A 144,179-nucleotide genomic window follows, 5' to 3' on the forward strand; every position below is an offset into this window, starting at 1 on the left:
GTTCCTACTGGATACGAAACACCGGAATTTGAGCCTCAGTTAGTGAGTGGTATTCCTAGTGTAAGCAAAACATCGGAATCGGAACCTGAACCAGAGACAGGTATTCTCAAACAACCTCGTAACAAATCTGATAATGATTTTATTCATTTAGAATCTAATAACATCCCTAATAGTAGTAGTAGTGACAATTGCGAACATATGATTGTAGACGACAGGAGTCGTAAGCGCACAACAACAGCTGTCACAAACCACAGAGTAAAAAAGCACAAACGAGGTTATAGTCATTGCAATAAGCAAAGATACCAAGACCATATGTTAAACAATACGAAATTTAAAGGGAATCAGAACTAAGATCGCACACGAAAGAATAACAAATACAAAAGGAATCGTAAATCACGGCCACGTAACCTGAGTTATCACAAACTAGACAGGAACCGCAACTTGTGTGACAACATTAAACATAGATTTCTACATAGAGGTAACCGCTGTAGGAATACACGAACAAACCGTAATTATGAAAGTAGAAATAGTAATCATAGGAAAAGAAAAAAGAAAGGTAACCAAAACTTTGTGTGTTGATACAAATTTTTCTTTCAAGAAAGCAACGCATTTCTTTTAATCTTTCTTTCAATGTTCGGTGATATACATACATTCATTTTTCTTCCTTTTTGCTGATAATTTTTGATCAGAACACCTGGATACGAAAAGAACTACGCATTTCTTTTAAACTAATTTTTGGTTCTAGCTTTTAACTGTTCAGCAAAGAGCAGATACCACGTTTTTCTTTCTTTATTTTGATAAGATAGTCGCTGCATTGTCGACCACTGGTTTATGTCGACGAATAACTGATTACACACAGCTGATTAATTCTTTTCCTATTTTTGTCTTTGCTCCGTGTAGCACTTCATACCTCAGTCAGCTGTGCATTAGTGTTGCAAACCTTATTAATGACTTACTATTAGTTTAATGTTATTAATTTTTCTTGTTTTCATTTTAGATATTTGATTTTAAGATTTTAGTAAATAATTAACGAATCATCATACGTAGAGGGACCGTACTTATCCAAAAACGGTTTGAAGTCTTGGCGAGATTTCCGTACCCTCAGTTAGTGGGGAGATGTTTTGGCCATATTACATATTTTATTAAATGTTTTAAATTTTAAATTCCTTTTTAGGATCCCTTCCCACTTTCGAAATTCTGAAATATGTTATTACATGTTATTTACAATTAATGTTCTTTTTTGATCAGAAAATTTTAGTTGTTACTTATATATATAGTTGTATGTTTATAATTAAAATTTAGTATGTAATTACATAGGGGAATTGCATTTTAAAAGCAATTTGAAATCTTGGCGAGATTTCCGTACCCTCAGCCAGTGGGAAGATGTTTTGGCGTTATAATACATATTTCATTTTCATTTAAAAAAATATTTTTAGAATCCCTTCCCACTTTCCCAAATTCTTAAACATGTTATCATACGCATGACTCTCAATTAATATTTGATTTTCTTTTCAGAATTAAAAAAGAATTTATCGAGATGCTCAGGATGAGAAAATTTTTAGTTGTTAGTTATGTATATATTTCTGTGTTTGTAAATGAAACTTAGTACGTAATCTCATGCGTAGAACGTGAAACTTTACAATTATCAATGTTAAATTTCTTTTTCAGTGTTAATCTTAGACTTTAGTTTTCATTTTGATAGTAACCTGTAACTAGATATGTGTATTCTTAGATTAGATTTTTTCAGGATATTTATCGTCTAGTGATATATCAGTAAATACTTTAGCGTTTATGGACCGTATCTACCTTGTGTACTTGTATGCTAATGTGTTGTAATTTTTTATTAAGTTTAAGAAAATCATATTTTAGTCACAGTATGTCCCTAAACTATTTGGAATTTATTAGTAAAATTGTTATTGTTATGGAGGATTTTTTTAAAAATCAACATGGCCAAAGGTTTTGGATAAAGAACCTTTAGGTTTCAGCCATAACAAATAGTATGGAGGATTTTAGAAATCAATATGGCCAAAGGTTTTGGAATAGAAATCTTTTGGTTTCAGCCATACTGCCAATGACGGATGATTTTCTTCAAAAATCGACATGACCCATTATTTATGAGGTTTCAGCCGTCTTTGAGATATCGACATAGATCCCGAAAAATAAACTTATTTTCTTTCTTTCCAACAGCATGAAGCCACAATGATTTATGATAATTATTTTCTGTCACTTATTTCATATGCTCGATGACTTTGAATTTTAATATGTCAATAATACCAGTTTGAATATTTTTAGCGAATATGCCTAAGAACATTTAACTGTTGTGAAATGACATAACTATTTTGTAGGGAATTTAATTCTGATGTTTGAGACCGACCAGAAAGTTGTAATGTCGTTGACTATATTTTTGTGTTTGTATCCCATGTTTTTCTTTTAATAGGTCTCACGTGTTTTGTCTTATAGAGACATATATTTACGATGCTATGAAAGCATTTGTATTCCGTGTATTTACACATATTTTCCAGGTGGATGATGTACGTTATGTTCCAGGGAACATATATATATTTTACTGAATATTAATGTTCATATTTCAGTTTTGTACAGAAACATTTTATAAGTCCCTTTGGTTGCAGGCCTTTTCTCGTTTCTAGTTTTGCCTCGCAGGTGTCGATGGCACATTTTGTGTGTAAGTACGTGTAGTATTACACATTTTCCCCACCTATGGTTTTGGTCAATTCATGGTGTAATGACCATTCATTTTCAGGAATATTTGGACTAGAGTCAACTTCCTTGATTCAGACCTTTGAGAAACTTGGATCAACACCGTATAGTTTTCAACGCTTTGCAATAAATTTTTTGCAGATAGTAGCCACATTTTCTGGTAACCCTACAATGTTTACATTTATGGAAGTGAACAAAAACCATTATTCTAGGCCTAAGCTAATAGTAGCTTTGTTTCAGAATGAAACAATTAGTTGTATTGAGCATTATTGAACTAAAGTCTCGACGAGCAGATGGCATTTGATCTTATGGTGTGCCAAATTTTCTTCATACATGTCAACGAAATCACGATCATTTCTTTGATATGCAGAATCATGCTTGTTTCTTGGAATCACTATGAACGTCATTTTTGACACAAGTTTATTTTTTATTTTTGAAAACGATTTTTCGTTCTTTTCTGCCAAACAACACGAGGCACGGTTAAAAAAGGACATACAAGCGAAAATCTTATTTTGTTTACATATCATTTTTACACGTGTTTACATTTTCATTCATTTTATCCTTTCAATGATTTTCATATTTTTCAAATATATTATAGTAATATCGAAACTTTGACAATAATTTTAATATTTTAGTATCTTCAATATGTTTGCTATTTGCATATTCACCTATATTCTCATATCTTAAATACAGCTATTTTAAAAAGAAGACATTACTAACTTTTATTGCAATGTTTGATAATTCTTTAAGTCGATGCTTTCATGAAAAGTTATTGAGTGTATATATTTACTTCATATTATATCAAATAAAGTGATCGAAACGGAACACTTAAAACATTTTACGAAAAGTATTTACAAGTGTTTAAACAAAAAAAAAGATTACTGTTTTAAAAAAAGGTAAGAATTTTAATAGCCCGACAAAAACTTTTTGCGCATTTTTAGTGAAGTTATCATACAGGTGTTATAACCATACCTCGTTTCTCACACCAGTGTTAAAAAAACTCCCCTTCTCCCCTCATCAACTCATCGTTGGAGAATCATGGAGGATATTCAACACCTGGTCTCAACATGTGAAGAAACGGAAGATGATGTGAAGGAACGGAAATTCAACTGTACCAATCGTTCAAGAGGATCGTATTACTTCATGGAACACTTGGAATGGATACTGCTCACGCAGGGACTTTGTGTAGTGAGTGAGCAAGTTATTCAACTATTTTAAATGGCCCTTTTTCAGATGAAAAACCATTCATCGTTTATGCACGTGTCTCACACCATATGACAGTGTTGCCAACTAACTGACCTTAAAATTTTGGTGAAAAACCTAATTTTATTTGAATGTTATACGGCCTAGGGTTCTCAACCTGCCTACGTGTGCACTTAACAGGTCGTTCCCTTTCAGACACCATATATAACCGCTACCAGGTTATAGAAACATTTTTTGTGGGGGCTCTGTATATTTCGTAGAGACAGTGATTATTATTTTCGATTTATACTTTATTCTGCAACGTATATAAGTTCTTTCTTTGGTGGGAATTGCTTCTTTCCCACACAATTGGACAAAGAAGTCCTTCATCGTTTTCTTATATATATATTTAAAACGTACCTTTTGCTGAGAACATTTCAGTTAGTGACAAACCATTTCAGTGTCTCCCTGACTTATTATATGCACAGTATATATTATGCAGTTATTTGGAACTGAATTAATTGCTTTCTTTAATCGCTTATGGAAATATTGCAATAGATTAGAGAAATTCGGGGTGACCAGATGTTCCAGTGACCAAGGTGGCACCAACTGCGTTGTTCCATAGTTCGTTATCTGTACTTTCTCACGCCAAAGTTATCGCCGTGTCTAGTGCATTATAGGCAGTTGACTAAAATTAGCATAAATTATTTTCCGTATTCTGTTTGTATGTGTATACAGGTGAGTTAACTGAGTGATTATTGGAATGAACTGCCAACACTTTTTAGTTGATCATTGCAACCCGTACCTTGAGTTTTGATGCTCAGGGAGTTCGACTCCGATACTGTACGTAGCCACCACGCACGTTGCGTCGGGAACCAAGTACGATTGTGTGTTAAGGGGCATAAGGTATTAGCCGGTGAAGGACGTTTTATTACGGCTAGCCCCAACTAGTGAAGTCCCAGGTCCGCAGACCTTGTGCGTACATGTACATTATGCACGCGCCCTCCAACATCAGCATTCTACTTTGGAGAATTTCTTGTTTAATTTGCTAAAGATTCATCTTTACGCCGCAGGATTGTCGGCACAGCAATTGGATTCATCGTGGGACGATCCAGAACAATTTTCCCCAGTGCTAATCCCCCAAGTGTGTCAATGGTGTTAGAGAAGCATTTACAGTGAAATCCGAATTATAACCTTATATATTTAAAGGCCTATCGCGCACTGAAAAGGCAAAGTGTGATTTCAGCGACGAAAATTATTATACTTATTCAGAATTGAGTGTTGTGTTCATTCCTCTTAACTATTTTTTATATAGTTGTGTTCTAATAAATAAGTATAGTGTCATTTAATCCAGTGTGTTTTCGTTGTTTGTATGAGTGATGTTCGTGTGCGTTATGGTCTGAATGACCGTCTGATCGTCCGTGAGGTTTTCGAGACGAGACACCCGAACCTCTCGGCGCCTAATGCTCATTTCATTATTGAGACCAACGAGCGATTGGGAAACAGTTTGTAACCTTTTGTTGGAGAGGTCCTTCATCGTCCTGTCCAGGTTAGTTCAAGTATCAGGAAGAGACTTATTGGTAGGACCACGAGCCACGGACAGCGACACGAACTGAATTGGTTACACTGTCTCAGCACCATCGTTAGCGTAATGTGCTTAAACATTTACAAATCGAATCTTTGCTCCAACCGTTGTATAAAACTCTTTAAAAAAGTTACTAGTAAAGCAAGGATCTTTCTCTGTTACTATTTCCTTATTTCCTTAAAAATACCAAATTTCAAAATTACGTTCTCACAAAGAAACTACTTGCAGATTTCGCTCTTATATCTCCTAGTGAACCACAAATAATATAAGGGTAGCAGCATCAACAACTACAATCAAAATATTTATGACTCAAAATATTACTCGCGGAGTACATTTTTCCGATGTATGGAAATAATCGGTAGAAGAGATGTACTTGTTGATGTATACTTGTATGATGTGTATGATGTGTACTGATAAATGTATTCTTTCATGTTATGGAAATACATAGATTTCACTAAAATGTTATACGTCTTTGAAAAACCTCCGTGACTCGAATCACTGTCAGACGTATGAGCAGCATTAAAAACTCAATTCCGCAATGAAACAGGTACAGAAACTAAAAATTATTTACAACTCGATTTTTTCTGTTTTCTATACAAATTTCCTTCTTTAAACGTAAAGTAAAACGCTTGTCTTTCTATTTTCGGGTTTTCTCTCCCTTGTTTTCTAACCAATCAAAAATATCCTTAAAAAACGGGGCCTTCATTTGTTCGTCTCTAAGAGAAGGTTCGTCACTTAACCTCCACTTAATTATTACACTCAGTAACAGTCGAAAAAAATACTCGAGGATTTTCCTCATTCTGTTGCTCATCAGAAATGTCCCTGGGGGCACAAGAAAAACGTGAAAGAGCGTCAGCCTCTACATTGGACAATCCGGATATATGTGTTACAGTAAAATTATATTTCTCAATGAAACTAAGCTACCTCGCAAATTTACCTACAATTTATACTGTTTCAGAAATTATAAGCTCTTACAGTCAGTTTAGAGGTAAAAGTGATGTCCTAATAAAAAATAACGAAAATAACGAAGGCATAAATAATTCTCAAAAGTTCAAGTTCATAAGTATGTCTGGATTTTTCATTTTTATTTAAGCTACAGCTACAGTAAGCAATGGGTGCTAATTCTTGGTCATCTGGAGAACTTAGAGGCTGTTTAAGTACAGCAGAAAACTTCGGGTTGATGCATCACTCCACAAATATACAGGGTGTTTCTGATTATAAAGCATTAAATATGGCGACTTTATAATAATGTTTTTGATTATCACAAAAGCATCTTGTTTTTGTGTCCAGTTAAAAGGTACTTCCTTTCTAAGAAGCGAATACAAAGGCTCCACGATTTCAGAAAAAAAGGGTAAAAATCGTCTTAAACGCCAGTTAATCCTACAAAAATTTTCTTTCGTCTTTAGGTTCATATAATTACTAATAGAATCAGTTATTCTTTTGGAAATTGGGAAGCCATCATACGAATTATCGTGTCCCAAAATCGCCAATGAAAAATGGACCAATTTTGTTTCCTCTGGTTCAAGTTTGAGACCAGGTTCCCTAATTCGTTGAAATAATATCTTGGTGAGATTAATAACGTCTTCAAAAGTGTTTCAACACCATAAAAATAATCTAAGTACCCGAAAATGTACTCAAATTCTAATCCTTCCAACGCCATCTTCACTAATCTGTTTAAGTAAGCGGATCTAGTGATAAGACCCTATGGCAGCGCTCTAAAACAAAAGGAACTAATTCCTGGGATTAAAAAGGCAATGACATGTTAAATTCCACCGCAATTGTCATCTGGAAAAAGCGAACAATAAATCAGTGGAGTATAGGTAACGACACATACTAATATTCGAAATATTGTCCTCCATCGACGGTAGTCAGGTGCTATAAGGCGGTTAATACCTGTCCCATCTAAAACAAATCTGAACGATCCACACTTCTTTTTCACGAGAAGAGTAGATGAATTGTAACTAGAAACACATTTTCTAATCACACCTTGTTTTAGCAAAGTTTCAATCTGTTTTTCAACTTCTTTTCTTAAGTGGAAGGGAATAGAAAATTGATTCATATAAACTGGAACGATATCTAGCATTTTAATTTCATTTATGTAACCCTTAGCGATTCCAAAATAATATTTTCTCTATTTAAAATATTACACTCATCGTTACCCTTGAATTGAGCTATATTGGACACCGATGTTTTTGTGGACAGTGTATATCGTTATTCGCGTGAGACGTTCTATAATTTCTGTTGCGGCCGTTCTATATGTTCTCAACTATAACAGAAGTATGCGTTGGAGAACTCATTCTGTTGTGGTCAATATTATTCATGTCCCTCTTACATTTAGATGTATAAAAATAAGAATAAGAATTACATTTCTGTTGATGAAGCGGCATAGAATCTACAGACTGTTGATTGCTGCATGCTTTCCTATCGGATAAGATATCATGAGAATCTAAAAGTGCAAGCTTTTCTTTTCTTTGTTGTTGTTCATCGAGAGGAAATGAAACATGAAAGTTATCGCACAACAGAAACATCAGCTATCTTTCCGATAAATTCCGGTGTACTATACTGCAAGGTTTGTTTTTTAGACTTTGCTGTAACAAGCATCTTGTAATTCACAATTAACTCGGCTGACTCTTCTTGTAATAAAAATTCACACACCGCATCAACCGATGTAAATGATTTATTACATGTCAATTTAAAGTACTGACAAAAGTCGTCTAAGAAAATGTCGACTTTTGTCAGTTGCTGCTTAGGCATGGCTTTATCGAAACTAAGTATGATATCTAGCTTGTCATAAATGTATGTCATGATGGGTTCCTCTTTTTTCTGGTCTCTTGATCTAATGGTGTATTCCGTCACATTCTTAACTACAAAACCTCCAAAAAATGTAATCATACGTCTCTTAAAGTTTACATACAACAAATTCACATATTCGTCTGTTCTAGTTAATGCAAAAACAACGTAATAAATATGGAAGTAAATGGCGTTTCTTGACTGCGCTAATCTCATAAATGACGCAGTATGATTCAAAACATTTAAAAACGCACGATATTATCTATGCTTCCCGTGAAAACATGTTTGGCGCACTACAGAATCTACAGACGCGTGTCGAGCTTGTGTCATAACACCTGAATTCACAATTTTCCCAAACTATCTTAAAAAAACTAATATCGAAAGATACACACAAATAACACCAAATTATACAAAAAATCGAGAAGATGGAGGGAGGGTGGAAAAACAAATAGAATTTCAGCAAAAACTAACGATGGGCGGTAGACAAACTGATGCAAAAATGTATCCCAATTATGTTCAGCTTGATCAGAAAGATCGTGATAAAGAAAAAAACACATCTCCACCATGTGCATTTGCCCCTTGTCAGCTCGAAAGCTCAGATAACGTGTTAACTAATCTCGCAATTGGGGATGTCAGAACTGAGAAGATGCGCCCAGTATATTGCAAATACTGAATTTGGTAGAGAATAAAATACGGGATCTGACCTTGGTTGCGTATAAATAAAATCGACAATATAGAAAAGTAACAGATTTTGATGTCAAAGGGGTTGAAGTGGGTGAGAAAGGAATGACGTTCGGGATAGGTTAATCTACTCGCACTTACTTGTAGATCTCGGTGTCTCCTCCTCGATAATCCTTCCAATGGTTTTATGTTTGTTCGTCAGTGTCTCTGGCCTACAGTGTGCCCAAGTAGCTGGGAGTTAAGGCTCAGTGAAATCCAAACAGGAAAACCAACATTACGAAGACGGTAAATTCGATCAAAATCGAAACTCTCCTTTAGTAAACCATCCATCGTAGTCAAGAGCTATGCAACATTACCTGAGACAAAGTGCTCTCTAGGTAGAGCAAGTTAAAACGTATAGTAAGCTCGAAAATATAGTTCGCGTTCTATATCTTGACTCGTCTTCAATTCAATATCGACTACCTCTTGCAAAAGTCTCTCGATAGTTTTGTTTAGCGTCTCTTCAGGGTTCAACACTTGGATCATTGACTGTTTCTTCTGTCTCGAATAAAAGTACATACCCACAGATTAACCAAAGATGAAGTGATGAAAGGAATGCGGACGGGGAAACAATCTGTTGTTTTAATTGTTAAGAACTTACATATGTAGAATAGAAATAACAGACAACAAGAAAACTTCCTAAGAAGAAAAGCAAATGAACTTAGGAAAAACGAAAAATGATTCAACATTCAACAGGCGATTATGGTTTTCATCGATTGAATTTTAAATGAAATGTCTCAAAGTCAGAAATAAAATGTTTCATGATGTGTCCAAATACATATACCTTTACAATACATATACACACAAATACACATATAAATGCAAATACCTACACAATGTAACGGACTACGTTTCGTAATTCAACTCATGTTACAGATTTTGAAACTGTCAAATGAACTAAGAGAGATAGGAGTCCTTGTGGAAGTTTACTCGTACTAATTGAAATTCAAATTACGTATCCTAAAATTCTTATATACCGTCATGGTCTGAAATATATTACAAAACACTATACACAAAGTTATCTAGTGGACAGGTTACCGGAGCTAACAAGTTCTCGGAAAATGAAGGAACATTCTTAAAGGAAAATTTAATCTCCATATATTTATTTTATAAGCCACAAAACCGAAGATCAGCATCCGTTTTCACTACTAATCGTGTCCAGTCCACTTTGGAAATGTTATCATGGCGTCGAATATTTGTGATTCCATATTTAAGCTATGTGCTCTCCTTTCAAAGAATTTTTTAGTAATTCTGAACTCCTTTTCCAATTATACTGTTGTTGGAGCTAAATATTAGTCTTTTGTTTCCTTAGCTGCAGCAGATTTCATATTTATTCCAATATAGATGGTGTTGTAAACAATAGTTCGTCTACAGTGGGGCCAAAGCTTTGAGGTTATTTGCTAATTTCCAATCAAAACACAGTAATTTCGGGGGGAGGTATTACAAAAGCGAATAGAAAATTGTTAAAACCGGATAGAACCAGATTTTAGTAGGATATGGGTATCTCATTGGGCTGAAGGAGAGTCATAAGTATCTTACTCGATTTCGAATTCTTAAAAATTCGGAAGAAATTATGTTTAAGTTCTAAAATATGGGTTATATTCTAACAATATTATATATTATCTAGTTGTTCGAAAGAGTTGTCCATGTACAAGAGAATTAGGAAATAAATAATGAATAAACGTCGAAAATTTATTCCCCGAAACCCTACATACTTAAGCATTTTGAAACTTCCAACTAAATTTTATTTAGACGAAGGCAAAGTAGGTTTACAGTATACATTACAAAAATTTATAAAGTAGAAGTATGGTGTGTAATGTTATACAATCAGGTACAAAATTATTCGAACATGGAATACAGTTTGCGAAAAAAAATTGGCACTAGTAACACTGTAACTAGTATGTCACAACTTTGGACGCTTAATCCAGTGAACCGAGCTCACATCTTGGTGGAACCTAATTTTATTCAATTTTTTTATGGAATGACTTACTGTAGTCCTACCTTGCAAAACCTCATGCTATATGTTTCACGTTCATGGGCTATAAGTATTAAATTTTCAATTGGTTCCATGGTCGTGCAATGCACACACAAACTCCTTGAACTAATTTTGTCTTCATTGTTTCATAACACTTATGTTTAATTTTCATAGTTATGAATTGTTCATTCTTTATTTTATTTTTTCAATATTTTTTCAATTGTAGTTTTTTGTCAACCAGAGACTTATGTATCACTTTTGTAACTGCCGAATGTGTCGGCAATTGAAATGTGAATAAAGTCTTTAAAAGTGTGAAAGCATAGAACTCCCATTCCAGCGACTAGGTTCTAATCCCATCTTGGCTATTATTACTTTTTCTTTATTGAAAGTTATTGTAATTCTTTTGTCCTTAATAATAATAATATTATTATTATTATTATTAATAATAATAATAATAATAATAATAATTATTATTATTATTATTATTATTATTGCAAAGTCGAGACTTGGCTATATATTTTATATTTTATGAATTTTCTGATTTTATTTCAAATCTTTTTTTTAAGATCAACAAAAGCCATTGTAAAGGTTTGGGGAGGGAAATCATCATGTGTTTGTTACTTGCACTATACATAAAGCTTGTATACTACATTTCACCTTTCTTTATCTACGGAAAGTACCCTAAAGGTTTTGATAATCATAAGAAAGTAGGCGAGTAAGTGACGGGGTCAGTGAACTTCGTGTATTAAGAACATTTAAAGTATCAGGTGGTTGGAAAACTCATGACGTGTGTTTGTAAGATATGACAAATGATGACTTGTGGATATAACAGAGTTATTGGGATCCATACAATTGTTATGTCGTGAATAGCTAAGAGGTTGAGCGTCTTGTGTATTAATATTGCTCTTTATTTTTTGGAGCTTCACAGACTTGACAATGCATAGATTATGGAAGACCAAAAATTTTATTTTCACCATATTTCATTGATTTACTTAATAAGAGGAAAGAATGCGCTAAGTCTCTGTGATGCGCTACTGTCCTCAACGTTTCTTAGTTTTTGTTTCTGTTCTTAAAGAATCGATGGAAAACTAAAAGTGAGCGAAACGAGTAAAATTGAGTAAAAGAAGCAAAAATAGGAAACGTAATGTACTGAGGAACGTTCGTTAGATTACTTAGCTCAAAATTAATCCAGTGCTCCGTAACACCAGATTCTAGTGAAGAGAAGTGCCTATCCACTCCCGTGGCGTAAAAAATCAGAGCTGGGAGGAGAGAGCATACGACGGAGCCGCGGTACATATGAGTGAGGTCGCTAGACTAGCTGCGAAGCGCCAAAACGGTTGGCGCGGATTGTAAACTTTTCATATATATATACCCTGTTTTTCCTTGATTTTGAACACGTTTATTACTTTTCATTCTTTTCTTTTTTCCACCCGAATTTTGTGCCCCCTAACATCGGCACCCAGTGTCGTCGCCTCGCTCGCTCCCGTCATGGCATTGCACTGTTTCTATCAAGGGTTCGAAGCCCTCTAAAGGCCAACTTCTCCTCATGTTCTTGCGTGTTTGTATGTCTTTTTGTTTTTCAATTTAAAAATGAAATCTCTGGACTATTGTTTCTATATAAAACTACTATTTCATAATGACTGAAATGAGAGAGTTTCGTCACTATTACTTTGGAATCGTAAAAGTGTGCAATTTGCTCAATTCACAGCATATCTAGTTTCCGATTTTTTCCTGAAAACTGGTGCCTTAGAATACTTAGTAATCTATAGAGAGATAATGTTGGGTTCGTGAGTTGGATTACCGCTGAGCTAATTAAGGAAATTTTTATCATTTGCAATATTAATACTTCTGATATATACTAACATGAAAAATAATCAATTACTCTAGGTTTCCGAGTTGAGACGACTTTCTTCACACGTGAAATGCAAACTAGACAAAATTACGTCATCCGTATCAATCTTGATTCGTACTGTCTGGGATCGTAACGTGTTTAGCCAACGATTGATAAATACATAAGACTCATCCTTGTCGGTAGTATGGTCCAAAATGTCTGTGCAAGAAGAAAAGTTGTTTTTCCCTAGCAATTGTGGAATTGTTCTTATATGTGTACAAATAGGAAATAGTGATCGAACTTACAACTCTAGTCACGAGAATGATACTATTTAGGTTATCACCTTATATTTCTACCTAGAAGAAGGGCGAAAGCAAATTTATTAGTGCCATCAGCTAACAGCTATTTATACTATATTTCTTGTTGTCATATAATGATAATTCAATCTGTAAATCCATAAACGTAATAACATCATTGCGTTCGTGTGTAAAGCTAAGAAACATCTGACATATATTTTCTATTCCTATGAATAGCTCCCACTGTGTGACTTTTTCTTTCCTTGTTCTGTCGTAATAATAATAATAATAATAATAATAATAATAATAATAATAATAATAATAATAATAATAATAATAATAATAATAATAATAATAAGCCGTTTTCGTCGAAAACCTGTAATTTTAAGATATGTAGTGTAGAGCAATGATCGCCAAACTTATGAAGATACTGAGTTACGGTACAGTTTTTAAATCCAACTGTAAACTATCAACCAGCAAAATAATTACCAACTTCTTTTTTAGAAAAGTTTACATTTGTTTATTGCTTACAAAGTTACATTTCAAGGTTAGCCAACCGGAGCGTTAACGCGATCTACCGACAATGACCCGCGAGCTACTAGGAGCTCGCGATGGATGGTCTGGCTTGACAGCTTTGTTGGTAATAATAAACTGGGCACTGTTTGTAAATTGACCAAAAAGCGCTATGAACTAACTGATTGTTCACAGTTTGGTCTGCAAGAAATATTTCTTGGCGCTCATGAGCATACCAAAGTGAAATGTTGTGTTTCTACACAATTTGCTTTTCTCATTTGACTAATTATTTTTTTTAAAAAAACTTTTATTGTGTTAAAGAAAACAAAACATATGGCTTTAGCGGGAATCAAACTGAGAATTCTATGAACGTGTGTCCACGCTGTTATCTATTAAACCACCAAAACGTATGCTTTATTGAGAGAAGCAAAGTACTTCACATCGATTACTTTTCCTTCTTTCGTACTTATTGCGTTCCCTCTCTGTGTTTTTGGGATATTGCATGAAAAACAGACATTTTTCGCTGCACTGTCCAAGAATGTTTTAACTGATCAAAAGACGAATCTACTTTCTGAATGATATGGGTAATTGTAGTATTTTATTTTCATACCATCAATAACAGCAAGGAGTAGATGATACTATCCATGAAAAGATGCATTTAATTGTTTGACAGATAGTACAACAATGTGGTGGGCAATCTTTCGTTGTCCTGAAGGACTCATCTGCCTCAAACGATATAGAAAGCAGACATTCATCAGAGAAGATTATGCTCTAAGTGCGGTGGGATTCTAAAGAAACTGTGTTTTTGAGTTTCAACTTATTAACTAAACAATTGGTTCCGAAGACTACTGTCGGAAATTAAACAGTAACGGCCAGAACTTGTTAACTGTAATGGGGTTGTGTTCCATCACAACAATTCGAAATCACACACAAGTTTAGTCATCAGTCTAAAATCTTTGGAACTTGGGTGAGATGGACTTTCATATCAACCATACTCGCCAGACCTTACACCGACAGACTTCCACTTGTTTCGCTTTCTTCAATAGTCCTTGTGTGGTATAACATTCAATTCCGATGAGGCTGTATATTAGCATCTTTTTCAGTTTTTTGCGGATAAAGACAGGTCCTACTATGAAAGAGAAATTATGCAATTTGCTGAAAGATAGCAGAACATTATTGAACACAATGGGCAATATTTCATTGATTGAAGTATATTATGTGTTATGAAATACATGTAAGATATAGACCAAATGCCTTGACATCTCCGAGAAACTGCCCCACGCGTAAATGTCGCTAAAACCTAGTGGCCCTGTTGCCACTAAATGTCGATCGGTGATATAGCGACTCGTCGAAATATTGCCACAAGTGTGACATTAGCTGCATGATTTCGTCGATTCGAAACAATTATCTAGAGTCGGGGTGTTGAAGTTAGAACCGTGTAGCAGTGAGGGCTTCATTTTGTCCGAATTCCTTCTATTCGTCGCGTGGAATCGCGAAGGGACCAACACGAACTATCGCCAGTCATCTGCATGGAGTTATTATTATATTTCTCCTGACTAATTATTACTAAAGTGAGCTCTGGAGGTTAAGAGTAGTAGAATACAAACCTCACTAAGGAGCCACCCCTCCTCTCATCGTGTCACTGATCATAGCTTCACCCTATAACTTCTTGCACACCCTTCACCGACCAATATTATATACCGCAGTACTTTACTTAAGTTATACAGCATCAACATCGTTTATTAAATACACCACTGACATGACAAACCTCAATGGTCAATATTATTTACTGCAGTACTTTATTTAAGTTATATCCATAAAGTATACTTATATATCTAACTATAAAAATTTAAATCTAAGAACTATAATGAAACAACATCTAAAACTACATCTACAACTCTTCTATCTTATAATATTCCCATGGCAGAGTAATTATCCCATCCTTTAAAACACATCGTTTGTCATCTACACAACTTAATTCTAAGTTACTTATTTCTATGCTAAATATATCGTGCCTATAATGTCTAATCAAATTCATCTTCTCATAGTAGTCCCTTTAATTGAACAGTCTTTGCATTTCTTAAATGTAAGTTATTTATTTACAACACTCTTGTTTACACCTTTCGATTTTTTACATTTTTCTTTATCAAACTTACATTTACAGTCTTTGTCTGTTAGATCCATTTGATTTGCTTTCTTTGACTTCATCTTAGATCTTAAATATAAAAACTCATCTACACTAGTACCTTTAACCTCATCCTTCATCTTACCAAGTATTTTCTTATTTATCTGTGTTATCTTTTACCTATTATCTTGAGAGTAATCACTTGTGTCCAAGTAACAAATATAATTTTTCATGTCTTCGTACACATCAACTGTTTGAATACGGTAAATATAACTATCCGTGTCCGCATAACATACTTCTATTTTGTGTTGATATTTTGCCTTCATCACATTATAATGGAAGTCGTACATTAAATCTTTGATAAGGCTAAGGTACTCATTCTAACATATATCGGTTTATTTAAGATGAATTTGGTTTCATTCAATATTATTGCACATAGATTCTCTGTATAAACAATTCTAACTTTAAAATTTGGTTGAGCCATTACTTCTGCTGGGTCACTTTCCATTTTAATATTTTTACATTTATTTCTAGTATTTTTCATTGTCTTTCCGAATACACTGTTATTCATGAGCTTATAGAACTCTTTCTCAAAATCATTTGCTGCTTTAGTTCTCATCTGTATATTTAAATGTATATGATTCTTTATCCAATCTGATCGCTCAAACGCTATTACTCTATGTATGTTCTTTAATTTTAATCTAAGTGATATACATTGTTTTAGGTTTCTACAGTGAATCACATACTTTTCTTTATCATATAGGGTTGTTAAGAGCTTTGATTGTTTTGAACCAGTGGATACATATTTTGAGGAGCTAATGGATAGTGTTTGTGATCGTAAACTTCCATATATTTGTTGTTTGCTTTTACATATCTTTTCGAGCATTGGCTAATTCCACCTGTATACCTTTCTCTATTATCAAGATCATATCATAATCTGTTAGTAACTAGTATTATATTAGACATCTTTAACATAGCATCCCAAACTAAACCTGGCGCTGTCATATATCATGCTGGATCAAGACCATAAGCTTTAAGACATGTTTCTCTAAAACACATCTGCTAATAAGAACATATTTGTTTTAGATATAGATCAAGGTGTTGTAAGAGAGTATTAATTTTAAATGTAATCCATACTATCTTTGCATGCTCGTAGCCCCAATCACTAATATGTGCGTCAGTAAGATTGTTGAAGAATTCTTCCTTTGCTGGTAATTCTTTATGTCTAGATTTATATCAGTTACTAACATAAAATTATCGATAAACACATTTTCTTATTACAAGTTTGAATTGTTCTTCATCAGGATAGAAGTGTTGTGTATCATTCATCTGTTCTTATGTTAAGTTTCTTGATAATTTTGTCTAAACTACATGCTATACATCTAAATGAATCTATGAATTTTAATTTGATAGTTCGAACCTTTTTACTGAATGATATATATGGTTGTTCGTTATTAGGTATTAAATCTATTTGTTCATTATTACATCCTAGCTCTTATATAAATAAATGGGAGTCATATCCTGTTAAATGATGTATAAACGCTGGTACAAACTTTGGTACTTTAACTTTTCAACTGCAATTATTACATAGTGCAGATATAAATTCCCCAGTTATATGGTCGTTATGTTTGACTTTATGATTCTCAGTATTCAGATTTGTTGAATTGTTTAATCTGTTCACGTGTTAAAGGTAATTCGTTATTTAGCCTATATATCTTTGATATTTGTTTGGCTTCTTTCTTTAACATTCTTATGAACTTCGTAGCCGCATCTTTACCTCTATACCCAACCGGGTCCGTTTTACTTCCATAACTTTTTACAATATAATAACAGAACCTAGAAGCTTCCGCTGTTGATATTTTTTCGTCTATGATTCTTCTTTTAGATAACATTCTTCACGACCCATAATGTTGTGAAGTAAACATTTGAAATCAACATAAATCACAAATGTCATTTTCATCGTATATTGGTAGTTCTGTAATTCAACCTTTGTATCTTCTGGTGGCATTTTTGTTTTAACAGCTTCGTGAGTAGAACAATCTCTCTCATGTTTATCTAGTACATCTTGTGAGTAAAGGTATAACAAGCATTTTCATAAGCATTTTCGAGCTCTCCATTTAGTTATTTGACTAGTAATTAATCTACTCATGTTTTTAATCCAATAATAATGTTTTTTAGTTTTTTTCTACAAGATATTAAGATGTGTGTCTTTCTATTTTGAGTATGATATAAAATGTACCCCATATATTTTTGTTGTATTTATAAACGTTAATTCATATGTCGAGTCTTCTTTCAATTTAGGGATATCACTTAATTTTAGGGACAATAAATATCTTTTAATTTTTCTTCCAAGTCTATAAAAACATGCTTGTGCTTTGATGGTCGTTGTGGATTCTTTTCAACAGGACGGAATGCAGAGGTAATTGAATGCAAGAAACATTTTCATCTTTGTTATTTACATTAATAAGAGCCTGTTTCCTTTTAATTGTTAGTTCTATGTATAATGATACTCTGTACAGTTCATATTTAACAAGAGCTAACTCTATGTATTTTATATTCATCACAGCCCATCCAGAAACTTTAAATGCTGAATCGTCAAGTTTTACATCAATTGGTAGTGATTCAGGTTTCACTTTCAGTTCTTCGAGTACTTGCTCTACAAATGGGAATGGTTTTAAAGCTTTGTTTCTACGTAGTATTCTAGGTTTCGGTTATCCAAAGATGTAATCTTTCAATGGGAATATGTTTTCTTCTTTGGTTTTCTTTAAATATTTTTAAATCATCCTTTTCACGTAAATAAATAAGTTCGGCTTTCCGCTATCGGGAATACCCTACAATATTTCTTTATCTGCAGAGCTGTTTCAACTGGCTAAAGTATGTCTATTATAATTCATCTTATTTATTACAAAAAGGAAATATTTTTCAAATTTCATTTTATGACTAATATCATAAAAATGTTTAATACAGTTAAATACTTAACTAACTCTATGGTCCCCACTGACTTCTATCCTCGCCCAGGTCTTCTATCCTGCCTTCTAACAATGTTTGGTGAATCATCTTAAATACTTGCAGTCTATATTCTTCCTTTCGAGTGAGCGACCATGTTACACACGTAATCTAGTTTAATAACGTTACATACTTAAGCTAGTTTAATAAGGTTACATACTTAAGCTAGCTTTTATGTTTTGATTCAAAACTAAGAATATGTTTTGTAAATCCAATACTAAACTTTTGTAAACCATACTGCATTAATATTCTAATCTTTTACAAATCACAGTGTACAAGCTCAGTGCCTTCGTTGTATGTATCTGGTAATATAGCTTTCATCATCTAAATGTACTAATTCTTTTCAACCTTTCTTCGTTGGATAAGATTGCAATCGGTAATTTCATAGAACTTAAGACTTATCTAGATCTGCAATTTTAACAGGTTGGAATTCTTTGTGTTTGGTTTTTCAGTTAAGTAATAAGTTGACATTTTTAAACGAATACTGCAACTCCTATAAGATTTATTTTTCAAAATTTTAATTTTTAACATTCATCTTGTGCTTCGTCTATGCAGTCATCTCCTTCTTCGTTTATTTGTATTTTGATTTTTATTACTGGACTCATTTTCACTTTTAGTCTTTCTTTTCATTTCTACGATATTATACATTGCCAGAAAAGTTTTAACTGCATAATAAAATTCTATATCATAAAGTATATCACTACTTTGAATGATTTCGTGATAAATTTTAAGACCTTTTCTACATAATGGACACTTATCATTTAACCACGACCTCTTTCTCAAACATCTCTTACAAAAATGTGATTGCATATGGTTTTGACTTTGTAAATATTATTTGAAAACAAATAGAACAATTGATATCATCAGCTAACTCTATCTCATCATAAAATGTATTAATAAGTTTAAATTTAAAATGAGAAGAGAGTTTTTGATATCTCTCAATCTGATACCAATACAATTTATCCCAAAACTCTAAAATGAAAACTACATATAACAATTGATCACGTGATATGATAAACGAAGAAAAGTTACCTTTAAGATCGCTAATGAACTGTTCACTTAACTTAAGTTTAATTGCCAAGATATCTCAACAATCGTTGTCTTTAAATTTATCCAAACATTCTCTAATAAAACCTGATAATTTCTGAGAAACCATCAGTTGTGGGCAAAGACCGTCATTGAACTTATACTCAAATTCCCATATAAAGATTGTGATAATTTTTGTTCGCTTGTAATATAACGTCAATGTACGTTGTCCTTAAATTCATTTATAAAGTCTTTTGACAATTTTTGTCTTGATGAAACTTCTATCGAATCAACTCTATTTTCAAATTCTCTGATGAAGCCTTCAGATAATTTTTGATTACAGGAGATTTCCTTCCAATTCACGGTATCTTTAAATTCTCTTATAAACTCTTCTGGTAATTTTTGGTATTTGCATACATTATCCCAATTCATCTTCTTAATATGCAAAAGTCGAGTTATATCTTGTCTCAAATCATTATCTCCATACATTTTAATAACACAAGCATGGAACTTTTTCAAACACCTTATTTACCATAGATTTGTGGCTTTGCTTTCTTTACTGAGTGGTTGTGATTCATATTCGAAGCATATCATTTCATCTTTTCTTAAACCTTTAAATTTTGATGTAGTTTTCATGGTTTTCGAAAAATATTGTAAACTTTTAAAAATAATTTCATTTTTTATAGCTTTGCACAAAAGAAATTACTCACATTTATATACAGAAAATCGTAATCGAACGTGTTGCTTGCTAAACAAGTATTATCTCTTATACCTATATTCAATCGTGAGTGTTATTACTTAGATGATGATGAAGATGATTTTAATTGGTACCTAGTATGATCCAGATAATGTGTATAATAAACCAGATGATGATGACGATGAAATGGTTAATTTTGGTTATCTTGATTTAATTAATTTTTGCATTGCTATTGGTATGTTAGATCATTTATTTAAAAAAGCTGTTAAAGAAAATAGGAAACGTCTTATAGAAAATATTATTCAGACGTATATTATGAATTTGTCAGATGAAATATTAAGTACACTAACAGATGGGCAATGGTCTTATATGTGTTTTACTGAATTTGTTACAGAAGATTTTATATGTAAATATAAGGACAAGATTAATTGGGAAGACTTAACATACAATGACTTAGCAGAAGATTTCAGAAGGGTGTTTGGAAATAGAATTAGCTGGTTGAGTATGACATGAAATGACTTATCTGAAGATTTCATAAGAGAGTTTGCTGATAAGTTTGATTGGGGGATTATATCAAACAAAAAATTATCTGAAGATTTTATTAGAGAGTTTGTTGGTGAACTTAATTGATATATCATGGTTTCAAACTTTATTTGAGAACTTTATGAGATTATGCTAGTAGAGTATGTTGGATAGGAATTTCATTGAGACAACGATTATCAAGAACTCTTGTTTTATAATTTAAAGATAAGATTTCTAACTGGCTTCTATTTCTATTTAGCCACTATTTTATTTGGGGAGACTTTTATAATTGTTATTCATAAAAGTTATATACGGATCTATACTTTGTAAACACATAATAACTAATAATTTCTTTAATCAACTCTTCTTCTGATAGTGGTGTCCAAAACTCATTACTTTTTCATTTACGAATATTTAGTTCATGTTGCATTCGATTAAAGAGCTTAACACTGTTAGGGTCTCTAACCTTTTCGTAAATGATCTCATGATTTGGATATTTATCGCATGCATCAATAAGCGGTTTATATAGACTTCTCTTCTGACATCTCATAGCATAATAAGGGAAAGGATCATTTAGTTGGTCATTCTTGTATATGATTAAACAGTTATCTTTTTAACTGTCATTAGTATATGGTGCTGCTAGATCCTTTAACTCTACAATTTGAATTTTTAATTTATCCATTGATTGTTTCATCTATTCGTGATTGTACCTTTTCAACGTCTTGTTGACATTGCTTAAAGTCTTGAGTGAAATAATCTTCATTAATATTATAACACTTATCGTAAAAATAAATTAAAATCCAAAACGAGATACTTAACAATAATTCTTTCCTTACATATATTCCTGATATTTTAGTGTTTCTTGTTTTCTCCCCTTTTATTGTGTATGAAGAGCGATCCACTGAATTCATAGTATCACCCTTTCTATTATATTATGTTATCAAATATTTAGATTGTATATTTTCTAACCATTTATAAAATCTCTTGCCACCCGTCCGACACAATTTAGAAAAGGAGAACTTAAAATACCCAGTCTCCCTTTTCGGAACAATAAAGATCATAACCAGCAGAAACTTTTATCATCACTCTAGGATTAGCTCTATATTGATTTCAACAAACATCTTTAAGAGTATATCTCTGTCCATTTATAATTTGCTTGGACAGTAAACTTTTTCCGCATGTTTTGTTTCAGAGTTCAGGTTATGCGTTCTACGATGGAAGCGTTTTTACCACTTTAAGTTGAATAATGATTGATATTATATTGCTTTATCAACTCTAAAATCTTTGTTATAAAATTCTTTTCCCTGATCAGTTTCTTAGTCACTAGGTTTTCTCATTCTAAATACTGATTCAAACGCCACTGTTACATTCTTACCGCTCTTATCTTTAACAGGAACAGCAAACGCATATTTTGAAACCACATCAATAGTCGTTAGTTAATACTTATAGCCTTTATTCAATTTGTAAACACCCTTTAACACTCCACTATCCATTTCTACAAGATCAGATTACCAAAATTAATCTACACCTTTTATAACAACACTAAGCCTAGGATAGTTTTTCTTGCAGGTTTGTGAATTTCTTCTATAATGTCTTCTGTAACACCTGACCCTTCTTCTAATCAATCTTTCTTTTTAAAAAAAATTGATTTAGTAACACAACACCACTCTAGTCTACTGGTATCTTTGTATCTGTTGATTTCTTACACTTAACACAATACATTCTATTTATTATATAGAAAATTATGAAAGTTCTCTTTCTATGTATATAAAAACAAATAGCAATTGTCCTTCGAAAGCTAAATTTGAATCTCTATGAAACATTATTATATCACCTTTTTTAATGTTTAAAGGGAAATTTTCCACTAAAATAACGTTGAAAAATATATGTAGAAAGTGTAGAAAGTATCTATCAAAACTTAATTCCAGATGCATTATTTTTCCATTATAAAGAAATTTATAACCATTGTATAGATTAGTTATTCTAAACACTGTATATTTGGCATCTTTAGTTCTCAATCGACACAACAAATTTATAGTTTCTCTCTTCATCATGATAATATTTGCTTCTTTGTTTGATGTTTGGTAATATTTTCTAACAAATTTATCTAACGCTGTTGTTGTAAGTTGACCTAATGTTACAGCATCAACATCTTCAATTGCATCACGTAAATAAGTTAGGCATCTATTTCCGACGCCTACATATTCGATTCTTATATCAAAATTATATTTAGTTAATAATTCTACTTTCATCTCTGATATGTCTTTCTTTAAGTATTTGTCTTATTTACTTTCTAATACACCTTCAAACTTCTTTCTATCGCTTTCTAATTGATTATTTATTGGCTCAAGTTGTTCTAAAGTTACTACATCTTCTTGATCAATGGCATTAGCTACATTAAAAAGTCTTCTGTTTCTAAAATCAACCCATGTTGCATTATTCGTTATAAAACCTTTATTCAGAACACTAAAGTTTGTAGGCGTACTTAAATTCTTTAATAGTTTTAATTCCTCTTCACTAATAGAAGCGTTACTTTTAATATTACCAAAGATATCCATATTTATTATATACAAGATTTCAGATTAATTAAGAGCAAGAACAGTTATACGAACTCCACCGAAAACAATCAAATCACAATTTTCATCTCAAATTGAAACTTTGATACTGTTAAATTTATTGCGGTGTATTGGGAAAAATATATTTTCTTTAAGCTCATATATGATTGTTTCTTTGAACTCTGCATTTGTTCTGAATGTTGCGGTTAAATCTGTTTCGCTGTGTGTCGTGTCATTGTGTTTTGAAATCATACCTTCTGCTAAATCACAGTGAATATTTATAGTATCAAATGGATGGAACTTTGGTAGTTTATCCCAACATATTCTGTTTTCTGAGGTAAATTCCTCTCACTGAAAACTAATACAGTATTAAGGGTATCTAAGGTTATGTCACAACTTTTGCTCAATTTTGTAACTCTGTTTACCTTTCCGTCTTCGGTAAATTTAACTTCTAAAATATTGATGAAACGCATTTTAATTGATCTAATATATTCATCTAATTCTTTTAAATTATATTGACCAGCTGAAAATGTGATTTTTTGTGAAAAGGGTACCAATTCTCTATTAATAGTATCTCCGTAATGTATACTAACTCTTAATTTATTATTTTTCTGTAATGTTTGGTTTTAAGTATGTATGGTAAAATCCTGCAATAGTTATTTCTAATTTTTTTCAAATGGATAGTGTAGAGACATGTTTAGTACAGATGGATGAAAAACCATTTAAATTAAATACTTTCATTTACTATATAATACAAATAAAATGGATAATTGGGATATTAAAGTAAGGATAACAGAGGAAACAACCAAGACAAAGAAGAATGGAGTCTTATTGCCTGGTGATATAAGATGTTTAATAGTTGGACCTAGTAGGTGTGGGAAAACGAAGTTAATGATTGATAATATCTTTTTGGCACCTGACTGGTTAAAATATGCAAATTTAAATCTATTCTAAAAGTGTCACTTAACCTAAACACAAACAACTAATATAACTTTTCCGAGATATAGAATTTGAAATTAAAGATATATTAGCAATAGTAAGAAGATAAAACAAAGAAATTATTTCACTAGTTGAATATGGGAATGATTCTCTGGTAGTGTTTAATGATCTCATTTTAGAAGAATAAGACAATGTATAAGAATTTTTGCTGGAAGTCATGTAGGTTTCTATCTCGGAGAAACCTACTCTAAAGTATCAAAACAATTAATTTGACATAACTTTCTTTGTATCTTGGGGGAGCGGTGGCTCAGTGGTAGGGCGTTCACTTCCGGTGCTTGAGGTCCATGGTTCGATCCCAACTCGCGCCGCGTGGATTTTGTGGTGGACAAACACCGTGCTCATGGGTTCTCTCTGGGGTTTCCCGTTTCCTACCACTTTCTTCATTCAACCATTTCACTCATTTCTCATTATCACCGTCTCCTTTAGCCTAACCGGTATACATGTGGGACGTTAAACATAAATATTTCATTTACATTCTTTCTTTGTATCTTTAGACAGGACAATGTGAATTTACATGATGAATTTGTTGGGTCTGATATGTCGTTTGAAAAATTATAATATTTATGTAATAAGTGTTGGAGTGAAGAACATGGTTTCTTAACAATACATATGACTAGAAATGGTAAATATAGAAATAAAATGAAACAGTTTCTTAGTGTAATTAAAACGTAGATGAACGTAGGTGAACGTGGATGAACCTAAGGAAATGTAGATATTGTGTTGTGTTAAGTTGTGTTATGTTTTCTTATTTTCTTTGTATTAAAATTAAAGAATTTCTAAAAGTGAAATTGGAACATAGGTGAACGTAGGTGTACACAGACAAACGTGAATGAACGTAAATGTTATGTTACGAAGTGATCTGTTACGTTGTGGTACATTGTGTTACGTTGTGTTGTTTTTTATTTTTGTTTATATAATAAATTGATGTTAATGCAGCTAAAGGAAATATAAGGTTAGTTAAGAACTTGTTAAAAGATTTAAGGAAATTAAACAGGCAGATCGAATAAATATGAGAAATATAAGGAACAAGATCAGCCTGTTATCGATACAATTAAAGATTTAGGAAAAAATATATCAATAGTAGCAGAAGAAAATAAAAATCTATTTCAAGAGTTAGTTCCAGTTGTGCACAAAAGTGCGAAAGTAGACTCAAATTTATGAGTGACACCTGCTATGTATAATAGTTCAATAAGTGAGTGATACATCTATAATAGAAGAAAGAATATATATGAAAGAGCAAATTAAGTATAAAGTAGAAGGAGAGGAGTCTTTAGCAACTACTCATTTTAATAAGATTGCCTCAAGATATTATGCAATTAGAGATTGTAAACGTTTTGGAATACAACTATATGATAAAGATGGGAAAATTATACATATGATAGTGGATAAGGAAGTTAAAATTCATGATGTCTTAGTCATTAATAATCGGCATTACACACGAACAGAATGTTTATGGGAATTACTAACAAAACAGTGCAACAAACTATAATGATGATGACCTAAAATATACACAAATAGTAATTGATTCAAGTGTTGCTTTTCATAACAAAGATACAAATGTAAGCAAACAACGATCTAGTAAAAGCGAAAAATATACAGAAATCATCAAAACTATTTGGCATAAATATGTAAAACTATCTTTTGCCAAACACAAACAAGAAAAAACAGAAGAGGGAATCAGTGTATATAACGAATTACCAAGGGAATACATAGGGATGGGTGATGTGAGAAAACTAATTGAAAGGTTGAATGTTATAGATGGAGAAGAAAAACTGGAAATAATAGCCTTATAGTTAGAAAGTAGGTATTATGGAGATGAGAAATTCCAAATTCTCATAATTTAATCTTAATGATTCAAAGGGTATAAGCTATTTCATAAAGATATAGAATACACTACCACCAAAATTTTGGGATAATGAAAGGTATGGAAAAATTAATAAATAGGATTTTAAACATAAAAGTATTACCAGAGTTAAAAATTCATTTATATAGTTACTGAGGACCTTTTACGAAGCTACAGAAAAGATTAGAAAGAGGAGATCATGGTATAAATCCATTAACGAAGCTTGTAAAGAACATGATACCTACTACAGAGATAATAGATATATCTTCTAGACATAATACAGACAGAATTAGAAAATAAAGCATGGGAAATAGCTTTTGCTACAGATACATACTTGGTAAAATGTTTACCAGCTTTAGGGACTGGATTAGAGATGAATAGAAAAGCAAGGCTTGGTTTAGGTTTGTAAGTATTTGTGGTTTCTAAATATATATTGTTTAATTTTTATGTAATCTTTTAATTTTATAAAACAACTAACTAACTAGCTTTATGGCCTATGGAACCCGGAGGTTCAATGCCGCGTTCACAAAAGCTCTGCACTGACTTCTATCCTTAGCTAATTGGATGCAGTTTCTACTTTGCATTCCTATCTCTGCGAGATCCATCTTAATATTGTCCTCCCATCTACGCCTAGGTCTTCCTAATTGTCGTTTTCCGATGGGACTTCCAGTCAAGACTTTGAAATCGTTTCTACTTTCTTCCATTCTAGTTACATGACTTGCCCACCTAAGCCTCCTATACTTGACGACCCGAACAATGATGGGTAAACCGTATATATTATGTAGTTCCTCGTTATGAAGTTTCCGCCATTTCCCATTCCCGCTCCTCTTGAATTCGGAAATTTTTCTCAGGATCTTGTTCCTAAATACTTTCAGTCAATGTTCTTCCCTCAGAGTAAGCGACCATGTTTCGCAACCATAGAGGACAACAGGAATTATTATCGTTTTATATATTTTAAGCTTCAAACTCTTCGACAGAATTCGCGACGACAAGAGATTTTGAACCGAATAGTAACACGAATTCCCTTCTTTTAGTGGACATTTAATTTCTTCGTGAATATGATTTTCATCCGTTAATATTGATCCTAATATTTGAAAGTATCCACTTTATCAAAAGTATTATTTAATATTTTAACGCATTAACAATTTGCCGTATTACGGTCCCGACACACTTCCATGTATTTAGTTTTCTCTGCATTTACTTCTAAACCCATGTCCCTGATAGTGTTTAATAAGATCTCTGCATTTCTTTCTATTGTTCTCCTATCATCCCCTATTAAATTTACATCATCAGTATATGCTATAACCTGGTGAATACCATTCAACTCTAGGCCCTGGTTGCTATCTTTGATTTTCTTTATGCCGTATTCCAGCACAAAGTTAAATAATAATGTCGACAACGCGTCGACTTGTTTCAGGCCATATTCGATGAGAAAGCTCGTGGACAAAAATTTTCCTACCCAGACTTTACTTTGGGGTTCATTTAAATATATCTTAATTAATCTAATTAGCATCTCGGTATTACAAGTTCTGTAAGAACGTTGTATAATGTTTCTCTCCTAACCGAGTCGTACGCCTTTCTAAAATCAATAAATAATTGATGTATCGAGGTATTGTCTTCCCGCTTTTTTTCGAGTATTTGGCAAATGGTCAATATTTGGTCGATAGTTGATCGATTTCGTCTAAATATGCACTGATAATCTCCAATAATTTCATCTGCCTAGGGGGTGAATCTTGGTAATAGAATATTTGAAAGGATTTTATAGGATGTTGACAGAAGAGAAATGCCTCAATAATTATTACAGTCAGTTTTGTCGCCTTTCTTGTGCATTGGAACAATGATTGATCCTTTCCACTCTTGTGGCTATTCTTCCTTGTTCAATATAAGGGTTTTGTATCTTTTTCCACAGCTAAAATTAACTCAGCTGGAATTTCATCTAAACCCGGTGATTTGTGTATCTTTAATTTCTTTATAGCGATTTCTACTTCTTTTTGGTTGAGTTCTGGAATATACGTTTCTGCGGTGTGTATGTCTTTTTCTCCACGCACATTAGTTTTTGGCAGCGTATTCAGCAAATCGTCAAAGAAATATTTCCATCTATTTAAGAGTCTATCCGTATCAGTGAGAACTGTTCCGTCACCTTTCTTTAATATATAAGCACGAAGTTGATAGCCTTTCTTAAATTCGCTGATCCCCTTATACATGTCCCGAATATTTTTATTTCTACCATTATCTTCGAGTTCCTTAATTTTAGCTTTAGAAAATCGCGTTTCTTTGTTCTAAAATTTTTGGAAGTTTTCCGACTGATATCTGCGAAATTTTGTGTATTTATTTCATTCGGATATTGCAGCTTGCGTAATTTTGCCTGTTTTATCGTCTCTGCTAGATAAAGGCATTCCTGGTCGAACCATGGTTTATTCCTATTTATATCCGCGTGTTCCAATTTTTCTATTGCTGAACTTTTAATGCTATCTCTAATTTCAATCCAAGTATCCTCAACACTAGTGCACTACAAGTCTTCTGAAACTGAGAATCTATTCGAAACTTCCATCTGATATTCCTCTGTCACCTGCCTCTCTTTTAATTTTTTAAAATTAAATCTCTCAGTTTTCGGATACTGAATATTACCTTTATTGAACGATAATCTCTCTCGTATCTTCGCTGCTACCAGGTAGTGATCAGTGTCACAATCAGTCCCTCTAAACGACCGGACATCAATTATGCTAAATTATCTTCTATCTACTAAAACGTGATCAATTTGGGTATGTGTTTTTCCGTCTGGTGATGTCCAAGTGTATTTATGAACGTCAGGATGTGGGAGTTTTGTACTTTTCACGATTAGGTTTTTGGATGTCACGATTAGGATTCACGAGTCTAACACCGTTGTCATTACTTTCCCTATGGAGACTTTCGTTCCCTATAATCGGTTTGAAAATATCCTCTCGTCCTACCTTCGCATTGAAATCCCTTAATAAAATTTTCATATGGTATCGCGGGACTTGGTCAAATATCCGTTCCACTTCTTCGTAAAAACTACCTTTTATATCGTCAACCTTAGCTTCAGTTGGAGCATATACATTTAGAAAAATAATATCACACCACCGTCCCTTAAGAGTAATAAAAAGTGTCTTTCAGTGACAAATTCAACCCGTTTAATTGCTGGTAATATTTGTTTATGAACGGAAAACCCTGTTCTTAACTGGTGATTTTTATTTCCTTCCCCGTAAAAGAAAGTAAATTTTCCGGAATTCACAGATCCATATCCTTCGCACCTAACTTCCTGAGCTCCTACTAGGTCCATCCTATATTTCTCTAACTCACTCGTTATGTATTTATCGCGCCTGTCCCTATAAAGTCTTCTAATATTCCATGTCCCAAATCTCATGCCCATTTTCTTTTGCTGATGTCGTACCAGGTCGACGATCTTAAACAATTAAATATTGATCACATTTTAGAAAGAAACAAATCGAACAGAAAGAAGGAAAATTAAAGTAAAGAAAATGCATGTCTTTATCTCTTTCTATATCGCAAGTTACAAAAATAAACAAAAAATGAAGACAAACAGTTATTATAGAAATTTTTGCATTTACTATTCCAAATATTGATTCATTTGGAGGTAATCCACCAAACGCACTGATAAATTATTTTGTCATAATAATATAGAGTACAGTAGCAATCGTATACAACATTTTGATGACGTAAACTTTAGACATTTATGTATTACACTGCAAAAAAATTACAGATGGGTATATTTTTCCAAAAATTATTAGCAAATCAAATTAAAGAAGTTTGGAGAAAGTATATTTAAGTTTAATGAGCGTTCCAAAAAAATAAGTTTTTCCTTATAATAAATATGGATGAGAGAATCATACGAATTACAATCTTTCATCCTTATTATACTGATATGTATGTAACGTTTGAAATAAGATGGAGAGACGCTGACTGAGAGTACACATCTGACCTAAATATTAGAGTTATTAATATATTTTTTCACATTTGTTTTCTCAAATAAAAGTTAGTAAGCATTGGCAGATATTGAATAATATAGATTATCCTGTTTTGGCTTCGACAGCTATAAATACATGTACTATTTCAAAACCATCAGCAAATCACTGTGAAAATCTGGATGGGTAGGAATGACTTGGCGAAGAACATATGAAGAAATAGTATTTTTACTTAGGCTTTTGCAAGGATTTTGTTCAGATTTTCAAGATATTATGTGAAAAGTATCATTAAAATATACAATTAAAAGAAGTCGCTCTTATGATAATGCATTTGCTATTTGGAGAACAAAGAAAGGGGATGGAAGAAGAAAGAAAGAGGAGGAATCATGAATATGAGAATGATCAACCACATCTAGGTAAAGTTAAGATCAGAAATATGGAGTTGAGAATGCCTGGTGTTAGTTATGAATCTAACTATTCTATTACGCTAAGATCTAACATGTTAAAAGAGGGTAAGATTCCTATTTCCTTCAATACATATCAATATTTACAGAAGACAATTAGAGGCAAATATTTAGAATTAAATTAAACCACACAATTTAATTCAAACGAATTTGAAATGTTTGATTTTATATTTACCTATTTCCAACTGATAGAAATGATAATCAAGAAACATTTTCAAGCTATTTTGATCATTGTAAACTCCAGAATATCCACTTTCATGGTTCTAGAAATGAATATTATCCTTTACACTCTTTGAACTTGGATTTCGAAAAACATAAATATCAAAAAAGCATAAGAGGTGTATACCATATACAAGAGAATTACAATTGGAAACACTGAGATATATTATTATCCGAAATAGTTTTTAGAAAATAGACCAAAGTTTGCAATTTATATAAGCAAATATAAATCAATAACTGTAAGTAATAGAACTATTTGAAAGAGATTAGAGATTAAAACGATATGTTGTATGCTTTGATTGGTAATCAGAACTTTGAATACGATGTACAGAAAGAAAAGATGATTGAGAAATGCAATCAATTATACATTTATTATTATGAACTAACAGTAAGCCTACACTACTCTTTCAATCATAACTGGCTGACGTTGGCTGTCATCTGGCAGAAGGTTCTATAGACAGCTTCTTGCTCATTCTAGCTGAGTGACATGGAAAGTTTATTTACATACTTGAAGTCGTTTGTTCAGAAATTTGCATGAGCAACGATTTTGATTCAAAAATAAACAGACAGATTCTCTGCCACATTTTTCGGCGCTGATAAATCTTTGTCAAGCCGAGTTAAAAACAGCAAGAGAAGCACGAGGTACACTTCGCTGAAGTCTATGACTAAAAAAATAAAACATGTTGCTGCTACAAGGCTCTAGGCATTATGTAAATCATATGTATATACAAGAAGCAATTCAAGTAAAATACATATACGCGGAGTAAAATGAGAGAATATTGTAATATCCCATGTGATGTTGTAAACAAACCATTCCAAGCATCAGTGTTTACAAACACCACCACGTGGTTCGGCAAGAGGATCTCCCACTAGATAGAACTACAGTCACATACAGCCGTCGGCTTCTAGACCCTCCCACGGAGCACAAGGCGACATCGGAGCAGCAGCGCCACAGCCACCCAAAGGACCCTATAAATTGGATGGACGAAAACAATCTGGTGACCCTTCTCTGGTCTGCTTCGGGACTTTAGGGGTAACCTAACCCCAGGGCCTCTAGTCTGCTACGGGACTACGCCTATCCTTTCTTCTTGCTTAGCCTGCTTCGGGACTCTGACTGGGAATTCTACCCTCAGCCACTTAGCCTGCTTCGGAGCTCTGTTGGCCATCTAACCTACCCACTGCTTGCTTTGAAGCTTTGGGCTCCTAATTCCAGTCCTCTTAGCCTGCTTCCGGGCTCTGTTGGAGATCGTGTCTGCGACCTTACGGTCAAAGACCACCTATAACTAACCATTGATATTAGAGAGATTAATTTGTACAATATTTTGTGGAAATACTTTTTATAGAGAAATTTTATAATAAAAATTGGTAGTGGGAGATCGACTTCGGACGCTCTTTTTATTAAATGCTCTACCTATAACCTATTGGAGACAGTTTTACAATATATATACACAATTGTCTGTGTGCGTCTCATATACATTCTAAACTTCAAAGTCTCATTAATCAGCCATCTGTGAACCGATTTGAATCAAACAAAAACTATAGTAATGGAATTGTTATACTCTAACGACTTTTGTAATATACTATATATTATGTTATTCCCTCTGTAACATACTTTTCAATGGCGTATTTAATAGAAGGTATAGAGCAATTTATTTTTTTACATTAGCGATATCAGTGGCGCACTGGGCAATATGAGTGCTGTCGATGTTGCAGGTACTGCCCTCAAAAAGAGTAAAATGCGTTCTCTTGGGTCCGGGATGGGATACTTAGGATCCTAACGCATACTCGTACCTCAGGAGCGCTGATGAAGTGGGTCTCTCCTTCTTCTGGTGCACCCCTGGATGAAGTAGCCAGAACCCTACCAGGGGAGCCGCCGCTCCCAAATGGGCATTGTCTTTAAAGGCCACTGTGTACATCAGCCATTGGGTCTGGTAATGTACGGTGTACCTCTACCGTAATTAGAGGCAGTATTGTTTGAACGACCCTACCGAAGGAAATGTGTGGGTGTCTTTTCTAATAGTGGTTTGCACGTACCATGGGATTCGGACAAGTAGCTTAGCTACAACGAGCACGTGGTACCTAAGCACGTTAAAGATAGGTAGCCGTGTATTCATTGGGCGGGCCTACCAGGGGAAACACGGGTCCCAAATGGCAACGTCTGCCTTGAGCAAAAGGTCTACAACAGTCATTGGCTCTGGTAATGTACGGTGTACTCTGCTGTAACTACAGGAAGTCCCGTATTGCTTGGACTACTCTACCGAGTGGAGTGTCGGATTCCTGCCTGCTGGTGGAGCAAACGGTGGGCGGCATTAACTCTATATAATGTCTCACTAGCAACTTATCTATACTCTCTTTCGTTTTAATCTTTCCCAAAGCTGGATGTGGGGCTTATATTTTTTGCCTAATACGTTATTATTAAATCAGGCCTTGTATCCTATATTTATTTCTTAATCTGAAAAAATTGAAAACAAATATTATTAAACAAGGTACATAGATACATGCAAATAAAACACATAAAAGACATAACATACCAATAAAATACTAAAACAATAATACACATAATCAATGAGTTTATTATTTAAATGAAATAATGAAGATAAATATTATTCTAAAATGTTATGGTTTCTCATGTATTTAAGATTTTTATTATTAGTATTATTACCATTATTATTGTTGGTCTTTTTCCTGTATGAGAGTTTTCCACCTCGAAGCACTTATAATTTATTTAAAGTAATAAAACCCATTTTAACAGTTTTTTTACCTATATATAATTCTCTATTTAGTTTGTTAAACGGTCTTCCGAATCTTCCACAAAACAGTACTTAAAGTATTTTAATTTATTTTTTATTTCTTCTTCTTCAACTGCGGTCTTACTGCAGAAAACTAGTAAACTCTTAAAACGCATTCACACAATTACGCTCTACAACACTTACATACTACCATAACACAACACATCAAAATAACAAAATATAATTATCAAACTTGTTAATTTTTTTGTTATTTGAAGTTGATAAAGAATTTTCTTGGTTACATTAATTAAAACTGTAGATGGGACAGAAATTGTTATTATTATTGTCACTATTATTATTATTTCATTTACGATTATTCATTTTGTTGTCTCCTCGCAAGGTCTAGTCCTATTTGAACTCTGCTAATCTCTAATATTTTTGTACCTAGTTTGTTTAGATTCTTTCTATGGTGTTCATTACCAATTATTTCGAGTAGCCCATAAATGTCTCTGATTTGTTTTAAGTCTCCACTTACTTCTTGATCTTCATCCATTAAATGTATTAGGTCACAATTGAACACTGGATGATCCGGGGTTCGTATTTGTCCACAGTCATATATATCGCTTTCTAAAAGCCCTATTTTATGAAATGTAGTCCGAAAGGGACCATGGCCATTTAGGATTTGAATAGCGTGTTTATTTAAGTCAAGATTTCTTAACTGCAATCTTTGTCGTATATCTGGGAAGATTTCATACACTCTTCTCGCTTTCAGTAAAACTATTCTTTGAAATAATTTTTCAGCTTTTCCTGATTCTGCTTTGGGATCCAATATTTTCCAGCTGTCTTTAAGATTGTTAAGAGTAATAGTTCTATTCCCAATATAATTCAAAATGGCTCCAGATATTCTTTAAAAAAATTATCTCTGAGCACTGTCAATCTTCTTACTAATTTTTATATTTTGAACTATTCTATGACTCCAAGCACTGGATCCATACGATAGTATCGCTTAGGAAATTGTTTTATAGTATATATATCACAGTGCCTAATGATAACTCATATTCTTTGGTCATAATGTAGAAAATTGTATTTACTATTCCAATTATTCTCTCTTTTTGTCTCGTCACATGACTCGAAATTTAAGTGTTCATCTATCGAAATACCTAGACACTTAAAGGAGTCTACTGTGCTACTGAATTATTGTTTATTTTAATAATGGAGCTTTTCTGTAACTTTCCTTTGACCTTAATGAACTCTGTTTTATTATCAGACACTTTTAATTTTGGAGATTTGCTCCATTCTGAGGGAGCCTGCATGGCCATGTTAGCATTCTCTTCTAGTTTTGATCTAGTATTTGAGTTTATTACTAGGGTCAAAGCATCAGCATAGGCGACGCCGCCGCAAACTATATCTAGTTCATTCATTCTCTCTAGAAACGGTTGTAATACAACATTCCACAATAATGGCACGAATATGGAACCTTTTGTTACAATCTTGTTTATTTTAAACTTTGGGCCATTATATGTTGCTACCCTATCCGAACAATAATTCTTAATAATTTTAAGTAATTTCTTATTTACATTTAGTTTGTCAAGCTCAGAAAACATCTTCCTGCCACCACAGATTATCAAATTCACCGGATATATCCATAAAAATTACTATTGTATATTTTTCTCCCAGTTCAGTAAGTAAACAATTGATGGCTTCTGTTGGTCCTTTATTTTTTCCGAAGCCATATTGTAGTCTACAATTTCTTAAATGTCCCCTCTTGGCATTTATTCTATCAGCTAGTATTTCTCAAATATTTTACCCATAATGTTTAATAAACATATGGGTCGATAGAAGTTTGGAGTTTTAAGACCTCCTATATTACGTTTTTCTAGAATGGTTAATTTAGCCATCTTCCACCTGTTAGGGAAAATTCCAAACTCTATACACTTCTTGTACAGTTTAGTTAAGTATGGAATCCAGAATTAACTATTCATTTTAAAAATTTCCTTTAAGTTTATTAGGTCCAGGTGCCTTATTATTTTTTATGCTTTTTAAAATTTCTTCAATTTCCTCATTTGTGACCATTATGTCCCTGTTTATGTTAATATTACTATAGCTAGATGTATTATATTTCTGTCTGATTAATTTATTATCCTCGTTATCGGTGTCCGGTTTGTCGTCTGGGAGCAGCTTGTTGATGGTGAACTTTAAGGTTTCTTCAATATCTCTCGTGTATTCGCCATTTTGATTTTTCATCCCACTTAGTATAAGAGGCGTCTTCATTTTATTCATTATTATTTTGTACGGCATCCCCACGGGTCTGTATCTAATTTTTCTTACACAAACGAATCCCAGACCTTTTGTTTCATCTCCCTGAGTTTATCTTTATATTGCGCTAATAATCTTAAATATTCTTCCTTCCTTCTTGCCTTAAGGTAGGGATGGTGAGTTCCCTAGTACTGCCTTCTCTTCGCACTTGTTTGCTTTTTTAAGGACTGCGTATTATTATTCCAGACAAACGAATAGTTGTTCTGTTTAAAGTTTCTTCTGCTATTCATTTTTTGAATGTTTTGAGTTATTGCTTCGTCAATATCGACGACTGCCCTATTCTTCTTCATTTTTGCAATCAATATTTGGTAGTTTTACTATTTTATTAAATCTTTCCCAGGAGATTTTTTAAACATTATACTTAAAAGTATTATTTTCGTTTGCTATGTCTACATTTGTAGTTTGGTTTATAGTAAATTTAATTATTTGATGATCACTGGAGGATTCATCTTCTATCACGGACCAGTCAAGGATTCTATTAGTAAAGTTATTTGATACTATTTTGTGACACTTATGTTTGATGTATTGCAGTTTCTGTTCCTATAAGTTGGAAGATTCCCTGCTTCTTTTACAATATGTAGATTGAGCTTGCTAATTGTGTTTTCTAACATTTCATCTGCATTATCTAGAACGCCTGAGTGCCAAGAGGGGGATTTGGCATTTGCATCTGAGCAAATAAGAATCTTCTGGTTCGGATATGTGTTGCAAATTGTCGGTAGGCACTAAGGACTTCGGTCTGGCCTCGCAGTGGGGGTATCCCACTCCCTCAGGGAATGGGAGTTACATCGCTTAGGCGAGTTAGGATTACGGGACTAATCCTGACGGTGCATCACGTGCACGAGGATAAAATACCGGTATTGAGGAAATACGGGCGGGGTGCCTTGCTTGGCGAAACCCATCCATTAAATAGACCGAACGGTCGCGGGCATGCAACTAAGCGTGGCAATAGTAGACAACTACTATCAACTATGTATAACTTAAGTAACCAGGTCCCAAGCCAGTGCTAAGAAAGGAGAGGTACCCCTATTTCTTTACCGGGCTCACATCCGGTTCCGGGCCCGGAGGTTCTGCAGGTGAGATAGGGCGACCTTGTGCCAGGTGCGCTGCCGGTACATTAACTGCCATATGACAGCGCATGGCAAGCAGGGTCAACAACGTACAGGCGGAGTTGAGGCCTCGACCATCATCCGAAGTGGGCAAACTAGGCCGTGCCCTTACGTCAGGGATATAAGGTTACATGGTACCTCAACACGTATGAAAGAACAGGTAGTTTGTGTACCCAAACTGTGGGCCAATGCAACACCCTACCGGGAGTATGATGTATGTACTGGCCTCAAAGAACGTGTAGTGCGTGCCCTTGAGTTCGGGATGGGATACCTAGTATTCTAACGCACACTCGCACCTCAAAAGCGCTCAGAAAATAGGCTTACTCCTTCGTCCCAGCTGCATCCCTGTGTGCAGGAGCCATGACCATACCAGGGGAGCAGCCGCTCACAAATCGCCTAAAAGGTAGACAGTCTACATTAGCCATTGGGTCTGGTAATGTACAGTGTATCTCTACCGTAATTGGAGGTAGTACCGTATTGTTTGAATGAGCATACCGAGGAAGGGTGTGGTTGTCCCTTCTAATGATGGTTTCCCGTATTATTGGGTTCGTACAAGTAGCATTGCTACAACGTGTACGTGGTACTTAAACACGTTAAAGATAGGTTGGGCGTGCCTAATAGGGGAGACACGGCTCTCAAATGACAATGACTGCCTTGTGCAAATGGTCTACATCAGTCATTGGCTCTGGTAATATACGGTGTACCTCTACCGTAATTATAGGAAGTCCCGTATTGCTTGGACTACCCTAACGGGAGAGGATTGTCGGATTCTATCCTGCCGCGGGACTGAACTGAGATGGGAGGGGCAAATTCCAGCAATCTGGGTAAAGGCTCTGATCCGCGGAAGGGACGAAACTCTGTATTATATAAGCCGGCTCCAATCTCAAATGGTGACTTAACTTGGGTCCGGAATGAGAGTATATTGACCAATTCGAGGTTTCATTGCAAGTAAAAAATTGGTCTGAGTTATAGAAAAAGTGGATACTTGGTTCACTTATGAAAGGCCCGGCGTCGTATTCATTCGATACTGTTGGTAAGCAACCTGACTTTCCGGATATGACTTAGGAGCAATTTAAGACCAAATTTAAGGATGCTTTTAAGAATGCCCTCTTACCTCAAATAACAGAACATAAGATGCGTCCGCGAGATCAAGCGTCTAATGAGTCTGTTTTTTCTTACGTTTCTGTGAAGCGAAATTTGGTTCTTCGCAACGATAAGGATGCCCCTGTTCAGAAACAGGTCAATTAATAATCGACGAGGTGACTCCAGAATATATGCGAATTGCGATGAAAAAGACATATACTAGTGTAGAGGAATTAGATCAAGATTTATTGGATGGGGAGAAAACACGAGTTTTGATAAAACGGAAAGAGACTGAAAAACTTGTTAAGCTAAATCCTTTCCTTACTCAAACACCTTTTCAGATAAATCCTCCAATAACTATTAAAGGTAGTGTGAACTCCATTGTGAAGAGTCAGCAAGTTGATCGCTCAGCTCGGACTTTATCCTCTGAAGCATCCGCTCAGAAAGCGTCCATTGACAAGTTCAAAGACCCATTAGCTGACATACAGAAGCAGTTGACTCAGTTGTCACTGCAAGGTCATCATTCGCAGAAAAATACAAATCAAAATAATTACCACCGTAGTAATAATAATAACAGAGGCAGACGTAATTTTTCCTCACGCCAAAACAATGGTCAGCAGTTTTTACAGCAGCCAAGACACAATAGTAGGAATTATTATCAGAATAGTAATGGTCAGAATGGTAGTAAAAGATCAATTATTTGTTTTAAATATGGAATCATCATGCTGCCGACTGCCTTAGTCCCTTAAACTAGTTCAGAGGGATGACGATAATGGGCCATCAACTCTAAAGAGATTCAATGTCCCAGTTCTGATAGAGGGAGCTCTTTCACATATTATAGTTAGAATTGGTGGTAGAGATAGCCCTATTCTTCTCGATAGTGGCTACCAAATATCGTGTATTTCATCTCAGATGGTTCCTCACAAGGCGAAGATTCTTTCTACACCCAGTATGGGAAAAGATGCAGAGAAAGATTTAGTACATTTGTGTACTAATGTGACGTAAGAGGATGGTCCTCAATCTTCTGAAACTCCCGGATTTGATTATACTCGTGTTAATGTAAACCCTGACCTTAGTGATACTGAAAAACGACAACTGTATGACCTAATTACAGAATTTAAAGATGTATTTAGTTGGTCGCCCGATGATATTTCGCAAGGCCGTGGTTACGAGCATGATATTCAGCCAGTGCCAGTCAAGCCGTACCCCATACCGTTCCATCTTCGTGATACTGTTAGTGAACAGATTGAGTTATTATTAAAGCAAGACGCGATTCGGCCTTGTCGTTTGTCCTGAAATTCTCCAATAAGCTTGGTACATATGAAGAGTGGACCTTATCGGCTAATCGGGGGACTCTGAGCGGTCAATAGTCACGTGAGCGCATCAACTTTTCCTGTATTGTCTATGCAGGACATTTTGGAACGATTTATTGGCCATAGATTCATAAATAGTTCAGATTTGACGTCTGTTTTTTTATCGAATTAAATTGAGGGAGAAGTGTCAGCCTATTACTGCTCTTTCAGTGCGAGAAAAGAGACAATACAGCTTTAAGGTTCTTCCTATAGGACTGGAAACGAGCCCTAGCGCTCTTAATGACGTTATGAAGTTGACAATTGAAGGTCTAGAGAAGGATTCGGTTTGCTATTATTTGGATGATATTGTATGGGGCTCGAATTCGTTTGAAGAAGTTCTAACAACTACACAAAAATTGTTCCAAAGGCTTAGATGTCGTGGGTTAAAGCTACCACCAGAAAAAAACTAATGTAGGTCATTATTCACTTGAAATTCTGGGTCATGTAGTTTCCCGACAAGGAATTTCTATCTCAGATCGCATTACTCATTCTATAAGGAATCATAAAAGACCAAAAACGAAAAAGCAGCTTAATAGTTTTTTGGGGGGTTGTGTTCCTTTGTATGGTCTTAAGTCAAGGATTTTCCTATGATCGCGGACCCTTATTAAAGTTGCTCAAGAAGGATGTTTTTTATAAGTGTTTTTGCCCAACAATAGGCGTTCGAGAAGATGAAGGAGATCATTATATTCCCTCCCACGGTAATGAGGTATGACACCAAAAAGGACATGTAGGTCTTCTGTGATGTCAGCTTGCATGGGTTGAGGGATTTTATAGCCGGAGACAGATAAAGAAGATGCACCTATGGTGCCTATTGCCTTCTGCAGCCGTGCGCTTCGACTACACGAACGTATATATCACCCATTCCATCCTGAATATGCAGCTATTATCTTTACATTTTGTCGTTTTAAGTATTTCTTGTTGGGTAGACATTTCTATTTAAAAACTGACTGTCGCTCTATAACGTTCCTTCGTCAGACGAAGAATGTAGAGTTTTGTCATATTATTTCTGAATTAAAGCAATATCAGTACACAATTTCACATGTGCCTGGAAAAATGAATTCTTTTGGCAAACGCGTTTTCAAGGAATGTGAACTGCGAAAGAGATATCGTGGATGAAGAGAAGAACCTTCAGAATCCGCGAGTGTTTATGGTGCAACTTGATGATACTCGCGAAAGGATTCGTACTTTAAGGACATCATTTGCTTTCTGGAGGGAAGAAGAGACCAGGACTATAAGTTAGAACGTCGGGCATTGTGCTTAGAACTCAAATATGATATTTTATTCAATCGCCTTCCTTCTGGGACACAACTGCTACATGTTATTCCATCGACGTTACGGGATCAACTTTTTTGTTCAGCACACGAATCTACTTCCCTGTCATGAAGCGATTTGTGGCGGATAGTTACCGTAGACGTCAAGCATGCCAGCGCTCCAAGAAGACACCTGGGAAAGCACCTGGAGTTCTGCAAACGATGCCTTGTGTACCACCCATTTATCGCATAAGCGTGGTCCCTATTCCGACGCAAATGCCCTTCGTCACAAGTATTTAATAGTCGCAGTTGGCTATAGTACTAGGTATATTGTAACAGCCACAGTTCCTGACCAAACTGCAGCTACGCTTGCAGCCTTTTTATATAATCATGTTTTTTTTTTAGATTTGAACAGGGGAAGGAAATTTTGTTAGTTCGGTCAACACTCTTTACTGGAACGCTTTTCCAAGATTTGTGTAACATCTTAGGTGTTGAGATTAAGTTTGTTAATCATTAGCAGAACCAGACCAACGGTTTGGTTGAATCGCAAATTCGGCATTTAGAAGCTCTTTTGAAAGGAAACCCATTAGACGATGGAAGTTGGGTAGATTATGTACCTGCTGTGACATTTTCGCATAATGTTACTGTGAATCTGTCTACATCTTATTCTCCATTTTGTTTGTTTCATTGATTCGATCCGTATTTGGAACAGCAAGCAATAATTAATGGACCTTGTATTCATGTCTCTAATGAAGATTATTTGGCGACCTTGCAGGATAGTAGGGAAATAGCTCAGGACGACTTGTATGACGGGTTTCGCACGTCATTTAACCTTATAATGAGCGGCACGTTGCTGTCAAATATAATGTAGAACAGCGTGTATTTGACCCCACGACGAAACGTAGGCATGCGAAAGCATTTTCCGGTCATTATTTTGGAACTGTTATTGTTGTAAGAGAAGACAATGCGAATGTCTATTTTGTTAAATACAAAACACCCAAAGGAAGGGAGAAAATTGAATCTATTGTTGTTACAAGATTGAAGCCTTATTTCCCAGATGACCCTCCGTGCGAAGGCACCTATGAATTTGAACATATCACTTTTACCCGTCATGAAGATCTAAATGATAGTAACTTACTACTAGATTCTGAACATCTTACTCTAGTTACGAAGTTGAAGGAGCCAGTTCAGTTTGTACAAGTAACCGATGCTGAAGAATTACCGACCATCTCTTCGATTCAGTTTCCGAAGGCCACCATGAGATCGTTATATAACGTTATTGAAGATATCAATAATAAAGTCAGTATCTTTTACGGTGACATTGCTAAGTTAAAATGTGTCGTTGTGGTGAACGCAGCCAATGAAACATTGACGTCTTGATCGGGTGTAGATGGTTCGATTCATAGAGCCGCCGGAGAGCAGCTTCTTGAAATTTGTGAGCAGCTTGATTCGCTTCGACCAGAGAAGCAAATGTTTTCCCAGAATTCAATCTTCCCGCTTCGGATGTTTAATTTACATGTGCTCCTAGGGATAACAACAAACGTATCTTGAGACAATGATACTTGAATTGCATAAGACGTGCCATTGACAATAATAGCAGCACGCTTGCTTTTTGTTGTCATGGTACCGGAGCATTTGGATTTGACAAATTACAAGCTGCAAAAGTAGCTTTATCTACAATTCGGAAAATGCTAGAGACGAAACTGAATGATCTTGACAAAATTATTTTTGTCGATATGACAAAGAAAATATGCAAATCTATGACGAATATATTCCAGTATATTTTCCTAAGTAGTGTAAGGTGTGGTTAGTACATGTCTTATCTTATGTTAGTACATTGGATATACATGATTCCTGAGAGAATTTGTGAACATAATTTCAGAGTAGCTTACACGAACGCGTACAATTGTTTCATTTGACACTGGAGGTCTTCCCGTGGATTTCTTCTTACACAGACAACCTGTTTCTTCAAATTTATGAACCCAGTCATAAATGGACTGCCGTGTAGGTGGTTGTTTTCCATACTTTGTCCTAAAATGACGTTGCACTACAGTAACAGACTTTGTCTTCGCATATTCCAGACCACACAATGCCATCTGAACTTGATTCGCTATATTCCTCCAAGCCACGTCAAGGTCAAGTTCGACGGGAAGGGCGTTTGCGTCACACACCCATCACTGAAACGAAAGGAAAACTGTCAGCCGCAACCTTTAAGTCCTTACGCATGTACCACATGTAAAATCTATTTGCTCAAAGGAATACATAATGTTTTATACATAGTGTAACTTGTCTATTTCTTTTGATGAAGATTTTTAACACTTTAACATTTATCCATTTTTCCTTATATTTTTGATCAAGTAGTATTAAACGTCACTGAACCTAAAATATTATATGTTTCTTGCTCCTTAATATGGTATGTTTTTAGCCCAATACCTTAAATGCAGAAGCTACTGAGTTTAAGGCAACCTCTGTAAAGTGCAAAATAGGTTAACGCGTCTATACAAATTGGTCACTAATTAATAAATGCCCTTTTCCAACTCCCTGAATAGAGTACATTGTTCGGTAAGAAATAAAGTCAGCAACCATCGGTGGTTGATTTTATATGGATTAACCCCTGGTTGAAGCAAAAAACGTACAGAGTTTTAATGACCATTTGTGCTAATTTAAGCCCAGTGTCTTTGTATTTGTAATTACTCTACACAATTATACCGAGCAACAACTTGTGTTATTGTCCTGTTAAAAATTTATCAATGTTCCAAGAACTCAAAACAATGAGGAAACGAGTCGGTCATGTTCAATTTACCACCCTTGAATTTGCACAGTTTGATTGACAAAGTCTTCAGTAAGGATGGAATTTTATAAATCTGGAAACCTCAGGAATTACATTGGAAAACCTGTACTTCATTAGGAAAACTTAGCGAAGTTTATGAGGTAGGCCTTTAAACAGTTGAGCACTGCTCCGACAAGGCAGAGGTGGTAGGTTGGATTCCCACTGCTAACCGTATTTTGTCAATTGTTCAAATTCTCCATTTTAAAGAAATTTTATTTTTTCCACTGGTGAAATATGCAAAATACTTGTACTGGGTGGTGGTGGGATTTTTGAAAAACTTTCATTGCGTGTTATTTACATGTTTCACTATAGTAAGAACTCAGGGAATTTGGAAAGCTCACTGAATTTCAAGGTACAAAATTAGTAGATATCATGCATTTGTATAAAAACCCAAGACCTCACGAATGCAAAGCCCACACTCAACCAAGTAAGCTCCGCCGATCTTAATCACGATCTTAATCAAATATCGTGCTTAATCTCTGGCCCTCCATGGCTTTTTTGTTGCGAAATTACCATTAATCATGACCCCATTTGAAAATAATTGAAGATCTCTTTTTAGCATAATATACAGTGACGCAAAGTAATTCTTTCTGGTATACTCAAGAGAAGCAATGTTAGATTGAGATCGATTAACTGTCGCACACTTCATCTGCCACAAATCAAATACTTCTCTGTAAGCATCATCAAACTGATACATAAATAAAAGGAATAGATTTTCAAGAGAGACTACCGTTGATGTGTGATACTGAGATCTTTAATTGTTATGTGGAAACTTCTTTTAACATTAGTGTACACTTATGTTAGGCCATAGTAAACATCTTTGTTTCTGAACATTTTGATGAGGACTCTTTAATATGCCGACATAATTTGAGTCGTGATTTTGCCGTATCGATAAGCAGAAATCTTTTTGTAAGAGCTACATTATCACTTCCGTGTAATGTTTAAAATAGCCATGTGGAATTGACTCAGAGAATAATCCATATTGGGACTTTAGTACAAAGCGATGTGCGGCATGAGAATCAGATGTTGAGACATTGTGTAGAAATCTGTATTATGTTTTACAACATAGTGCAAATGTAACCTTAGTATTCATGTGCTTGATCTGAGATTTAATTTCGAAATGAACAGGTATCTTGTAAGAACAGAACCAAATATTTCCTGAAAGTCTGAATCACGTTCGGATATGTATGTATGACAAACCCAATACCCCATACCAAGCGAATATCGAACTCAATACCACGGACAGCAACGGAAATATCTTAGCCACTTGCCCGCACCAACGCTTTACTATTTATTACACGATATGCTATTTTCAAGAAAACTTTCTATGATTCTAATCGCCATACTCCTCCTTGGTAGGGCCTTGCTTAAAGGGAAATCACCCACATGCACAATAGGCCCGCTGCCACCTCACGATGTTACAATAGTGAGACACCTGTTGATTTGCTGTGGTCTCTAGACAGCTTGACAGTCTTACTCATTCGAATTTTATTCTTTAAACCCGGAAAATCCCCCTAAAAAACTACCGGCGGCTAGGAGAGTTTTTTCTTAAATAATATCTCTACGATATTTCAAATCCTGTGCCTAAAACATTGCTTTTTATTGCTTTAATCAGAATTCTTTTAAATTATTTTGTTGTTGTTTATATTTCGTTTCGGCTACAGGCACTGCTATAAACGTCTAGAGATAGCGAACAATCCTAAAGGGGTGTAGAAAATGCATATGTCATTATTTCGTTAAATACGCAGTCTAGCTTATGAAGATTGCTCCATGTGGAGAAATACTAATTGTGACACATCGCGGTATGAATGATACGTATTTTGCAACAAAAATACAGGCAGTATCTCGAGGAAGGCAAGAGGGTTTAGGTAAAGTCAGGCTCGGTATTTTTTATGTGGGAGGGATAATTATAACTGGTGCAAATCACTTTCGCACTAAATCACAAGGACACACACACACACAAAGCAGTATCTATCGCTAACAAACACCCACATGTTGCTTTCTTGAACATTAAACTTATGTACGGAGCCGCTTTTGTGGACCATGAAGTTAATGTCAAATCATTCTACGTTCGTAGGATTTGTCTATGAAGAGGAAAATAAGGAAATTTATGGGGGTCAAGGAGTAGCAACATTTTGATCTTCATGTTTTAAGTATATGTATTATTATAGTGTTCCTTTTCCACTACAGTAGATAGTGGGTACACATTTAATATGCCCGTGGTGACCACTTCAGTATGTACCGAGTGATTAGCTTTTGTTAAGTTTTCCACTGGCAAGTCTTAATGAAGTATGTTTTATTTCGTGTAACTTAATGTCATCCTTGTAGCTTGCACACATATGTAAATAGTCTTGCGTAATGATATTACTGAATTAAGGTATTTCGTTCATTTCAGCCAGAAAGAAAATACAAGACATTGAAGATGAAGTAAAACTCAAAGATCATGGTGGCTTTGAGATTGATGCAGAAGTACTTCGAACTTATGTGCGTGAAAGTAATTCCTTCGTAGAAATCTTTAACAAATCACAGTTAGTAAACAACGTGCAACAATTGATGTCAGAACTGTGTAATGTTAGTGAGATTTATTCAGCCTGTAACAAAAGCGATATCAACAATGTTATCAGCGTATGCGTCTGGATCAGAGACTTGAGTGTTGTCTCCAAATTCAGATGAAAAACAACTTCGTCAGAGTCACTCCATTTGTTCTAATGAATTGACTAACGCTATAGGAAAAAAAACAGGAAGAGAGGAAATAATCAACTACTACAAAGAACATAAGGTTCTCACTTAAAAACTCAGAAAACGACTTGTAAATATTGTTGTAGAAATCATGACAAACGAATATGGGTTTCATCCTACAACACCACAGAAAGTTGAATGTGCCAAAGCAACGGTGAATATTTTTCATTGCTTGTAGAATCCATCTACAGCCTACGGTCACGTACGTACATTTTTTGCCTTTTGTTTTTGTGTGTTATTGCACAGAAAATAAATAAATTTTTGTGGGTGAAACGCTCCCGATAAAATAAATTACAGCATAGTCCATATCAATTCAGGCACGAAAGGGTTACCTTCATAGTCTTAGTTGTTATTGAATTTAACATGTTATCATTCATGTCATTTTTAATGTTTTTAATTAAAAATTCTAGCCCGAGCTACAAACCGCAAAATATGGCAACCTCGGGTGCCATTTCTCACATGCGACTTTCACCAAAATTTGAAAATGCTGATATCTCTGGAACTGTTGAAGATACTTTTCCCTCTTTGTTTCATTTGAAATATAATAATTTACTAGTTTCTAATGGTACCCAGCTTTTGGCAAAGTGCCCATCTTCTCGTGTTACGGTCTTTTGAAAGTTCTTTCGAAAAAAGGTTCAAAAGGGGCAGTCCCAAATACCTTTTAACTGTTATCCAGTGCCATAAAAATCTACATGCTCGGAAAAAGAGAAATTCCACTTCGGAATTTTACAGGTCTTATAAACAATGGAAGATTTTGAAACACGTTATACCAAATTCTATTACCATATTTGCATATTTGCACATATTAGTGTCATAGAATCAAAATGTAGTCATACTCGACATAGCATTTTAATTCTGCATATTCTGGACTTTCTTCGAACATTCCAAATCATGAAAGGACTTCTATAACATTCTGGGTTTTTCCACATAATTCCAGAATTTAACCACATTCGGGAATCATCCAGATAACTCTGTGTGTTTGTCCTAGCATATAAAAGGCAGAACACATGATTTCATTTTTCAGTTGTGTTAAGGTAGACAGAGAGCGGTTCAATAAATTTGTAGTCAAGCAGTGCGTACAGCTATTTATGGGGATCCTGCTGAGTATTGAGTTGTTGGTATTCTGTGGAAAGAACTGAGTTTCAACTGTCTTCTGACAGATGCCATAGGAGAGTTAAGTGTTCTGACTATTTGCATATGTATGAAAGAGTAATATACTCTATATATAACTAGCCGAATAGAGAAATCTTCAGGTTAGGAATAACAAGGCTCATTTCAAGACTACGTCAGTCAAGATTTTTCCTATGATGCCTTTCTGTCTTCTAAACGCTTTGACAGAATATCAACAGTGACACCAACTGAACATAAAGCTTCCCACGTCGTGGATGATGAACATTTCGTATTTGCAGCAAAAGATTTACATTCCCTGCATCACTCACCTACAGGGGTTGGTGTTAGTTGTGTGATGAAATCATGTTGGGTCATGTCAAGTCGTATGCTATTTGAATCAAGAAATCACGGTGAAAATAGTGTGCACATTAAATCAAAACTGACAAAACTCTGCAAAGTAGAGCTTCCAATGGAGTGGGTATACAGTGCTACTGGTAATGGGAAGGGGCTTTGTGATGGCATAACCTACACAGAGTGCACAGAAGTGGTATGGTTTGGAACATGCAATATGGCTAGGAACTTGCACATATATTTTGGAACTTGTAATACGTTAGGAATCCGTGTCTGTTAGTTTCCTTTATGAAAAATTAAAATGCTATGTCAACTTCGACTAGCTTTTGATTTCATGAGGCTACTCTTTGGGAATGTGGTAATGGAAGTAGGTTTAATGTATGGCAAAATTTTCATTTGTTGATAAAACCTGTTAAACTCAAAAGTGGAAGTTCTCCTTTTCATGGTATGTAGTATTATATGGTACAGATCAACAGAAAACAACAAAGTAATGCCTTTTGATGAACAAAACTCCTGTTAAACAATAAAAAGTCTGTAACGTAACAACTTGGACAAACATGTCCAAACTCAGGGTATTATTTCAATAAGTAAATTATTATTAGGTTTCAGATCAATATCTTTAAATGCTCCAGAGATATTCGCATTTTAAACATTTGCCTAAATTCGCACGTGAGATATTGCACCCGAGGCGCCATATTTGTTGATCTGTAGCTCGGATCCACATTTGTTTTTTTTGTGGGGGGGATATTAATACGTGTTTCTTAATTTGTCCTGAATTTTAACATATGATAAATTTAGTAACATCTGAGGCTACGAAGTTAATATGTTTGCTTTGCATGCCTGAATTGATGTAGGCTATTCCTTACAGAATTTTCAATGTAACTACACTTGTCATCAGCTACCTGTGCTTTTTCCTTACTTTCACAAGTATTGAATCTAGAAAAGCAAAGGGTCCTTTCACGGAATTTCAAGATATAAGCAGTTCAGTGCTTCGTACCACAGAGTTTTTTTTCTTTTAAAGACTTAACGTGTAACTTGAAAATGCTTTCAAATGTCTGTATTTGAAATGTTTTTGAATTTTTGGATCATCTTAATTGCTTTATGGCATAACTAAAACTTTACAGGTTGTCTGCAAGTCAAGGAAGTAAAGGAAAAGTCAACGATTTTACACCCAGTCAATGATTTGACTTTTACTTATAACGACAGAATGCTTCATTTTCATAGAATTAGTTCCTTCACTTTGTTTCATTTTTATGTAAGCTCTGGAGCCTGGTTTCAATTGGTAAAATTTAAATGTAATAGCTCTATTTAATTCTGTTAAAACCGTAAAAGCGTTTCAACTTTGATTCAACTGCCCCATATTGATGGGGGATTATTTTAGACACTTTGGACTTTATGCAGATTCGTTTTTATGTATGATTAGCGTCATACTAAAGGTCTGACTATTGCAGGAAACGTGTTAGTCGAACCCTTTAGTATGGCACTAGTCAGGCGTTAGAACGACTCTGCATAAGGTTCTTTGTGAATAACAAATATTTCACCACCTTTAGTCTTAAAAAAACTCTCTGGCGCTAATGGAAGATCTGTTCGTAGGTTATTAAGGACTTGTTTAATGTCAGACTTAGAAATAAACAACTTGAAAAAATGCACCTCCATGAGTAATCGCCCATCAAAAAATAATGTCAAAATAGCATAATTAAATAGCAATGTCTGTATGTCACACAATCACATAGCACGATGAAAAATCGAGCCTCTGTAATCATGAAGTGTCGGTTTAGAGTTCTGGGTGCACAGTTCAACAGGTGAACCTCCTCTTAACGCCAATGTGTTTCTTTTAAAATATCATAATCCAACTATATGTTTTAAAAAAGGGGGTCCATTTTAGAATTTTAACTTACTTCGCCGTTGGAAAAAGAGCAACTTCCATAATTACTTGAGGAAATGGGACAATCTCCACAAAACAATTTTCGACCATTTTTCTTTTACCTTTTTTTTAAAAACATTAGGTTGAAGAACATTCTTGGATCAGTGCAAGCCATGCAATATGCTGAAGAATAGTCATTTTTTTAAGCAGAGGGTCATGAAGAAGTCAAGGATTCTATTTTTCAAAAGTCGGTTGACACCCTGCTTTATTATTCACAGCGCTCAACAGTATTTTGCTGAATCACTTGTTTTAGCACCCTGTATCTCCTGAAGTATGAACACCATTTTAAAAAAAATGTTGACTGGAAGTCTTACATATACCATTTGCTGTAAAAAAAAACCTTTTCGAAATTCTGTTGAAGGACCTGAATAATTATTAAGATGTATCTCTAATTGAGCTAATGTAGAGGTATTACATAAGCAGCTGCAACACTTTTTTTCTACCTGAGAGGTTTAAAAAAGGAGTATATATGGGATGTCGTGTTATGTTAAATTTATAATTGTGTAAAAACTACTTCAACGCGTAATCAAAGTACGTTTTCCGTATTTTTTATAGTTTATTCAAATTTATGTGCACTGAAAACAGAAAATAAGTTTCATAGACGGAAGTACATTAAGAACGTTTATAATACGTACCATTAGTCTTAAAGTAATATCATTAGCAATGTCAAATCTGCGTCAGTACAAAGTTCGGGCATGATTGTGTTAAAAGAAATATTGACACAGCTTTAAAGTTTTTACCTTACATTTGACAATACACTTATACGTAAATAATGAATATGTTATAACTTTATCAGGTGTTAATCAGTAGAAATATATTTTGTAGTTTTATGTGCGATTCGAAAACAATAGCATGTTTTGTATTTAAAGTTGAGTGTTTTGTAGGAAACTCTGTGCGATCCAGTTAGTAGATCTGAGTATTTTGCTCGGAGACTGCGAACCATCAACAGAACACTTGAAAGTGAAAGTAAACGCAAAAGCATGTCACCTGTTGAAGATAGTGGAATACCGCAGCTCTCCTCCAAGAGCATGCAAGTTATGGAGGACTACATAATGTGGGTTACAAATACGAACTGTCACACTCAAAACACTGAAATTAAACACAAGATGAGGAATACATTTTCCATAAGACAAACAGCAGCCGAAGTTGAGCTGACAACTGTCACATTTTAAGGGATTTTCCATGATTTAAAGATACTCCAGGATTGGTACGTGCTCTTCAATATTTGTTGACTTTATCCATTGTGTACGTGTTCTTTGACTATGATACTGTTCAATGAAACGGTAGGGATGAACGTTAAAGGGAAGTGTGGGAAATACTTATGCGGAAGAGATGTAACAGTAAACGGATAGACATCCCAAAGACGTCAGAAGATTATATCTTCACCTGAAAGTGAAGTCAATATATTTATCGAAAACTTTGCTTCGTACTCTTAAATTATTTTTCATTCTTTAATATACCCAATGAGCAAACAAAATAACATTTTTTTATGTGAATGAAGGACTGCTCAAACTAACATTAAGTAACCTGTTTCTGGAATAACATTTCATAATTTGACTTGTGAAGAGATTTCATTTCGCTGCGAATTATATTAGACATACTTTATATGAGCTGGTATTAACTAAATCAATGAAAAGGGGGAAAACGCTCAACATCCAGTGTCTAGCCTTTCGAAGCCCTTTCAATTGGCTTTTCTAAAGAATTTATTTGTTTTGATAGTCTTTAGGAACCAGTCTCAAGGCGACATAGGGGAGGGGAAGGAATCAGGAATTTGTCAAACAGGGCACATATTGAAAGTGACATCCCGGTGCTAGCCTAGCGTGACTGAGGAAAAACCTTGGTAAAACTTCAGGATGTCACCGCTGGAATTGAACCCAGGGCTTCTCGGGTGCTAAGCTCTACCAGTGAACCACGGCCGCCAGGTTTACAGTTTCATTTGTGGAGTCGATGTTACCATTTCTGTAAATAGCTTTTCTTATCCTTAACACTCGCGCAAATCCCGGGGGAATGAGAGGTACTGGAGGGAACTGCTTCCTCAATAATCCGATCTGAAATACGTATTTCGGGGAGAAATGTGATGATGTATGTCAAATTGCCACAATGGAAAGTGAGATGAAATTGATGTCCCCAGAATAAGCCTCAAACCTCTCCGCCTCACAATGTTGAAGACATCTCTGGTCCCTTGATATTCCACAGCATTATTTTTTGACTTCATAAATATTTTGAACATGCTTAACCCCCCAAAAAAGAATATGGGAACGGTGTCAAACCCTTAATATTGAAGACAGATTTGCACCGCTGATCCTTAAACCATTTTACAATTACGTTTAATAGACCAACATAAAGTGTCAATATCAAATATTCCGTTATTTGGAAAATAAATATGGACTCTAAAACAAATTGTGAATAATGTAGATGTGTAAACGAAAATATTTGATTATATATATTTTTAAGTAACATATATTGGACCACTTGACATGGATTTACCCTAACTTTTTTTGTCCTTTTCTTCTACTAAAACTTCTCTTTTTTCCTTCACAGATATGTCAGGAATTTGAGCTAATGTTCCCTGGTTGGGTGACCCGGGTTTGATTCCCGGGCGGAGTTCATGTGGTTCGGATTCCACGTTAATCAGTAGGTCCACGTCTCATATAGCTTCGCTGCTGAACGGGACGTTAAACTCAAACACTCAACTTAATGTTCCCCGTTCAAGGTAATAATTTTGTTAGAAAATTTCCAAGTGTCCACAACAGAATATTGGAGGTAGCAGCTTCTTACTTCAATGACAATAAAGATGAGTTGTGCTTTGGGAATACGAATGAAGAACCAGGTAAATTGTAGATTTGTAACCAGAATTAATTTGGCATTTTCACCTTTTATTCCCTTATGATGCACATGTTGTCTCTGTGCTTGTAGTGGAATTGATATTAACATCCTACACTCGATGCTGAATTTTGAGCCACGGGGGCCCAATTGGTAGAATGCTCACCTCTGGTTTGCGGGGTCGTAGGATCGATCCCTGCTCATGCCATTTGGGATTGTAGTGGACAAGTCCCATGTGGATAAATTTCTCAGAGTTCTTCTCCCGTTTCCTCCCACTCTCTTGATTCCACCAATTCGTTATTTTATCATCTAGCTTGCCTGAGCAAACGTTGCACAAAAGAGTTGAAAAAACTAAATTCAACTTAAATTTGCGCGGAATTTGTAACCGCATCTCACTATGTGTCAGTGATGGGACGTTTGCTTTACATATATAACAATATTCTAACATAAATTGTCGAAGCATTATTCATTTTCTAGATCATATTAATGTTCATGTTTCAAGTATTTCCTAATTCAGCATTACTATTATATGTTTTACGAATTAAAACGTGAATAACAAGTAGAATATTCTCCTTGGATTATCCTTACTGAATGGTTTATACATGAGGCCGATTTTAAGGAATACTTCAGACGTTTTGCAGATTTTTATATATGTTCGAGAGGAAGATTACATCTATTAAATACAATGTATGACTTAAATACTATATTTCTTCCACCTGTTTTGTAGTGTGTGTATATATAAGTCCATAGTTTGTTTATTTCAATTCTGAAATACATATTCTTCGTACCATTATACTGAATGTGTATCATAAATCAGTATTTCTTAGTTGTAGTAGCCTTAATAGTCAATATATTATAGATAGTTGATGTATACATAACAGCAAACTAACATACGTCCTTGTTGAGCGTTATATTTGTCATATCTTCATTATGTTGATAAATAAGTACCTAGATACCATACCATATCTGTCGCTCCATGTTCTGCAATTTCTACAAGCTTATCGTGTTAAACTTCCTTTCGTGCCCACTTTTTCACAAATATCAATTTTAAAAACACGACAGGTAACGAGAATCTGTTGTACCATTCTTAGCTGAGCTCACATATAGTATGCTAACTGGAAATATTGTGTAGACTCGAGTGCGTACATGCAATATATCTGAATTATATATATACCTTTAAAGAGGCAATACATAATCCATCTCTGGGATAGTCAACTCTAGGTAGCAGCTAGAGACAGGGGGATCTTCAGGGACCTTCAGTACTTACTGCTCGATTCACTGAATTTGTTCTGTTCAGATTGAAATGTTTCTTTTGGTTTCGTATCAAACCTTTTTGTTCTACATTCTTAGAGTTTTTGTATATTCTTTAACCTATTATATATGTTTTACGAGAATTTAATCGTTACCGTTGTAGATTGAAAGACAGAAACGAATTCTAATTCGTGATGTTTTCCATTACAGGGTGAAACAAGAGTATTGACTCTCTAATATGTCTTATGAGACTACTACCGGCTACGGCTAAGGGAAGAAGAAAATCAGCGAGTTCCCGTAAGCTCACTTCAACACCGTGCTTTTCAATCTTATGAGGTAAGCTTAACATTTGTCTCATAATCTTGTATATCCTAGTCAACCGTGGCTACCCAATTAACCTTGTAACTAAACATTCGCTGTGTGAACTCGAGAGGTTCTGCATTCGATCCTAGGGTCCTTCTATCCTGACTGACCTTTTTGCTAAATGAAACCAGGCAAATGCTTGCAAATGGATGGCACCTTCAACAAAGGCCCTCGCCAACAATGTCCGGAATCCTTTCCCTTCTCCTATCTCGACCTGAATCTTAGATGCCTAAAAGCCACACATAAAGTTAAGTTCGAAATGAAATGCATAATCTATTGAAATATCTTACATACCTTTTGTATTTATTATTGTTCCAGCTTATTATATGCGTTTTGATTTTCTTCTTTCAAAACGATTCACCGCTGGAAGCGTCGTTAGAAAATATTACGAAGCATCCAGTATTAGTTTTCGTCGGACCAAATAAATATTCACCGAGCAACATTTACATACAAGTGCACAGTAATCTTCTGGATGTCAGTTGTAATGTTGATAGCATTTCAGCGTTCGATCAGTTGTTTAAAGTTTACTTTGTTTTGAACTGTGAGTTAGATACAAATCTGCAAAATTTTTATAACTTCGTTGGAAACTGCTTCTATGAATTACCAAATCTAAAAATAACACCGTGAATGAAAGAAGTTAGAAGCATACATAAGAAAACTGAACCTGACAATGTGTGATTCTTTCAGGAAAAATGTTTAATGATGGAAGTGTATATAAAGTTCTAATTGGTATGAATTAAAGTGTACCCAGCCTGAGACCTGAAAGTATTTCTTCTATGAATGGTAAGTTTTTTGAAAAAAAAACTACAATGTATCTTTGGTTTAGAGCATTGTTCAAACTCGTTGTTATTTTATCACAAAATGTTGTAATATTGTCATATATGTAGGCGAATACAAGAAAACGTGAGTAATCTTGTACATTATTTAAAAATTCAACATGCCCTGTACGAAGGTTCAAGACTGCAGTTACATTGCCCAAATGTTCATTGTTCAATTTTTTGACTACTTTCAGTGGCTTCCGAAGACATGTGCTTAAATGTATGAACATAAATAATGAGTCTTGTAACACAGATTTAATTTCAAGCATTTAGCATGACAGTTGCAAAAGCAATCGCATATCTAATTACTCTCTCTGCTCCTCAAGTCCAGACAACATCGGTGATGGGACTACGTCTGAGTATGACGTGCGCAATATGATAGTTTTATGTCCAAATTAAATTTTTATTCCTACCTTCAACCTCGATAGATTGTATTATTCAAGATACTTCCGAAATATTAGAACCTGTACTAAATGACATTGAATTGTACGTGATGAGAAATATTTCTCCTAAGCATGCCAGTGAGATCTGTAGTAAACTGCAAGTACTTCAAACTCGTTTACAAGAGGTGGACACTTCATTCAAACGTAGGAAACTGTCATAACAAGAATCTTGCATGGTATTACCGCGTGAATTGAGCATATGTATTTGGTTTGATAGCACGTGCGGCAAATCTCAGTGTGTATATAATCAAATCCAAGTAACTTCTACATTCATGTATGTTCTTATTTTAGATACTGTAAGCATGTTATTAAATAATAGATCTATTCAGCGCCATATAATGATATAAATTCAAACAGCTAGCACTATAATGGCAGAATTGTGTGATGCCTCTCATTTTAGGAACAATCCTTTAGAAGTAAATAGTGAAGTATTTCTACAGATTCAACTATAGTACGATGAGTTCGAGACAGTAAACACCCTTGGTATCAAAACATGTATCCATAAACTTGGTGGGATATATTTCGTACTTCGTTACCTACCATCATATTTCAATTCATCTCTCGAAAATATTCAGCTGGTAGCTTTGTTCCACGCTGTTGATATGAAAAGAGTGGGTTTGAATGAAATTTTGAAGCCTATTATTCATGATATCAAAGAGCTAGAGCCTGAGGGTATTCCTGTGAACTTTCTTCCAGGTCAAGAAGTAATTCGAGGACCTATCGTGGCCTTATGTCATAATACCCTTGCAGCTAACACATAGAGCGGCATGACTGAACCATTTTCCGCCCTTTACTACTGTAGATTGTGCTTGTGTGATAAGTACAGGGCACAGGAAACAGTCAGTGAGAATCATGTGCAGATGCATAGTAATGAAGTGCTTAAAAACAATGATACGCTGCCGATGTTTGGAGTTAAATTTGTAACAGTTTTAAATAAACTGGATTTTTTCAATGTGCTCACATTTCAAACAGTAGACCCTATGCATGATATTTTAGAGGGAATTGCTTAGTTAGAAGTAAAATTATTCATTAATTACATTGTAGAAGAGGAGAAACTAATTTCACTCAGCTCCCTCAACAACATAATTTCTGCTTTTAATTTCGGTTACGTAGAAAGAGCAAACAAACCAAGTGCAATTTCACTTGATAAGAGGGGTACATCTATAGGGCAAAGAGCCTGTCAGATGTGGTGTCTAGTCAGGTATCTTCCATTAATTGTAGCCGATTTAGTTGATCTTAACAACAATGTAACTCGCAGGTGGAATGTTATTCTGCTTCTTCTGTCATGCATGGAAATTATTTTCGCACCAGTTGTCACTACATTTATGCCTTACAACTTAAAATCTCTGATAGCAGAGTATCATGAATTTTCCGTGGAGGTTTTCGATCAGACTTGCTCTTAAGCATCATTTTTAATACATTATCCGTTTGTTATACTCAAGATGGGTCCGCTTATCTATCTATGGTGCATGAAATTTCAAAGTAAACACAATTTCCTTTAAAATTTAGCAACACCCCTCCACTCATTTAAAAATGTCTGTAAAACTTTGGCAGTACCACATCAAGAGTACATGAGCATCATATAGAAGGGTAAGGAGCTTGATGTGCCATTGAAATTTGGCCCTGGTAATAAATGTTCTATTAGGTTTTTTGAGCAATGCCCTTACGTTTGTAGGTACTTAGATGCATCACCTCATGAAGAGATTTTAATTATAAAGTGTATGCGTATTCGTTGGTACATTTAGACCTCTTTTCATGATCCACATAGTTGATTTTGAGAATGATTTACCTACTTTCTATAAAATATCACAAATATTCATTTACGACAGGAATCCTTTTTTATGTGCAAGAAATTTCGCACAGTGTGTAACGGTATTGTGCAATTTTTATGCAAAACTTGTATTTATGGGCAAAATGTGCTTTTAAAATATGCACAAGGTGTTCAAAAATTAAGTAGAAGAAAATATAAAGATTAATAGATGTAATTTCTTTTCTGTTGTTTTGATTGATGTTCTGTTTGTTCTGTTGTGGTAGTGATATGACATGTTTTGTACGTCGTCATAGCAATGGATGAGATATGCATCATGTGAAACTTACATGTACAATATTTAAAAGTGTGTAAATGTTTAACTTATTACGTACTACAGTAAAAGAGATAATATCGAAATGAAGTGTTTAGATGGATTTTGATGAAATGGTAACCTAGATTCATATAAATATACGAATTGTGGGCTATAACGGCATATAAAATATGCAGAAGAAGCATTAAGCTTATTACAAACTGGTGTTTTCCGTAGTAATACACATTTAATGGTCGTTATAAAATGGTCGTTTGACGTCTCAGGAATTCAGGAGATTTGTGAGAAGTTAAGTAAACAAAATCCTAAATAAATAACTTCAGATTGATTTTAAGGCTATGTAGCAATTTTATTAAATGCATCAAAACGGAATATACCTTATTAAGGAGTGGAAGAAAAATTTACAGAAATACTAAAATGAGTCTTACTGGTAGTGAAAATACACCTGAAAAAACATAACTAGGGAAATGTACACTTCCTCTGACCTAGTTGACCTTATTAAACAACAGGTAGGACAATTGAATCAAGATTTTAGTGAGCAAATGAACCAGCAGAACCAATAGTTTGGTGAGCAAATGAACAAGAAGATAGGACAATTGAAGCAAGAATTGAAGCAAGATTTTGGTTAGCAAATGAATCAGCAGATTGTACAATTGAAGCAATAACTCGACAGTAATAGCCAACATTTATCACAGCAAATTGAGAATACAAATCAGCGAATTGAACAGAGTGATCACAAAATGGAACGACTACTACGTCGATTCACCGAAGTGCAAAATTCAGTTGAAGTTGTAAAAACTATAATTAATGAACATAATAACGAAATAAGTGAACCTGAACCTTTGATGGAAACTATAGAGAATGTAGATCCTTAATTTGCATCGACGAAGGAATGTGACATCATTGATTTAAATGTGTGGATGAAATTTGCTAAGTGTCCACAAAAACATACTGCGGTATTGATTGAATTACATTATCCTGACTTCTCTCTTTATTCGAATGTTTTTGATTGTCTTACTGAACAAAGATTTTAATATGAGTGTAACGAAGATTTTAATACGCATCAATATGCGAAAAGTTATGGTCTGGTCATCTTCGTCTAGTGAATGTTATTGGTTGCTTGTATTCACAGTATATTCAACATGATATTAATTCTGGAGATGAAGTAATTGTAATACAATCATTTGATATAATGATATGTACGCGACCTTGGTTCATGTAGCAGGAAGAAAATTGATTCCAATATTCGTGAAATTCAGAAAGAGAACGTGTGTTCCCACCAATGCTTGTAGTGACTGGTCGATTGAGTTGGAGCTGTTGAAATGTTCACTCAACGAAAAGACCAAAATGATAATAGTGAACAATCCGATGGTGCTTTTACAGAATGTGATGCAATGGGTTGACTTCAATCATATAGGTATGACATTGCAAAATTTTGAAAATTCATCAATGATGCAATACAATACTAACATAAACAAAACTAACCTTAATCGAAACCAAGTTCGAAATATCCATGTGAGATTAAAGTGTGATTCCAATGCAAAAAGTAATGTATAATTCACGTGTACCGGTAATGTAACCGAATCTAATTTTAGTAGCAACAGTAGTAGTAATCGTACTACAATTAGGAAGTATGTAATCATTAGATCTAATTTCCCTCGAATTGGGTTTCGTAGAAATTTCCTACATGGCAAAAATTCTAGAAATAGGAAACAAAGAACTGTGGATGTTAATAGCGCGCAAGATTGTATTCCGATTTATGATTTCAATGCAACCTAAACGAATGCGTTGGTGATGTAACTTAAGCTAAAGTTACGGCGTCCGAGAAAACTATAATCAATTGATCTTTGTTTATTTCACTGTAAATACCATTATGATCTTGTTTGTTATTTGTATTTTCTAACAGATTTTGTCGATATTTCATTTATAAATTGCATTTTGTTTGAATATATAATATATTTGTTCCTTTCTCATTTAAGAAAACAATCATACAAATATAATAATAATATCCTTTTCGCAATCTTCTTAGGTTTGCACAAGAAAATGACATAGATTTTGTTAACTTCCAACTTGTAACACGTATCGATGGCCTCGAAAGGACTTTACATTAAAAAACTTTTATAACGTTATTTGAATGTACCTTCTATTATATATGTTGAATTTTGTAAAATGAAATTAATTATAAGAATTAAGGTAAATGTGAAAATAATATTGATATAAAAGTAAGATATGATATATGGTCGTATGAGTTGTAATTATTGCACATACGAGGGTAATTCGAAAACTCAAATAACTAACATGTGATATCCAACGGCCCAGGATTTTTTTTATTTTTAAACAAAAAGGTACCATTTTTCGGGCGACATTATGTAACGGTATTGTGTAACTTTTATCTAATAACTTGCATTTACGGGCAAAATGTGTTTTTAAAATATGCACAAGCTATTTAAAAAGGAAGAAGAAGAAAACATGAAGATTAATAGATGTAATTTCTTTTCTGTTATTATGATTGATGTTCTGTTTGTTCTGTTGTGATAGTGATATGACATGTTTTGTAAGTCGTCATAGCAACGGAAAATATAGTATATAGAGAATCCATCTTGTGAAACTTACATGTACAATATTTAAAAATGTGTAAATGTTTAACTTATTACGTACTACAGTAAAAGAGATAATATCGAAATGAAGTATTTAGATGGATTTTGATAAAACGGTAATCTAGATTGATATAAATATACGGATTGTGGACTATAACGATATATAAAATATGCAGAACAGGCATTAAGCTTATTACAAACTGGTGTTTTCCGTAGTAATACACACTTAGTGGTCGTTATAAATGTATTTCGAGGAAAGGTATCACGCTTTCTTGGTACAAGAACAACAACATTGGAACATAGTTGGTTCCAAATTTATTTCTTATCTTTCCTTAGAATTGCATCAGCGCCTCTGCAATCATCAATGATATGTAGAACCAAAGTATTATGTTATGTAAGTCATCTATGCAAAATGTTTCTAATGTAATGGTAGAGCATCACATATGGCACAATTATACTTTACAGTGGAAATAAGATCCCGAACTTATTTCCTTGAGGCTAGATTGGAGTTTGGTTTTCCTTTCGCAAGGATCCCACTTACCTGGAACACCTGGAAATGTCAGGGAATTCAGCGTACACGTAAAAAGTCCTGGAAAAGTCAGAGAATTTGGTTACAAACTTCAAAAACATGGAAAAGTGCGTCTTAATCTTTAATTGTGGGCATTTTTACCTTTAAAAATCATAATACTATAGAAATGGACTGGAGCCACTTGAGGGACATTATTGTTTTCCAATATTGTCGTAACAAAATTTTATTCTCAGCATGCTCCTAGCACATAAAGTATTCTTCAAATTCAATCCTGTACTGAAAAGTTTTCTGCTATATCTATATAGAAAGGTCAGAGTATTTATTTTCTGTAAGTATTCAGTTGTAAAAATGAAACATGAATTTTTATGTTTATTGGGTCAAAAGCTTAAGAAATATTTATCTAAGGGTTTATCAATTGTAACTTCTCCGGCTGTGTTAACTTGAGCAGTTTTTATGAAGAATCTGATTAGTTATGTGAACGAGAAGTACATGGAAACAGCCTCCATTTTTGTTTTGTTTCATAGGACACTGACGGTTGCGATATTTGTGCAATATCACAACCTTAGTTCTGCGTTTGCGAATGTTGACAGTAATTTGTTACTCAGGAGTGGGATAGCGTTCTCTTCATCTGTAATCAGTCTGTAGTTCTCATCTACCACAACGTATTTTTGGAAACTTTTATCGCAAAGTCCATGAAATAATAATTTGAAGAAGTTCCACAATGCAGTCTAATAACTGAGCTGTCGTAGCTCAAAGTTACTGCTTTCTTTCAGCTTTTGGTAGTTCCTGGGTTCAATCACAGCGGCCGACTATGCTGAGAGGTTTTTCCTCCACACCCTACGAACGCTGGGATATAACCTACAAAATAGGCCCTGGTCGTCTACCTACCAACATCCTCTTCCGTCGCTCTCCCAGTCTGAGCCTTGAATGACTAAAGGCCATAAAATAAATTCAAATGCAACCTAATAAATTTAGCATTCTAGCGTCCAATATTTGTATGAAATGAATTCTCAAGAGTTTGGATTTTGCAAGTATGTGGTAACTTATGAAAGCTTTATTAAGATATACACTTGTAAAATTTTATTAAAAAAATGCTCTTTGCATGACAGTTATACATAGTTTAAAATTTGATATTTTTTACAATCTATGACTAGTCTAGTCCTAGAAAATAGTCCTCAGTATCTTAAATTACGGTAAAAATATTGAAACTCAGAAATGTCCATTGCACATATCAAACAATCGTCAGTGTTCCATCAAACATGAAGAAAGAAACAAGTGCAGCATTTTTATTAAATCGCAATTGATGTGGGTAACCGCATACAAAGAATTCGTTTTATCTAATTTTCTTACGCTCTTTGTGATAGTATGCCTCCTTTAAAATCTAAGAAAGGTACGCTTCGAAGCATGCAAATAATTATATACGTTCGTCATCTCACGAAACTGTGATGGATGGTTAAAATGTGTTAATTTGTATTATTTGAGATAACGTAATGATTTTAAGGAAAGTTATATATATTCATTAGAGGCGACATAGACTTCCCAATATTTTTCAACTATATCTTTTATGGGGTTCTACTTTTTTAATCTTATTTTTTATTTTCAAAATTACCTCTATGATATTTCCTATGTCGTCATTTGTAATGGGAGGTAGTAATTAGTGAGTATAAAGGGAGGGTTTGGTTTTAGACGAGGTGGAGCTTAGTCTAGTTGTGGTTAACCTTGTATGTATTGCATTTTCTACGAGAGAAACATTACTTTCATTTTTCTTGAAATGTATTCCTGTCATCTTCCCTATCTGCATAGTAGAAATTCCTTATTTCTACTGTGAAAATAGTTCCTTCCAATATAGTACAAGTAAATCAATTAACAGTAGAAAGGAATTACCTGTTTAATCAATACTGCTATCTGTTTTATGGACTGTCATTGCAGTTGTCAGTCATCAAGGAAAGGCGAAATGAATGCTACATAGCGATTTGCGTATGTAACAATCAATATGTAAGACAAACCAATATCACTTATTATAATACCATATATGCACCCAGGTACATATACAAAACATCAAGGTAAGTGGGTACACATTGTGCGGGATCAACCATAATTAAATTACCATGTGGGCAAGCTGGATAAAATTTGTTTCTGAAAAATAAACACACGAAAAGAGAAGTTTGTAAGATAAAAATCTTTGTTCACCTCATTACAATGCAGTACCTTTTAAGTTTCTTTTATTAGCAGCACATCACCCACTACACACGGCAACATATTTCTTGTTCCTCTATGATAGACCGTACATGCCGAAAAAAATTGAAGATTCCATCGTGCACAATCAAACAGCTGACTCACTCACTCATTTCGTATTATCTTTATGCCTGAAGACGGGCTTTGACCGACTTTGTAATAGTATCGCAGTATTTGTTTTAATAGGTCTCCAACATTAATATTCCTATACACTGGCTTGAGGTATCACGGAGGTTTATTAACATGAGTGCAGCGACAAAAGTTGTTTTGCTAGATATCATGGTAGTCATGAATTACCTTTGTTCATTTACCAAAAAATATTAATGTCTCCATTGTATATTTTATAAAATGTATCAGATAAGATTTATTGGTATGGCTTTTCTGAAGGTCATACACAATCTTAGTTATCTTCAGAAAAGAGAAATAAGTGTTTATTTTACGTTGTGTAAGTAAATCAGAAAATTGATAATTTTATTGTTTGCCTGTTTACTCCTTTATGTTTGTTAAATTAGAAAAGAGAAAAAATCAAAAGCAGAGAACTTAATTATTAGGGAAAAATGTTTTCTTTCGCTTATATTCCGAAACACTCAGAAAATCGTATGAAGGAACCGGAATACATTTTGTAATAAGGTTCATTTTAGTTGTTCGGAACAAAGATATATTTTGCGTTTTAGTAGCTTTGATCGAAACGTATTCCAGATAATAATAAATTGATGTCTGTGTGAAAACATGATTCGTGTACTCCGCAATAACAGTGTGTAAAAATGTGTCAGATAAGATTTATTGGTATGTTTTTTTCGAAGGTTAGACAATCTTAATTGTCTTCAGAAAAGAAAATAATGTTTATTTTGCGTTGTGTCAGGAAATCTTCATAAACCGGGGCTCATAATTAGTCACTTTTTAAACTAACAGTTACTTTTTTTTTCAAGTTTGTCACTGAAGGTTACTTTTTGGAGGGTTAAAGTCATTTGTTCGTGTAATTTACGTCTTGCATTGGCAGTTTTCTAAGATAAATGTTATAAAAATAACTGGTGAATGGCAAAAACTTGTTATGCCTGTTTCCATTCCACATAGACTAAGCTTTGTGAAAATAAGAAAATCTGTTAATATACGTTCCTGTTACTGCTTTTTATTTCATTTTGTATGCAACTGCATTTATAGGTAACATTTGTAATTTATTTTGGAAGTTTATAACAATGGTATAAACATAATTCACATTATTTGCTTTGATCTTACTTTGTTAAAGGAGAATGGCATATATTACTTGTTTACAGTTTACTTTTCATTGTATGCGAAGTGTTGGATGAAGCCATACATACCTATGTTTATCCATCATATAGTAACAAAATTTGTAACAAAAACAATTGTACCAGACAAAATTTTATTACCAATTAATCGAAATCTAGATGCTATGTATCAATTACATTACTCTGATACAGTATTATTGGACATAATGACAATATATAAATTTTTCTTACCTCATCCAGATCAAAGTTGAAATAGAAAACCAGGCAAAGTATGTAGTTGATAATGAACGTCTAAACACAAATAACCCAGTTTTTTTATAAGTGACAAACTTGAGTTGAGTTGATTTTGAGTTTAACGCCCCTTTTCAGCAGCGAGGCTATATGAGACGTGGATCTACTGATTAATGTGGAATCCGAACCACATGAGCTCCCGCCGGGAATCGAACCCGGGTCTCCCGCGCCAAAGGCGCGTACGCTACAAAGTGACAAACTTAAGTAAAGTAGTTTTTAATCTTAACATGTTAAAACATTACATATTTCAGCTATGGTCCAGCCGGCTCTATTGTGATGTAAAAACAAATATAAAATTCAATTACATATTTCAGCTATGATCCAACTATTTTGGTTGAAAAAAATTAAGTCCTACTTCAATTGAATCACTGATTGGAAAAAGGGAATAAGTGCATCAGACCTAAGTTTTCAATAACGCTAAAAAACCTTCTAGAGGCGTTGTTTGTATTTGTTGCAAAAAGTGTATAATTGATTACTTGTAGCAAAACAACTAACAAACACTAAGACAACAAGAAGAATCTTGTATTGCAGCCCTGGAAGTTTTTAGAAAAGCTTAAAAATGGAAAAAATATTCCCTTTTTCCAATCAATTAAAGTTGGGTGCAATTGTAATTGTGTGTAGGGTATGTAATGTGCAGTTTGATAAAAAGCTATGAAAATGTACATGTTGAATGCAATGTTGTATGTTAATCTTGGATATATGTATTCGAACTATCACGCATATTAGGCTTCTAACACTTTTATTGTCACCGTTCGTTTTTCTGTACAGCACATGTTATTCGTACAGCAAGAAAAGTAATACAATAGACAACTGAACAAAATATGTAGCAAAATACGTTGTCACAGTAGAATGGGTTTACATAGAGTCCTATCCGTCTGCATCTTCTTCTTCTACAGTTTCTTGATCATTGGTTTTCCATGAACAAATCATCCTATAAAACTGTATTGGTCAGGTATGTATTTGATGATTTGTGAAGAATCGTTGATCTTTTTCTAATTGATCGAGACTTGACAATCGTATGCCTTTGACGTTGGCAGTGCAACGTTTGTGACATTACTTTTGAGTAATCGAAAAATATCAGTTCTTAGTCCATTGATAAACTTATGAGCTTGGACATAACCTGGAGATTCTGCTTTGTAATCAGTGTCTCTATTAACTTACTTGGAATTTCACTGTTTTGTCCACAATGCTACCTGAAGATTTCTAAAGCGGTTACCACCAATGTTTAAAATGTAAGATTTCTTCATTGACAACTTCGTAAACCTAAAATGGAGGATCAGTATTTGTTGCATTCGTAATCATGTGGTTATACTGTGCTGGTAAATAAATGCGATTGTGTCGTTTGAGTTCTGTTTTGATTACAGCAAAATTTCGGTCACATGGTAAAAACTGTGACCTCTGACAGGCAAATATAGGTGTATAGTGGGAACCGTTATGATACGGTCAGGCTGAAAAGCATTCATGTCATTGAATGATTGCAGTTTTGACCACCACTTGTATCACTGAAAACATGTAAATCTGTAACTGATTGGGGCAAAAAGTTCTCCATAGATTGTGCAATGCAAAAAGAAGGCGAAGTATCGTAACGAAAGCAGAGGGCTCTGGTGGTTGTCTACTTACACACAGTCTCACAGTTGTGGTCGTGTCCTGTAGTGACTGTAAGAAGGAAATAAGAAACGTAGTTATTCCCTTTTTCTAATCAGCAAGAGATTTTGCCTTCGACATTGGTCACATAGAGTTGCCCAAACATTCCAATTTTCTACTCAACGATGCAACTATCTTAAAGGAACACATCTGCTATCTCAGGTTAAAATCGCAAAAAATTGTACTTATTCCCTTCTTCCAATCAGTGGTTCAGATTAAATCTAAGTTTGGAAGCAAGGTTTAATTTTTTTGATGAGTTTTTGGTCACTTTTACGTGTGCTTTTGGTCACTTTTTAACTATTTAGAAAAGGCCAGACCACTATGAGTCCTGTAAAAATAATAATTTACCTGGTTTTCTACATACTTTTTGTGTTTATTACATTAGAAAATAGAAAGAGTCAAAAGCTGAAAACTTAATTATCAGACAAAATATTTTCTTTTGCTTACATTCCGAAATATTCCGGAAATTGTATGAAGGAACTGGAATACTTTTTGTAATAATGCTCATTTTGTTTGCTTTTTTGTAATTTTTGTTTTTCAATAGCTGTTCGAAACTTAGAGATATATTGTGTTTTAGTAGTTTTGATGTAAATGTTGTGTTCCATATAACAATAAATTGATGTCTATGTGAAAATGCGATTTGTGTACTCCTTAATATCCCATGAATTCATTTACATTGAAAAGTAATAACAATGTAGGGTTTAGGGGCTGAATAGTAAATTTTATCAATTCAGTGCTTCATTTCATTTGAATAGCCTATTTCGTAACTGGGTCATATCGACACAAGTTTAGATTTGTAGTGTACATGTTAGATTTATATTTTCTAGACCCTAAATTTGATCTTCAGATTCAAAAAATTACAGTATTGTGAAAAGTTTGTGGTGTGGGTAGTGTTAAAGACTATAACCCTACTGGATTGCTTCTTTGTTGAAATTTGAACTTTTGTATGTTTCTCTTTACATGGACTGCTATATGTTTTATATTGATCTAAAAATCCACTTTTTAGAGGTTATCAAACAGATATTCATAACGACATGATAGATCAACTATTAGTGATATTTTTTCTTTTGATTTCGAGAGTTTCTGCTGTAATGTTGTAGATTATTTATTTTCAGTAGAGGAATATGATAGACTGGAAATTGTGACGTCATAGGCTATCCTCTCAAATATTTCAGATGACCAAAGATTCTCTAGAAAACTTAGCGCGTTATGTTCGATGCAACGGCAGACCAACCTGACAGGCAAATGCCACGATGGCACCTTCAATATAGTCTTGTTCGACACCTTGATGAATCCTTTCCCGTGCCCTTTCTAAAGGCCACAAATAGAAAAAAGTTTTGCACGCTAATTTGTAAAGTTATATGACCACTATGGACACCTACTTTAAAAATTGTTAATACCGTCTGTAGCCTTTCCATAATCTGCAAGAAACGAAAAATGCGGAGGCGAGCCTTGATAAAGGGACGTTAATATTATAATTCAGCGTGGAATTTCAGTCTGTTTACAATATCAATCCACCACATCTTTGCGAACATTCCAGCCTCACCAAGTTCAATAAGAATGGTATAATCACGATAATATTACTACAATATTGATTTTTTTTACATGTATAGTAATAAATGTTTTTTTTTTGTCCTGAGGTACTGAATGTAATATCATGCTGAGGAATAAATAATCACCTGTAAAGTTCTTTTACGAATAGGATCGGAATGGATACACTTTCAGTATGATCTTTTTATAACGTAGTAAATATTCACACTCTATATCAGACTGTACTCAAACCAATGCATCCGTTCCATATGATAATCTTAAATGAAATTGAATAAAACTAGCTATTTATTCCAGACTACGATAGTGCACTACACACAAGTCATGTACAACTATTTACTATACACGTAAAATATACAGCACCGTAGTAATGTTCGTGCAAAAGCATGCACACCACAAGCTTTTCCAGCACAGAAAAAGGGTTACATCAACACCGCACAAGGAGTTACATCAACACCGCAATAGGTGTAGGAACACAGAAGTGGAGTCGAACTAACACCAAATACGGTCTTAACCTGGTGCTCTGACCTTGACTTACGACAGACACACATGGTGTGATGGATTAACACCGACACGGTGGTACTTATACGGCCTTTGAATTTATCACCCAGGCGTTTGAATCACTACAGCATAACGTTGGCCTTGTGGCAAGGATCGTTGTCCTTCTGAAAGATGTTATGGCCAGCATCAAACATGGCCCATGTGAATGGGCGTACGCTGTACATGATCACTAATGGCCTGCTTATAGCTATCAGAAGCTGTGGTGTTCTCCACAAGCACTACTGGGCCCCATGCATGACCATAACCCACCATCGGATTGTCGTCGTCCCTAGTGCGCAAGTATCGAGCAGCTGTTTTCCTGGAAGACGCCATCTGATCTCGCCATCACTATGATAAGTGATATATCCAGAAGTTTGAACTTATGGCGCTGTGAACTTTGAACTAATTTTGCATTAAAGTCCTATACTCTTATCGTCTTTTTTAGTTTTTTTTTACAAACTTTAAAATTTGTTGAATCAACGAACTATTGCATTGGATTTCCTTTCTCAGCCAGAGCCAATTAGCGTCGACTTTCTCATGCTTGGTGTGACTTCGAGATGGAATCGTTGGCAATCGATTGATCAAACTGTAACGGGATATGAAGTAAGGACAAACTAGGACATCTTTATTTCATGTGGAAATTCAACCAGTCATCCATGGAAGCCAAGCAGCCTTCAAGAGTTCACTGCCTGATGTTATTAACATTAATATTCTGTTGTACTTCGCAAGGTGACTTTACATTCAAAGATTAATCAACTATTGCTTTGCTGTTATTGAGGAAGTCTTTGTACTTGGAATTTGTAATAAACACTGGTAGCAACTTCCTATTACCTTTTGCCTACCAAACAGTCTCACACGCGACGCTTTTAATTTGCTTTGTTAGATCAATTGCTTCTCTCAATTGGTTCGACCTCATTGGCCCCTCATAGTCAGGTTACTACAAGACATTGTCCGTTTCGTTCGTTTACCCACGACACGATGTTATAACAAGGAAGTAATAAATACAGAAGTAAGTACTTTGACTCAGGTGTCTCTCTTTTTGGTTCGTTTACCTGTCAACGTTAGCAGTCTTAGAAGCAAGTTTGAGAACTTTGTGTTGAGTCGACGACATGTAGAAACATGGACTTGGTCAATGTCAGTTTTGGGTAATCGACCACGCTCAGGAAACTCTGTGGTGTCACCATCATTTCATTCTGACGTCAGAGGGACAGTCAGGTCAAAAGCAATTGAGAGAGCACGATCTTGGTCTTTTGGTCTTTTGGATCTCAACCACGACGCGAAACACATCGGAGTCTCCTTGCCTTTGGGGTCCGGCATTCAATGCCATGGTTGATTGTCGGACAAGTATTCAACATGGACTTCATCAGGACAACCCAGCCTGCAAGTTACTGGAACTTCGAGGACAGCGCCTAAACATCACCTATGAGTAAGAGGGAGAAGATTGGAACTACTTCGAATTAGGGTGAGACTGTTCAAAATTAGTTGCTATTCCTTTGCTCTACCATCCATTCCTTAACACCCTTATTGCTACCAATTCTCAATGAAAATGCATTGGTTATTTTCAAATTATTTCAACACTAAATTCACATTCATTCTCTTGTCTAATTTTGCTCATGGTTCTAGTCGCCTAAGACTAGTGGTGGAATCGCCCCCATTTAGTACGTGCTTTATTCCTATAAAATTGGTATTGTTATCCCGCACCTCTTAGGTGCCTCTCGTTTCTATCCCGACAGTTAAGTGGTGTCGGAACATGGTGTTCGCTCCCCTATAACAACAAAATGGGCGTACTCTAGCTAATGCAAATATACTCTTATCATATGCCGAAACGAACCCATAAAGACAAACACAAGAAACAACAGACAAGGTTATGTAATGGTATACTAGACTAAATTCGAAACCTCAAAGCTCAAATTATCAAAAACAGTGCATCAGAATAATATAAAACGGTACTACACCACAGGAAAAAATTGCCACAATCTTACTCAAAAATTCCAAAAATGGTGTCAGGGATAAGCAAAAATTGCAGTCAGGAATATGTTCTCTTTCTCTTTTCAAAATAGTAGTAATAATAATAATATCAATAATAATAGAAATTGCCAAAATAAAATGTCCAAATTTTAGATCTATATGTTCCTGACTAAAGGAGGTCATATAATACTTTGTACAAGTTAAAATAGTGAAAGGAAAACAAGGAGATATTTAAAATTAACAAAAGAATAATTTTAATTTATTTCATTCATAAATCTCAATGTTAATTAAAACACACACTAAAAAGTGTATATTCGCTACAGCATACAGCGCGAAGAAAGCTGACACATCAAACTCAAAGTCGCAAGAGGAAACTGATAGCAATACTAGCTGAAAATTCCAGGACAAAGTACGGTACTGACCTACGGTAATGTTTACTAGAGTAAACGAACTCCATTCATACAGCAGAGTCTTCTTAACTGAATACACTGAATACAAACGACAAAAGAAGAAGTAACACGAGAGACAGTAAATATTGCCTTTTTTTCCTCTTTAAAAAAAACAAGCACGTCCAAAATTGCACTGAATATCAGAATCCTAAATAAAATAAAATTCTCTACCGAACTAGAAATATCGAATATAATTAAATAAAAACCACTAACTTTACCAAAATAAGGATATAATAATAATTGGAATATGTACGAGGGACATCAAAAATAGTCACATAAATTTCTTAAAATGTTACCGAAACTACTCAAGAATAAAACGCTAATAAAAAAGACAAACTGAGCTTCCTCATAACTAATAATAAGTAAACCCCAAATAATCAAAATAATTCTATATACAAAATATACAATCGAACTCACAACGCCATAATCGAATCCTACAGTCAAGGGCGGTTGGGAGGGGGTTTAACTAAAGTAAAATTTAATAAAATTCTAGAGGTGGGAGGTAAAATTCTAAACCAACTTAGATAAATACTTCAGCAAGAAAAAAATCACAAGCGTACAAACGTCCAAAACTATTTCCAGAAGGGTTGGTGGGCGGGGGAAAATTTCCACTACTCATTAAGGCGGGAGGAAAAACAATTTGAAGTAGCGAGAGGACCACAGAGATACCAAAAATCACGGCGCAATCCACCATGTTCCGCCACCACTTAACTGTCGGGATAGAAACGAGAGGCACCTAAGAGGTGCGGGATAACAATACCAATTTTATAGGAATAAAGCACGTACTAAATGGGGGCGATTCCACCACTAGTCTTAGGCGACTAGAACCATGAGCAAAATTAGACAAGAGAATGAATGTGAATTTAGTGTTGAAATAATTTGAAAATAACCAATGCATTTTCATTGAGAATTGGTAGCAATAAGGGTGTTAAGGAATGGATGGTAGAGCAAAGGAATAGCAACTAATTTTGAACAGTCTCACCCTAATTCGAAGTAGTTCCAATCTTCTCCCTCTTACTCATAGGTGATGTTTAGGCGCTGTTCTCGAAGTTCCAGTAACTTGCAGGCTGGGTTGTCCTGATGAAGTCCATGTTGAATACTTGTCCGACAATCAACCATGGCATTGAATGCCGGACCCCAAAGGCAAGGAGACTCCGATGTGTCTCGCGTCGTGGTTGAGATCCAAAAGACCAAAACACCAAGATCGTGCTCTCTCAATTGCTTTTGACCTGACTGTCCCTCTGACGTCAGAATGAAATGATGGTGACACCACAGAGTTTCCTGAGCGTGGTCGATTACCCAAAACTGACATTGACCAAGTCCATGTTTCTACATGTCGTCGACTCAACACAAAGTTCTCAAACTTGCTTCTAAGACTGCTAACGTTGACAGGTAAACGAACCAAAAAGAGAGACACCTGAGTCAAAGTACTTACTTCTGTATTTATTACTTCCTTGTTATAACATCGTGTCGTGGGTAAACGAACGAAACGGACAATGTCTTGTAGTAACCTGACTATGAGGGGCCAATGAGGTCGAACCAATTGAGAGAAGCAATTGATCTAACAAAGCAAATTAAAAGCGTCGCGTGTGAGACTGTTTGGTAGGCAAAAGGTAATAGGAAGTTGCTACCAGTGTTTATTACAAATTCCAAGTACAAAGACTTCCTCAATAACAGCAAAGCAATAGTTGATTAATCTTTGAATGTAAAGTCACCTTGCGAAGTACAACAGAATATTGGTGTTAATAACATCAGGCAGTGAACTCTTGAAGGCTGCTTGGCTTCCATGGATGACTGGTTGAATTTCCACATGAAATAAAGATGTCCTAGTTTGTCCTTACTTCATATCCCGTTACAAAACCTTGTTGTGAGGACCACAGCCGTGTAAAGATTGATTTCCATTCAATCTTGTATTGCCAACGATTTCTTGCTTGAAAATGTATCTTGTCCAAAGTAAATTGTTTTATTCTATTGGCCCTTAAAAACAAGAATTCAAAGTCTTTTGAAAACCGAAATACCAAGATTTTTTATGGTATATCCCCGCTCTGCCTTAAAGCCCTCCAGCACTTTGTAGAAAGTATTTTAAATGATCTTATCTTTAGGTAGAATTGGAATTCCCGTTCTGTCTAATGTTTTGAGAATTCTGTTCAGGGAGGGATTTCTTCAAGTTAATTTTTATTTACTAATTGTAACAGATTCTGTAAGAAGATTAACTATTTCTTTAAGTTTTATCACAAATTTTAGATGTTATTCTAATTGTTCTTCTCGGAAAAAAGACTAGATAGAGTTCTGTTATTAACAGTGTTATTCACATCTATTTCAGTAAAAATGAATGTGATTTAAAAAAGTACTTGCAGAGAAATGGCCATGTATTAAGCAAACAATGCAAAAGGATACGTAAGTCGGCAGTTATCCTCGATTATCTTACCTTCTGATTTGATTAAAACTACAAAACACATACAAGTATTTCATTTTTGATATTGATATTTTGTATTGCTGCTATTTACATTGACAACATAAGTATGAAAATAGAAGTATATATTATTTTATTGCATATAGTATAGACTTATGTATATAAGACAAATCAGCTGATAATGTGATGCCGAAAAAGGAGTTGTGATGTAGAACACTAACATTCTTTCCTAAGAATCGAATTGTGCATCATCTAGCATTGTTTGCTTAACTCTTTCCCTATGTTCGTCGGAATAATCTGTTACGAATACTTATTGCGTATTATTTTTCGACGTAATATTACGTTCTCATAAGTGCCTGTGTTTGTCTGAATAATCCGTCATTTGCTAAAAGTATATATTTTTTAATTTTAAGGTAAAAGCTTTAATTCTCTGAACTAGTTATTCTGTGGTAGATGTATTAAAAGAAGAAGAGGAAGAAAGGAAAGTTTATTTAAAGGGCCACTGCAGAAAAATTTTATATGTTTCTGTGGAGAAATTAGTTGTTCTTTTTCGCGATTATTCTGTTATGGTGACAAAAGTAAGTAACAATGAGAAGTAAACACTACCTAGAAGAATATTTTGCTTCGTATGTGATAAATTCTTGCGTTAGTGATTCAGAATTTATCATCTTCTGATGTAGAAACTTCTGAAAACGAACAGCCGAAGAGTAGTGATTGAACAACCTGGATAGGCAATCGTACTCCTGTGTACCTATTCACCCTAGCGACCTCGAAAACTATGGATTCGATAGTAATATAGGTGATTTTCGATTATTTCTACATCCCACCTCTGCCACTCACCCCTTGGTACAAGGGGTGTATTACCCACCTGATTTTAATTTACATGTTTTATGTGATCAGCGTACATAGTTTTGTTGAAATTGTTCCAGGTATTCCAGAGTTATTCTGAAACTTTTCTGTACAAAGCTGTGAAGATTTTTTTCATTACACAAGTAAAGACAACTCTTATTCTGAAAATTACACAGGCATGGGGTTAAAATATGGCCATCCAAAAGCAAACATATCTTGAGGATGTGAACTGTGGCACCTTTTACGTACTACGACTGTTAGCATGTGAGAGATGAACTACTGAAAAAGTGAATAAAATCTTGATGAGAAATAATTTGATGTTATAACGAATTAATTTTATTTTATGTTCGTTTCAGTTACAATGTCAAACGGCTTTTGCAAGTGAGTCAATCTATTTTCCATTTGCCCGCATGTGTTTTCCTAAATCACATTCAACTTTACGAAAGTATATTACTGATGATAAAGAACTATATCCTTGTCATTTTTTCCAAGAAGAAAAAGGAGAATAATATGAAAAATTTATGTTGAAATTTGAAGAAATAGTTAATCTTCTTACAGCCTCTGTTAGAATTACCAAACAGATTATTACGAATGCAGGAAAAATTCAGGAGGACAAACCCCAAGGAAAATTCAGACAAAACGGACTATAATCAAGCGAAAGAATCATAGTCGCAAATTAATAGAAGAATGATTATTTTTTATTCAACTGTTATGCATCTAAAATGTCTGAAATTCTTCACTTTACGGAAATATTTTTTTTAAAATGCTGAAAACCCAATAAAAGACGTAAGACGGTTATAGTATGTATGTATTTCACATTTTGATCTTTGCTAAAAATAACTTGATCAGTAGACCTATTTCAGAATTAAATATTTATACATTACTCAAAATAAAAGACAGATATGCTACCACACAAGATATATTTTTTTAAAATCAAATAGCATCACAGTTACTTTTCGTAATTAAAATGAAGGTGTTACTGTGATATGCTAAACGTATTTCACAGGTATTAAAGGTATAATAAATAGGAATACCCAGAACTTTTCATATGGGCATGTGTGAAAGTAATTAAAGCCAATCTGCCCTTTTATTATCAGATTTTTACGTTTTGTTGACTTTTCAGCATTTTAAAAGAAAGAAAAAGTTATATCAGTTGAAAAAATACAGATAACATTTTAGATTACATGACAAGTGAAGGGAAAAAATAATCATATAGGGTGTGCACTGGTACATCCAATATAAACGTCTGTGATTTTGTCCCTTGGATTTTGTCCTCGTCAGAATTTTTCTTGCATTTTGACCATTTGGATTTAGTTCCTACTCTTGTTACTACAGACATTTTATAAATGAGTTCCGATCTGCATACAAACACACTAGGAGTCAAGCTTTTCGGTGCTGCATTTCCCTAAATATTTCCTTCTCTCATATAATTCATTTAAAACATTTTCTACAAAGTCCAGGAGAGCTTTAGGCAGAACGAGAATGAATCTTTTTAATATTCCACCCCCTAATTGGGGAGTGTAAGGAATTTATTTCCGTGGGGTAGCCGTAAATTTTAGGGGGTACTGGGGGGTGTTAGGGTGGTGTAGATAAATCACTGACTGTGATGAAGACAGTATTGTGATAAATGGAACAATGTAACCTTGTTGCATTATTGGGAGGTTCAATAATGTTGGACACGTGCCCATTTCAGTCGTAATGGACGATGTTGATCACTTAACATTGATACTCATCTGGGATGTCAGCTGCGGAGGCCCAAATCTATCATTGCAGGGTAAATTGTGCGCTCAGACACTCGTGCTTAGTCTACCGTTAAAGTCTGGTGTTAATTGTTCCACAGTTCGTATCCTCTCCTGCTTTATCAACCTCGACATCTTTAATGATATATAGTCAACCCAAACATTGTCGTTTGGTGCTGGTCTCCCTGTCGTTTTCCATCCTATAGAAGACACTAATCACGGCAGCTCATGTTAAGGTGCTCTGTTCTCAGCTGTCTGACCATCACAATCTGGACCTCTACTCTGGACCAGTAAAACTCTAATATAGGGGGTCTAATATATAGCCTCGGTGCTGAAAGAGATGTTAAACTCAATATCAGCATCTAATATAGCGGTAGCCTTCTCCATTTTACGCACAAACACCACACCGATGGATCAAATTAGAGACCCTGTTACTGTCTGGCGAGTGATTCTGCTCTTACGCAAACCGAACGATTTCGTCTAAGGTGAGCTTGCTATTTGTAAGGTATGCACCTCTGAGCCATTTTGCCTACCAGAAGTTAGGTAAATAAATGCAAAACTCATCTTCGTTACCTGTAGAATTCCTCTTGACATATCCTGCTCACATACATATTTTGTTTTCAAGATTATGAAGGACGTCCAAAGTTTAAAACCTGCATGAGATTTCCCTGGCAACTTGTGTACTACATTCACCGATAACATAACATTTAAGTTTCAAGTAATTACAGCCAAGTTTATTTACAAAGTATGTACTTTCTCTACGATCAGTCCCTTGGTGTTGGGGACCTAGGTTCGATTCCCGACCGGAGCTCATGTGGTTGGGATCTCATGTAAAGCTGTAGGACGTTATGTCATATAGCTTCACTGCTGAAAAGAACGTTAAACTTAAAATCAAATCAAATCAAGTCTACGATGAGTCCAAACAGTTAACCGGTAGCTGTAAGCTAGAAGCTAGATATGAAACTACAAAATGCAAGAAAGTAAATAACCAAATTATGTTCGTTCATTTTTCTTCTTTTCGTAAGAACCATATGCATTATTACCTCACCTTCGAAGAAGTTTGTCAAACAATAGTCGACGTCACATCAGCCTAACATTACTTGCGTTTTGCTTTATACTTTTGTAAATATCTAAGAAAAGTAAGTCAGGAATTATCAAAGTTTTATGTACGACGTATTTCATTTGTACTACTATCTGCTTCTGTCATATAAACTTAAATAACATATGAACTTTTGTCGTACTAGTCGCTTCATCTATAATATATAGGCCTACTGACACTCCACTTACTTTTACTTCGATTAAACATAGTATACTAACTTCAGTATCTTCAAATGTATTTCTGGAACAACCATTTTATCTACTCATAGGGATATTCGATAAGGTTGAGGGTCTATCGAACTTCGGGAGTGAAAATTTATTGAGTTGTTGTCGATTGCAAGAAACCGGTCGAGTATTTGAAATTATCGAAGTTTTGGATATATCGAAATTCGAATATTATTGACGTTTTGGGTATTATTAAAAGTTCTAATATTATCGAAATTTAAGGTTCTTCAAATTTCTAGTACTATCAAAATTTAGGGTAATTTAAAAAAATTGATTACTACAGAAATTTTAAATATACTCGAAACTTCGAATATTAACAAAATGTGTGGTATTTTCTAAACTTCGGGCGTTATCAAAATTACGAGCATTATGCAAACTTTGAATAATACCGATATTTCGGTCTTTGCTGATCTATAACAAAACTTTGTTTGTCGAGTATTCACAAGTTTTCGAATGTATCCAAAGTTTCTGATTCATGATATATTTCTTTGAGGGTGCAAGGCTGATGGAGGACACAAAACAAAGAAGAAACTTACACGGTTGATTGACATTCGAATCAAGGACCTCCTAGTTTCGGACTGTAGCAAGGCCAGGATGAAAACTTGAGCGCCGGTAACAATGCGGAAATTCATACGTCAGGCATGGAGGAAAAAAGTGTTTATTAATGCTTGATATTTTACCTATACTTTCAAAGATTTAAAGTTTATTATTGTCGCCCCATAGGATGTTAACACAGCTTTCCTAAGAATTGGATGATTCAGACTTAAACCTGAAGATACAGGTAGATAGATTTAAACGTATGAGCTAATGTAACGACTCGCATCGTATGTGTGCGTGTGTGTGTGCCATCCGAAGAGTACAAGATACAGTGATGAGATTTTACACACACTCTAAGTTACTGCCACACAACAAAAGCGGTACGGCAAAAGTTTTCAGTTACCCCATTTCATCTCAAGATGGAAGCCAAAAGGAAATGGAGGCCAACCAGGAAGTGACGAAGTATAATCTCCCAAATATCCTAAACTGTTGAACTGAATCAAGCAATTTTTTGCACGATTACTGATCTCAATTACCTACAGGTTACATGCTTATAATTTCATGGGGTGCAAACTGTGGTGGGCGCAAAAGGGAATGTTCTAAAACGACAAAACTGAGTTCTTCTGAAACCTCCTCACCGGAGGTGAGATGGGTCTGATTTCTGCTGTACGTGGTCATAGCCATTCCAAGATGACGGCAGAAAAGGAAATGGTGGCAATAGAGATGCACACTAAATCAGAGATGCGGTTTTAAGTTCCGATTTCTAATTGTGACGTATTAGAGTAGTACCTAGTCGTTGTTATTTCAAAATGGCATCGAAGAATAAAATGGTGAGAAACAAGATAGTGGCAAAACATAAAATTGGAATACTAGTGGGAGAGCTGGTCTAGCTTGTTTTTCACTCACATGCAGCAAGTTTATGGTACAAAGTAGTCTTTAATCTAATGAAATTTAGTTTCTTTTCTGTTAACATTCCCGTATTCACCTCTTTTGATTATAGTTAGAACTTACTTGGGTTGTAAAACTTTAAACTATTCTTAACCCTACAACGTCCAACCTATTTTTCTAACATAAACAGCCAAGGTGAGTCCAATGGACTCACATTGTTGATATCGTGTTATCAGATCTTATATTGTGTTATTGAGTGCAATTTTGTGTAATATTTTTAAGTGTTTTCGACGGAACATGCAAGTATAACAACCACGTATTTTTATAGTGTTTACAAGCTCGTCAGTATTGCCATCTGATGTAAAATTTTCGTGGATATTAAAATTATTTTCCCTGTATTGTTTATAAGGTAGTGTAATTACAAATTTTAGTAGAAATAACTTTGGTAACTACCAGACTTTCAAAAATCGCTTTTGTCAAAGTACTGTAAGTTATTAGAAACAATATAAGTAATGAAATTGAAGGGGTGGATTCCAAAAGAGCCTAAGTCAATTTTTGTCAATTTTTGAGGTATTGGTTCTATTAACTTCCATTTCAGCATTTTCATATATTGAACATGCATTCATGCCAAAACTACATAAGTCAAATTAGTTGTTGGCAAAAGAAAACTGAGTTATTGTCCAAAATGCCCTTAGTCAACAGCATTCTCTGAAGTTATTTTGTGACTCATGCCTACAAACACTTATAAAACTCTTGCTATAGATGATAATTTTACAGTTATCTTACGGAAAGTAAGAATTAAAATTTTCTTTTTCGTAGATTACTTTTCTTTCATGGAAATAGCATGATGGAAACTCACGCAAAATATCCTCTCCTGAAAAGCTTATTTTCTTGACTTAGGCCCTTTTGAAATTGAGCTCTTCAAATCTGGTTTTTAATGCTCTCGTGATTACCTGGAACTCTGAAGAACATGCTTCGCTTTACATGTTAGTTGATTTGCATTTTCTGCAGTATCTAAGAACAACCCAATTTTCAGAATACTTTTGGCAGGTCCTGCGTGTTTGCCTTTGGAATTGTCCTTTTCGCGCATCACACAAGTAAAAAATCTTTTCTTTCTTTCTCAAACCTTATGTTGGTAGCATGCATTACCCTATATCACTAGTTCTGTACTCGACAGCTACAGACTGGATTGATTTGTCAAGATCTCCAGCACGTCTATTGACAATATGTGGCTAGATATGACTTTGTGCTATTGCAGTAAGAATATCCTTTCTGCAAGTCTTCCGATTAGGATGTATGTAATGTACTCCAGACGAATAGGCTGCAACAGCTCATACATCAAGCCTATTCATAAAAATAAATGGTCATATATTAGTCTTTCTTTGCCATGAATATTCATGGGACAATTGGTCTCTTCCCTCGTTCAGTTTGGTAAGAATTCGGGTGGAACGAATGTCTTTTGTTTTTCACTGTTCCCACTAGTGTAAGACCATTGCCAAGCAATGTGTTGGCGAGATCAAAATGTGTGAAATAATTATCGTATGAAATTTTTTTACTCCCAGAATAAGATTCCGCCAAATGCAAGACCACATTTTGTCCCAAGTTCTTGGTTGTTATTTTCTTTCCTAACGTAAGGTGTACCATACAAAAGGATAGTGTGTTTTAGAATCTGCTATTCGTCACACCTTCATCCCACACTTACCTGGTTTCAACGGCATATATTGCGTAAATAGACATCTACTTAAGAATGGAACAAGCTGTTTGTCAACATTCAAATTTTCTCCAGGGTCATAGTGGCTTTTCTAGCATTGGTTCATTCTTTCCCAAACTTCACGTATTGACGCCAGTATATCTTTATTTCTTCTGTCCCTTCTTGTTGTTTTGTCATAAAATTGGATAAATATGAGCAAATACTTGAACCTGTTTTTAGTCATAGCACCGCGAAATATTGGTGGTCCATGCTATAGCAGTTCTCTGTTCAGATCTTTGGCTTTGGGACGACCAGTAGTATACAAAGGTCCAAGTAAATACTTCAATTCTCTCTCATTGACCGGCTTCCACTGATTCTGCATGTGGCTTCTTCATGAGTATACCGAACGATAATCTTCACACCGTCTTGAATAAATAATAACAGAGCGTCTAAGGGATCTTTGATTATTTTATTTGGTAAAAGGAACCTTATTTACTCCCCCTGATGATGTTCTGAGATTTCGTCTCCTGTGGTCAAGGAGTTTCAAAATATCATGTGGTTCCGTCCTTTGCATATAAAATCTTTCCATTACTTTGGCACCGATTTCCAAAATCTTCAATCATAGAATTACTAATAGTATCAGAAACATCTAATGCTTCACTTTCCCAAACACTTCCGCTATCTTCAAGTTCACTGCACATAATGTCTTCGTCTTCATCCCCAACACCTGGCGATTTACTTATAGTGTACAATATTTGAAGAAGCAGGCATTTCTGCACTTCCATTAGCACTAACATACATTAACAGAGTCACAATCTGCACAACAACCAGAATCAACTGGTACAAATGTTTTTGTAATGCTAGCCGAAGGCTAGGTCCCTTGCGAGGGTTACGCCCTCTATCCGGGGTGAGGAGTGCAGAGACTGGGGAAGGAAGGATATTGGAGGTGGTCTATGGGAAGTAAGAGTAAGCGGAAAGAATCATTTATTTTATTTTTAGATCATAATTTCAGTTTATTGCTTTTATTGCATTTTATTCAATTTCATTGGACATTATAAACTTTGTTCATAATCATGAGGACAGGAAAAAAATGACAATGAAGTGCATATGACAGGACAACACAAGGATATGTTAGTGAGACGAATGCATATTATCTTCTTGTCCAGGGGCTGCTCTGGACAGTAATGTAGACAAGTGGAGCCCTGTTAGCACAATAGGTTACGGTGCAGTATATGTAGGTGATATATGAAGTGGAAGGTAATCAGAAGAATAAGCTGAAGCGACAAAATGATCTGGATGGTCTGGTGGAATGGTTTTGAGATATAAAGAGAAGAGTAGGGATAGAGGGCAAGTAGAAAATGTATATCCTAAATCATAGTGGCGGTCGGCATCCATAGTATCTAGAAGTAATGGATGACGTTGCTGAAACCGGTTTGTGATGAACTTTAGTCGCAACTGTTCAAGATGACGGAGAATGGTAGGAAAAGAGATACGGTCGTAAAGCTCCTGCGTTGGATTGGGAAGCTTGATCCTATAAGCCAGACGAAATGCGTGCCTCTCAAGAACTTGTAATTTCTGATAGAAAAAAGGTAGTGCAGCAACCCAAGCGGGATGACCATAAGTTAGAACTGGACGTAAGAATACCTTATACGTATTAAGGATTGTAGTGGGTTGCAATCCTCATGTGGTACCAACTAGACGTTTTAGTAGATTGAGCCGAGCATACGCTTTACGAATGATTGCGTGAAGATGTGGCCGCCAAGTTAAGTGATGATCGATTGTGATACCAAGATAGGTAACCTGTTTAGTAGGTGATATTCGTGTGCCGTGAACCTCTAGATTAAGTAGATTGGGGTTTTTCTGAACTCGAGAACGTTTTCGAGTGGTACGAAGACGATAACTTGAGTCTTAGTCGAGTTAATATGAAGGCGCCACTTAGCATACCATCGGAGAAAAAAGTCTATTGCTAGGCGGAGTGCAGAATTGATTTCTTGAATAGTTCTGGCCCTGCAAAGAAAGGCAGTGTCATCTGCATATTGAAAAATATGAACATTTGGAAGAAGGGTTGGCATATCAGCTACAAACAGAAGGTAGAGAAGAGGCGAGAGAGCGGAGCCTTGAGGTACACCAGAATGGATGAAGATCGGATGTGATGAAGAACTATTGATGGTAACATAAGATAGGCGGTTAGAAAGAAAATGGAATATGAAACAGAGGTAGGAGAGTGGAAGCCTAAAACGGTGAAGTTTGAACATGAGGGTTAAATGCCACACTTTGTCAAACGCCTTCTCTAGGTCAAAAAGAATGAGGCATAAAGGTCGAGCAGTGTTATAATGATTCGTGATGAGATTGAGAAGTCTGAGTAATTGGACATTGATACTGAAATTAGGTCTAAAACCAGCTTGGTGTACAGGCAAGAGATTATATTGAGAAAAATGGTGATGTAGTCTGACGACAATGATGCGCTCAAGAATTTTGCTAAATACGGAGGTTAATTGTATTGGACGGTAAGAAGCAACAGAATCTGGAGGTTTGTTGGGCTTAAGAAACATAAGAGGTCTTCCAATCACAAGGGATGTAGCCGATCTGGAGAATAAAAGAGTATATATATGAAAGAAGCAGTAGAAGACAATAAGGAGCCTCTTTCATATGACGATAAGTTATGCGATCGACGCCAGGAGTTGTTTTGCGCTTACGGTTTACGACGGTGGCGATATCAGATGTAGAGATTGGAGCTGTGAGAGGATTGTCGTCTGGAAGAATGTGTGCTGTACTGGGTTGTAGATATGGAGATGATAAATTCAATTGATCAGTAGGATGTCTTTGAACAAAATCAGATGGGAACGGGGTGAAGGTAGTCTGTAGGTGGTCTGCAAAGGCGTTCGCTTTTTCTACATCTGTGTGTAATGGTTGGTTATTAACTAATAGCGGATATGGCGTGCGAGTAAGCTTCCCAGTTAACATATGAAATCGCTTCCAATACTTAGTAGGGTGTGAAGTTTCGGCTAAGTTGTTACACGTCTTCACCCAGTTGCGAAGCTTATGTGCCCTGACGTAATTACGCACAGTGCGCTGAAGTTGGCGATGATGACGGAGAGCTTCCAGGTTACCAGTGCGCTGATATTCGCGAAAGAATTCGCGAGAACGATGTATGAGAGGTAGGTAATTTGGCGGTAAACGTGGTTGGTACCTGGATATTTCAGTTGTGGGTATATGAAGGTCAGAAGCATGATGGATGGAGTACGTGATTTCAGAGACTCGAGCGTAAATATCATCTTCGGTAGTAGGAGGCTCAATGGTAACCAGGTCTTCAGCAATAGTAAGCGATAATCATTCCACTTTGTTTGATCAAATCGTGGAACACGGCGAGGTTCGGGTAGCAAACGATGAGTAGGAGCCTGCGGTTGATCGATATGAAGTTTGATGGAAAGGTGATCACTACCTATGTCATCGAGCACTTCAAGTGTGCAGCGCTGGAAGAGATTGCCAGAAGAAATAACTACGTCAGGTGTGGTATTCGTGATGGGTCTGGTTGCTTTAGGTATATCAAAAATATGACCGGTAATATGAGTAGTAATGAAGTCAAGGAAGCTTTGTTTCTGATTATCTGGACGGCTATGAATATTGATGTCGGCCATTATGATATAATATTTAAAGTTATTCGAGATGTAAAGAAAGAATGAGCGTGAGATGGGGTGTCCAGGGCGTACATATATGGTAGCTATGGTAACATAAAAGGAGTGGAAGTATAACGTAATAATGAGATACTCTGGAATCTTAATCAATGCAGGATGATATTAGCGGTGACTAATCGAAGGACGGAAGCCAATGGTCACTCCCCCATTTGCTCGGCGTGCTGCGATGGTAGAATCAGAACGGTGTAGGGTATAGCGACGTATCCTGAACGTCATAGTTGGAGTAAGGAGAGTTTCGTTCAGAAGGAAAGCCTGAATAGTTTCTTCTAGAAGTAGCTGTTTGAAGAGAGTATACTGGGAAGTAAGTGACCGAATATTAAGAAACAGTAATGAAATACCCATGATTAAGGTGCAGGAGTTGTGTTGGAAGCGGCGGAGGAGACATGTAATTCCTCAAGAGGGGTGGCATGAAAATAGACATGAGGTCCAGAATAAGTAGCTTGAAAAGAATATTTAAAGATTATGCGGGCTGCGTGGTTGACCACCTCGAGAATGTGTTGACGTAGAAAAGGATGAATATTTTGCAATGCGATGGTAAAGAACGAAAGGAGTTGTTGGATGGAAATTGCTTCGCCAAGAGGTTGTGGTGCTACATTGTGTTGAATGTCAGGTAGGATGGATCGCAGCGGAACAGTGTGCTGCGGATTTAAAGGTTCGGCCGTTGGCCGTGCTTTGCAGCGATAGCTATATGTAGGGTGTTGTTCCGGGCACGTGGAGCATTGAGGTGGCTTCGTCAGGTTAGTACAAGCTTTCGTTTCGTGGTTTCCCCTGCAGTACCCACATTTGCTTGGCTGGGTGCATTTCGATGTTGGATGCGAGGTGTATGCATGGCAGCGCTCACACCTCAATGGTAAAGGTGGCGGTGATTTCGATGGCTCTACTCGATGTTTCTTTTTATAGATGAGGGCACCATGAGTAAGAAGATCATCAATAGTGGTTTGAGAATTGGTTAATATTCGTACCATATTCGTACCATATAGGTAGCTCCTTGATCGTTTTTAATACGAAGGCATTTTAGAATGGAGTGTCCCTCTAGAGTAAGCTCTTCCATGACCTCGTCGTCGGTTAGAGAAGGGTCAACCCCTCTAATGACAACCGAGAGAGCCGGTGTTTTACGTGGTGACGGTGCTTGATGAAATGTCTTAGGGTCGAGGCGCTTCATATTGGCGTGCTTTCCAAAAATTTCAAAGCTGCACTTATTTCGCACAGTAGTTAAGAAAGTAGAATCGTAAGATTTGAAAATGATTCCGTTTCGAGTGCGAACTATCTGTGCTACAGAAGCGCGTGGCAGATATTTTACAAGTTGTTGGAAGGCTAGCTTTGTATTGTCAAACTTGGTTTCAAAGTTGGTGAGCAGAAATGAATACAGACACGGTTTGGAGGTATCCTGAATAGATGGGAATTCTTTGTCGTCGTCTAGATTCATTGAACTAACAGACTGCTCGGAATCACTAACAGTGTGATGGCGTTTAAACGGTGGCTTATGAGAAGTGCTGGTACTTTTGTCGGGAGTGCGAGAGCGGGATCTACCGGTATTCTTGCCTTGAGATGTAGTTTTGTGCTTACGGTCAGCCCCCTTGCCCACCGAGGTAGGTTCGAGAGACGGACCCGGAGGTTGCAGCGGTAGTCCCGGATGGCCACCTGATGTCATCCCTTGAGATGCTAGACGACTCTGACAATAAATATGAGAGGAAATACAATGAGATGAGATGAGGAGTAAAAGGTACAAAAGACGTCCTCGATCGGGTGAAACCCTCTGGATCCTCTCCACAACACTTCGCCCTAAAATCAGATCAGTCTGATCTGCGTCCATAGAACAGTAATAACCTGAATATAGACTTGGCACCTAGATGCCTCGCTGGGAAAGCCAAGGACGGATGAGAATGATACAAATGTGCCATAAAATTAATAATTTAAAGACAATTACCTATATTACCACTGGGAACCCAAATACATGAAGCAATTTTGTAATGAGACCATTGGACTCATGTTGGACTTTTGCGTTACGAAATATATTTTTAAAACCTACCCTAACGTATATTTTTTCTATTCCAAATTGTGTTCAACTTTACATTACCTACCGATAGCATATCTGAAAAGGGACTTCTATTGAGGAAGAAATAAATTGCAGCTGGATAAAAAAATATACGCGATGAGTCCATTGGACTCACGTTGGCCGTTTAAAGGTTAAACATGTCAATAATGAGGTATAAAATATATCCACCTTACATATCCTATATAATACCGTGAGTCCACAAAGACGGAAGAAAAAAGGCTCCGCTCTAAGTAGGAACGAATACTCGGTTTCGATGGTTCCCCTTGTCATGTGGCAACCAAAAGCAATAGGTTTCTAATGAAAGCAAAAGGGGACATTTTAATGCCAGTTCTATCAAAATTGGACATTCTGTTCAAAAGTTATCGGATGTCACATACAGAGTACAGACAGGAGGACAAGCGGACAGATAGCAAATTCTACCTACGTATAATAGGAAACTTCACATCCAAATTTCTCAAGGTTTGTCGAAGTTTAGATATTACACGAAATTTCGACAATCTCAAATACTCGATGGGTATCGAGTGCTCGATAATAAATTTTCGAAACCGAAGTTCGATAACTCTTCAGAGCTCCTTCGTGACTAAGAGGTTAGTGTACACGCCTTTGGCGTGGGAGACGCGGGTTCGAATCGCGGCGGGAGCTCATGTGGTTCGGTTTCCACGTTAATCAGTAGGTTCCGTCTTATATAGCCTCTCTGCTGAAAGGGACGTTAAAATCAACTTAATATCGATACCTCATGAGACTTATCAAATTTCTTAACTCTATCTATATCAGAAACCTTGTCCATCCAGAACTTTAATATAAACCTTGTGGGAAAACTATCTCATTGTGTCACTAAACGAGGACGCTTGACAGCAATACATCGATATTTGTATCATTATGAACTTCTTGTTATTATTGCACGCTATACTCTCTGCAGTAAGCTTTAGTTTACACTTCTCTTTTCTTTATTGATTAAAAATATTCGGTGCTGCCTAAAACATTTTCTTTAATGTAATGACTGAACGTAATCTGTCTTCAGTGAAAAATATGTAACTTGTAATTTACTACACGTTTATGATAGCCTTCTGCTGTTTTAATGTTATAGACAGTTGTTGTGACAACGAACACAATCGAACACCGCGTTATCAGATAGATCGAATTTCTCTAGCACGCAAAGCATCGGTTATCCTGCAGCGTACAATAATCATATATTCGAAGTATGACTTCTTTCAGACATTGAGTAAAGAGAGTAAACAGTCATCCAGAAAGTGATAGGATATTGTGTTTGAAGGTGCTTTTTCAGAGGAAAGTTGTTCACAACACATAACGAGTTTGAAAGTTAGAACTTTTCATTGATACTATTTTATATTTTATAATCATTTTAAATAAGTTTGTTTATTTGTAAGATCGTCAGCAAACAGTGAACAACTAGTAACAGCAATATGTCTCAACAGGTAAGAATCTAATTTTTATTATGATAGTATACGTTTACATTTTATTTTAGTACAACTATAACATTTTAATTTACTGCAAAAAAGTGAAATTATAACATTACCAAATTCTTAGCCCATAAGCAGAAACATTAGTTCTAGTCGTTTTAGAAATTATGACTTTTAATGTGAAGATCCCTGGTTCAATCTTGCAAGTGTGCGTGATACTGTGCTTGCTCACTGTTTTTCTGTTTTCTCCTCTCTCTTCATCTTTCAACCTTTTCACGATTGTACACTGACATTCGTCATTCATTTATCTTAACGTATATAGGGTTTTGGCATGTTAAAAAATCTGTCCGACTGGGGAAGTTTGGGATAGATTATGTGCGTGTATATTGCGCTATTTACTAGAGCTAAGATACCGTTGGCATTTACCTAAGAGGAGAAGCGTGTGCGAACATAAAACATATTATCCATATCATTACATTCCCATCTGTATTCTCATTCGCATCCGTAACATCTTGTCTGCATCCACTGACAATGGGATAAGGATGTTTGTTTTACATATAAAAAAAGGAATTTTGGTAACAATTTTTTCGGTTTTGTGTTTTTGTTTTACTGAATTTCAATAGTCCTCCCTGCTGCCTTGAAAAAACATCCGAACACACTACTAGTAGACAATATTTACGTTTGGACTAATTTCTGGGACACACGGTGGCTCAGTAGCGAAAGCGCTTACCTCTGGTGCGGGTTGCACCTGGATCGATTCCTGTCAAGTAATTTTGTGTGGACAATATCGCGTCCATGGAATTTCTTGGGGTGCTCCCGCTTCTCCCACTTTCTCATTCCACCAATTCTTCCATCATCATTCACTTGCTTTAGTCATTGTCTCCCTTAGCTTAACAGGCATAATCGTGGGACGTTAAACTGAAAGATTTCATTTTTTATTTTTGGATAAATTTCTAATTGTATTTTCTTTACTAATTTGAGGACTCTGGATCTAAAGAAACTATTTTAAACTTATCCGTCCATGACGTTATGAGAAAAAATGACCTCAAAAGTTCGAGATTGTAATGAAAATGAAATGAAATCGTTAAGTTTTACGTCCCACGCCTATGCCGGTTAGGCTAAAGGAGATGGTCATGGTGAGAGATGAGTGAAATTGTGGAATGTAGAAAGTGAGAGGAAACGGGAGAACCCCGACAAAACCTACAAGCACGGTGTTTGTCTACCACAAAGTCTACACAGCGCGAGCTGGGATCGAACCAGGGACTCCAAGCACCGGAGGGGAACGCTCTATCACTGAGCCACTGAGGTTGAAGATGCTGATTTCAAAATCCACATACATATTTACAAAACTAAAAACAAAAATTATACAAAATTATTATATATTCCACGTTGTGGAGATGCTTTTTGCTCAACATCGTCCATACACAATGTATCAAGTGTGACGTAGGTTTTTTTTTTGTATTTCACACACACACACACACTACATTATGTATACGTGTGTATCCAGTCTTCTAAAAATGGCGCCCAAGAACTACAGAACACTATTCCACAAACCAAAATAAAGCGAAAATATATATTACTATTATACCTTTCGCGTCCCTGTCTGAAGACGCGAATTGTACTATGTGGCAACGTCGCAAATAAAGAATCATAGAGTAAATCTAACAATCCATCAAATATAGTATACCCGGTATCCAGCGACGCAACTACACTAGTTGTCGCTAGGGGCAAGAACTCGCCTTACAAGGGAAGAGAGGGAGGGAGATTATATATGGAAGTGGAAGATAGTTCATACACCAGCACTAATGACACCTATTACGAAACTGTAATAAAAATTTTCCAAACGCATATACAATACGAGTTATATTAATATACAGGGTGTCGAGAGAGTCCATTGGCCCCTCTAGAAATCGCAAACGGTGAGACAGATGCCAAATATTAAAACACGTTTGTCATCATTTCAAAAGTACAACGCATCAAAGTAAAAAGTGTTGTCCCAGGGTGACCCGCAGGGTGCCAGAGGGGGTCCAACTCAAAAATTTCGAAAGGTATGAGGATCAAGTAGCATATCGTTGGAAAACTGTTGGGAAATGAAAGAAGACGGACCAAGTCACGAATCTTTAAAATTACCCTGTGCAAAGTGGCTGCCGGTCAAAATGTCAGCAAAAACATCATTTTAAAGTCTATGGCTACCCCCCAAAAAAAATGAAACGGTGAGACCGATGTCAAAACAGCAAACATGTTTGTCATCATTTCAAAAGGAAAATGAAACTAAAAATATTAGTCCCTGATCCCAGACGGGATCCTCCTCAAACTTTCAAATGACAAGGGGGCACAAGTAGGATATCGTTGGAAAACTGTTGGGAAATGAAAGAAAACAGAACAAGTCACGGCTCTGTAAAATTACCATATGCAAAATGGCGACCGGTCAAAATGTACATTCTCATTTCACTTCTCCGAGTGCATTCGCTTTCCATTTTGCAATCAGCACTTATTGTTACTGTGAGACATTTGTACGTATTCGTTGTTCCTGGTGCAAGAACATTTTCGTATGACTCATTTTATACTTGATAATCCAGACAACTAGCATAAGTACCTCTATAGTACATCCTATGTTAACTAGTCAGTTCCATACTTAAAGATGTCAAAGTTCTTTCTGTTGTTTTCTTTATTTCTTATTTTATTTTATTTTTTTTATTTATTTAGACATTATTTGGCCCAAAAAGCAGAATCTCATAGTAGGGGCATTTCCTTCCTTTCAATTGAGTGCAATACTTAAAGTGAAATCAAACTAAAAGCTGACTACAGACAGAAGAACTAAAAAGATGTTTGCACAATGTTGTCGTAGAGCGTGGAGACTTGTTCCACCTGCTTTCATGTAACAACAGCTTTCAAACAATATGCTACTTGATCCCCCTTGCGTATGAAAATTTTAAGGAGGACCCCGTCTGGGACCCTGCGGAGGACCCTGCAATAATTATTTTTACTTTCAATCATTGTATTGTTGAAATGATGACACACATGTTCTCCTGTTTTGACATCTGTCTCACCGTTTCAGGTTTTTCTGGAGTGGCCATAGATTTTACAATGACGTTTATTCAGAAATGTTGACCGACCACCTGTTTGCACAGGGTAATTTTAGAGATTCGAGACTTGTTCCGTCTTCTCTCATTTCCCAACAGCTTTTCAATTCCCTGTTATGCCCGATATGTTACTTCATCCCATTACCATTTACAATTTTTGAGTTGGACCCTCCTGGGACCCTGCGGGTCGCCCTGAGACAAAACTTTTTACTTTGATACGTTGTACTTTTACAATGATCAAACACGTGTTTTCCTGTTTTGGTATCTGTCTCATCGTTTCCGATTCCTAGGGGTGGCAACGGATTTTCTGGACCCCCTGTATAATCATATAACTCGCACAGTATATGCATTCGGAAATTTTTTATTACAGTTTCGTAATAGGCCTCATTCGTGCTTTCGATTAGTGTATAAACCATCTTCCACTTCAATATATAACTTCCCTCTCTGACAGTGTTAGCACCCCCTTGACCAACGAAACCAAAACACTTCCCCAAATATTTGCACAATTTTTCGCCCTCCGAATCCGGCGTCGGAGATACAAGCCCTGTTTGCCTCCCCCTAAGATACGTGACTGGTTATATCGATTATTTAAGGATGGCCAGTAAAAGTCGATCGACCTTGACACTAGCACCACTTATTAGCCTAACAATCGATGTAACTGCCTAATCGATTGTTACATACAGCAATACTAATATTTCCAAGTTAGTCTACGACTTTGCCAAATATTATATAGCATTTTCGCTTAACCCTTGTACGTCCCTCGATTTTTGCATACACATAAGTTCCTCTGGGTCAAAATGGACCCATTCATTTTTTTGTTTTAATTTGTAGTTTACACTACATTTGTACATGCAATAGCGTTGTGACTGATTTATGTCAAATATAACAAAACATGGGCCAAATCTAAACAAGCGTCACTGTTTGGGGGAGAAGTCCTCGGCCCCCTATATTTTTTAAATACATGATATATTTTCCGGTCGTCCTCAAATATTTAGAAATAATTGTACAATTGTTTTATTATTCACCGAAATTTAACATGCCAGGGATGCCCTTGCATCTAGAACACTAAAACATCACACCCACCCACCCACCTACCCATATATATATATATATATATATATATATATATATATATATATATATATATATATATATATAATACTTTTGACTTCTTTTGCAAGCAGGTTTTATTTAGGTTACTTTTGGTTAGGGTAGGTCATGCATTCCTGTTAACTTTTATTGTTAACCTCTGAGAACAAAATCCACGTAAGTGGTTGTTTTCTTTTATGCTACTTGAAACATGGGAACACCCATTTTACTGTTTTTGACATTGCTCAGAAATCTGATTGGGGTGTCTTTTACAGATAAATTTGTTTCACAAACTGTATTTGATCGTATTTTTGTCGTCTGTTCCCTTTCACGTGTGGCAATACCTCTTTTCCTCAGAACATCGGGGCTACTCGTCGTTTGATGAACACACTCCTCCTGTTTCTCTCCACGGAGCGATCGTACGATTTCTTGGGCTGCACTTTTCTTAGCCCATTTTTGTTTGTTTTATGTAGTTTTCAGTTGAGTTGATTTTAGTTTAGTGTCCCTTTGAGTTTACTGTCGCGAGACTATATGAGACGTTGACCTACTGATTAGCGTTGAATCCGAACCACATGAGCTCCCTCCAGGAATCGAACCCGGGTGTCCCACGCCAAAGGTGCAACCGCTTAGCCACGAGGGAGATCTTGATGCAGTTTTCAATCAGAGCTTTCCGAAGAATTTTCATCAGACAGGGAAGACGAAGACAAAGAATCCTGCAGTGATAATTGTTCCTCCGTTTCAGATGTCAGTTCATCGTCAGAAAAAGTAAGAAAGTTTTGAATTCTTCTGGTCTCAAAGCAGTCATTTTGGATACCAAAATGGTCTGTAATTACTGCACAACGAGGAAACAAGCAATACTACGAATGAAAACTTATCCAAAATGAACCTAAACAATGTTGCCAATACAAGGTATCTGAAAGAAACTAAACAACTTTGCCAGTACAGTATACTGGAAGAAACTAAATTATTTTCGGACAGTGCAATAACTAATAATAATAATAATAATAATAATAATAATAATAATAATAATAATAATAATAATTTTTGCATTGATTTGTGGATGTATTATCATCAGAAATCCATTCAATAATGATTTTTCAGTCACTTAAATATTCATTGAACTAATGGGTCTAAATGGACCCGAGGAACTTATGTGTTAGTTTTTCTACTGTGACGTAACAGGATGGAGATTTGAATCGAAATTTTTACAAAATACATATTTGGTAAAATAACTAAAAGTCACGAAGCATGATGATCACAGCTAATATAGGGTCCGAGATAATCAAGTTGAAAAATCGCTTTGGGTCAAAATGGACCCGAGGGACGTAAAAAGCTTAATTTTGACTTAGAATAGCGCCCCGGTGTTCTTGGACGCATTTTTAGAACATATGATATACTCAGAGCGATTTGTCGCCCCGTGTAATGGTATCATTTGCGACCCCCTTGTTCCAGAATAAACAAATCTTAAAAGCCACGATTTTAAGTATGCTACCCCAACGTAAAAGAGGGAAAAAGCAACCTCGCTGTGTCTTCCTTTTACAAAATAAACAATTGAAACAGATAATACGTTGCTTGCTTTACTTTTCGTTTCCAAGTTATGGATTCTTTGCATATTTACTAGCATATCTAAAAGCTAATATTACTGCAAGGTTATGCACCCAAACATAGTGGACTTCAATTCTCAAAAGAACGAAAACAAGAATTAGGCAAGTTAGGAGAATCAACAGTAACTTAATATCCACTAAAATTTTAAATAACATGACAAATTATCATAATTTTTCTTAAAACTGTCTTCGAGATACATACAGAAAATTATTCCAAATTATTTACAAACATATAAGTATCGTAGAGAGCCAATATTATCTATCTATACCTACATATATGTTTTTGCGTTTATAACTCTTGAGCCACTCGATCGATCTGGATCATTTATGAGGTTCGGGCCTGAAATGTTTTTGTTATTTCACTTTAATGGTGCAACTTAAGGGAGAAGAAGGGGAGATATACAAAAATGATCGAAAATGACCAATATTAGTATCGAATCCATAGCTTTTGCGGTTGCTGAGATGAACAGTAACACTTCCGATACCGCTTAAATCGAAATTCAGCCTTCATTAGTACTCTTAAGGGGGGATGGTGTCATGTAAAAATAATTGAAAATGTCCTATATTAGTGTCGAAATCATAGTGTCTGGGGTCCCTAAGTTGATTGATGACAGTTTTGCTGCCCTTTATGTCCAAAATAAAACGTATTCTCCTCGTGAGAAGAACGGGTTTTCTTCTAGTTTAAAATAAATATTTCCTTTAAGTTTCTTACTGTAAATCTGCGAAAACTTTTCTATACCTCAATGTGTAAAACCTGCATAAAGATTTACCGAAAAAGAACAAAATTTGAACAAACAGGGTGATTCAAAAGTCTTTTAACCTCTACGTTAAGGTGTAAGAACAATAGGATAACACCATTCACGTATAGTGAATCTAGTTTATCAGTGTGACTGTCATTTACTAACATCCAGAAGAATAATTTACAAATAATAATTTTGTAAATTATTATTTGTGTGGTTCAAAATAATGTTTGGTGCATGTACATGCATATGTGTATATTTACATTTTGTATATATATTTACAGTTTACATAGTTTGATTATTTTATACTAGAGAGAGGTGACGGAACTTAGTGCCTCCCGTGTAAGTTATATCGTTGGATTGCGTTGTTGACAGTGTGTGAGATAACTATTCCTTCTAATTATTATTTTTATTCACACTAACTTACAGAAACGTTTTAAAAGTGGCTAGGACTACCATTTCTTTGATTTATTAAAAAGGGAAAAAATCATTTTATGAAGAAAATACGTATAACGTAAAACAAACCAAAAATTTGTTAAACTTAGGGAAACTGTAAGATTTGGCAACCCTGTCAATAAATTATGATAAGATTAATTTGAATTTTTTCTCTTTTCAAATACCTTTATGACACTAAGATGGCAACAGAAAAAATGAAAATTAGTATACACATACGTCTACAGTTGTGACATTTAAGCTAAACGAGATTATTTGTAATGAAAGTGGATGTTTATAGAATTAAGTTTGTGTGTTTTCCCACCGGTAATCGTATCCGGGAGTACGTTCATCAAAGGCACTGGACCAACGGGAAGGGCAAGATGGTAAACCATAGTTGACAGCTCTTTCTCTCTCGTCACCACGAGTGAGTTTCACATACTACTCCTATACACATTAATTCTCAAAGTATGAATGTAATGTCAATTGTCAACATTTCAAATTGATATAAACTAAAAAAAGAACTTAAAAAAATAAATATTATCGTTATTGTTGAGCATTCTTTAAAAATACATATAGTATGTTGTATTAATCATTTTGTACTCTACTAATTATGATCCTTCATTATTCATAGGAACAAAGAAAATGCATATCATGTCTCAATGAGGTACCACAATTGTCCAGCATAGAAAATGGAAACATCTCCAGCAAGTTAAAATTAATTGAAGGTGACGTGGTAAGTACTTACAACCATATTTTGTTTTTCATTACTGTTTCTGTTGGATGTAGTAGCGACATATGAAAACAAATGTATTTTTACATACTTGGCAGAGGTGAAAGTGTACGTCTGATGAGGATCTTGGTTAGAAGATCGAAATGTAACATGTAAAATATTTATTTTTATGAATATCACGGTCTTGTTCAGCAGTTCCGTTTTTTATTTCTGTTCTTATTTGTAAGACGTACAGCAATGTTTTGTTGTCAGTTGGCAGAGGTGTACCCAAGGATGAAGCTGACTTAACTGAAGTCTCACATTAGCATAGTGATATCGAAAATACATTTTGCTTACATGGAGTAGATATGTTTCATTTGTGATACCCTATGTTATGACTCCTTTCACAATTTATCATTTAAAAAAGTAATGCACAGTCAAGTTAAGGAATCTAACTTTGCAGTAGCTCTATATAAGATTTCACCAAATTAGTTGTATACTCTATTCTTTATATTATTGAGCTTTTCCCCGCCACACTTTACTATCTGTGGTGCACAGAGAGACCACTGAAGAGGAAGACTATGTTAAAGTTTTAAACAAGTAATAATAACTGAGTTAAACAATAACTGAGCCCCGGCTTAGGTGAATTATTTCATAACGCGACTTCAGTGTGGGACTTCGACTTCTAGTTGAAAATTTTCCTGTGAAGATTCAGTATCATAAGACAACTGGAGGGGTATTTGAAATAAAAGTTAGAACGCCAGTCCAGAAGCCAAGAAATAATAGCATGTGGAAGCCGCACATACCACTCACCTGAAAGTGTGTCATTTACATGGTCACAGTTCTTCATGGTAAGGGAGTTAATTTTGTACTTTGCAGTATGGTCTCGCCAGTTATTGTACTCCATGTAATAGAAGTAAAATTTAAAGTTGGGAATTTAAAACTGAGAAACCATCCCAGGATTTTGTAAACTAAAATCTTTAAAGCACAGGTAATGGGATGCTGCTTAAAAAATGAAATTCAACACTTTTCAGTAGAAAAACATTGTGATGTTAGACGCTGGAAAATGGGGGAAGGAGTACAAGATTAACTTAGGAAAAGTAATAGTCTACACACTGCGTACCTGGAATAGTTGGCAATCGTCCATTGATGATCATCTCCTTGTATTATAATCTATCCTCTGGGCTACAGACGGCAAGACAGCTTTGTATTAACTCGACGTTGAGGTAACAGAATCAAGTTAAACTAATAGCGCTAAATAATTTGGAGTACGTGCACTTCCTAATAACAAAATTATCGTTGCCGTTTATAAAAGAATACGGTACTTAAAATGCGTTACCACTTTCAACGTGGGTAAAGTATAGGGGCTGAGAATCCAGTATCACAGAGAATCAACATCATCGCTGTTAGTCAACTCTAGGTCAAGTCCAATGGTTTTGTTACAAGCCATCGGTCATTAAATTCCTTGTTCAATGAGTCGAGGGGAGGAGGATGAAATGCAATGTGTGTAGGGTGATGTCAGATAAGGTGATATTTAGGAATGCGGAGAAAGGAACGATCTGTATGTTTATTCACCTAAGAAGTATATAAAAGAAAAGAGTCAACACAATGTAGAAATTATTTTGTGTTTCAGAGTGAAAATGAACTGTAAGTTGTGCTGAGAGAAATATAATTTGAACATCAATCTGATAAAGAAAATTCACTATCCATAATTTCAAATTAATGATGTTTGTCGTTTTTACAGAATTTCAGCCCAATGTACATTCATGTCCAAAATTATTGTCTCATATCTATAAATATATTGTTCTAGGAATATAATTTGATAACGAATTCACCAGGTATTTCTTATAATGTTAGTGTATGTATAATCGGCAAAGACATATATATGGCATATTTCAAGTCCTAAGAGCAGTAAATAAGAACAGTAAAACGAAAATAAAATTTTCTTGTCCATTTTGCAACATTTTATTTTACTCGTCATACTTTTCGTATTTATAATGCTTTTTCTATGAAATTTACCACAAATATACATTTCTCGATTATGCATATAGTATTAGTATTAAAAGTACCCTGCAAAGTCATTATCCAATTCTATGCTTAAAAGAAGACAGTTATATATATGCGACAATAATTTTGGACATGAGTGTACATCACATGTTCAAAACTTATTATTATTATACAAATCACATCAGTCATCTTGCTAAACACGATATCTTCAGAATACTTAATTTTATCTATTAGCTAATATTATTAATATTACAATGCCGTGCAACTTTTAAATATGGAAAGAAAACAAATTCTTTATTGTTTTTACTGCAATTCGCCTAATCGCTATTACTTCTATATTATTATTATTATTATTATTATTATTATTATTATTATTATTATTATTATTATTATTATTTCAGGAACTTAAGCTGTTTCACTTAAGTCATTGTGACATAAAATAAAATGTGACTTGTAAGAGAAGCAATAATAGGATTACATGAACAAATATCTAAAGAGTAAAATTTGATGAGGGTAGGTGCATGAATTTGGATATCTCTTATTTGGGTTTAGAGCAATACATGCTTTGGCATAATTTTAGTGTATAAGATATTTTCTTAACATAACGGTATTATTAGAATACTTTTAATGCAGTTTGCGCAATTACATTTACTTATCACTATTTCAACGTTTTATATTTCAGTTTAACATAAATCATGTACTGTTTCCATATATCTGTCCTGTGTGCCTAGAGAATCTCAAGAGAAACCATGCTTATTTTTTTGAATATACTAATAGGGACGAACGAGAAGGGAATGCAAATTCAGGTGCAGCTGTAGAGGTAAGTAAGATGACACTACAACGGATTGTATAATATGAGATACGGCATATGAGCAAGAAAGAGAGAAAATAATAGAAAAAGAGGATGAACTGATACTTTACCAGACAATTCTCTGTTCCATTCTTGAGATTGATCTTCCCATTCTGTTTAATAATTATCCAGCACTTTTTTGTCTCAGTTTTGATCTAAACTTATGTTTAGGAAGAACGTTTCACTACCTAATCCTGTTCTATTTAATATTCTAATTAAAATGTATGGGCCACCAGTCTAAATCTTCTCGCTTCAATTCCTTAAACTAAATCATGTTATGCTTACTGATAGGTAAATTCCCGGGAAGATTCCCAAAAATGGGAAGATTTCGGGAATTTATGTACAAACACAAAGAAAATTACTTTCTATTACTATATTATGATTTCAATATAAAATTCATTTTTATTACAGTATACTTATTACTAACTGTTGCTTCCAGATGATTCTTTAAAATGTATATTCTGAAGGATATTATGTTTTTTATTATTATTTGATTCTATTTAGACACTATGCATAGATGTATGTTTACTTAATATATGATTTATTAAGTAAATATGTACTAGGAAAAACACTTGATATAGAAAGTCCACATACTACCTTTACACCGCTGAAACAGTTTAAATTTACATGCAAGTGGGTTTTCTAAACTTTACCCTACTACCAATATTATAATCAGAAATTTTCAACCATTATAAACAAATTAGGTTGGTAACCGCCAGAAAACATGAGAATTTCGTAAGGTTGTCAGTATAGGGAATAGCATATATATATATATATATATATATATATATATATATATATATATATATATATATATATATACAAAAAGGTTTATTTGAGGTACACTGTGCTTTCTTACTGTGTACTATTTAATCTCTAATTTAAGAAGATATGCTATTTTGAACAATATACACGGTGTTAGAAAAATTTGCCAGCAAAGATTGGTACATGAATATATCGTAAAATGAAGCAAATAAATCCTACTTATCACCGGTCCGAAAACAACGATACTAATGAAACATCCTGAGGAGCAACTCTAATTTTGATATGTCAACATTACATTTTAGAATTATGTTGTTACGACTACAGAGACTTCTTTATTAAATACCTTATTCTTTCTCAGAGAGCGAAATTCGAATCAGAGACAGCAGATAGATCGACTTCTATTGCTGACGGTGGTTCGGGATGTATTGACAGTATTTCACCTCTATGTCTACAGAATTACTAGATTACTTTACAAACTGGTTCATAAATTAGAACTTTGCTATTTTCTAGTGGAAATGGGAATGGATTTTTTTTAAAAAATCATACAATTAGTTATATAAAATACAGTCAACGAATTTCAATCTTTTTAACCTTCAAATTATTTAAAACCTAGATATAAATGATAATAAATGAAAATAAAATAATTAGTCATTTGATTCTTGTAACTTGGAAAAGAAAGTAAAGAAATTTAAATAAATTCCTTCCCGAGAATTTATCTGCTAGGGAAAAAACCGGGAATATTCCCATATTTTATTTTCCTTCCCATCGGGAATATTCCCACTGCCCATCACTAGTTGTATTGCAGCTATTAATGTAACATTTTCTTGTTAAACACGGACAAAATTATAATGCGTCTTTGGAAATCTTTCTCCAAGGAAAACACCCATAAAACTTAACTACCTATCGTAGAGTTTTTCACTAGAAATGACTTATGTCATATGTTAGAGTTATTAATAAAATATTGGTTTATAAAAGAATAAAATTTCATGAATCGTAATTTACTTATCTTCTTACTTGCAACTATATATACTGTAAAATATGTTTTAATTACCTAGAAAGAAGAATCAATGTGGCGCGGGTCCCGGAATCATAAGAACCAGGATTTCGTAAAGAGGGGTCCGTGACATGAAGTATTGTAGTCATCACACCAGGGGCTGGATTATTCTAAACTATTTTACTGGAACATATATTGGTTCGTTTAGCCAGGATTTTGTAATGTTGGGGTAGGGGTGGCAAGGGTAACATGAAATACTGAAGGCCTAGGAGCTCCATCAATCTAAACCACTTTACTGGAATCGTATATTGGTTTGTTAGGACAATAAAATGAGGGTATGCTAGTAAGTATTTTAATAAGAAACTATGAAGAAATCTCGAGTAAAGGAATGAAGAAAAGTATTGAAAAAGATTTTACAATATTTACGTTCCTTCCTCTGTTCATTCAAATGTAACACAATTTCCTCTCATTATGACCTCAAATATTATAACAAAGCACATATTCACTATTATAAAAAGTACGTACATATTCAATAATGTCTTGCAAAATATTTTAAAATATTTGCGTTCCCTTCTCTGCTGAATCAAATGTTAACAGAACTTTCTTTCCACATAACTTTTTTGTTTTCATTATTTCGTCAACTACTGTCTGCTCCAAATGACAGATTAAAGGAGCAGTAGAAAATCGTTCCTGAAATAACATGTTTGATACTGCAGAGAAGCAATGACGGAAAATTATGATAAAAAAATGTCTACGCTGTAACGAAATGACACTATGTTTTCCAAAGACTGAAATTTCCCTTACTAGTAGCAGAAATTTTGAAAATTCCGTTACTTTTCTAGAAATTTCAAATTCCCTGACTTTTCCGGGATATCCCACTCATTTGCCACCATGTATTGCAAGTAATACAAATCTGCTCATAAGGAAGAGTAACTAAATGCTTGCTCTATCTTCCTATTTTTAACGCTGATTCTTCTTTTCCTTATTTTTTTATATCCTTACTTAAATTTTTTTTCATTTCTGGTCTCGAAGGGCCGGATCCCCCCTTGGCTTCGTGCATGTAAGAACCTATTTTGGAATGAAAGTTGAAGGGTTGGAAAAAATCACAGGTGTTCTCCCGTTTCCTCAACCCTTATCATTGTAGTTATAGTATTTCCTTTTGTGTCCGCCAAGAGACTATTCCTACTGCCTTCCGAGAAGACCCCCTGCCTTCCGAGTAGGTGAGAATACTGAGCTTTAAGAAAAATTTCGTCATATAGAACTAAAGCAAGAAAGAAAATAAATTTCTCCCACGTCGGACATTGGTATCAGTTATAAAAAGAAATAAGCAAACCTCCAAAGTGCCAAATATTCCATAAGATGCATATGGGTCAATCCATACAAACTGATCAAGAAAAAATAAAAATTGCCGCTCGACCATTTCACGTGCTCTCAAACGGGTCGAGTTGGGTCAGCTCGGGTCGGGTAATCGGGTCTATTTTTTCGAGTCGGGTCTGGTCATGTGGGTCATTCGGGTCAGCTCGGGTAGGGTTATCGGGTCGGGTAATTCGGCTCAGCTCGGATCGGTTTATCGGGTCGGCTCGGGTTGGGTTGTCGGGTAGAATCCCTGGGGTGGGGTCACGGGTTGGGTTAGGTCAGTCAATTCGGGTCAATTCGGGTTAGTTGTGCATTGGAACGGAAAACTACTGCTGCATTTGACTGGCAGAGAGACTGCCGGCAGGTTATCAATAATTATTACAGGAGATGGTCATGAGAGGCTAATTGGTGTTCCCATTTTGTCGTCATTAAGAGAAGAACATATTGATTCTAGTAGTAGTACATTCGCTTGAAGAATGGAACTTGGTAAAGTTCGTGCAGGCAGTTTATTGTGACACTACTCCTTGCAATATGGATCTTGTCAACGGTGCTTGCATTCTGCTAGAGCAGTAGCTCCAAAATAACCTTTTATACCTTCCTTGTAGACACCAAATTTATGAATTAGTTTTAAAATGTGTATTTGATAATTGTTGTGGTTCGTTTGCATCTGGACCGGACGTTCTCCTATTGAAATGTTTTCAGAACGAGTGGTCTAGAATAGATAGCACTAACTTTATTCCAGGAATTGATGATGATGATGAAACAAACATTATTTCCAATGTTGAAGTGTTGAATTTTGCTATCAAACATGTAGAAGCAGGACACTGCGAGAAGATTACAGGGAATTTTTAGAACTGACCATCATATACCACTTGGGTGGCCTACCTCCTTGAGGAGTTTTCTTTCGTTTGCCTGGAGCAATTCACCATGTAAGGTGGATGGGAAAAGGAAGCTACTATTTAAAATGTTTCTCTTTCGCCAACAATTTCGTTTAACGAAGAAAATAGAAACGGGTCTTCAGAGAGTATGCACTTTCTGATCCGACTATATGTTCACAGTTGGCTTAAATGTGATCAAACATCCCATTCACCATTACAAGATCTACAATTTTTGAAAGATTTCTACAGTTAAAGACAATTATATGCTTAATTATCTGAAGTGGCTCTTTCTAAATTTTCACGCCGACTCTGGTACTTGACGGAGGAACACGTAGCATTGGGGTGTTTTGATGATGGAGTTACCATAATGGAAAAGCAAAAAGTGGTTGAAAGAATTAAAACTATAAGGGGAAACCGTGAAGTAGCAAAGAGGCTTGACGCAAGAGATGATACCATAATAATTCTTGTGAAAAGAGAAATCAGTGATTTTGTTACAACAAACAAGTTTTCCTCGAGAGATTTAAATACCCAAAGGGTTTCTTGAGTGTGATCCGACTTCATGGCCAAATAACAATGACTATCTTTAAGGAAAGACAATAGTTTAATTAATCCATGTAACAAACGGTGTGCAGAAAGGGGAGTGTAACTAATAGAAGATAACAACGATGTTCTTACGAAAAATGAGGAGCACAAACAGTTTCTTTTGCAGATAATAAAGGCCCACAGACAATCTTTTCCTATATGCTATAAAGTGAATTATGTAGCAAATAAGATTCATAACTTAGCAAAAAGATACTACATAAATAAGGGATATTTCAATTTCTTCCAAGTTATAATTTTTCTTTTTCCTCATAATGGTCTATGAATCATCTTGATGGAAAAAAAAAACTTATTTGTAGTTCAAAGCAAAACAAGTAGTTTGTTTCAGTTTATGTAAGGCTTGCAAAATTCTTACATATCTGTGTTCCACAACTGCAATAAAATAACATTTTGTTTTTTATACGTAATAACTCTTACATGAATACAGGTAACTTGAAAATAATACCAGATTTGTGCATCTGGTGAAATGCTACCTGAAAGAGATATGCCACATGACCTTATTCCTATTTAAAAATTTTGACCTGAATTCAAGATGGCGGACTTCAAGATGGCCGCCATGATAATGTATACAAGATTAGGTTGGTCTCTTCCTCTAGTTCCATTACCCAAGACATCTTTTTATTCCCTTGAGCCGTTTCTAAATTACGAGAGTTTATTCCAGCTTTTCCCCATACACTATGTATTGTAAACGCATTCAAAATTTTAGGCCGTTTGAGGCACCATTTAAAATTATTCAATGGATCTAATTTTTCTCCTGGCTTAATTTGGTTCCATATGGAACCATTTTAGGGGGTGAGTCCAAAGAAATTCCTAAATTTATTTTTCCCCATATAAATTTGGACCACACTAATGTTTATAGAATTTTGATGTTGAAATATATTAAATACAATGTCTTTCCACATACGTGTATTATATACAATGAATGAACTGGTAACGGATTTAGACCAACTTAGATTCCCATCCAAAGCTTTACAACTGAAATTGTCTCATGGCTTAACTTGATTATCTGATTTGAAATATGTTTCAGTTGCTCTTCTTTCGATAAAACGCGAATATTTTCAAGGCGCTACGTATTGAAGCCAGATGATAGAGTTTTATCTTCCCTATGTGTACCTGATACGATTTCCATTTTTTTCAATATCTCCACACATTTATGTTTTCAGAAATTTTTATCCCGTTAAGTTCGAATGTAGTCTAGGCGCTAGCCCATGTCACGTGTGCATTATATGTGCCTACATTTTGACTGTTCGGTGTTGTTAGAACCCACTTGAAAGATAGTTAATGTCTTTTGGTCATGTGATCTGGTTCATGGTCGTTTAGTCGCCATATTGGGTTCAAGATGGCAGATCATGACATTTAAACGCTCATAACTCGGCCATTTATAGCCCGATTTTGATCATCTCTTCTTCCTTTGGAAAGAGAAAATAATACACTACTATTTTTTATCCTTGCACTTTTCGCAAAATCTATGCCGTTTTAAAGGAAAATTGGAAAGAGTAGAATTGAAGATAAAATATTACTCTATTTTCGTAATTTTCTCGTAAATGGCTAATAATTTAACATTTTAATAAGACACAAAAAAGAAGCGGAATTTAATATGTTTCTAAATGGAGTACGACATGCTGGATTTAGTTTAAAAATAGGCTATATATTAACCGAAATCTAAGAGTATGTAGGATTTTGTTACAAAATAGCTTTTCCGCCGTTTTTACCTTCTAGCAATATATCTGTACTGCAGGCGCTAGCCCATCTCACGTGCGAAATTTTAAGTACTCAAAGTCCTGTTGTGGGGTTTGTTAAACACTTATACGAGTATAAAAACGGTCACATGATCCACATTATGTTCGTTTGGTTGTCATATTGAGAAATGGACACCAAATTACTATTTTTTTTTCTATCTCCGTACCCAGTGGTCCAAACTTACAGCCTGGTTGCACGTTTTACTTCTTTGTAGAGTAAACCTCAGTTGTAGATATGGTGTAATTTTAAAAAAATGGAACAATGAAATTTCTTTAGATTTAAGTTTAAAAATGTGGATTCAAAGAGCAAAAATATTTCTACAAATAGAAGTATACTTCTTAACAAATACGTCGTAGTGGATAATACTCATACAAATTAATAACATAATGTCACAAATTAAAATGAATATTGCAAATCTTTCAGAGTCGAGGTTAAGACTTAAACATTATTACTTATGAAGGTTTCTCCATTGGTCCAAACTAGAATTTTATATTTACAAAAGTCTCAGCACAATGTTTTCAATTTTCTATAGGGGTATACAGTTTCTCTGAAGCACATCTGGCAATTACAATGCTTAGGAAAGTATTCAGACTTCATCTGTCACCTGCGGAATTAAAATACCGTCTTCCTTTATGTACCCATAGTCCAACATATTGAGTTTCTCAGACGGTTCCAAAGCACGAATCCATATATTGCATTGCTATTAGATTATTTTTATGTAAAGACTGCTAGTAGAGGCTAAATCTTTAAGTAGAGGCTAAATCTTGAAAGTTTCGATATTTTTGATGGAATTGACGGAAACGTAATTTATCCATTGTACCTAAGCTTGAACCAAGTGCTCAAACCAACATTTATGTTTTCATTTAGTGGCCCTTTGCCAAAATCTAACACGCGGATCGCGAGAATGGGAATTTTGCACGGATCCAGTGAACTACGGAATAATATGACACAAGCCACCTACTCTGCAAATATATGGTAATAACCGAAGAACGATGTTTTTCATGTGTGTCTATAGTGTCTTACGTGAGCTCCAAAGAGAGAGAGATCATGCATTTATCGATTTGGTTAAGGATCCGGCTTTTAGAACCTTCAAAACATTTAATTAAAACGGTAGGTGGTAGAAAGGTACGTGTAAAGATTTCATTCTCGTAATAAGGGGCAAAAGTTATTAGCTCGCGGAAAACATGCATTCTTTTGTGTGACAGATAATACATTATTTATTTGTTTACATATTTTGTACGACTGAAGTTACTATCTGGGTAGTCGCACACTATACAATGTGAGAAAGCACATCGAGAAATAGAACTTAAGGGAAAAAAAGTATCATCTGTAGATTTCCTGAATGATTTAGGTAGTAGTTAAAAAGAAATAATTTTTCATACGGATAAATATAATTGCTATTATATATTAACGGCATCTCTTAATCTATCAATTGATAATGTTCACAATATTTATTACGATTTTATCTGTAATTAAATTTAAAAAAATAAGAACGTTCGTTCGGTCTTAGACAAGGGCGGAATTATATAGCATTGACTATTTTGTCCAATATCAGGGCGATGGTGCTAGTTTGAGATGCGTTACCCATATCACAATGAGGGGAATATATACTGCGCTGCAGCAGAAATATTGCAGACAAAAATCTATTTCACTCACCAAGTAGTAAACACTGGTGCGCGTAGCGATACAACGTCGAGTTGTGCTATTTTTAAGTCTGCAAATGAATATGAAAAGCGTTCTAGTGTCTTCGAAAAGAGGAAAGTTTGATGTTGTATTCTGACTTTAGATGCATTCGATGTGAGCCCCATGTGTAATACGGTGGACGTCCAAGCGGTGCCTTTATCTTGCCGAAACACGTCCATAATGTCTGGCATAATGTTTTCGATGGCGGTGATAATACACTTTCCCAATTCTGGTAATGTAGCTGCAAGTGGAGGATGTGAACATTGTCGTTCACGAAACCACACAGAAAAAAATCATACACCTTGAGGTCCGGTGACCGTGGTGGCCATATGCGCAATATGTTCTTGGGGCCGTTGCACGACTAATCTACCTTCCTGACAGGTGTCGATTTAGGTACCTTGGACATTCCTATGCCAATATGTAAGGGCCTCGTTTTGTTGGAAAATAGTCATTTGTTCCTCTTCTTCCGTGAGTGAACCTTCCAATATGTGAAAGTAACGTTTTACGCGACAGTGTTTTAGTATTTAAAAAGGCCAAACATACCTTTCTTGCATACAACATAGAAAAAGTTCACTTTCAGTTTATCAACTTTTACCTCCATGACAAAACTGTGATACTCTGATTCCAATATCTGGATGTTGTGCCTGTTAACTTTATCGGATAAATGAAATGATGCTTTATCACACACAAGATGATTCGTTTCAACAAATTCTTACCATGTTCGATCTTAGTCATTATATTATCACAAAACGCAAGTCTTTTTGATGGATCAGCAGGCTGTGGTTTTTGTACAAATTACAGTTGTACGGGAACAACAGCAACCGCTTTAGTACGATCTCCCTCACTATTGATGTTAGTATCTTCAACTGCTGACCATACTGCTTTCTATTGGTTCCGAAAGAACGAACATGAGAACGAAAACACATAAGAATAACAAGATATCATGAGATGACGTGTGTCGTATTACATGGAGTGGTTTAAAGTCAGAATAAGACTTCAAAATTTTCCTCTTTCAAATGGTACTAATGTCATGTAGTTCCTGTGAGTTTTAGTGAAATATAATTTTCTGAAACGCCCAATAATTTGCAACTACTCTGTAAATTTCCAATATCTAATTCTTTCAAATAATTAGTAACCCACAAGTAAGTCACTTCTGCAAGAAATTTGGTTGTTACTTTAGATGACAAACACGCACTGTTACACCTTTTTTAAGATACAATGCTAACCCAACCCGGATACTTCACTTCATTTGCTACAAATCCGGTGTTTTAAATTTGTAACAATTTCCGAAGTTTAAAGTTGCTTTTTCAGTGCTTGTGGTATCTAACATGATCATAGACACTGCAATAATCTAGCCACAAAAATAAATATTCCCTTTAAATTTCTTTGATTGACATTTTGTATTCTAGTTATGATTGTCTTCGCATCTTCCTGACAAATTTTCTTCCTGTCATTTCGCCGAAAGGAGATATTTCTTCCCCCAGATTTTTCTATATATATTTTGTTTTATTTTGATATTGTTAGAAATCATCTCCTATTATCTTTTGGTATTGTTTCCGAACTCCAAATATACCTATAAAATACAAATAGAGTTAAATATTTTCTTTTTTTGTTTCAGAAATGTCTCAGCTGTAAGAAATCGACTGCGATAATGCCGATCAATTCAACATTTCATTTCAACAGATTGATACACGACATGTTTGACTTCTGTTTTGGAAATGCGGTAAGGAAATAAAAGTTTTAATTAAGTAATAGTAATGTATAGTTTACGTGTAAATGAGGAAGAGATATGTAATGTAAAGAACTTGTGGAGACAGTATTAACCAATATACTACAAGTTTTAAGTTTTCAACTTTATATAGTTTAGAATGTAATAGTTTAAAAAAAGAGTGAAATAATTTAACGAAATTAATAGATTCTAAGGTTCTTTTTGTCTTAAAAGGTTTATATTCTCTTGTTTATGGGAAAGGAGTTCGCGAATATGGCAAAGTCAATATTTCCAATCGTGTAAGAAATATGATAAGACAGGGTACTCCGTTCAAATCTTCCCAATTTCAATTAATCGTTGAAAATAAATTATGAATAATAGGTGAATTAAATTTTCGTTAATTCGAGAAAAACTAATAATCTCACTAATATATTTGCACATGTGTTTCATTAGTAGTACAAACAATATCTAATCTGTATATTCAACTTCTTGCCATGTTGTTTTCAACATATCAGCTGTCATTGTTGGTATTATATCAAGGATTCAAGTTCGTAACTTCGCGATGTTCATCGGAATGGCAAATAAGTGTTCCTTGACGGAACTCTAGAGGAAGAAGTACAGATGAGTAGAACCCGCTGTCATTGTTGGAATTATATCAAGGATTCAAGTTCGTAACTTCGCGATGTTTATCGGAATGGCAAATATGTGTTCCTTGACGGAACTCTAGAGGAAGAAGTACAGATGAGTAGAACCCGATAAATGTGGCTACCACCAAATTATTCCATCATGTTCTATCCAGTAATTAGGAAATTTCAAGTTGCCCTAACTTCTCACATCCAGACCCCAGTGTGAGGGAGTCCTATCGAGTTAGAAGATGATGTCTGGTTATAAAGCAACTACCTGGGTATTTGCAAATGGCTCCAACATGTCCAAGTATACAGAGTTATTACTGTATCTTAACTGAAAAAAACGGACCGGTGATTCTGTCCTTCATTTGACCACACCAAACATTCAATTTTGAGCTACTACGTAAATATTCTCCGTACTTGTTGACTTCTAGAACCTTAGATTCATACTTGTTGCCAGTTGACAATCGCCAACACCTGAAACGCTGTTTCGTCTGGAAACAAGATGCCAACGAAGTGATAATTAAAATCAATACGCTGCAGCATTTCCATACAAAATTATTTACGAAGGTTTGTCATCTGACTTCATTTATTGCACAATTGCTCTTTATACGATTTCAAGCGAAATCCCTTATGTAGAACTCGATGCATGGTTGTTGGAGGTTTGATTACCTATATGCCTGGTGGATGGATTTACTTGAGCTTCTCTGAAAACCCGCCAATAGCGAGTTCCTCAATATTGTTTAAGGACATTTGAGGCTTTTGAAAATCTACTGAACCACAGCTTAATTGATTTAACAACAGGTGCAAGTCTTATGAACACTCGTGTGAAATTTCGTCGCGTTGAAATCATAGATTGTTTCAGCATATCACACTACTTTTTTGCGTGTTGTTGAAGATACACCATTTTTATTTATGCTACTTTGGCGCTGTGTTGTGAACAAACGGACAACTTCAAGCCATGAAAACAAACCTTGGAGACATGGTCTTTTATTTGGTGTTACAGTTGTTTCAGAATTTATCGTACTTCGTCCATTGCAATAGGGATATTTGAACGGAAGTCACTAAATAGCTCTTTTCACTACTAATATTTCTTAGTTATTGTTGGTGAACAATCTTGTAATATGTTGATGTGAATGAAATGTTCCTTCCAGGTGTGTCATTTAAAAACGATAAAGCAATGGAACCTAGAATATCTGATTAATCAAAATAGTGCAATCTACAACAACACAATTTCGCTATGCTCAATTAAAGATCGGATCCCGTGGTGAAATGTGGTGTGTCCGTTATGAAGGTGTCCTCGGCCACACGTTGCACCGTTCAATCATCAAGGGTAAGGTATTCCATCCAAAGAATTAATCCAAATTCCGGAAGATGTGGTAGTCAATATCAGAGGTACCAGGTGAATATGCCGAGTAATGAAAGGCTTAATTATGAAACTCATGGAAAGCCTGTCCCCTCATTTGTGCGACATGTAGGCAAGATGAGTATCGAAATATGAGGACATGTTTTGTTATGATAATTTTTGAATTCTTGCGGGCAAGTTTCCGGTGCATTTCATAGAGTTTAGATGTTGTAACAATTTGCAATAATGGTTCCACTTCACCTAAGAAAGACATGATGGTCCACTTCCACCATGAACCAGCAACAACATCTACTTAAGTAAAGCGGAAACCTCGGAAACCGTTCTGAACGTGAATCACTATCCAACGATTATCATACTAAATCCAATTCTCATGTGAAGTAACAATTCGATGAAGGAATTTTTTAGGTTATTCTTTGTACTTACTCAGAGAACTTCATATTTCCAGACTTCGATTTTTATTGGCCCATGCCAGCTCAGGTTGTATCCATGAGTCCGACTTCGTTACCATAACCATTAAGCAGAGGCTCAGGACGACAGTGGTATACTGTATGCCTGCCTAATTCATCTGCAATGGCATGCACACATTTTTCGAAGGCTCTACTTCACGGTGTTTCTAAGTAGCTAATCCGAACATGATATTAGGAGGTGACGGAATACTAATTTTTTAATACTGTGGCACCGGAACAACATTTTTACAAACTAACAATGAATAATTAGTTCACTCAATATTCCTGTCTCAAATGCACTGTTATTTTGTGTCTGTTATGTAGAATTACATAGTTTGAATTTGTGAAGAAACATCACCCGCAATTTTGTGTTATTAATGGTGCAATTTCATACGAATTTGTTCACAATATCCTGCCTCTAGACTGTCTGGAAACCCCAGACTGTTTGCTAGACGTGTACTGAGTTTCTAACATTAGGCAGGGTCCTTAGTCTATACGTTACTTGTATTGTATTATTGATGTAAGTTTTCCATCAGACGTTGAGGTGAATTTCATTCTCACCAGCCTAATGGAAAGTACTATGTAACGATATTAGTGGTGCTATTTTTCGTTTCTTACTGCAGCGACTGGAAATAGGGTTCAGCCTATACTAATGTGAGTGACGATACTTGTAGAAAGCATCACCGTTAATATGTGATATTACTGGACTCAAAGCCCGAAACTAGAAACAGAGGTACGGGGGCATGAATATTTTAGGGGGAGAATCATTAAAAATTCTCTTACAAATATCTAAATTGTGTTTTTTTGTATTAATAATAGTATTTTGTATTGAGGTTGGAGAGTCCATGAAAAGTTTAGGGAGACTAGGCCCTCTGTAGTCCTCCTCTGGTTGCGAGCCTGCTGGACTTTCTGATAGGCTTATATTATTTTTAGTAGCTAACAGCAAGAAATAAACCGAAAGAAAACACGACACGAACCTATGTAGTTCAAGAAGGATTTCATTTGTAGTGTATTGTCATTTCAACAGGAAAATGATACTGATTGGACCTTCAGGATCGGCAAAATAATTACGTAGAAAAGTAAGTTAAAGAATGTGCTTTATGTTCTCCATATAGTAATATTGAGTAACCTGTAACTCAATCAAGAACCTTAGAACAAAGATTTGGGCGAGAGTTGGAAAGACAAAAATTCACTCTACATCATCCTTTATGACGAATCGCAAATTTATTTTACGGAATCTTTTAAAACTGTAAACAGGGTGCAAATTGGTACCAAAATCATATTGTTAAAAACACCTCAAACTTCACTAGTCACAGGGGCGGATCCAGGACGGACTTCTGGGGGGCGGTGGGTTGTAATACTGCTGGTTAAAGCTACCTTTAAGAGCTTCAAACTCTGAAATAGGTTTTATTTATATATAAAATAAAAGTTTCCTCTTTTGAGGCCCCCCTGGATCCGCCACTCACTAGTCATAACTGGAGGTAGTGTCGAGTAAGAGGTTTCCACATGTATCTTTATTTAAATTTATGGTGAAGATAGGGAATATAGATGCCACTTCTTGGAAAATCTCCAAGTAAAATATGCTAACCTACAAGAATGTTCTTTTAAGAGCTTATTTATGTATGATAAACTTGTAACTCATACAAGTATAGTAACATAAAAACAGCAGTTCAAAATTAGATCTATGTAAACAACGCATACAATATACACATTTATTAATGTTAATAAGAGAAATGCAAATTAGTGCTTCTATGTTGCCAGTGGAGTATTTAAAGGGGCCTTACGGGTTTTAAGCCCCCGAAATTTTATTTACTATTTTAAAGTAAAAGAAATATTTTGCAGAACGTCACATTTCCAGAAATAATGTTAGCAAAGCCCCTATTGAAATAAAATCGTAAATATTCCACTGTATGTTCCATTTATAAGTAGGCCTACATTAATAGTCCAGGCAATAGAGACCACATAAATACTTTACTGAAGAAATAACGGTAGTTCTGGAAATGTGCTTAGTTTATGTTTTTCGAGTTTCTAGATCCGACTCCAACTTCCAACCAAATATTTCCGCATACACCCCAATTTTGAAAGCTAGAAAATGTTGTTTTATTGTTTGGAGGAAATATACGTAAAACAATCCTCTGACATTTTGACATATGATGAACAGGGGCCAGTGTTAGCGCTCCGCGAAACGTGCGCCTCGGATCCACGAGAATGCATACACTAAATAATGCAACTTTAGTATAAACCATTTATGTCGTTTCCGTTTGATCTCCCGTCTGACCCTACATTTGTTTCTGCAAAACTCTTAGTCCCACTCATTTTTCCGCTTTCAGTATCTGGAAGTTTCAACCTCCTATCCCTTCCTAAATAAACAAGAGGACGGAGAAGAGAAAATATGTTTCATTTTAAAACTCTGAAGACTTGACTTCCTTCTGTCAAAGTTAAAGGTTGAAATAAAAAACACATACCGGTAGGTGATAATGTTACAAGGCTGGTGAAAGATTATATACTAATTCTGAACATAGTTTTCTGTTCAAGTCTAACCAAACATGAGAAAAAATAAACGGGCTTTCGAACGGGCTTTATATTGGGTCTAAGAGCGATGCAATGGTTAGAGATAGCAATTTGTCTGATTAGGGAGGCCAATAGTCATGGCATTTTTCGTAAAATAGAAATTTAACTCCGGAGAAGAATACTAGCAGTCAAGTAAGCGAACTGATTATTTTGTTAGAAAAGACAGGAATATATATAACCTACGGAATATATATATATTCCCAATTTGAATCCGTAGGTTTCTTAAAATTCCTACTCCACTATAGGAACAAGCGATTAATACAGATTTAACAGAGAAAGCTGGTTTATAAAGGATATGAGCCAGGTGTTCTTTAAATTTTCTTAACTCAAGGATTGTGAGTACCTGTCTCGTTGAAGTCTGGTTTGAAGGAGAAGTTATGCTGATAGAGTTTTACTGTTCCAATCTTGAAACAGGGGGATTAAGGGCCAAAAATAGTTTATTTTCCCCTATTTTATTTGACCTCAACTGAAGGTGAGGTGAGGTGATTTTGAGTTTTACGTCCCTTTCAGTCGAGAGGCTATATGAGACGGAACCTACTGATTAACGTGGAATCCGAACTACATGACCTTCCGCCGGGATAACCTTATCTGGAATAGAGATCAAATACCTAAAGAGAGAGATTTATACCTACCTTGTTTGTTTACAGAGGGCACGGTGGTTCAGTGCTAGAGCGCTTACTTTTGTTACAAGGGTACATTAATTCAATCTCCGCCAAGTAAATTTGTGGTGGGAAACATAGTGTGAGTTAATCTTCTCTAGGTACTCTCGTTTCCTCCCAAATACTCATTCCACCGATTCATCCATCATCGTTCACTTTCTGTCTCTCAACCTGAAGGGTATAATCGTGGGACGTTAAATTGAAAGAGTTCATTCCATTTCCTTATTTTATTTACCTATATACTTTATAAGATGAATTTATCTAGAAATTTCTTGTTTTGTGCGTATATCAAAAACCGTCAGACATATGTAGGGCTATAAGGCAGATACTCTATAAGTGGAGAAGTGTACCTTCAACAAGTTAAAAAATTACGTTCAATCAGCTTGTAATTGCACGCAAAATATACCTTTTTCACAGACCACATATAAATTAGATTAGAGAGTATAGACAAAGTTTTGTTTCGTGAATCTAGAGTTTAAAAGTAGGAGGTATATTTTGATATTCTAAGATATAGCCAAAGTTGCATTGAAAGGCTTTGTATTGAAGTCTCTCAAACAAGGAAATTTAATAGTGCAAACCTTCATTATAAACTGAATGTAGTTAATTCTAACAATAAAGAGTTTAAGAGGTAATTTTCTAAGAAATGTTATTTAAAGCAAAATTTCTGAGCCTTGTTTTGTAAAAAGCAGAATGTGACATGCAGTGGAACTGTTTTCTATCTCTGCTATGAGCGTTATGGATTTTACCGCACTTGTTATTCACGAACTCTTTTTCTAAAAATGATTTTGAGATTACCTTGAACATCATTTTTGAAGCACGATGTATATTGTTTTTGTTGATCATTAAACTCATTTCAATAGCAGAGTTCCTTCCTCCGTCGTAATTGCCTACTCTTCATTCCTTTATTTCCTTATTTTCCTATTTTTCGCTATTTCACGTAACATTACGTATGTCTCTTTGTATTTCCTTATATTTCAGCCATCGTATGCGTACAAAGCAGGAAAAATGCCAGCTTTGATTTACCATGAACTTCAATTCCTGATGCGATATATCTGAACATTTCCTCATGACTAAATTTTATTTTTAACTTTGATTTTGCTGAAATGGAATTTCAAGGTCACATGATTCCAGCTGAAGTGAGATCGATACTGGACAACCTGTCCTCGAGATACATGACATTTGATTCCTTTTTGAACATTAGATTGGTGTCAGGACAACTTAATTGTCGTTGGTTTCAAACAACTCAATTCTTCACCTAATAAGGAAATGACGAGACAAAGGAAATAGGTCTGTTCGAACCCTCTCTAAACAAAACAACCGATTCTCATCTCGGAAGGCGAGTGCGACTGAGACTTTTGTAGGAGACACATCCTATTCTGTCAAACTTGCTATTGGCGTACTACTTGGCACAAATATACTTTAAGCTGACACGGGTCCCGGGTTCGATCCCAGCCCCGCGAAGTGAACTTTGTGGTGGACAAACACCGTGTGCGTGGGTTTTCTCGGGGTTCTCCCGTTTCCTCCCACTTTCTTCATTCCACCATTTCATTCGTTACTCATCATCATCGTCTCCTTTAGCATAACCGGCATAATCGTGGGACGTAAAACTCAAAGATTTCATTTCATTTTTTTTAAGCTGACACGTTAGAACTCTTTACATTCAAATTACTTATTAGTTTAAAGAACAAATTCTACCTTTCCCATTTTTTTCGTGCATTACCAGTTCATCTCAATGATAATTAAATCATTTGGTGATTAAGTTAGCGCTCATCCGTGATTCAAAATCTTGTTTGTAGCTTATGAGCGATGTTAATCGTCCATATTCCTAATAATTGATTATTGTTGGTAAAGAGAAACATCCCCTTTATTCTTAGGCAAATAATTAACTATGCTTGTATTTTCACGTTCCAATAGTATATCTCATGCAAATAAACTTTACTGTAAAAAAGCAAAGTAACGCTTGGGACTTAACAATACCCGTAGACATAGATTTATTTAGTAGACTATGCTTTGGGTAATACGGTTAAGTAGAGGACAAAGGGATAATTGACATTTTTAGATTTTTTTTAATTTTTCATTTTTTTTAAATATTACAATGTTACATTGCAATCTTGAAGCATACATAGTATGCTACAGATAAAGCAATATACTTGAGGCTATAATAAATTTTGGGACTAGACGCTACTGGTGCAAACTCACTTATCGTTATATTCCAAAATATATCACTAACCCCACATTCGGCGTTTTCTGGTACAACATACATGTGATGACAGATTATTATCAAACCACTCCTCTCTTCTTTACGGGGCAATGTGTGATACTCTTATACTTTAAATATCACTAAATTTATTTTCAAAATATTTAGCGGTCCAACCCAGGAGCAGATTCAAAGTATCGCCTATACCAAATTTATTAATGACTCTTCAGAAATTCTACTAAAGTTGAATATAGATATAATAATAAGTATATATAAGTATATATACAGCATAATAAGTGCAATAAGTATATATACAGCATATATATAAGAAAATCACACACTATAAACATTTTTTTTTTGAATTTCAGATTTCAACAAGAAATGAACGTGACGATCCCTCAGCAGTCTGCTCGAAGATCTTGAGGACGCTCACGGATACAATCAACATCAAATAGTACACAAGACAGAAATGGAGAGAAATTTAAATGTGGAACGTGCCAGAGAGAGTTTCCATATCGTCATAATCTGTTGCGACATGAAAAGATACACAGTGGCCCCAGAGAGATAAGGAGAACATATCTTTGTTCGAGATGTCGAAAAGGTTTCACCTCTGAGCACAGTAAAATTCGTCACGAACGTACAGTGTGTAAAATAAATTCTGTTGTCAGAGTAACTGTTGAGAATCAGTAAAATGGTTACCCAGATTTCTAAAAAATATCCGAGTTAAATTATTTCATTTGCACTATATTAAAAGAACATTCGAATTTTATTATTCATTTGCGTAATGATGAACTATACAAATTGTTTCATATAAAAACTAAATCAACTTTATTTTCTAAATTAAAATGTAAAATACAAATACATACAGTATAGTTGAAAGCAAGATACAAATTTGTAAGCATTTATACAGTTAAAATATTCGTTAAAATAAAATAATTGCTAATAATGAGTTTGACATTTCAATCGGTAGCTGCATTTATTGGCACATGCAATATAACATACTGGTGAGTCTTTTATGAACTGTAGCTTCGGTAATTATACACTACTAGAAGGTTGAGCAATAGCTAATGTATTTCCAAATCACTCATCTTTTATAAAATCCTAAATATAATAATTCATTCATGCAGTAGTGTAAAATATGAAAAGCGATTTAGTCATTTAGTCAAGAGTTCAGCAGTACTTGAGCAATCCAGCAATTAGGGAGTGTTTCCGCTGGATTAAACATTTCAAGAAAATAATTCAAAAATAGTACTTCTCTTTGAAGTTTATTTATTGTTGTTATCTTGGTTTAGTTGTGAAACTATCAAGAAAAATATCGAATGATCACTATAACCTGAACTTTTAACTACTGCATTTAATAGAAGTCTATCGTTCTATCTAATGATATACAAAATGTTGTCAAAACTCTCATTAGCATTACAGTTTGTCAATTCTACCAGCAAAATGACACAAAGAAACATAGTTCTTTAGAAAATAAACCAAAACTGGCCAGTTTTCGGCCATTAGTGAATCTTAAAATGTAGATCTTTGGTAGTCCACAGAACATCTACTCACACATGAGTACATGTAATGGCATCAAATTATGAACAGCATGTACAGAGACAACGGGCTACAGAGAGTGTGGAGTGTAACAACCCCTTTTAACATTTCCAGTAGAGACAATTCATAAAGTACCTCCTAAGAAAGTGATTTCATGAAATGTTAGTTGATTGGTCCGCTATGGCTATCCATCTTAAACTGAAGTGTCTATCAGTCTTTCGCTCTGGACTACTGGCTAGCACGTGCTTCTTTGGTGTACGTGGTTATGAATTCAAATCCAAGTGGGATAGTACACAAAATTTACATTCAAATTCATTCGATTTATTAATCGTCCCGCCTCATTTAGCCTAAATGGCACAGACGTGGGATGTTAAAAAAATCATCTTATTTCATTTCAATGAAGCAATCCCCCGAAAATCATGAGATCGAAAAGGGAGAATGCTGTCTTTTTTAAAGATAATGAATGTAGCACTTGTTTCTGTAGCACCTCTGGACGATTCTGTTCGGCTATTTTAGAATTAAACTGTGCTGCTTTATGTAAGTTAGATTGGGAGTTGTGGCTTATTATAATGGCTACAAGACTTTTAAGAAATCCGTTTATAACATTATGACACTCTAAATAAGTGAGGGGGTAAGCGCTGACTAGCTGGAAGGGTGAACTCAGGACTATTTGCATTCAGGACACTCTTGCTAAACAAGTCTCATCTTCAAGGTTATCTATAGAGTGCTATCTCTCAAAAGGTACGGCACAGTGGCATGCCATCTGGAAGAAATTATGAACTTGGACTATTTAAAGTAACATATAGATTATTGTAAATGTTATTGACATAAAATGACTATCTAAACTAACTAAGTAACTAACTCTATGGCCTATGGAACCCGGAGGTTCAGTGCCGCGTTCACAAAAGCTCTCCACTGACTTCTATCCTTAGCTAACCGCATCCAGTTTCTACTCTGTATTCCTATCTCTGCGAGATCCATCTTAATATTATCCTCCCATCTGCGCCTAGGTCTTCCTAATGGTCGTTTTCATATGGGTCTACCAGGCAAGACTTTGAAAGCATTTCTACTTTCTTCCATTCTAGCTACATGACATGCCCACTTAAGCCTCCTAGACTTGACGACCCTAACAATGTTGGGTAAACCGTATAAACTATGTAGTTCCTCGTTATGAAGCTTCCGCCATTCCCCATTCTCGTTCTTCTTGGGTCCGAATATTCTTCTCAGGATCCTGTTCTCAAATACTTTCAATCTATGTTCTTCCTTCAGAGTAAGCGACCATGTTTCGCAACCATACAGAACAACAGGCATGATTATCGTTTTATATATTTTAAGCTAATATATAATAAAATATATTAAATAATATATTTATATTATTTAATATAAATATATAATAATATATAATAATATAAAGCTAATATTAAAAAGACTATCAGTACGTCTATGTTGATCGTTCTGAGATAAACTATTTCATAACTTCATCATTTCACATATGAGTATAATTTAAATAGATACATTATATCAACACTTATTTAGTCCCACACACATTAAGGGGAGATGTTCAATGAAGGAATTACTTTTATACAAACAAAGAGTGTCTACAAGCTAGATGGAAGAACTTTGTCGTAACTATTTTATAGTTAATTTTTGGATTTGACTAAGTCCAAGGAACATACTCACGAACCAATTAGGTGATTTTCATCTGAAGTGGCGATGACGGCTAGTGCTGAGAAAGTGCTATTAGTGGCACCGACCTTACTGATTTTTTTTCTGATTTTTTGGACAACCCTTTTTCATTCCCCAACGGACGTAAAGTTTTTAAGCATTTGGTTAGGCAACACGCACAACACCAATTACAGAAAAGCTACTTGTAATCGTTTTTAGAGTTATCAGATGGCTATAATAAAATTATTTTATTTAAAGAAACTTGTAGCAATTCCAGTAAATAATTCTAAAGTTTTATGCGTAAATGTACAGCCATATTAGCTCAGTTGTTGGAATTAATTTCCAGATTTTGTTTGAAATGCCAAGTTAACGATTATTATAGGCCTAGATCTTGATTTAAAACGATTTGTTATTGGCAACTCTTCGCTTGTTATTTACACCGACACCAAATGCCATCTAGCGGCAGGCTATACAACTTCGTGGTTGCTTACTTTGGTTAAGCTCTTCGAGCGTCGTCGCAACGTCCGGTTCAGTCCCGAAGATTCGCGCACCTCCCGCTCGCTTCGTTGGCTCCATAACCTACGCCGACGTTTCTAGAATATTCTCGCTCGAAGTTCGAAGGTGGTATAAATATTGCTCTTTCTATTAAGACAGAGAGTTTGTGCATTTTAATTAAAGTTACACTCTTCTTAGTGCGATACGATTCAGAGACATTTTATATACTTTGGTTTCCAAGTTCGGAAGCAATGGAAAGCAAGATGAAGTAAAAACATCATAGCAGACCAACGCGGGAAAGTGTGAAAGGAGGCTTATTTGGCATTCCAAGTGAAATGAGTGAAGTGCAGTTACCCATGCACGCTGACGTTATGCGACATTCTCATTCGTTTCGAAGTGGTTTACGTGGTGACGAAAGTGTAACTAAATTACCAGTGACTGACATTTGTAAACTAGTTGAACAAAGAGTTCTACATATTTCGCGTAAAGCAAGCATTTCTGTGGTTTTCGAAAAGACAGTTTTTGCCATGATGAAAACATTTTATAATAAGTGTCGCACCAAGGAAAAACATTTTATTCGACAAAAACAGAAGTTACTCTTCCTTCAGGTTTTGTTCCATACGCATAGAAGTCTCTTTTTGATATTGCGTCTTGCAAATACAAAAGCGCCGAAGATTGCCACTGTGAGAGGACACACAAGATTCCAAATCAATTTTGTTTGACCAGAGAACATCACGGAATATGAGAACTGGTAACATTGACATCCGAACAAGCAAATCTCTGTCAAAGATGTTTTCCCGTAAAGTGAGCAGATTTAAGGGGCAGACAACCAAGAAAGACGCTGGAAGTGTTGAAGCAAGTTCATCAACTAGAGGTCAAAGATAGTGGCATCGTCAGGGGAATCCTGAGAAGCTGTTGAATCGGGAAGCACGTCAGGATCTGACTCCGTGGCGCGACCAAGAAGGAAACATAGTCTAAAGCGCATTTGTCTTCAAAATACAGCGGAGGCCGAGTTTAGAACTAGAGCTTCAGAGAGACAGGTTGCTTTGATCGCTTCTTGCTCTCTTTCAGATTGCTTTGAGGCCACAAATCTTGTTGTTGACAGATCTATGGTACGAAGAGGAAAAGATAAACTAGGTGAGAAGATCCAGAAAGAAAAGGCTCACCTAGGCCTAGCGATTACAAATATGTACTTCGACGGAAAAAATGATGTAACTCTTGTGCAAGAAGAAAATTAACGGCAAACTACGAAGACGAGAGGTTACAGGAAAGACTACCACAGTTCTATGGGAGCCCGGTTCAGAATACTTGGGAAATGCTACACCTAAGTCAGGCACTGGCAAGGATATTGCCGATTCTATATTGGAGCTTTTAGAGAAGAACCAATACGACGTGCCAAGTCTTGAGGCAGTCGGCGGCGATGATGAAGACAGGCACACAGGATTTGATAACGACGTGATAAGCCAGAAACAAAGATCCCAAGGAAAGGAACTGCAGGATCTCATTTGCCTTCTTCATACAAACGAGTTGCCATTTCGAAACCTGGTAACCGAATTGGATGGTGGGACGCCCGGACCCAACGCTTTTTCCGGCCCCATGGGAAAGAAATTAAAAGATTTTGAACGTTCACTGATCGTCTCCTTTACACCCATTCCCGTTGAATGGCTGTCTGAAATGAAAAAAAGCAGATGGTTTAAGCAGTGACCTGAATTATCTCTGAAATTTTTTATGACTGTTGCTACAGAAATGCGTACTACCGATCTATCAAACAGAAAACCAGGACCATTATTACATTCACGTTGGCTTACATTGGCCTGTACGATGCTCAGCCACTACATCAGTACTGATAAACCTAGTTCAGGTTTGTGTCTGCCAGTATTTTGTTAAAGTATACGCTCCCGTTTGGTTGTCAATACGGTGAAATCCTTCGTGTGAAATGGGCACCATGCATCTGTTTAGCATAGCTAAGATATTACGTTTTATGCCAGAAAATCTACAACACATAGTTCATTCTGCTCTAAAAACAAACAGATACTACGCTCATCATGAAAACCGGCTGATAGCGATAACAGCAGATGAAAATCCGCATATTCGAACCTTAGGCTAGAGAAGGATAAAAAGTGCCGAAGCCAGAAACCTCCGCGATCAAGCCGGCCAAGTGACTTCGTTGTTCCAAAATTAAACTTTACAGCTGAAAATTACTACGACATGATCAATTGGCCTAAATGTCTAACAGAACATTTGAAGGATCTTTTTGAAATTTTTAAGGACCTTTCAAAACCAAATCACAAACTTCAAATGAAATCAGTAAAATGGAAATAAATACAACTAGTCAATCCCGTGAATTCGAAAGAAATATTCTCCAATCGAAGTTGTGTGAGAAAAAATGAGCCTATTACAATGGAAAAACAGGAAGAAACTGTTTAATATGATCTTGAAGCTTTGGTGGCGTCTACTATTAATTCAATGTTCTCGGGATTGCTGCACTCAGTCTGGCAGCAATCCCGAGAACATTGGATTAAAAGAAACTTTTTGTTGAAATTGTTGGAGTTTATTACCAACAAGAAGACAAAAGATTTGGGAATCAATGTGTGGAATGCAAGACGGAGTTTCCTGCAAATTTTAAGACAGGGTTGTGTGTGTAATTTAACTCTTCAAGGAGCGTGAAGATGGCTGTGTATTGTTGGTCGATCAACAGTTCTTCACGATATATCTACGTTAAAGAAATCTATACAGAACGTCTATTGTGTTAATACTTATTGGACATGTTTGTTAACAGCAATATTACAAGTTAATGGCTCATTGTATATTGTCATCTGCTGGAGACTTAATAGTGTGCTTTCATTTATGTTCTGTTCTAATATTGGATTCAAAACTACAACTCAAGTATATATTCCTATCTTGTAATTCCTGGGAGATAATAGTTGGTTAGAGATACTTGTAATATTGCTGTTTCAACTACTCTAAGAAAAGTATTAATAAGTTGTATTCTGATATTGAACAATTCCTGATGTTCATTTTAGAACAAGGTCCTAGGTAGTAAATGTATTTTTTATTTGTTTTTTTTTTCGAAAAGGAATGAATCATTTCCAATATTCTGAATTGGTGGCGATGTACGACGCACATGTTCAATTTTCTCGGAAATTTTCTCGCTTATACTGTAGCTTCGGAAGGTGCACTTTGCGAATAGACATTGCAGAGTAATATCAATTACGCTTACGTTTCTGATGTTGACAAATCAAAACAATTTCTAACTGAAAAATGCTGTAGGTATAAACAAATTCTTTACAATATTGGTGTAATAATCTTATTAAATTTTTTTTGAGTGATGGTTACTACTTCCATGTTATACTATAACAAGGAAGTATTGTATTCGGTTCAAAATGAATAATGTAAATCCATATACGACCAGATTTGGATGAAGGCCTACAATTTCCGTATCGACATCTATGAGTCTGTATGTTCACAGACTATTTCGTCAACGATAAATCCCGTAAAATATTACATATAAACAGGGGGTCCTGTACAACTTTCTATTTGGTTGAATATCCATGAAGTCCCTGACATTCAACAGACTTTATAACCTAAGATGATATAACGCAGATGGCAATAGAACGGGTGAAATGGGTTAGTCTATTGGATTGGATATGTGGACTAACGATGCAGGGAAGATTATCAGAAAATTCATTAGTATTGCGTTTAAAATGTGTTCGATCTCAAATGTACTTGACCACACAGAAGATGCTCTATACGAAAGCAGTGACAAAGAAATAAGCGACAAGAAATCGTAATCACCTGTTGGAAATCAAGAGATGACTGAAATAGCAATTAAATTGCAGAAAATGTTTTCCTTAAGCTTTGTGTACTTCGTTAATATTATTTTCTTTTTCGCCTCTTTCTTGAATTCTGGCAATGGGTTTTAATGTAGGCTTATAATAATAATGGAATAAATTCCATAATCATCGTAGAAACTAGAACATAACACATTAAAATGAACAGGCTACTGCTCAAATACGCAAATATCACAATGAGAATCACTAAATCTTTCTGAGCGTCACAGGATGGTTTGTTTTGAAGAATAGCAAACTCTCCGATATATATAGACTCAGATATAAGTTTTTCATTATAATATTATTATATGATTGATTGAAATGTATAATATCGCAAAGTCAGGGAGAGAGGCAATTCTCCTTCCACTGGTCTGTCTCAATATAACTGGAAACTTCAATTATACGCATGGTAGTAAAATAAATATTTGATACTGTAAAATATTACCTGATTTAAATTTCTGTTATTCTAATATCTCAGCGGAGGACAATTTTTTTTAGAAAACTAGTTGAGGAACAATATCAATCCAATTATCAAATTATGCCAATGCAATACAGATTATTCAAGTCAAAGTTTCCTACCTTAATTCCTAGATGCTCTTACTTGTTTTTCGTGCTCTCACAGCCTTACACAAACTCAACTCAAAATATAATTAATGCTAATTATGATATTACAATATACAACAAAGCTTTTGACTAGGAATTGTGTAAATACGGAAATTGTATATCAAGCATGGAAAGATATTAGTAATAAAAAAATCAGTTATTTCTCTTATAAGAATAACATGACACTGAACTTAACGTTTTAACTAGAGGACAGGAAATCCCAGAATTTCTCTCTTGTGAGTTTTACATTTTTTAGATTATTTTATTTTATTAATTGATAAATGCATACGAGTTTTAAAGTTCCCTTTCAGCTGTTTTTGAAAACTATTGAAGCGAACCAATCCTATTGAAGCTGTTTTTTCTTCACATTTCTCTTAAATCTCAATTTGTTTTCTTGCTTTTGAATAGGATGAAAATGCTCACCGATTCGATAGAAAATATAAGTAGAAATTACGGAACTGCAATACTCATTTTTTGGATTCACATATTATTTTTCTACTTAGAGAAAGCCTAAACACCTTGCCTTCCAAAGACTGAAAACTGAAAACTGTTATCGAATCATACAAACGTACAACAAATACATACATGATTTTTTTTAAATAAATAGAAATAAAATTTAACAACACAAGCTTATAAATAATCCATGTGTAATCAAAATATTATTCACCACGTATACAATATTCCAGTGATATAAGTGTATTACTCATCTCCAGATTCATTGTTCAATCCATTTACGAATCACATTACAGCAAATCAGAAAATACATTGCATTCTGAAAACACTATCCTGACAGTGGGCGTCAAACAGTTCTACACTTGGATAATTTCCGGTCAACTTTCCACATCCTGAGTACAATTTTGACATGAAATCTGTAGTGAATCCCTTGCAGAAAGACATTATCACTCTATCAGACAAATTATATTTAATATTATTATTATCATGGACTCTCATTCTGTAGCTATAATGCTTAATTAAATTCTAGATTTATAGAAAAAAAATAGCATGGTCTTACTAAATTAAATACCCAACGAACCATGATCTGAATTATTTCGCGATAAAAGTCCACTTGACAATTTCGCATTTGACGTTAAAACAGCTCGTAATGCATGGCGTCCTTCTAATCCTATCAACCGCACAGTATCACCTTTCAGGGCGTCTGTGTAGACTTTGCTACAAAAAGTGGAGCTTCAAATCATTTCGAAAACGATTTGTTTTGTAAATTATTCTTTTAAGGAGTCTTCTTTTCATGATTTGTCATCAACCGTTGTAGTTCGTTATGTTTAAGTAGAGATTCGCAATAGCAATTCGTTAGGGTCAATGTTTTTGTGTCCGATCATGTTACACCCAAATCATCAAGGTCTTCTTGGTAGTTAGCTTTCTCCAAATAGTTTAACACTGTTAATCGATTGTCATTTACCGTTCTGATGTCATAACTGCTTTTATTCTGGTCTTATTCGACTTTTACCACAATATAATCTCACTCTTTCTGTGATTAATCGCCCGCTGTGACGCATCTGGGACATCAAAATTTGCAGAACGAAAGCGATTGTCCCATCGTTTGAGTGTTGCTTTTGATAACGTATCTTGACCATAAACTATACAAATTTCTTTACGGCCTACACAGTACTTGAGACATCCTTGAAGCAAACTTGCAAAATGTAGCTACGTTTTGCGGAAAACTCACTCGTCTTTACAACACAATGTGTTTGGTCTAATTATACAAATTCCAATTCTTTCTGCACAACTACTAGGTTAAACTATCAGATGTCAAATAACGTTAAGTTGGTCTTATACACGAGAAGCTACAGTTCCTACAAATTCATTGAATTGAGTAATGAAAATATTACACCATATAATTTTTTCTTTGTACTCAGGAAACCAATCCTGATTAAAACAATGAGGATAGTGAAGAAAGATAACTTCATTATTACTTAATGCTATGTCCGAACACACTGAAAAACTGTCTAGCAATTGCATAATATCGCGGAATCTAAAGCCATTTAGCTTGTGACGTACGTGATTCCGACATTTGCCTGGTGTGAATTAGGGAAACCCAGGAGAATCCTCACTCAAAATGGCTGGCATGAAAAAGATGATACACTTTTTCGAACGAGTGTCCCCATCGGGAATCGGACTACTCCTACCGAAGGCGAGAGCAATAGCGATTACGCCACGCGAGGCCATCGCAATTTTATTTAAGGTGAGGAAACATAACCATAACTTTTTCCAAATGCTCATACAGTGTTTTAGAATATTATTATTTGTGAGGAATATACGAAAGAGATACAACTTTCATTTGATATTATCTCTGTAAACAGACTTAATTTCAAGTAATAAAAGGAGGGGTTGGCATAGTTATATGGAAAACAATGTGCTAAAATTTAAAATCAAATATTTTCTATCGTAAGAAATCACCACTCTCATTCATATTACTGTAGTGTAAATGTATTTGTACCCGTAAGAGTGATTATGTATTTAAAGAGAAGCATAAAAAATGGGAATAAGCATTAAGGGACCACCTTCTCAATGTCCAGTTTAAAATAGATCCATAGGTGGTCACTTAATACCAATTTCACTGCTTATGCATTATCAAGACCGTAGCGAAAAAAAAATCAATTTTGAGTGGAGACCCGACTTTCTCCATTGTTAAAAGTTAATGTGAAAATTGGTATATTTAACGTTCCGTTTTAGTTTCCTGAAGAGGGGTCTGGAATCCCCTTGGCTATGACTCTGTACATTAGCGTTTCCCAGACAAGTCGAATAATTATGTCACGGGTTGCGGTGCCTCACTGGTACAACATTTATGTCTTGTGAATGAAGATCATGATTCGATCTCAGATCGCGCAAAGCAAATTTTGTGATGGAGAAACATAGTTGCCGTGGGTTTTCTTGGGCTTATCTCGTTTGCTCCTCACTTTCTCCTTAGCCTCGTCGTATAATTGTGCAAGGGATTTTTGGATTTGGATAATTTATAGGTAATTTTAGATTAACTAAATCATTATTTTTCTTATAACAGAGACATGTTTTCTCTTGGTCGGTTTTGAACTTGCAATTTTATTATTAGTCTAATTGAAAATTGAAATTCCAGTTTTACAACGCTCCAAGAATAACAGGATGGCAGATATTATCCTGGAATTGCATAAACCACTAAGTTAAATTTTCATGGTTGTGGTTTCCTACGGGAAACGCATTGTACTGAAAATGTGGTTGTAGCAACTACAGGAATTTTGTCATCATCGATAGCGGATAGTCAAATTAAGAAAAACAGGAAAAATAATGAAATCCGGAAAAGGGATATTCTTCCTACGTCTCTATGCCATCCCACGTATGCTCTGATATTCTAGTTCATAACCAATCACGATTAAACATGTCGAAAGAATCACCATAAACTCCGCCTAATCATACTATTCGATTCCCCCTTTCTTACAATTACGTCAATTAACATTGTGTGACTGTATGTTCCGGCCAACACCCTATCTGAAAAATATATAACAAAAATTTACAAAATTCGAGGGGACACTCTCCAAATACCAGCAGCAGAGGTTTTATCCTCGTGGGACGTCACCTTATATGAGGTAAATATGTCTTTGACTTTGTTATTGACAAAGTTGTTATAATCGTAACTTCTTTCCCCTAGACAACATTAATCTTGTCATGGCTCAAGTAATAGTTTAAATTTTTTCAGAGCCATGACTTACAAAATTTCAAGATACAAAAACTAGAACAGGTGCCACTTGGCATACACATATTGCTAGTCATATTGCTGTAGAGGATCTTTTGAATTATAAAGAATAAGCTTTATCCTTTTTAAAATGTTGTATTGTTTTACATAATCTTATCTATTGTCAGTTATTGTTTTTCGTTTTCTTTTAATATTTTGTTTGTTTTTATTTTATCTTAATAAATAATCATTAATAATAATTTGCATTTGTTCTGTTATGTTCTGTTCTCTCTAAGCCTTGAAGACCTAAGGTAATAAATTTTCTTTGAAACATCTCCGACCTGAGATTTCTCGGGTTCGTGACTCTTGGTACTGTTCGGGGTTATGATGGCAGTCACGTATATTACCCCGGACAACCTGAAATATCGTTTCAAATGGGGGCTCGTCCGTGATAATTAAGGCGTTTTAGGTCTCTTTCAGGACCTAATCATATTCTATCGTATGAGACTGAATTGTAGCAGAACAGAGCTAATGCCTATATTGCGGTATGTAGTTACCATGGACTAAAATGTAGTCTGTCATGAGAGTAGGACACCTGTTCTTTTTCTCCTATTTTCTTCAAGAAGAGCATAACAAACTAACGATTATAGCAACTATTAATTGTTATGATTTATTGTATTTAATATATTACCAATAAGACTGTTGATTATGTTCTAATTTTACATTTGAATTAGCATACCTATTAAGCTGGATTGACTAAATATTGTTAAGCTGAAAAAAAAGTATCACTCCAGTATTTTACACGTTCTGTATGATAGTGTTGTTAGTAAGCGCATGAAGCTTTATTTATAGTAACAACAGTAGTTAGTGGGAAATAATGACAGTTGCGTTAGTTAAGAGAATATTGATTTTTAATGCAGATTTTGATAACTGAACTAGAATAAAGTATGTACTACTTGTGCTCTCGGACGTCAGCAGTTCTTAGCTCCAGTAGAAATAGGAATACTAACTAATATATTAGCTCTTATTCGTTTTCGTTTTTCCTTTTTCCGTTAGTTATAAGATAACAGTAGAGTTGATGGTTATTCAGGATGAAATAGTAATTAAAGATAGTATGTTGTTAGTAACAGAAAGGTGATGTTATTTTTATCATGTGAGAAATCGCATTTTTACTACATCCTAAACCAGTTCGAGTCAATGAAGTGTTTTTGCTTCTTGTAATCGCTCTAGAAATAAATAAATAAATAAAAGAGAGAAGAAAGTGGCTGAAAGAAGCATTGTTCCTTAAAGTTTGAATTTGACCTACTAACAGAAGAGAATTTTTTTTCGCCTGAATAACCGACTAGAACGAAGCTATTCTAATGTTATTTAAAAGAGAAGATGAAAATTAGACAACTTATTGAGTAAGAAGTAGGAAAGATAGGAGGATTGGTTTGAGAAACATTATGTTCAATTTTGTTTCCATTTTCTGATAATTATTAGGAAAATAAGTATATAAAGTGAATCCAGTGAAGAAACTAAGAGATAAGTGTTGGTAGTTTTAAATGAAAATATTATATTCTACTTGTTAGAGATATGCATATTGTAATTAAGTTCAGAGAATTTTAGCTGCTTATAATAGAAGAGAGCGCTCATTGAAGAACTAGAAAACACGCATGATCCCTTCATATGGGATATATTGTGGAAAATAACAGATATACCTATAGGTGCTAAATGAGATTGAGGGTCAAAGTCTCTTTACACTAAACACATATATGGAATTATGATTAATCCATTCTTTTACTGAGAATTGGGTATAGTAAGTAGTCAATATGACTCAGTAATATTACTAATATGTTTCGTAAGTTAATGGAAGATAAGGTATCCCGAGCGGAGAACGGGAAACTATTAATGAAAATCGTAGAAACTCCACTATCGAATTATCGGTAGCCTGTGTTTTATCCCTGGCAATCCCTTAAGTAGATAATATTTGCTTATGAGGTGTGAAGCAAGTTGAAACAATACTGCAAATAAATACATTAAATGTGCATGTTGCTCGCTAGTGGTTAGGGCACTTGAATCTCATGCGACATCTTCACTGGATAGGGGAAAATAAACGCAAAATATTGTTGCAAACATACAAACGACGCAACCTCTACTTGCTATGCCTTTGAATAGGAGTGTGTTGTTAGTAGATTTTATAGATACTGAGAGATATTTGAGGTCGTCTTGTGCAAAGGGCATAAAGACGTATCATTAAGGTTTCATGCTTAAGCCTTAGCGCAAAAACATATATTTTTGGAGATTGTCTCAAGATACGAATTCTAGAAAACAGAATATTTAGTCACGAAGTATAGAGTATTAACGTCTTTACCCACTGTAGGAAGTAAAGTCAACTTTATTGAATGAGAGGATCAATATATTCCTTTGAATAGCAAGATTGTTGGTTACATGTTGGAATGGGTAACTATATTCATGTACGTGCACATCATTAAAACCTTCCGGCAAAACCTTCTAAGCTACAAAAAGGAAATATATTAGTATACTGGTTGGGATAGAAGAAAAAAAGTAAATATGTTATTCATATAGTTACATTGTATTTATGCTTAGAATAGTTAGCTTTTGCCTTATTTCCTAATAAAGACAGTTGAGGCACAGTTGAGAAAAAGAAGTGGATATAAAAGTGGTGATAATCGGGGGCCGCCACTAAAAAGAAAACCTTCTGATTTTCCCTCTTAACTGGAATATGGGAAAAAATGTTATATGCTTCATGCTTTGTATTTTATTATCGTTAAACTTGTATATAGACTAGGGTACTTAACCTTTATAAGAAAATAAGTTAAGATTTTCTTCATACAAATAAAGTGGGTACTTTATTAGAATCTGGTTCCTTTGCTTCGTCGGATATGAGGATGAAATGGGAAAATACTGGTTGTTCAATATCGAACTGAGATTATATCTGTGTAGAGGGGTACATAATTCGTCTTCCTTCTATTTTGACGTAGACGAACTGGATTCTCATTGGTCGAGCGCAGTTCCAATACTGAAGCCATTTCCCAGGCCACTATAGGGATTTTTAGACTGTCAAATTATTATTCCGATCTAAAATGTCGTGTTAGATATCGCAAAGGATACTATATTGTTTTTGAGAGCTAAATTTTCCCTAGAGCTGTATGGAGGATGGATAAACAAAAAACTACGATACAGATACGTAGGTAACACTATAACCGAGAGTTCCATAGAAAGATCATATAAAGTCTAATCTAGAAATTTTACTATCTTGAGAGAATTTTGCAATATATATATATATATATATATATATATATATATATATATATATATATATATATATATATAATTAAGGGTAATTACCGAGCCTAGGTCTCGTGGGATGCCCTTACGTAACAGGACCATTTTGTAGTCTGTACTACATATTGGGTTCGGGTAGTCATGACAGTTGGTCGAAGATGGCTATACTATAAAATCCTCACATGTGGGACGATAGAGTTATTAATCTGTCGTAGTAAGAATTAAAAGGAAATTCATAAGGTGGGCAAGGAAGAATTGTATCTTTTCTATAAAACAATCTAAATTATTCGAGAATTATTTGTATTTTATGATAGATTGTAATGAACAACAATCCTCCGATCCTATTCTAACAATAAAAGTGCTTATGTGTTAATTTCTGAAATCAATTAGTTAATGTATGGAAGGCTGATATGAAATAAATATATGAAAAAGCGTTATAACGAGTAAATCACAACTTGTGCAGTAAATAGTTAAATTATGTTTCTATAGTCACATATTGCAGTGCGATTGGTAGGCATTATTGTTCTAAAGAAAAAATGTGAAAACGTATGTAGTGAGCTGGATTCGAATTCCAGTCCATCTAGTCGGAAAATCTCTTTTTTTATATATATATTCTTGACGTTACTGATAGTTTTATTTTTATTCGAGTCCTTTTAACATAGTGTTTTATGTAATTCCACTTAATGTAGAAAAATCATTACATTCTCAATTTAATAACTTTTCTTACTCCTTTTTAATTGTTTGCTAGAAGTACTTCTTTTAAATATTAGATATATGAGAAAGAAAAATAAACCTCAACAAAAAGTTATGTAACTATTAAAGGACGTTGTTTGCTGATTAGGCTGATTAGGATCTTCTTTCTTTTATCTTACTTCCGGAATTCGGTTTGCTACTATCTCTGGATGATATGATACTGTTGCTCTTCCGTTAGACAATCTGAAACATCTTTTCCTTGTTTGTCTTGCTCTAAAATATTTCGTTAAAAAAGTTTTTTTTAAAAAATATTCACCGAGTGTGAGAAATAGAATGTACACTCGTGGTCAATGAAATATTCCTTGGTATGTACACTTCTGCACTAAAAGATGTCCATCAGCAGTTTTTTAACTTTAATTACGAAAAATATCATTGACAACTATTACTCAGTAAAAAGTAACATTCACTAGTTTACACTTTTACAATTGTCCCTTCACACAAACGTTAAATTTCCGAAAAGTACTATTCATTGTAGATTGTTTAAGGGTAGTATACACTATTGGCTATGACCGAGTAGTGTGACTTAGTTCCACTAAGCTGGGAAGGAATTTCCTATATTTGTAGGTTTAGAGCGAATGGATAGAATCATCTTATAGTATTACAAAGGAAATGAGTAGTTATATAGAATGTAATAGTATCTCTCCTTTCCCTTTTTCTACTTTCCTTCTTAGAGCAAAACATTAATCAATTTATCTGAAATAATTCTTTCCTCGAATATCTAATAAATTAAAGACTATAGGGTGACTATAGAATAAACAACAGCTACTTATATAAGAAGTGGAAGCTAGCTATCTCAAATAGCTACAGTACGCCACTATTACCCTTTTATTGAAAAAAATGTATAGAGCATGCAAACACCAAAAATTTGGAATAGATTAACAGAATATTTATTAACATTAACCTTAGAATAGTTTCTTAATGAGTTAGAACTAAAATTAGGATTAAGAGTAAAAGTTAAAATTAATAGTAATTAATGATTATATAATGGGTAGTACCGAGGGAATATCCCTATGGAAAGGTAGGCAAATAATTCGTAAGTGATCATCATTGAGCTTGAAAGGTAGTTTAATTCAGAATAATTGATTGTTTTGGTGTACAGCGTTATACATACTAAATATACGCCATTAGCCACATGCATGTGTTTATTGGACTTTGATGGTAGTATGGCGTATAATAGTGAACGTGGGATATGAATATAATCTATTATTACTTCAGTGACGATCGCAGTACCTTGGGCCTGTACAAGAATAGCGAAATAAGAAAATCTTATGTAAATGGACATTTGGAAGACCTATAGAGTACACATATTTATGCTTATACTCTATTTAATCTGTATGTACAGATATAGGAAAAATTAAAGAAAGCAACGTAAACGTTTCTGCTTAAAAACCGAGCTTCGCGTCTTGTGAAAGATCAGATAATTGTTATGCTGACCATAGATCAGTGAGAGATTAAAAAGTATAGTCCAAGAGCTGGCTGCAATACATAAAGTCGACTGCATGTTAGGGTGGGCCGAAAACGGCCGAAAATTTTTTTTTTTAGAAAAATAAGATTGAGTACCGTGCAAAAGTTGTAAAATGTTATATTATGTTTCCTCACCAAAACAGAGCCGGATTAAAATACATTTAACCGGGCCCCGGGGGACCCAAAGAACGTTAATTTTGAAAAAAAGTAGTTGCGACTAGTGAAAATAATATTGAAATATTATTTTTACAAAGTAAAGTTTCAGTACCGTGCAAAAGTTGTATAATGTTATATTATGTTTCCTCGCCTAAACAAAGCCGGATTAAAAGATATTTAACTGGGTTTCGGGGGCCCCAAAGAACGTTAATTTTGAAAAAAATAGTTGCGACTAGTGAAAATATTGTTGAAATACTTTTGTTTTAGAAAGTTAAGTTTGAGTACCATGCAAAATTGTATAATATTATGTTTCTTCACTAAAATAGACCCGGATAAAAAGATATTTAACCGGGCCCCGGGGGCCCGAAAGAACGCTAATTTTCAAAAATATAAGTAGCCAGCAATGAAAATATTATTAAAATATATTTTTAGAAAGTTAAGTTTCATACCGTGCAAAAGTTGTATAATGTTATGTTTCTTCACAGAAACAGAGCTGGAATAAAAGTTATTTAACCGGCCCCGGGGGCCCTAAAGAACGTTTATTTGAAAAAAGAGTTGTGAATAGTGAAAATATTATTGAAATATATTTTTTAGAAAGTTAAGTTTGAGTACCGTGCAAAATTTATAATGTCATGTTTTCTCGCAAAACAGAGCCGGATGAAAAGATATTTAACCGGGCCCCGGGAGCCCGAAAGAACGTTAATACTAAAAAAATATGGTTGAGAGTAGTGAAAATATTATTGAAATATTTGTTTTCAGAAAATTGAGTTTGAGTACCGTGCAAAAGTTGTATAATGCTATGTTTCTTCCCCAAAACACAGTCAGATAAAAATATTTCACCAGGCTCTGCGGGTCCGAAAAGTGTTATTTTTTTTTAAATATATACCATTATTTTAAGTATGTATAGAAAATTGGTTAAGATTCCTAATACTTTAACTTGACCCCAGGATTTTAAATGTTCTGATCTGATGTGCAGCTCTTCGCCTGATTGGTGTTTAGTAGATATAATAGTACGGACACAAATACATAAGGTACAAACACCAAACCAGCGCAGAAATCACCACGTGGGGATGGCTACACAGCGAGTTCATCCTACCCATCCTCCTCTTAGTTAAAGCTCCTTAGCGGAATCTTGGAACAAAATATTGAGATTTATGTCCGAAGCTTGGTAGATAACCGTCTCGTGCAACACTACCGCATACTTCTGAAGAAGATTATGTTGCTACATTTAGACACCTCTCCAAAGCCTGTGTGTGGAAGGGGAACGTGACAAACTGAAACCTCCTCTTTTCCACAATCATTTCGGTTGCTTCTTCTATTGATACGTTAGCCGAAATTGGAGGATTCGTTACTATTACTTCTGACCAATCGGTCAAATCGATATAATCCGCATATTCTTCAGTGCTTTCCCTACTGCAATTGTCAATTAGAACTATAGTTTGGTATTTTCGGCCATAAAAATAGAGACCCTTAAAATTAGTAACTTTATATTGTAGAGGGTTTCTTTTTTCTTTTTCTTTTTTGCTAGTTTCGTACGGATTTTGTTTTTATCTACTACCTTGTCTTAGTTTTGTTCAGTAAATTCATATCTTCTAAAACATCGGATACAATTTTAGCAGCCGACCTATTCGATATACCGGTACCTGTTAAATCTTTTGCGGTACTTATTTGTTTAGGGCTCACTATTGTTTATTTAGGTTTACTTTAGATTTTATTCTCTAAACGATAGCTCCATGCGAACTCTTCATCGTCTGAATTCGGGGTGCAAGCGCTTAATATATGTTCCAAGTGCGGGATTGAGGCTAACGATTGTAAACCTCTTGTAATTGGTACCGCAGCATCATAATCGATCTGTGTGTCATGCTTTCTTTTGAGCCTATGGGTTTCTGGTTCATCTACATTGCAACTTGTCATTTGTCTCTGATTTATCTGATCTAATATGAGCTCCCACTCCAAAAGCGATATATAATTTAATTTACCACACTTACAGGTTAATCTATCGCAGCATTTGCAAGAGAAAATATCACATAACTTCTGAGCACCGTTCTTAAATTTCTTTAATTTGGCTCTTAATGGGGCATATCTCATTTCTTAATGAGGTTAATGATCGTTTTGCATTTTGAGTTGTAATTCAAAATCATATGCTTAATTCGAAGGCAAGACAATACAGGAAGAGAGGCTCGCAGCCATATTGTTTCTAGTTTATATGAATTCAGCAATGTAAGCGCCGCCTTCGGCAAGCCAGTGTTATGTATTTTGCATCCAGATGCGAATAAGTGATATTCTCTTAAAGTTTGAGAGTTCTGAGGTGGGCTCAACACGAAGGTTTTTCGTGTGTTAATATGGTAGTTATCAAAGTTAGTTAAGTTCTTAATAGTTATTTGCGTAGATTAAAAGCATGTATTTCATGTTTTATGTATTAATAGTATTGTCTGGTAAAATGTTCTTATTACCTAAAATCATTTTATTTGAACAAAAAATTATGAACTTTAGGGTCACGGGGGCCCGGTTAAATTTTGTTTTAAAATCAATATATTTGACATGGCTTTATTTCGTACCAATGCACAACTTTTGATAACTACTCAATCCTGAATATCTTAAAAAATTTTTTTTCGGCCCACCCTACTGCATGTCATTTGTCCTATGGCTGAATCAAGTCACAATATATCATGTAGAATGAAAATATTGTGGAATGCAAGGATAACCGTAAAAAATACGCTCATCATATTTAAAAAGAGAAAGCCTACTAAACATTATATAATCATTGAACGTGTTAACTCATATATATATACCATAGTATTTATGCTGAATTGTGGTTTAATATATTAGGTTGAAAAGAATAAAATTTGAAAATCAGTTGAAGAAATGTGAACACATGAACTAACTTTCACTATCTTTCAGGATATAATATAACCGAAAACTGTATTGTTACATGGATGTGCATGGATGAGTTAGCCCATAAGAATGCATACAGTCCATACATAAGAAGAGAGGGTAACAACTAGAGATCTATTAACGACGGGTTAAAATGTTTTCTCTTACAGCAAAAACAATTTCAATTTATTTTGATTTTCTTGAGTTAGTCGATTCAATTGTGTTATAAGGAAAACAAAAATAAAACTCTTCCCTGCCATTGCATAAATGTGGAATTTACAGATAGTTGAACGAAAGCACTTTTTGTATGTAAAATATGACATGCAACCCCTATGTTTAGGTGGTACTGATTTTAATTTGACAACGAAGTTTTAAAGACAATCCCAATGCTATTAAAAATTCAACCATATGAGTACTACGCCTATATGACACAATTGAAGAGATATACTCCTATGTATTTTAGAATAGATACTTTATTGAATATAAATTTTCATTAAAAATGATCGACCATCAAATTATGATTTTAAAAGGTAATTTCATTAAAAAGAATATAGAATAAACGTCAATTGCATCTTGAATTATTTGAAATGACCAAGAATTAAGATTATTTTTTGCTGATTTTATTTAATTTCAATTAATGAAATTAAATTAAAATTTACTTAGTGATTATAATATTAAATTTTCAAACTTTCTGTTAGTAAACTTTAATGCTAAAAATTGTGGAATGTACTATCTTGATTTGCATTGTTTTGTTGATTAAAGAACAATAACAAAAGCAAAAGTAAAAATAAAAATTCTTACAATTTAATTGAATTTAATAGCCACTCATTCTCAAAATACGAAGGTCGTCACAATGCTACAATTGAAGAAAACTATATGTCAGTTAAAAACGACAATACGTACTAACCTTTAGAGACGCAAAATAATAATTATTTTACTTTGCTTGTCTTTAATTTTGGCAGAACTTATATCACTTTTAATGTTAATTTACAAGAATACATCTGTTATCCATACACAAATACGAAAATATTCGCCTACGCTCACATGCCTATAGAAATTTTGCATACATTTTGTTTCTTGTTTTCGAATTCATTTCACTCGTGAGGATGATTATTTAATAATTCATTCAGAATAAGTTCAAAAAGAAAAGCTGTAAAGAAAATACTTTTTGGCATTAATGTTAATAAGTTCAGTATTGGGAAGTAAAATATTAAATTTAAGGAATCCTCATATAAACTAAATATGTTTAAGGTAATTTCTTAAGTGTGTTAATAAACAGGTAGTCCGTCTCTCATATTAATTAATGTATTGTCTCTGGTGTGTGCAAAATGTAAGGCGCCAGTAAAATTCAAATAGTAGTACGATTGTAGAGACTAAAGGAATTTATCTCAATCTTACTATTAATTGTATGTTTCTTTTACTAATCTAATTATTTTTTCGCACTTACTATATGGGTCGGGATTAATTAAATTTGTAATTGTTTTATAAAAAGTATATTACTGTAAATGTTTGACAACCATGTAGTTATAGCAGACAGACCGTTTGGGTATTAAATTAATTACATGGTATTACATACAGCACTATGAATGATATTTTTATCTTAATTATTTTATGTTGTATCTACTTAAACATAATGTATTCTGATAATTTATAATTCGCATCTTGTAGAGTATTTATTCTCCTTCAGTGCTGTATTCTGTCAGAGATAACATTTCCATTCTTTTCTCCTGTGTTCATGTGCCAGGTGCTTATATAAATATGGCTTTCAAACAATAGAAGAAAAAAAACTAATTGAATCAATATGATGCGTTATAACCTATCATGAAATATATTGCATTGGATTGCTCATAGTATACTATTTTAAAGCAGTAAGTATCAACATATATCACATGTGTAAGCTGCACAAAATTTTTTAAAGGGAAGGTGATATTTAATTAAATATTTTGGGTCTTACAAGAGTACAATGAGAAAAGTTTTACAACTTTGAACTAAACTTCAACATAAAAATAACATTCTTGCCAATAGATATTTCAAATTTATATCAATCTTATTTTGGACACTGTGATGTTGAAACATACGTTATTCTGTTATGAAGTATTAATGTTTGTTATTAACAATTCATATACGAGGTACGAATAACAAGTAGTGAAGTGAAAACCCTCCCTTACGAAGTGAATCTGTTCTAGTATCTTCTAAGAGCATTCAATTTATACATTATAAATTGCATGCCTATACTTATGAGCCCATATTGTTTGGAAAGGGACTTCAAAATTTTTTCTAGTGGGGGAGTGTGCAAGGGATTTTTGGATTTGGATAATTTATAGGTAATTTTAGATTAACTAAATCATTATTTTTCTTATAACAGAGACATGTTTTCTCTTGGTCGGTTTTGGACTTGCAATTTTATTATTAGTCTAATTGAAAATTGAAATTCCAGTTTTACAACGCTCCAAGAATAACAGGATGGCAGATATTATCCTGGAATTGCATAAACCACTAAGTTAAATTTTCATGGTTGTGGTTTCCTACGGGAAACGCATTGTACTGAAAATGTGCTTGTAGCAACTACAGGAATTTTGTCATCATCGATAGCGGATAGTCAAATTAAGAAAAACAGGAAAAATAATGAAATCCGGAAAAGGGATATTCTTCCTACGTCTCTATGCCATCCCACGTATGCTCTGATACTCTAGTTCATAACCAATCACGATTAAACATGTCGAAAGAATCACCATAAACTCCGCCTAATCATACTATTCGATTCCCCCTTTCTTACAATTACGTCAATTAACATTGTGTGACTGTATGTTCCGGCCAACACCCTATCTGAAAAATATATAACAAAAATTTACAAAATTCGAGGGGACACTCTCCAAATACCAGCAGCAGAGGTTTTATCCTCGTGGGACGTCACCTTATATGAGGTAAATATGTCTTTGACTTTGTTATTGACAAAGTTGTTATAATCGTAACTTCTTTCCCCTAGACAACATTAATCTTGTCATGGCTCAAGTAATAGTTTAAATTTTTTCAGAGCCATGACTTACAAAATTTCAAGATACAAAAACTAGAACAGGTGCCACTTGGCATACACATATTGCTAGTCATATTGCTATAGAGTATCTTTTGAATTATAAAGAATAAGCTTTATCCTTTTTAAAATGTTGTATTGTTTTACATAATCTTATCTATTGTCAGTTATTGTTTTTCGTTTTCTTTTAATATTTTGTTTGTTTTTATTTTATCTTAATAAATAATCATTAATAATAATTTGCATTTGTTCTGTTATGTTCTGTTCTCTCTAAGCCTTGAAGACCTAAGGTAATAAATTTTCTTTGAAACATCTCCGACCTGAGATTTCTCGGGTTCGTGACTCTTGGTACTGTTCGGGGTTATGATGGCAGTCACGTATATTACCCCGGACAACCTGAAATATCGTTTCAAGTGTGGGACGTTAAACTAAAAAGAAAAAATAATTATTCTCTCTCATCAAATTAACGTGGATTAAAAACAAGAAATCATGAGAATATTGTACATCTACTAGTTGCGACATGAATTGTAGCGACGGAAAACATTTTTCTCAGAAACGGGGATGTCCTGTTAAGTATCTGCCAGAGTTACAATTTTCACAGTTATTGATTAATAAGAATAAAAGATCTATATTTACAATGTGTGCATATTTGCACTTTACCAAGTAACACTGATTCTAGTTCCTCAGTTATATCTAGGTATAGGATCTATTTTTATTAAAACGTCAAAATAATATTTCTGTAACTCCATATTTGTACTGGCACAGTCTAGGTTCATTTAGACTTACAACGCTGCTTTATTGATTTAAACATGCTATGGAGAGAAAGGAGGATGTATATATAAATAATGGAATGACAAAGCTTCAGTTTGCATGTCAAGGATATCCTGTTTGTTATCGATCACACATGTATACGCAGTAGAGTCGCTTTTAAGATCAGTGCACGGTGGTACGAATTACTAAAACGTAGACAATAATAAATTTTCGAACTATAACGTATATTAGACAACCAAATTCATTTGGTGGCATATTACCCAGGTCCTTCTTGTATAGTAATGAACTGAAGTTCTGAACATTGGCATCAATAGAGATTATTCATATTCTACTTAGTAAGAAATATAGCTTTCTTCAGACGATCTAACGTTCCCCGCCTTAGAAATTTCACTATGTCTTGCATCATCTTATAAGCAATTCTGATCACAAGTATTCAAAATACCGTCAAAGCAATTAGGAATTGATTTTTGTTTCCTCAAATGTACTATACACTACATAAGAACACTGACTTGTTCGTAACAATACAATTACCAAAATTTATATGTTTAGTTATGTAGGAAAACTTGATATACATAAATACTTCTTTTATTAATGCCGAGTACTTACTACAGAATGTAACTCTTATGTAGAAAATGTAACAGTTATTGTAGTAACGGAACGATAATAAAACATTAACAATACATATATCTTTGAGTTTCCATAGATGAGTTTTTGTGGAAAGTTAAAAACAATACTAGAGATGAACTTAAAGATAGCTATCTACTGGTCAACCAGAAGGGTCATTTCTTTCAGGGTACGATTTTATAAAATATCTTTCATGTTTTCTGATTCAAATTTACACAACTAAGTCGATTTTTCGGATTTTATGGGCAAATAATTATGCCATTAAACTATACGGTGGGTCAGAAGTGACCAATGAGATAGAAACTACACATATATAAACACAAATATTAAATTGTTGAAAATCGATACTAGACAGACCAATAGAAGATGTCAAAAAAAATAAAGAACTGTACAAAGAATACTATGTAATACATGTAGAATAAAATTTCTACTGAGTCAGAGATGAACCATGTTGTCGCTCTAGAGTTAAAGCAAAATCCACCTAAAAATCTTAACTATTCTTCTTTTTTTAATCAAGTACTTATTTCCATATATTTGGTTTAAATTTAAATTGTGTCTCACTTGTAAGATATAAGCTTTCTTTTCGATAATAATGTGATATGACTGAAGCTAATTGGTAAAGGTTAAATGATATTTTATTAGCCTTGATATTAATATTTTGTAAATTTTCATATTTTATATGGAAATAAAAACTCAATTCCCACTCTGGTGCTGTTAGGTCGTTCGCATGTGTAGAGCAATTAAGGAAGTCTCATAACAACCCAAAACTATGTCTGGATAAAACAATCTTTTAATACGAAATATAACTTATGCTATGCAGCAATCTGCCAACTCAAACACATCCTACTTCGAGTCATGAGGAAATTCTTGAAGATGTAATTGAAAGTGGAAGAAATTACGCTACCAAAATCTAGGAAGTAAAGGTAGCCGGACACAAAGTAGTAGTGAACTCGAGAAGTTTTGAAGTGATCATCACAGAAGAAGGTTCGACCTATTAAATCTTCTTCGGTCAAAATCTTGGTGAATACACGCTGGTTACGAATCGATAACACTTCTATTATTCGACTTCATTACCAAATTAATTCACATCAAAGTCTAAAGTCTACTTTAATATGACAGTTATTATTGGTTTTTGTTATAAGGTCACAGCACGAGCTTTGGGTAATTATCTAGTCTGATATCTCTAGTTTTATTTACCGAATCAAAACTAATCATCTTAACAAATTATTGGTTAATCTACCTAAAATTAAATGGTTATGTTCGTTATGAAATTGCATTCTAAATTGCCCCCATGCTAACATGGTTATTATTACATGAGCTAAGTTTGGATATAATTTGTGTATGTCGATGTCTGGATGTTGATCCAATAAGTTGGCATACGTTATGGTGAAATAAGCGCCGGATTTGTGGCTAACATCCTAGTTAGAAACATGTTATGGTATTTAGTACAAAAGAAAATTTATGGCTAAAGCTTTCATATATAAATGGTAGTACAGTTTTTTGTTTAAATGTAGATATAGATCCCGAAGCCACAGATATATGAGTAAGAAGTCAAATCATGCAGAGAATAGATTTTAAAATTAAATGGGGTATCAGATTTGTTATTATCCAGGATGGTGCTGTTATATATGTTTCAATATATGCATATCATTTGCTATAGAAAATTCTGTAGTAACTTACAACAAAGAAATATTGCATATACATATAGATGTGTTTTGCGTTTATGATTGAGTTGCTTTTCACATCAGGCATTTTGAGGAGATCTTATTGCAGTGCATTGTAACAGAAAATGCTTATGTAGACAGTAAGCGTGTGCGGAGATTATCTTTTAATACGAAGATAATTCAGTACAGTAATCACGTTCAAATAATTAAATATTTATTGTTATAAAACTTATGAGCAGACGTAGAGTGAAGTTAAAATCAGACATGGCGACCCCTACATCTCCCTCTCAAACTAATAATAGACGTGGTGAAAATGTTAACCAAACAAATGTTTTTCAATCTAGTTCTCTGTCAGGAGCACCCACCCAAAATTCAAGACATTGTAATTGTATATAGCAATGTCTTTCCTTTTGCCAAATATGACCCAAAAGAAATTACTATTCAGCAGTTCTCTTCTGCGTTTGATGATACTATAAAATTAAATAAATTATCCCCGGACGAGGCTAAAAATCTAGTACTAACATGTTTTTCAGAAAAAGAAAGATTACGTGTATTCATAAATAGGAAGCAGTTAAATACTAAGTCATATGGGACATTTAAGGAAGAAGTAAAAAAGCGCTTCAAAAGATGGAAAGAAATGTAGATATTTTCGCTAAAATTCAGAATAGAAATCAAAAGAAACATGCGTCTGTACAACACTACATATATGGTGTATTAAGATTGATAGATAAAGGAGCATCCATATTAACGGAAATGCAGATTATTTTTATTTTGAATATCGGTTGAGGCCACCCTATAGTTTTTAGAAAGAGTAGGTGCAAAGCAATTTGATTCATTGGATGAGTTTATTGCATAATCTCCAAACAAATAGGAATAGGATGAAAAATAGGAAGAAACATGAATTTCATGCTAGGCTAAATTCATCAACGAAAAAGGAACTGCGTAAATTGAAAAATAATTTCGTAAATACATGACGTCAGATTCTGAAACATCATCAGAATCAAGTGAGGCCGAATTATCAGAGTCACATGAAGATGAAGATAATATAGTTTTGCGGCAAAATAGGCGACCGCGTAATAATATAAAATCTAGTTCGCAGGTTCCAAAATTGACCAAAAAGGATGATAATAAATCTGAGACTAGTGGGTCGGAACAGAATAAGAAAAAACAGAACAAAATGTCGCAGGCAATGGAGAATGTCCAGAAGCAACTATAACTGTTAACTTTGAAAATGAAAAATTTTAAGGATACACAAAAACACGGAAACACACAAAACGTTTTGAGGATAGGAAACTAATGTGCAGATGACACAAGGAAATAATTGTTAAACAAAATTTTAACCGGAGCTACAGAGTTTACAATATAGGAAATGTTCGTGGAAATTTTAGAGGAAATTCCAGAAATTATAGACAAAATAATTATCAGTCACAAAATAGTTTTGGAACAGGTTCACATAGAGACAGATCACATAGGGAAAAATAATTTTAGAAGTAGAAGTCCTAATAATTACTACCCACAACGATCGTTTGTACCTCAGATGTATCAAACTTGGCAATTACCAGTAATTAATGACCCGAATTGTATGTCACAGGGAAATTTTGTGTGTTCCACAAATGATACCAGTGCAACAAAGTTTTCCCAGTATGTATTTCCAACTTATCAGAATATGCAGGTCTCAAACGTAAACGCATCTCCAATGCAAGGTTTAAACTAAGTTCATCCGTGCATGACGACGGTGCATGTTTGAAGAATAACCGTGTACAGCCAAATAATCAAAACCGTCAACAGAAAGATAGGCTAGTCACATATAACGAATCGTGTAAAAATGCTAGAAAATTGAAGCATTAATAAATTCAAGTCCATTTAAATATAGAAAACGAAATAGCTAAGTTTCCTATAGACGTAAATTCTAAGACAGCCAATGCCATAGCTGATTCTACTTCTTCTAGCAGTATCATAGGAAAATCATTGTTTCCTAGAATTGTAAAACTTATTGAAACACAGACTAACCCTTTAGGGATCATGGCTTTTTGGGCTATTTTTTAGACTTTCAGTCAAGCAGCTACTGCATCGTCACTATTTATCCTAAGATCATGGTTCATACCTCATTCTCTTCAGAATAGAGCTGGCTTTCAAACGGTACCAGAATAGAGCTGGCTTTCAAATGCATGCTCATACCATATACCAAAAGTGGGAAAAAAATGTCAAAGTGAAAATTTCGAAGGGAAAAATTTTTTCCTCGAACTTTGGCTCCCCCTGGACCCCCCTCTGCGAACGTAGCCATCTAAAAAATCTGATAAATAGTACTTGGTATACTGAATGTGTGTACCAAATTTCAAGTTTCTATCTTGAATAGTAAGGGCTGGAGAAATTTTATCAAAAATTCCCACAATGCCCCAAATTACCACAAAACACTATGA

The sequence above is a fragment of the Thermobia domestica genome, chromosome 9, assembly GCF_964235325.1.
Source record: "Thermobia domestica chromosome 9, izTheDome1.hap1.1, whole genome shotgun sequence".
In the NCBI taxonomy this organism is placed as follows: domain Eukaryota; kingdom Metazoa; phylum Arthropoda; class Insecta; order Zygentoma; family Lepismatidae; genus Thermobia; species Thermobia domestica.